A 123,358-nucleotide genomic window follows, 5' to 3' on the forward strand; every position below is an offset into this window, starting at 1 on the left:
GTAAAATCGTTCACCTTGTTCGTCACTAACGGCACCTACGTTTTCTGCTAAAACGATTAAGTGGAAATGCAGAAAAAACGTTTTAAAACGCATGCTTTCTGTTATGACATGTATCTTTTTTTGAGCTTTGTATTTTGTTGTGAAGTTGTTTTCGTTTAATTTTATTTCAAGAAGTTCTGAGGTTTCTATTAAAAGAGAGGAATCGCTTGAAAGGTAGTTTTGGGGAAATGTGAACGGTTTTGCTTTGTTCCTGGTCGTATTTAAACTCCGTAGACCGACTTTGATCTGTGGGACTTTCTATACCAGCACTCAACTTCAGTGTTGTTGTGACTCAAGTCACTGTGTTCAAATGACTCGACTTGGCGTGAGTCGCTTGGTAAAATCACTTCAAGTCAAAGAACTTAAGTCATTGAGTCTTGGACTTAAACCGTTGAGTCAAATGATTTAGGTTGAAAAATGGTTTTCATTTACCGGTTTAATATAAAATTAAGCTGTTCACCTTTCGCACCTAAACGGTGAGATTGCTACATGTTGTTGTTTTGTTATTCTTACGTTGAATATTTTCCTAATCGGACGAGTTTACCTATTTTAATGGTTAAGTGTTATTATATTAGTGGTTTGACTCGGAGATGACTTGTTGTCATAATGACTTGACTGGGACTCGATTTGGGCAACTCATAACTTGGACTTCGACTTGACATGCTATTTTTTGAAAAAGACTTGACTGGGACTTAAATTGTTTCACAAATGATTCACTGGGACTTAAGTCATTTCAAAATGACTTGTTTACAAAACTACCCAACTTCATCAGGAACCATCCAAGACCTCCATGACAGGAACAGACATTGGGGCATTATATGGTACAGGTCCCTTGCTTGATCCAACTTGGGTTCGTCACTTATACTTTGAAGAAAACCCTTACACATTCACAAGGCAAAAATATGAGTCCAGTATGAATGTTGTCCGATTGTTATCGCCATACCATTCGAACAGCATAAGGCATCGATGGCGTTAGTTTGTGAAGGGAATTGTGTAAACCAGTTGAACAAGGTGTATCTCATGTCGTGCCTACTTCTTGTCTTGGTCTCCTGATACAGAGTACAACTGGTGCGTCTTTTTGATAGTATCAATGCAAACTGAAATTTCGTTGCCCGGATTTGGACTTAATCTGCTGCAAATATGGCAAACAGGTCAGGGTGGTTGTATTTTCTAAGGACAGACTAATAGCCACTAAGCCCTGTGGCACTTGTCGTCTTGACCTAATTGATCCATAAACTGCTATACTCAATACCTTGTTCTTATTAGCTGTATGAGTCCGGCACATATGGAACGCTTTATGAAGAATAACATATCAATTTAAAATGCACATGCTAGAAAACAAGTAAATACATTTTCGGAATCAGCGCCTCAATTTCTTCAAGAATAACAACATATCTCCGTTTACAATTTGCTGTTGACCAGTGTGCTATTAGTATGTTGATGATTAAATATGTTATACTGGCCAGAGGCCAAGCAAAACAACACATAATTTATATATTACACAAAAAATGAAACAATAAATACTACGTTTTTTTCTTAGAACTACAATTGCATCATATTCAATCTATTATAGTTATCCATTGGGAATTACTTTTTTGATATAGTGGTCATTGCTTTATCACTAAAAGCTTAAATAATAAAAATGTAAAAGTCCATTAACCCGCATTATGAAATAAGTTTGGCAACAACAGATAAAACTACGCATTGATAAAAATCTACTCTAAGTGAATCATGATCGATGCTTGCCTTGCGCAGCTTTTAAATCTTCAAAAAGCATAAATGAACATGTCTCTATGAAAACAGAATCAAGTTTACTTCACCTATTTAAGATTGAATCCTGGCATTTTTAAAACCAGCGGTTTCAAAACAAACCTTTTTATGGTTAAGGATTAATCGTGGCCTCCGTGGTGTGATTGTTTCACCTACAAATCAGCAGTAGAGTTTACAAGTGAAGACAGGTTTTTAAAAGAATAATGCAAAATGAGTCGAGACACAGTGCAAGACGTGACCGAAAGCCATTGCAGACTAACTTAATGTACATTTAAAATAGGTTATTCTGGCATATATTTCTTCAACCAACGTTTCGGCTTACAGTACGGCAAGCCTTCGTCAGGGACTGACACACAAAGCCAACAGGACGCAAAATAAAATGACACAAAGAAAAAAGGGGATAAAAATGTGCGAGACAACGTTCAAAATACACAGCGATAAGACAACGCATAATTCAGTGGTTTTTTTAGCACGTTTGTTGAAGAATATATGCCAAAAGAACTATTTTAAATATGCTATCCCTGGTAGCAACAGCATGTTTAACCTAATGTACCTGGATCAATGTGGCAAGCAAGGGCGACCTTGGGCCATAGGACCGTCGCTCAGTTGGTAGAACGACGTCCCGGAATGGCCGAAGGTTGTGAGTTCGAACCTCACTGCAAACTAGTTGTTTTTCTAGTCTGCCAAGTGCTTGGCGTCTTTGATCGACAGATTCGGTAAGTCTGCAATGGCTTTTCGGTGTACTGTTGATACGTAAATCAAAAAATTGTCAAAAACAGTTTTATCACAGTTAGTAAACACATATGTGTGTGTGTATCTTTCATTGTACAATAACTTGACTACCCAATTTTATCCAACAAATGTGTTTCATTCATCTTAAATAGAGTTGCTCAAACCTACCTTGTTTAATACCCAAGCGTCGGGTTCCCCATACTTAGGTGTCCTGTCGAATGGGTTGTATCCGAGTTTTAGAAGCATTGGTGCAATAAACGGCAAGTCACGACAAACATCTTCGGGAATTTTTCCGAACCAACTTGTGAGCGCATCCAAATAAAGCGGATGTTGAACCTGATCCGTTGACATCTCAACGCTGAAAAATGTATTTTGTTTTAACAATAGACACTTTACACGAACCCAGAATCTGTTGGGGAAGTTTTACCAGAGTCTAGACAAAATGTAACATAAATGGGAATTCATACATGTTATATGATTACACCAGTAGTTCTTGAACGGATATCCTTAGGAGCTCATTTTATTATCAATCTTTTTAAATATGTCGTGCCCTAAAATTTAAAACTAAGATTTACTCCACGGTAGAATAATTCTCCAAGCATTCGCATCATACACAAGCTATTCAAGCTATTAAATGTTTCATTAGGATAAAATTTAAATGCGAAAGTTGTGCTGCGGTTTATGCTTGAATTTCAACGATACGGCGTGAACATCGTAAAATATGCCTTAGGTACCCCGGTAGAGAACCACTGTTCCAAAACGAAATAGTTAGAACTTAAATAAAGTTCTTAGTCTTCAAAGATACGGGTTATAAGTTTGCTTTTCTAACACAATATTTCAGGCATATCTGAAGTCATTTTTTTAACTTTGAATATTAACCCTTTGTGTATGAATTACACATTAAACAGCCAACACCAAATAATTTGTAATGTCTACTAACTTCGATAACGAAATGTTAGTCAAATGTTTTTCATGGTTGAGCACATCTTTCGTCCATGGTAAATCAAGAAAGGCAAGAATTTGATGAAGTGTTATGACAGGTTGAAGCACCAAGTGCTCATATTTGACAGGCATACAAACCTGTGGACCAACTTTCATGCACTGGTTGTACATATCCTGAATTTTAATGCTCCACTTGGCCAATACATCTCTGTAACCCAAGAAAGTTAGTTTCTAAGTTCATAAAACGTGTTATTTATAAAGCATGAAAGAAGATCCACTTGGTTAACACGTCTCTGAAATCACATAAAGACAAATCTATGAATATAACTATACTTTTTTTCTTTCTTTTAAAGCACGAATGTTAAAGATTGCATGGCTATTTAAATGAATCTATACAAAACAGAGCGAGATGTGAAATTAATACTTTGGTATTGTGCTTATATAAGCTACTGCCTTTACCTTTGTGATTCGAGAAATTTAGCCCCTTTAATAAATCTTAATGTACTTGTAAATAAAACAGTATAAACTTGTAAGCATACTTGTTGTCACATCATGTTTTAAAGTTTAAGTTCAACATCTACGTACTTGAAATGAAAGTGGCGTGTGGTTGCCACTTTAGTCCTTGAAAAACTAGCACTTGTCAAGTCTTCGAACAACTAGCCCTTAGGACATAAACCCACTTTTCATATCTACCCACTACCCAGGTTGTTTAACTTACAACAATCCGACAAGATCTGTCCTTGCCAGATCTGTACAAGCATATTTTAAACAATATAACTTGAGTGCAATAAAAGTGCGTTCGATAATTGAATGTGTGTTGACTGACCTGTAACTTGTGATGTCAAAACCTGTGATAGTGACCTTTCTTGATATTATTGAGTGTGCAGATGCTCGTCCATCTCTTAGCATAAGGATAAACTTGGAATTTGGAAAAATCTCTTTAAGGTATCTTAAAATAAAACGAAGATTTCCAAAAGACAAATAATAATTGGTGTGTAGCTTTAACGAATTAAACTTACACTAAATGTTCAAGTGCAAACGGGTCTTTATTGCACAAACGCTTCGCTGGTTTACCATGCTTTACAATGACTTCCAAGATAAACTTAGCCATAGCATCGTTTAAAACCTCTCTGGACACCCCTGCTGCTTCCAATTTGCTAACGTCATTACGAGATCTGCAAACATTATAACATTTAACCCTTAGGGTTTAACATGTCAATATCAAAGGAATAAAAGTGATAAAGTGACATACAATTCTATGTGTTGTTTTGGAAAGTTACCAATTAATTGTTTCTCATCGAGATATTGCTTATAATCGGGTTTACCAGTTTAAATAGTTCAACGTTTTATTTCAAGACCAGGAGTTGACTTGCTTCAATTGTGACTTGACTTGAGCAACTGATGACTTGGGATGGATCTTGACTTGCGAAATGACATGTTTACCACATTGACAATTACCTTAACCAGTTTTCTCTGTCCACTAGAAGGCTTGGAATTATTTGTGTTTCTTGTCCACATCTTACATCTGGATGTGCATCGAGCATTGCACGCATTAAAGTTGTTCCACTTCTGGGCATCCCTCCAATAAATATTAGTGGGGACTCTTCGTTGAATGTTGTCTTCTAGTTTAATAATTATAATTAATCGTTCATTATCATGTTGTTTTATAAGTCAACAAAAGAGTATTTTCAGAAAAGCCAGGAAATAAGTTTAATTCTGACTTTGATGCTTTTTTAACGATATGGGTGAGGTCTTGAGTTTAAACCTCACCGCACACAAGCTCTATTTATAGCCTGGCCTGTGGTAATTAATCGGCTGTTTGTTAGGTCTATTGAAAGCTTTCGATGTGCTATGATACGTATAAGCCGTTATTTTCGATTGAATCGACTTTAGAAGGACAAGATCACATTGCACACGTAGGCCTATGTGGGTGTATCTCTCAATAATGCAATTTTGTTAAACTTACCTGCACAGAAAGTCGTTTTGGTTCTTGTGTGCCTTACAAAGGCCTATAATGTCTGCAACTATGAGTTCCTAGACATATTGAACAGAAATAGCACAAAATTTCAAGCAAACCTAAAGTTTGGCAAGATGGCGTTCTTTGTTTTACATTTCATTAGAGTTATTTGTTTTAAGGTAGTTGGTTCAAGTCTTATAAACAGCCAGAAGTCGGGTCTCATAAACATCTAAAAGCAAGATATTCTACTCTTACCTTTTCATCGAGATTCCGAACAGTGTAATCCTTAGGTGTTAGCACAACATCTTCCGTTAAATTTGCTGAACCATCTAATGTTCCATTGTTGTTGCTTGCATATTGGTAGGTAATATATAAAGCTGAAAACCAAAACAAAGTCCACGCAGCTCTCCCAGCGTTGCAAGTAAAACGTTTAGTTAGGTGGTGCATTTTGAAGATCAGTGCTCACAGATAAAAGCTAATTCGCTAAAATAATTAAATCTAAGGAAAAAATGTCTTTATCAGAACCACAAAACAAACCTAAAAAGAAAGTAAACCCATCCATCTTGCATGGCTGTAGTTAACAACACTCGACTGTGGTGGATATATGGATTCCTTATTTGTTTTGCGCTCTTGAAAAACACTCGTGTATATTTTCAGCCCTAGTAAGTTATTTGTTAAAAGTCGCTCTGTTTAAATTTTACTAGCTGCATTATTAAATAGACTGTCGTTATGGACTTGAATCATAGTTGCTATTTTTTATTACGGTAAGCATCTAGAATTGCTAAATTTAATCTAGAAACATCTAAATTTTTTATAGAAAAATCTAAAAAATAGTCTAAAAAGGATTTTTGAAAATATTCAACACATTTTGACAAAAAAAATCAACATTTAAAGCTTAATGCTGTATAAAATTGCATAAAGGTCTTGCTTGAAGCTTTAGATCTAAGATTTTCTGTTTTATAAAATATTTTACAAACATGACCAGTCACTGAAATTTTGATTTCATACCTCATTATTTATTTTTCAATTCGCAAAAATTTTAAACTTTTTTAAATTACTGAAATATTTAACCTGGATAGCGAATCTGTCACCAATTTTGATTATATAATAGTTTTTTTACAATAATCTAAAAAAATCCAACATCTCGATTGTATAATTCTACATCTAGAATCAAATCAAAACATCTAAATCTAGATTAAAATAAGGTAGAATGGCAACTATGACTTGAATCCATCATAAATCTTCAATAAACTTGTTTGTATTGATCATTTTGCAAATACACAACTGTTATTATAATACAGCCAATGAAGAGTAGCGATGTGAAAACAACGAGACACTTTTAAGTCTGGACCACAACTTTTGATCGCGAGTTTACCAAACGCACATGAACATGATGACATGGTAAACTAATAGCCTAGCACTTTTGTTAGTTCCAAGATATGAACCCTATGACGTGGTTGAGCTACAATTTTTGCAGGATATCATAACTTTACTGAAAAGGGAAACCAAAATAGACCTTATAAGAGCATTCGCCTATTAAGTTTCACACAATTTGTTTTACATTTAAAATGAGCATTTTTTTTATATGTGCATAATACAAGACACTTATTTCTCTGTCTTGCTGGTTTTTGATAAACTACCACATACGCTAGTCATATGGCCCGAAAATTTATTTTCGAGACATATCTTGTTTTTGCCGTTAAACGTTTCAGACCGATTTTTGTCCGAAGCTTTATAGCAAAAGTATACATCGGAGAAATATCAAATTTTCCGACAAGACGTAGAGTGCTATGTAGGTGTGCCTAAGAGATTTATAAGTCTGTACCCCTAGGTACCTTAGATTTGGGGAAAAAACACCTAAAATATTGTGAAGTTATCGTTTTAGCTCTCTTTACCTATCGACTCCCATCTAGCGGTAGAAATAAACAGAATTCGGTTACAGTGGCTTGCTTTGTTCAGCTCGCGAATCGAATAGACGCCTGCTGCGCTTTATTGTCCCGCGGTGCAACTTTCATTGCGCACAGTGGCTCGTCTTAGTAATTCATTGACAAAATATAGTATCCCATAGGCGTTAAACCATTTAAAGAGAACAAAATTTAATAGTATGGCCGTAGGCATTATCTACAAAAGTCTGTTTATCAAATATATTTTTCGAATAATCGTCGAATTTAAATTTATTGTAGGAGTAATATAATGAAGAGGCAAGGCCATATACTAAAGTTTAACCCGTCGTAGAACACAAGAAAGCATTACTAGAAGCTTTACATGCCGTTCGTGAACAATGTCGCCAGATTGGACCATAAGGAAAAAACCCTAGAAAATCCTATTTGTCACTGTCTCTGGGAAGGGGATTTTTGTTTTGATGCGGCAAACATTAAATTAAATATACTGTAAATAATGCGGTTTATAACAACCCACTAACACCTTAAATAAAATGAATATGAACTAAAATAAAATAAACACTAGGCCTTGAAAATATGCCCTCCGACAAAAAATACAACAACCGCACCCCGTCTAGTTCATTTTACGATGTCTTGAAATATTATTATTGCATCTGTATTATTGCCTAACTTGACGTCATATGAAACAGAATCATATTATATTCAGAAGAATGATATTGGCCTACTGAAAAAAGCTTACAACTAGCATTATTCAACGCTATTTGTAGAAAGTTATGAAACAGTAGATGATATCCACAGCGTCGCACGGCTTTTCAAAACAACTGTGCTTCTTGTTGACAATGGACGTGACCTGTACTTTAAAGATCGTAATGATGCGAAACAATACTTACGTAACAATAATACTAGGCTTCGGGAATTTATTCTTTGTAAACAAAATATAATTTTGTGAAACCAGGTTTTTGTGAAAAAAACGAAAGCTAATCGCGTACCACATCAAAACTTCACTAGTGGTACGCGTACCACAGGTTGGCACAACCCCTGTTTTATAGAGATCAGTGGTATACTAGCGGCAAATTATACTTTGTATATTGCATGACAAACATCTTTAAAATGTGTTCCTATATACCCATTCTTTATTATGACATTATATTATGGCTTATATTGCTTACAGTAGTTTTACTACCTCGCCTATGTTAACGACGTATTTCTATGCGTGCTGGATAAAAAGCGTTTATATTGTTGTACTCTAAAATAAATCAGGTGCCTTTGCAGTCTACAGCAATAATATTATGAAACTATGTGTGCGGCAATGTGTTGTTATTAATTAATAGTGTTGTGGACGTGATGAAAATGGATTGAACTGACTTAGACAAATTATCTCACTTGTATTAAGTCATTTATGCAATCGACTTTCAATAAACTTATGTTTTAAAAAATGTTTTTACTAATAATTGGTTATTGATATTTAGACGTAAAATAGTTTGATTGCTATTTGCTAAGTTTGGTATTTGTTATGCAAAGTATTACATGGGATAAATAAATTTACTAATTTTAACTTTGTTTAACATTTGGATTTAATATCAATGACTGGGCTTTGAATTCACTTGATGGTAATGACTTGGTCTGGGACTTGAGTTGTTATTACTGAGATTACTTGAGTCTAAGTTTATTTTTTAAATTACGGTTACAAAAACAATTGGAGACTTTACATTGTACAGACCTAAGACTTTGTGAAAGGTGGGTTAGAACTATCCACCTGACCTTGTTTAGTGTGATATATGGTATTATCTGTGTGATATATTCATTCCAATCAAGATGTAGGCTTACCGATACTGTGTGTTTGGTACACATTTATTTTCAAAGTCAAATGCCTAAAGCAGGGATGTCCATCCTGCCTGATACTTACGTGCGACCCACCACTTATTCTCAATTTCAATATCCTTTATTTAAAACAATTGTTTCGACTATCTCCAAAATGTATAGAACGCGCAGTATTTGATGAAGGCATACTCTCATATTTTTTCTGAGACTATATTTGAGTCTAATGCCACATTTTAACGGCCAACGAACGTTAATGTAGCCATCATTGTTAAGCAAGGTGTGTGTTTTTGCGGACCGTTTTAAGGAAATATATCAGCCCAAAGGTGTCGCACCATGGCACGATATGGCATGTAAACTTAATTTGTTGCGCTTCGCGCGATTAGGCTGACTTTCACTTGCATGTTTGCGCACGAGTTCACTCTCGAATAGCGAATGTTTGTAAATTAAGTTTTTTTATGACGTAACTTATGACGTCACCCCTTTCATTTAATGGGTTTTGCAGCCCATCGAAATTTTTAAAGTGTCAATTTGCGGCCCATTCTGTTAAAAGGTTGGACATCCCTGGCCTAAAGTCTTTGCCTGAATGATTTGAGGTCGAGGCAAGTCATTCATCCATGCTAGCTAAGTTAGATTTCTTTAAGTATTTGTGAAATTTTTGATCGATATATTTTTTTCCAACAAGAGATATTGCGCGATGAACTTTAGACCCGCTTGGTTCCAGTTTTGTGAACAAGTTATATTTTAATGACCAAGTCCCAGTCAGATCATGTGTAAAAACCTATAAGTTCAATTCATTTTTTTGAAAGTAGTCAAGTCCAAGTCAAGTATTTTTGAATAAATAACAAGTCAAGTCCCCTCCCCCTGAAATTGGTGAACTCGTCCGATTTTAAGCAATAAATCAAGTAAAGGATATCACAAAACATATGGCAAGCAAATTGTTTCATGTACAAAACTTCAGATAAATCCCTCAATTTAATAAAAAAAACACTCAATGAAAACACTTTATTTCAACCGAAGTCATTTGTCCAACAAACTTAACTCAAGTCAAATCATTTAAATACAGTGGCTTAAGTTTAGTAATTGACTTAAGTTACTACACTGCTTGGTTACCTTTGGTCTCCGCAGCCCTTATATATTATACACTCTACTTTAATCCAATAAAAAAGGCTTAGGCTTATTGGTCAGCAAGTTCAAGTAGTTGTCTATCACCATGAGCCCAATAAACAGTCTAGGCAAGAAAAAGCAGTACATATGAAAAGTTTACAAAACACTATTAGCAAGTAGGTGATTAGAAATATTGCAAACGTACAAGGTTAAATAAATAGGAAACAAATAAATTGCACATAATACGAATAAATAAATAAAGAAATCCTCTGTTCTGGGTCAAAACAACAAATCATATTGACATTCCAATATGTCCTACTATGAACATTTCTGGTTGAAAGTTGCTTGCTGGTAGATTTGTGCATCTTTTACGAGCTTTTTGTAGCGTGCTGAGTCTAAAAATTGCAAATGTTGAAATACATGTACAAATTTACATTTTATAAAAACAAAAAATAGCCATACGGTAATGGGAATACACAATAAGACCTACAAGGCAGCACTATCTAAAGCAGAATTATGTATAATACTATACTATAGTATTAAGACCAACGATAGTAAAATACATATGAATATCCACGGCAGAATGAGATCTAAATTGCCTAAATACGTCCTAAACCTGCCGGAATAAGTCCTAAATTCATCGTAATAAGGCCTAAATAACTTCTGAAACTGTGCGAGGGGGTATAAGATGATCGGGGTAGTTTTGACCTGCGCAGTTAGGGTGCCGCTGATTTTGCACCGAATTGGTTGCCCATGTAAGGGGTTAGTGGGGGATATTGGTAGTGGTTAGAAGTTGGGTTAGGGTTAATTTATTAGGGGAGTTACCAGTGATGTAGCCTACTTGGGGGGTTATAGTTAGATAAAAAGTTGTGTAGGCGTGATAATGGCCGTTTAGGTCTTATTCCGACGGATTTAAACGTTATTACGACTATTGGGTTTTAGTCCTACTTTGGTCTTATTTCCGGGTTGAAAACTACTTTTTAAACCTCTAGTAACAATAAATAATTTAGCTTAGTTTTGTTAAAAACGCTTGTCCCCAAGTTAATTGCTAAGATAAATGCTTGTCAAATATATAATTATTAAAAACAGTCAATAACGACATCAACTACCCCATTTGCAAACTAGTTTATTGGGACCTTCTAATCTACATTTTTACCAGTAATAAACAGAAACCTATATAGAACACGGCACAACAAATCTGCTTGCATTAAGTTTCTACGGCCAAAAACTTAATTTACGTTATATTTTGACTCTTTAATGGGAAAATTGTCGGTTTTTACATTTTACGTGTCTATAACAGAGGGTTTTAAACCGTGCCTTGCGCCCTGGTGGGACATTTTAGCTTGTCGCTAGCATCGCACAATGATTTTGTTCGTTTCAAAACTCAATTGCAGTAGTAAAATGTTTGACAGTAGTTTACAAGTATGCCTGATATGTAGGGCTACCATATTTTCAGCCCCCAGGAAGAGGACATCTTTTTGTCGGCAAGTAAAACGAAAGCAGAATTGTTACGTTTGAGTTTAATGATATTTTGTGCTGATTTTCGGGATGTTTGGTTCTTTTGGGATTCTCTGATTAATTTTCGATAGGAAATTTGGGGTTGCTGGCCAACTCGAGCGCAAATATTGATCTATTTGTTGCGAGCGCGTTGGTTTTGCTGTTGGCGGCTACGAAGAGAGTTATAAGTGACGATTTAAAATCATACGTTTTACAGTGAATGATCACACGCCTTTACTTTATTAGTGGGCCTTTTTACATGTAAGGTTCGGTTGCAATTTTTCTGGCGCAATGTTTGCAATAAAAAACAAGAAGGTGGGGCTGGTAAGGCAATTTGTTGGAAACATTTTTTAAACCAGCAATATAGCATGTTTCATGGCAGTATTTTTTGGAAAATAAAAAGAGGACATTTTGGCATTTTTGAGCGTCCTCAGAGTATCGTTTACTTTTCTTGAGAAAAGAGGACAAATCCTCCTAAAAGAGGACATGTGGTAAGCCTACTGATATGTGTTTAAAATCGTTGTTAAGAAGATGTGCAGCTATTTTCTGACAAACAAATCGATCAATGAAAAGGATTAAAATTACTGTCGCTAGATGCGTTAAGTCCAACAAACCTTTCCAAAGGCATCGCAAGAAGAAAAGTACGGTAGCAGAAGTTGACCACTACTGGACTATAGGCTACCAAACTTACAGCTAAACCAAACTGATATTGCTTAATTCTATTTATGTATGCGTTGCTTGTTTATAGTATAACAAACTTGGAGTACGACTTGTTAAACCAAACTGACCTTGTTTAAGACAAATGCATCTGGTTCCCCATACTTAGGTGTTCTGTCAAACGGGTTGTATCCGAGTTTTGCCAGCATTGGTGCAATAAACGGCAAGTCACGACAAACATCTTCGGGAATTTTTCCGAACCAACTTGTGAGCGCGTCCAAATAAAGCGGATGTTGAACCTGGTCTGTTGACATCTCAACGCTGAAAAATGTATTTTGTTTTAACAATAGAAACTTTACACGAACTCAGAATGTAGTGCGGAAGTTTTACCAGAGTCTGGACAAAATGCAACCAGTTGTTCTCAAACTGACTTCCTTAGCGGAGCACCGTTTATTATTTAATTTCTTTAAATATGTCGGGCCCTAAAATTTTCAAAGGATTTACCTTATACTTCGAGGTAGAAAAATTATTCAAGCATTCACTTCCGTTCTAATACAAGCTTTCATTTAAAAAAAAAAAAAAGTATAACTGTAGTAATTTGTTTTTGTTTTTTTAACTTGGAAATTAACCCTTTGCGGTCCTCTTGTTTTTAGAGTTTCGGTCACCACAGGTCCAATTTTTTTAATGCATTTTTGGTTAGTTTTATATGTGTAGATTACGTTTGTGGATTTTTTTTGTCAAATTTTTAGCTTATATATATTTGTTTAGCGTTTTTTTAACAGCCCAGTTTTCGGATTTTTTCGCATCAAGGTCTTTCTAAGGAAAAGGTATTACTTTCAAACTAGACAAAAGGTATCACTTTCAAACACTTCTGACGTAGAAATGAAGTTTTTCATTTTATTTCCATGGGTTATGGGTGCAGTGGTTGTTGGTTCCGGCGACTTTACATGTAGCATCCAATGTATTTGCAAAAAACGCCTTCGATAAAATACATCAGGGAAATATTCAGTCCATTTTCTACTGAAGTAGTCCTTTATCCCAGGCTTTTCTATCAAAGCCATCTGCAGCACAACTCCGAGATAAGCCTTCAATTCATGCAAAGTTATATCTTTCCAACCATACCATACAGAATTCTTTGCAATTCTTCTTTGGCTTAGTCCAGTGTTTCCCAACCTTTTTTACTCTAGTGCCCCTTTCGGCTCCATATTATTTCATATCGCCCCCCTCATCTTGTTTTACAGTAAAGTATTATATTAATCGTTGCCTAACATCATATTGACTTCAATTTCGTTTCGATAAGCTGTCAGTCATATTTTAGGTTGTCTAACATACATTCACTGTGGGAATTTATAGATACATGATTTCACCAGGTTATGTCATTACCAGAAAAATTTGAATTTTCTGCACCAACAATTTAAATGAGGGGTCGGCAACCTTTTCTAGTCGCCAACCAAACTCCGAAAGGTCTCCGTTGGCCGCATTTTTTCATCCATGCTACTAATGAAAAGTGTAATAAAGCTGCTACCTTGAGGAAACGCCTTAACTTTAATAGATAGTGTAGTGTTTGTTAATGTTTTGAAGTCTTGGCGCACCTGGCGAGCGAAGCGAGCGCGATTTTTTGGGGGTATACCGGCATTTCTTTTAAATTTCCTGCTAGATTTTATTATTACATTGCCAAAAAAAAATGTTAAAAAGTATATGTGTAATATTTAAAAAATATATGTGTAATATAGACATTTTCCGTTTTTCCGTGACGCACATCGTAGCCTTTGACGGCGCAACGGTAAAGAAGCGCTGATCTAGTCCAGAAACACCTTCAAAATGTGTAAACAAACTGGACGTAGAAAGATCATTCGCGCAAAGCGCGAAAAATTTTCGACGTACTAAAGGTAAAATAGTCAAAAAGTATTTTAAATGAACTCATGTCTAGTTGTCAAAGGGCGCGGCTGGCCGAATCCGGCGGCGACCCCTGCTTTGAATATACAAACATTTTGCCGCGTATAAAACGGTGAAACGCAACAACTTAACATACGAAAGCCAATTATTACATAACAATGGTAGGGAAACTACTATCGTAACAACATATTGTCTTCACTTTTGTTTCTATGAGCTGTCAGTCATATTTTAGGTTGTCTAAGATACATTCACTATAGGAATTTACGTGAGCATGTGTATAAATTGAGCTAAATTAATGACGTAGGTGCCTATTGAAAAACTAAGGCATGTAGGTAATAGAACATATAATTTACATACAACAAGAATTGCATTAAGGTTTAAACACACTTGTGCAAACTACTCTGCGCTACTGCAATTAAAATAACTGACGATACATATTGTTTAATAATAAAATCCATTTTTGTCATTCAACATAAAGATAAATTCATAATATACATGCATTATTTCACAAGGTTATGTCATTACCAGAAAAAAATCAAATTTCTGCACCCAGACTTTAAATCAGGGCTTGGCAATCTTTTCTAGTCGCGGGCACCAACCAAACTCAGAAAGGTCTCTGCGGGCCGCACAAAATGGTAACTAAGAATTATGTTATTAAAATGTTAGAACAACTGTGATTCAGGCGGGCCTCGGTTTTTTTTCACCTAAAAACGTTTATATTTACATTTAAGGAGGCAGTAACAAAATGTTGGCGGAAAGCACAAAAAAAACGTTTGTTTGGTTTAAAATTCCCCACGTCGTCATCCACACTAATAATGAAACGTGTAATAGAACTACTTTGAGAAAACACGATAACGTTAATAGTTAACCTATTTCAGGGTTTGTTAACCTTTATAAGTCCGGGAACACCTGGCGATCGAAGCGAGCCCGATTTTTTGGGGGGAATACCGGCATTTCTTTTGTATTTCTTGCTAGTTTTTATTATATTGTCAAAAAAAAAATTGAAAAATGTTAAAAAATATCTCCAAAAGTTGAATACGTTTTCCGTTTGTCCGCGACGTACACTACTTTGCAACGTTCCATGATGCAACGCTAAAGAAGCGCTGATCTAGGTCAAAAGACAACATCAAACTGTAAACAAACCGGACGTAGAAGATAATTCGCGCAAACTTTTTGTACGTATAGTTAAAATAGTCAAAAAGTATTTGAAATGGACTCGTGTCTAGTTGTCAAAGAGGCGGCGAGCCGTAGGTTGGCGACCCCTGCTTTAAATATACAACATTTTGCCGCGTATAAAACGGTGAAACGCAACAATAACCAATAACGTTACATAAGAAAGCCAATTGTTAGACAGAAGTTACCAATTAGCGAAAAACTACCACAAGTTGGCAATACGAAAGTTTCCATTTAAGCTTAAATGTTACCTACAGTGCTGTTTATTACTATTTTTATATAAACTTTTGATAAAATTTTGCGAAAAGTAGTTTGATGTAACGCACCCTTATGTGTTCAGCGCCCCCCAAATGAGAAAAAGACCCAAAACGCCCCCTTGTAACTCGCCAACGCCCACAAGGGGGCGGTACCGCCCACGTTGGGAACCTCTGGCTTAGTCGTAGTCGCATAGTTGCGCATATGCATTTGGTGGCCCAAAATTTTACATAAACATCTCATCTAAATCTCAACACTGTTTGCATAGCTATAATTCAATCAGAATATGCTTCATGAAGAAAGCTTACAGCTAGCATCTGTGATAGGCAAGCATTTCGAGTTCAACAAGTATAATGTTGCCATTGCGAGCTAGTTACTCTAACTAGGCAATATAGTCTGCCTTACCCATTAGCCGTTTATAAAAGTATTGAAAAACTGCAGTGAAAGCCAATCAGTCAAACTACAATTGTCGTCTGCAAGGTAGTAATAAAATACAATAACAAGCAAAATTCATTATTGCTTAGTGCAACAAATGTTCCTGGTTACCACAGTTTTACTAACTGTTTTCTAGTTTAACCTTAACCTCAATTTAAATTAAGTTAGGAAAAAAAAGCCCAAAAATACCATCTAGAATGTACCTAAGCCGATAAAAAGTGGTCTAACATCCGAAGGATGTAGGTGGACCTGTAAAAACCGTTGTACGCAAAAGTTATCCCAGGGATGTAGTTGGACCGCATAACATAATTTTGTTTGTCATCCCAGGGATGTAGGTGGACCGCAAAGGGTTAACGCTTTGTGCATGAAATGTACACATTAAACAACCAACATAAAATAATTGGTAATGGCTACTAACTTCGATAACGAAATGTTAGTCAAATGTTTTTCATGGTTGAGCACATCTTCCGTCCATGGTAAGTCCAGAAAGGCGAGAATTCGATGAAGTGTTTTCACAGGCTGAAGCACCAAGTGCTCATATTTAACAGGCAAACAAACCTGTGGATCAACTTCCATGCACTGGTTGTACATATCCTCAATTTTAATGCTCCACCTGGCTAACACGTCTCTGAAATTCACATAAAGACAAATGTATCAATTGAACATAATTATACTTTCTTAACGACAATTTTAAAGCACGAACGTTAAAGAACGCATGGCTATATAAATGAATTTATACAAAACAGATGGAGATGTGAATTTAATATTTTGGTATTCTGCTTATATAGGGCTACTGTCTTCATCTTGATTTGAGGAGTTTCATCCATTTAATAAATCTAACGTAATATACTTGTAAATAATACAGTTTAAACTTGTAAGCATACTTGTCCTACACATCATGTTTTAAAGTTTGAAGTTCAACATCAAGGCACTTGAACTAAAAATGGCGTGTGGTTGCCACTTTAGTCCTTGAAAATCAGCACTTGTCAAGTCCTTGAACAACAGCCTTAGGACATAAACCCACTTTTTATATCTAACAACGTTGTTTAACTTACGACAATCCGACAAATTTGCCAGATCTGTACAAGCATATTTTAAACAATATGACTTGAGTGCAATAAAATGTGCAATCGATAACTGAATTTGTGTTCACTGACCTGTAGCTTGTGATGTCAAAATCTGTGATAGTGACTTTTCTTGATATTATTGAGTGTGCAGAAGCTCGTCCATCTCTTAACATAAGGATAAACTTGGAATTTGGAAAAATCTCTTTAAGGTATCTTAAAGTAAAACAAAGATTTCCAAAAGACAAATAATAATTGGTGTGCAGCTTTAACGAATCAAACTTACTTTAAATGTTCAAGTGCAAACGGGTCTTTATTGCACAAACGCTTCGCTGGTTTACCATGCTTTACAATGACTTCCAAGATAAATTTAGCCATAGCATCGTTTAAAACCTCTCTGGACACCCCTGCTGCTTCCAATTTTCTGGGTCCATTACGTGAGCTTCAAACATTAAAACTTCATTTTCAGCACGACCCAAAACATATTACATTTGGAAACATATAGTAGGGCGTGTTTATAACATTTCAACCCTCAGGGAGAACAAGTCAATATTAAAGGATTACAAATTGTTGATAAAGTGACTTGAAATTTTATTTTTTTTATCCCCTGGCAATTGCTTTCATCCTACTATGTAGAGTTATGCGAGAAAAGCTTTTGCTTTTGTGTTGTTTGTTGTAATGACACTATTCAATAACTTGACTTAAGTATTTTGGACGAATGACTTTACTTTACTTAACTCTTTTCGTAAAATTTGGTTATGTATCTGATTTTTTGCACAGAAAACAATTTGCTTGCTGTAGTAGCCTATGTTGTGGTTTGGTTATTTCTAATTGAGGTATTGCTTATAATCAGGTTTAACAATTTTAATAGTTCAACGTTTTATTTCAAGACCAGGAGTTGACTTGCTTCAATTGTGACTTGACTTGAGCAACTGATGACTTGGGATGGAACTTAACTTGCGAAATGACTTGTTTACCACATTGACAATTACCTTAACCACTTTTCTCTGTACATTAGCAGGAGTGGAATTATTTGTGTTTCTTGTCCACATCTTACATCTGGATGTGCATCGAGCATTGCACGCATTAAAGTTGTTCCACTTCTGGGCATCCCTCCAATGAATATTAGTGGTGACTCTTCGTTGAATGTTGTCTTCTAGTTCAATAATCATAATTAATCGTTCATTATCATGTTGTTTTATAAGTCAACAAAAAAGTACTTTTAGTAAAGCCAGGAAATGAGTTTAATGTTGATTTGATGCTTTTTTTACGATATGGTTGAGGTCTTGAGTTTGAACCTCACCGCAGACAAGCTCTATTTATAGCCTGGCCTTTGGTAATTAATCGGCTGTTTGTTAGGTCTATTGAAAGCTTTCGATGTGCTATGTTACGTATAAGCCGTTATTTTCGATTGAATCGACTTTTCAAGGTCAAGATCACATTCCACACGTAGGCCTATGTGGGTGTGTTGTAGAGCGCACGACTAATTGCCGACTTGCATTTTCTCATGCGGTCAACTCAGGGTTTTGTGTATTTAAGCCCGCTATCTGCTTGTAAACAACTTCCTCTTTGTTAACGTATTGTGCTGTTCGCAACTTTGACATTTGCAAGTAGCGTCTTCTATGCGCTAACTTGTCCGCCTTCTATAGTTTGAACTGGGTGTTCGCTTATCAAATAATACAGTTATTAATCACCAGAAGCCTTGTGGTTGGCTAACGAGTTATACGCACGCAACCTTCGAGTCAACTTAAAACTAAAGTCAGGTGTTCAACAAACCAAACTGGTGTCTCTCAATAATGCAATTTTGTTAAACTTACCTGCACAGAAAGCCGTTTGATTCTTGTGTGCCTTACAAAGGCCTATAATGTCTGCAACTATGAGTTGCTAGACATATTGAACAGAAATAGCACAAAATTTCAAGCAAACCTAAACTTTGGCAAGATGGCGTTCTTTGTTTTATATTTTATTAGATTCATTTCTTTCAAGGTAAGCGGTTCAAGCATTATAAACAGCCAGAAGTCACGTCTCATAAACATCTAAAAGCAAGATATTCTACTCTTACTTTTTCATCGAAATTCCGAACAGCGTAATCCTTAGGTGTTAGCACAACATCTTCAGTGAAATTTGGTGAACCATCTAATGTTCCATTGTTGTTGCTTGCATATTGGTAAGTAACATATAAAGCTGAAAACCAAAACAAAGTCCACGCAGCTCTCCCAGCGTTGCAAGTAAAACGTTTAGTTAGGTGGTGCATTTTTAAGATCAGTGCCCACAGATAAAAGTTAATTCGCTAAAATAATTAAATGTAAGGAAAAAATGTCTTCATCACATCCACAAAACAAACCTCTTTTTGAATAAATAACAAGTCCCCCCCTGAAATTGGTAAACTCGTCCGATTATAAGCTATAAATCAAGTAAACAATAACACTAAACGCAACATCTAGCAAGCAAATTGTTTTATGTTAAAAACTTCAGATAAATACCTCAATTTTATAAAATAAAAACGCTTTATAAAAACAATTCATTTCAACCCATTAGTCCGACAGACTAAGTTAGTGACTGTAGCATTTATCATGCAATATTACTCGATATTGCCTAATTTGACACCACTATGCACGTGACCGTTGTTCACTGACGCGTGACCTAAACGCCGAACTGTGCGCTTTCAACGTTTCGCATTCATTCTACTTGATGCATTCTAATTATACGTCTTATAGACTAGCGCCTTGAATCACCGCTCCGTTTATCTTGTGTTTCCGAGATTTGTGAATGTACTCAACGGGTAATATCCACTGAGTGAAGTGACTTTGTCCAAAGTTCAAGAAGTTAAGGACAGTTATTTTAGCGTAGGCCTACCATATGTCCTCTTTTAAGGGGATTTGTCCTCTTTTCTCAAGAAAAGTGAATAGTCCTCCGAGGACGCTTAGAAATGCCCAAATGTCCTCTTTTTTTGCATTTAATTAGTTGCTTATACTTTTGAACAAGACTTTTCGGCGAGACGCTGTATTCATTTCCCAAAATTAAAAAAAAATTACTGTAGCCATTAAACATGCTGAATTGCTGGTTTAAAATGGGTTTTCCAACAAATTGCTCAGCAGCCCTATCTTCTTGATTGTTATTGCAAACATTGCCCTAGAAAAATTGCAACAGAACTTCACATGTAAAAAGGTCAATTAATAAAGCAAAGGTGTGAGTTCTATAGGCCTAGCCTATTTTATCGGTGTTACTGTACTGGTAGGCTATGTTCTTATTTCTTAGAGAAGCTTGTATAGTCAGTCTAAAGCAGGGATGTCCAACATTTTATTATAGTGGGCCGCATTGACACTTGAAATAATTTAATGGGCCACAGAACCGATTAAGTTTCAAGATTAAGTATTGGTCTTTAGAGTTATGACGGGCCTTTAGAGTTATATATTTTTTTTTACCCATATTATACTATTGGTGCGCCCCTAAAAGCTGACTGGTACATTTTAATTAGGCTAATATTGAACGTTTAAAATACTACTTTTGATTGAAAATGACTAGAGGGCCGCACAAAAAGCATACAGGTAGTTGTCAGCAGATGCTTTCATTTTTTTATTATTCTTAAATTTAAACAACCATATATCAAAATAAGCTATAAATTATAATGCCGAACAGGAAAACTCTGTTTATTAATGAGCTACGCCAGAAGTATCCTTGTTTCAGAAAAGGATGTTGTATTAATTTCATAGCTGAATGCAATACTTTAATAGGGCACGTTTATTTATGTGGCAAACAAAGGTAGTGTTACCCTCCATGACGATTTAACAATCACGAAGCACAAGCAGGCTATAGAGGTAAAAATTAAGCCTCATCTTCATATAAAATGACCTAAGTCAAGAGACGAAGTTGCAGCCGCCGAAGCCACCATGACATTTCACACATTGAAGCACCATTATAGCTATACATCTAACGGCTGTACCTCTTTTACTTGCCAGCAAGAAATGTCCTCATTTTGGGTGCTGAAAATATGGTAGCCCTATTTTAGCGGCCTGTTCTGGAGTTAGATTAAGGACTTGTAAGGGATTAGGCAGCCGTCGGCTCTCGTCTACAGAGCCAGCGACTACTTACTCGTAAGTACACAACCACATTTGCTAAAGTGACTTACATCAAGTCATTGACTTACTTTAACACCGTACTTTATTCCAAATAAAAAGGCTTAGTTTTATTGGTCAGCAAGTTAAAGCAGTTTTCTATCACCATAAGTTCCAATAAAACTGTGAAAGCAAAAAACAGCACCCACGATAAGTCCACAAAACACTATTAGCAAGTAGGTGATTAGAAATATTGCAAACGTACAAGGTTAAATAAATAGGAAACAAATAAATTGCACATAATACGAATAAATAAAGAAAGAAATTTTTGTTCTGGGTAAAAACAACAAATCATATTGACATTCCAATATGTCCTACTATGAACATTTCTGGTTGAAAGTTGCTTGCTGGTAGATTTGTGCATCTTTTATGAGCTTTTTGTAGCTTGCTGAGTCTAAAAATACATATGTTTAAATGCATGAACGATTGTACATTTTATGAAAGCGAAAATAGCCATACGGTAATGGGAATACACAATAAGACGTCAAACACTATCTTAGCAGAATAAATTATATTACCATAGTATTAGGACTAACGACACAATAAAACAAAATAATCAGTATTATCCGCGACAGAATAAGGTGTAACTCGTCTGAATAGGACCTAAACTTGTCGGAATAATTCCTGAATTCATCGTAGGCTAAATAGTATAACAAACTTGGAGTACGACTTGTTAAACCAAACTGACCTTGTTTAAGACAAATGCATCTGGTTCCCCATACTTAGGTGTTCTGTCAAACGGGTTGTATCCGAGTTTTGCAAGCATTGGTGCAATAAACGGCAAGTCACGACAAACATCTTCGGGAATTTTTCCGAACCAACTTGTAAGCGCATCCAAGTAAAGCGGATGCTGAACCTGATTTGTGGATCTTTCACCACTGAAAATTACATTTCATAAGTTACATTTATTAAAGTAGAGTAGTCAGGTGGCACTTTGTAAAGACAAATTTTTCCACTTTGACCTGATGAACCACGGATGTGCGAAAGCTTGTCGAGAATCTAATACATTTTGTCTTTATATAGTGCCATCCCATTTAGAATTAGACAAATACGGCAACTTTCAGAGATTATTTGAAGTGATCGTGAATCATTATATCAGCAACAAATATTGATCTGTTGTTTTTCTAGAAACATTGCCTTGGTCATAACTAAGCACTATCTGTAACTTTTTTATTTCAACAATTTTGGCACCTTATCCGTCAGGAATTTGTGCATTTCTAAGCGAAAATGTAGACGACAATTAGGGCATCAATGGACCAAAAAGTGTGACTTTTAGACCTGTAGGTCGTAGCCATGACTAATTTGACTTGGCAAATCTGCATAGGAAGATTAAATTTAATAATATGTGAAACACCCAAACCTAAACGGCATTCATTTTGGTGAACAAACTTAGAATCTTAACCTCTGATAAATATTTACACATATGAAGTGAGTGGATCTACAAATTTCAAGTCAGTGTTGGTCATCGAATTTGTAATTGGTAAAAAACTTTTACCCACTAACTTCGATAACGAAATGTTAGTCAAATGTTTTTCATGGTTGAGCACATCTTCCGTCCATGGTAAATCAAGAAAGGCAAGAATTTGATGAAGTGTTATGACAGGTTGAAGCACCAAGTGCTCATATTTGACAGGCATACAAACCTGTGGACCAACTTTCATGCACTGGTTGTACATATCCTCAATTTTAATATTCCACTTGGCCAATATATCTCTGTAACCCAAGAAAGTTAATTTCTAAGTTCATAAGACGTGTTATTTATAAAGCATGAAAGAAGATGAAATTGAGAAGTAGATTAAAAATAAAAAATCCAGGTGAAAATTAAACATTTTTTGCAGTCTAATTGTGTTTTCCATATCTCTGTGAGTCAACAAATTTGTTCTGTCTAATAAAGCTAGCTTAAAATATTTAACAAATACATGGTTTCCAGCATATATGTCAAACACATGATTTTAAAAGTTTCAAGTTTAATAATTACACATCACAATCTAAATAATTATAGCAACTAAAATGGTGTTTCGACAGCCACTTTAGTTCTTAATTGCCACTTTGAACTAGCACTTGACAAGTTATATCATTAGGAGATGAGGCATAAAAAAATTAGCATATTTTTTGCCAAGTTGTACAACTTGACAAAAGTACCCACTGGCCACTTCATATTGATTTTTGGAAATATGCAACAAAATCGAAATTACAGAGCCTTAAACTTAAACATATTCACTAAGCTAAAAACAATATTTTATATTACCATTTCTGTTGTATACCCCCTAAACATATTTCAGTGTTCTAAATGGGATTTTTTCTTAACCTTTTCCACTTAATGTTAGATTTCACATACAAAATAAAAAAGGGGGAATAATTAGTAACATATATAAATAAACATTTTTTTAATTGTGAATTGTTTGTTTTATATCATCATGGTTCAATCAAATAAATTTTGTTATCTTTTTCCTCAGCTTGAATGGAATAATTTTCTTTGACTGTACATGAAAATAGATTAATGTTTATTTAATGAGATAAGGTGTATAACTTAATTTTTTAAAAGGTTTTTTATCAAACAAAAGCAATTACTTAAATATATGTAAGATTAGCTGTTAACAGACCTGTAGCTTGTAATGTCAAAACCTGTGATACTGACTTTTCTTGATATTATTGAGTGTGCAGACGCCCGTCCATCTCTCAACATAAGGATAAACTTGGAATTTGGAAAAATCTCATTAAGATAGCTTAAAATAAAACGAAAAACATTTATATAAGAAATATCTGACCAGTTAATATAGCTAGGTTCAAACAAACTTACTTTGTATATAGAAAGCTAAATGGGTCTTTATTGCACAAACGCTTTGCTGGTTTACCATGTTTTACAATGACTTCCAATATAAATTGGGCCATAGCATCATTTAAAACCTCTCTGGATACCCCTGCTGCTTCCAATCTTATATCTTCACCCTGTGCACTGCAAAAAATGAAACTTCCTATTTAGCCCACAAGAAATAATTCTTCATCAAACATTATGCAATTTTTCAAATTTTAAGCCTGTTAATTTTACATTTTTTTGTTTTTATTTTTATCTTATTTATTTTTGTACAAAGTGGTCCAGTTAAAATTGCGATTTGTATTTTTTTTAGAAACATAATAATTTATCATGGACAACAAGATTCAACCCAAATGTAAAATCCCTTGTACAAGATGTCAAAAAACATGTTTTTACAAATTGTGGATAAAAAAATTGTAAATCGCTTTGTTTTGTCTGGCTTTTTTTGGCTCAATGTTAACAATATTATATGAAATAACAGACAATAATAATCAACTAAATTACCTTGTTTGTTTATTATTAGCAATTGCTTTGGGTGTTTATTACCTGTAAGAGGAGGACAAACCATAATGGCACAAGCTTAATAAAGTTTTTTCTAATCATATTACCGGGAGGATGTTATTATATTATGAAATAAAATAGTTAAAAAATAAAATGTAATGCAACATTTACTTCATCCAATAGTCTCTGACTTTCAAGATTTTAGGAATTAATCTTGTTTCTTGTCCACATCTTACATCTGGATGTGCATCGAGCATCGCACGCATTAAAGTTGTTCCACTTCTGGGCATCCCTCCAATAAATATTAGTGGTGACTCATTGTTGAATGTTGCCTTCTAAATCAATTGGTTTTTCAGTGGTATGTTACTTTGAATGGATGTGTGAAACAACTTTTAACTGTCATATTCAGTAGTGGTTGGAAACTCACAATTGTTTTGATCACAATTCTTAAATTTTTTTAGAATTAATTACAGATTATGTTTTCTTATTTTAAGTAGAATAAATATTGTATTATATTTTTTAAATAAATATTTTTAGTAGAATGAATATTGTACAAAATAGATTTCAGTTTATAAAGAGATATCTTAATCCTTTTTCTCATTTGATATATAGAATAGTTTACTTTTTTTGGTACACTGTAATCCTTGGTTTTCAATACAACATCCGATTTCAGATTTTTTGTATTATCTTCCAATACATTGTAATTATTTGCATAGTTGAAAGTAACATACAGTGATGATAGCCAAATCAAAATCCATGTAGCTGTTCCGAACCTAATATTTCTAGTCGGGTAGTTCATTGTATCTAAACCAACTGAAGTTTCAACATATAATTAAATAATGTAGCTTAATATTGCATGAGAAAACTGAAAAATGTTGGTGCTCTTACAAAAGTGTATGTGATCCACATAAACAATATTTTCCTATTAATTGAAGTAGGGTGGTAGGGTTAAGAACACACAGTTAATGATGTTGAGGTGTGATATTTTTTCCATGTGCCTTTTTTTGTAATCTTGTTACATTTTACTTTACGTAATTAAATAATACTCATGCTCTCCCATATTTTTCAAACAAAAAAATTCCAACATAAATTAACAACATTTTAAGTACTGGGACAAATATATACATAGACTAGCCAACACAATTTGAACAATACTGTAATAGCTAACTTTTATTTCATTTTTATTCACAATACAAAAGCACATTATTCCTGGGATACTGGAGTGTATGATACATCAGACCATCTACCTACCTTTTCAATAATCAATAAACCATTAAATAACTACAACTCGCCAAACTTTTTAAGACATTTAAGTAAATTTAACAATTATATGTTCATTGATAACCTATATCACATGATATCTCAATAAAATTTCCTAAACGATCATCAAATATTTTGACACCAATACTTACCAATCTATATAATAATTTCATACTAAACTCTAAGTTTCCAGAATGCCTGAAAAATTCGTTTTTCCAACACACGGCATACGCCCTAATAAGAAATGGCATGCAAGCGCCAAATTACTTATTTTTTTATTCAGCCAATTATCAAAAAATACTAAATTTCTTAAACAACCAATTAAATCAAACAATAATTTTTTCATTATATATATATATTATTTGTTTAGCACACTTTATATTGAATTTTAACTGAAATTGAGAACCAAAACCTAATTTTCATTTTTACAAAATTTTAAGAAATAACATCTTGTAATGTTAAGCCGTTAAGCTAATATGCAACGTGTAGCAAAACTCTTATAGTCGTTCTAGTTAATTTGAAATGCTAATTTACATCAATTACAACAATAACCTGCAGGCAAAAAGTACTATCGCACCTTTAATTTGTAAGCACGAAAAGTTGTGTTGACTTTCTTGAAACACGTTAGCTTCTGTAGCAACGATAAGGGGTTTTCCCTAAAGCAAGTAGATGGGAATTACAACATGGTGCTTTTGAGCCTTTTTTCTATCCAAACTTTTTAAAATATGACTGTTACTGATTTTCAGTTAAATAGCAAAAGATGATGGATGGATACGAATAAATTTTGAAATTTATTGTGAATCTTAATTCATTTTTTTGAAACAAACATTTTAGGGTTTATGGTTGTTTTAAGGTTTAATTTCGAAATTCAACAAAATCATTCTTTGCAAATTAGCAAAAATATGTATTTTTATTTTTTAATGTTAAGCCGAATGCAGTTACTACTTACGATTTCCAATCAACAAGAACATATAGATAACGGCAATGTGCTTTTTGCTAATTTTCCAAATTTTGTTTTTAGGTACCGCTTTTCTTTCGTTTAACATTTAGTTTAAGCGATAAAACCTTACAATAGGTATTGACCTGCAGGACAGATTCGGGTAATAGCGAATCAACCTGATTTCGACTCTTGTTTTGACGGGGTTTAACTATTTCTTGGCAAACTTTAACAAACTTTTCTGATGTCGGGCTCCTAAACCAGAGATGCGGAGTCGGTTACAAGACTTGGTCTGATTCCAGCTCTGGCTCTACAGTCTGTATTTCCTCCATTTACGTAGCTAAAAGGTAGATATTTAGCAATTCACACATTGGGTGTGTATATTCAACCATACATTCCATTCTACCTCTACAATTTACAGTTTGCGGTCTTATTAGTTTCGAAATGTGGTACTGCGCATGCGATTCGAGTAGATTTACGAAATCTCGGGTTCATGACTTAGTCGAGTCCCCCGTCCGACTCCGCAACCCTGTCCTGTACCGTATAGCAATTAGGGTTCCTCTCCGGGAATGTTTCGACGGGAAATTCCCGGGATTTCCCGCAAATTAACAATCCCGAATCCCGGGAAATTTTTTTTATAATCCCGGGTATTCGGCAACCTAGTAAAACTTTAAAAATATTGCCGTTTTTGACTAATATAAAGAAAAAAAAATAGTACCAATCATGTTAACGTCGTTGCCTGAGTTGTTTTATTTGCGCTTACCAGCGGAAAAACCTAATTAAATTTATTCTAACAAAAAAAATGCGTCAATAAGGGTCCTGACTCGTATAAGAGAAGGTCTGGCGCTCCTTCAGTTATGACGTCGTATAAATTAATAAAATAAAACGGTCTTTAAATACCGCTTACCACAACGCAAATTATATTTGGATTAGAATGCGGGTTAGCGTTTGGGTGAGGGTGGGTCAAGCGGTATTATTAATAATAAACATAATAATACTTGACCCACCCTCACCGAAACGCTAACCCGTACCTTAAGCCAAACAATATCGTTGTGGTATGCGGTATTTCTTTCTTTTGTTTTTTTGCATAACTTTCTACGTACATAAGTGAAAGAACGCCCATAAATGAGCTTAATTAAATGTTTGAAGCTAAAATAACAACAAATACCAACCTCAAAATGACGTGATTTTATGTATAATTTTTTCGTCGGGATCCCGGGATTCCCGGGAAGTTTCATTTTTCAATCCCGTTTGCCGGGAGTGAAAAAATCCGGGAAAAAGAGGAACCCTAATAGCAATACCTTTGTTTTGACCCTGTTACGCTATTTTGCACAAACAACCTGAAGCAGTGTGGGTTGATTATGAGTTCTCATTAATGTCTTGTCTCGATGAATCACCTACTTGTCCAATGGGAATTGCAGAGTCTGATTCACACACAGTTTTTTTTTTTTTTTAAGTCCACACAGTTTTTTGTTGGCTGGTGTTAAGCAACCCAGCATGAAAGCCAGGAAGCGAAGCCAGCAAGCAACAACCGTTCCGTTTATTTACTAGACATGACTGGGGTAGCCTATATTCGTATAACGCTCTCGCTTATGCAAGTTGAGAATTTACATGAAAAAATGGCCACACGGAAATATAATGTTATACAGCGGCGTACTTCTCAATAGGTAGGCTACGGATATTTGAACTGGTGATTACTCATATCGTTTCACACCACACGGTAAGGACATCAGCCAAAAGTTGTCCATGTACAATAAATATTCCATTACACGTGATTATACATTAATTATTGCTTGTGATGCTACAAACCTACGCTGCAATCTTGAAATTGAACCTTGGCCATTTACTATAATCAGGGTTGCCATACCGTCCTTATTTATAAGATTTGTCCTAATTTTGAAGGGCCAGGTCTTAGAAAACTTGAATGTCCTTATTTATAAGAAATGTCCTTATTTTCGACTTGCGTCCTTATTTTGTCTTATTTTCAACAACTACAGAACTTCGATCGTTTCCTGTGATAACCGGTTTGAATAATATTCTAAAATTAAGCTTTTGTGCCGAGATTTTATGACATCATAAATGAAAAGGTACTCCTGTGGCGTTAAGTCGCAGGATTTTACTTCTAAGTGGTGAGATAAGTAGGGCAGTGGTACAGCAGTTTTGGTGCTCTACCAGGATACAGCAGCTGACGACATGGGTGCAGTAAACAGCCGAACAAGGTTACTGCTGTGTAGGCTACAGCAGATTAGCGGCACGGGTAGCGTTTATTGCGAAGTGGTTGGTAACGGGAAATGGGTGCATTGCAGTCAACACTTCGATTAAATAAGTAAAGTTATAAGCTGCGGTGACCAACACTTCAATCGCGATCTACTTTTTCATCGCCACATTTCGCCGCGTTATGTGTCGGACTTTTAAAATAGCGTTCTTTAAGCAACATTAACAGCAGTAGACCGAAAAACAAACCACAAACCTTTATAAAATGCTGGAGCAAATTGTTTCTGCCTAAAGTATGGAATGTGATACGACACGGCTCGTATAAATACAATGCATGTACAAAAAAGTTAAAAGTTTTTAAATGCTAATCTAATTTTTCGGTTGTCCTTATTTTTGGGTCCATGTCGATGGCAACCCTGACTATAATCAAATCAACCTTACAAGTGCAGCAGTCTTTGTCTATATGGTTGGCTCACGAGTTAGATAAGTAGCCAGACTTCTCACCTTTCCAGCAATGCCACGGTTGGTTGATATTTTTTGGGGGGGTAAGGGCTTAATCCGACAAAAACGATAGTAATATTCCTACCATATAGCAATACCGTGGTTTGGGCCTTAGGCCCTGTTACGCCATTGTGTACAAATAACCTACCAGTACTCTGCAATCTAGAAGTTAAACTTTAATCGTTTATTATTATTAAAAACATTACAAGTGCAGTAGCTTTAATTTGTCTATTGTGGTAAGCTCGCGAATTAGACGAGCGCCAGACTTGGAGCCAGAAAAGTAGCGTCGACTAGAATTTTCTCGATCTAATAAACAATTTACCTTTACTAAGTAACCCGAGACTCACAGTTCACTCATTAGATAAAAAGCAGTAACAATTTATTTTCTGAATGTGCGTAAAATACAACTATTTTCAGCAGTGCAGTTGCAATAAATATAGGGTTTATTTTTTATGTACTGATATATTTCTCCGTTTAACGTCCTATAGGTCTAATCTAATGCAATGGAGAACATGTCACGAAAATAACAATGCAAAACAAAACAACAACATTTAGATTTAGAGAGTATAGTTCGAACGTTTTTTTACAAGTTGGGACAGAATATTTTTAATTTAGGCGATATTTTTTATAGTAATTGCTTGTTTTATGACAAAGGTTGGTACGTGTTTGCATGTATGCTGATCAAGGCCTAAAGAGTTTGTGCAGTGGTTGAATCAGAAGGCATAAAAAAGGATCAGAAGGTATCAAAAGGCAGGCTTCACAGTTTTGTTTTTATCAGTAGACGACTAAAAAAATCAGATTAAGTAACGCACGGTTTGGGTAAAGATGCGATAAAAATCAAAACATTCGTACTTGCAGAACACAACGCATAGATTTTTGGCGCAACTTTAAAAAAAATCAAATTCGACAAAAGCAGTATATTTTTCTGTTTTAAAACTGTTGGCAGTAACTCATGCAACTTTATTTTTAATCTGAAGATGGCAAGAAATATGACGATTTTACCGAATGTAAACCTTGGAAAAATAACATTTCTTTCGAAGAGATTTTACTTACTATCAATTATTATATTTACTTGAGCATAGAAAGAACGTCACTTGGTATCTGATTATAGTTTTTGCTCAAAGCACCGGGCATATAAATAACGCAATAAAATATGGACAACCTTATAGTTAAGAGCTCTGCGTGCATAACGCCTCTACTAAAAAAGCACGTCGATCTTTGAGAGGATTATGGTTCAAACTTTGATTGTCTCCAAGTTTAGCTTCCATGTGACGATTTTTCCACAATTCCCTCATACGCGCTGCAAAAATATTGAACGTTTACCAATATACCGCGTTTGTATCTATATTGTATATAAACAAGGTTTTCTTAACCGACACGTAAGAACTCAATTTCATAACCACAGTATACTAACACAACAAGAAAAAGCCAGACACTTCAGACTTGCCCTATATAACTTGACTAACACCTGACTCTTTTTGGTAAATAACTTGTTAAAGTTCAGTGTTCAACTGAAATTAAGGTTTTAAAATGACTTGAGTTTAAACAAATCATTCGCTTCATCACGTATTTATCAAACTGCCGTTGAAAACAAACAGCCTTACGGCTTTAAAAGACCCTTTGCTCGCCAAAAGTAAGGCCTTGTGTCACACAAGCTTACCTTAAGAGCGTTTGCGTCACGTTACACGTCACGATCCAGTGTGTGACGTCACGAGCCCGGTAATCCCCCCAAATGACGTGTCGAGCCACCTCACCGAACGTTGTGTTGATGACGGCAATCCTCTTTAGATCGTAATTTACGCTGAAAGAAAGAAAATGGGTAAGTTTGTTTTGTCACAAAAATTGAGTGAAAGCGTTCGGCTAAGAACGGTACACCCTAATACATTGGTTCTCAACCTTTTATGGCTTGCGGCACCCCTCAGAAATAATAAATATGCATTAGAAATGGCACAACAGGGCGCCGCGGAACCCCGGTTGAGAACCACTGCCCTATTAAGTACATCCCGAAAATTGAACACATCAAATTTAAACTCAAAATGATATATACGGTTGTATAGAAATGTTGCACACATAGCCTTCTTTTTACCGTCTGTAGAAGTGCACAATGAAGAGATCTTGCCAGACAATCAGCTCGCGGTAAAGAAGGTTGGTCTCCAACCAGTTGGGCCGGCAAATACCTTGCTTTACAACGTAGATCTTATCGGGAAACATCTTCCAAAGAGCCCAAGGTGCAATGGTTGAACTGCCTCCCCATCTGAAACAAAACGTTAAGAAGCCGTGACTATACTTAGATTAGAATTAGAATTACCGAATTCCTAAAATAACGAATTTTAACTACAATTACATTTGATTACTCACATTGAAATTCATTTAAACCGAAAAGTATTCTAATAAGAATGTGAAGGGCGTGTGCGTATGCGTGCGTGTGTGTGTGTGTGCTAGTTTTGTTGCCTTTTAGCATTTATACCTGCTTTTTAGATGGTGGAAATTGCGTAGGGGCTAGAGGGGGCGGTGTTGGTTCTTCTGGCCATGGAAAATATATTTAATCAACTGATGTGATAGTTTTTTTAGAAGGTTTTGTTTAAACGCTAGGAATTTAGCCTGCCAAGATTCTTTTGTTAGTGTTCTATTTTTTAACCAAATATCTTTCAAAATCAAAACAAGTTAGCTTATATCGCAAAGATTGAATAAAATGCCAAAAAATAGTTGGCTATTGGACCGATGTCGATACCACTCTAGTCTTCGCCGAGTAGCGATATAAATAATTAGTATCTTGTATCGACGATAATCCAATATCCTGATAGATATGACTAGGGACGTCTAATCCTTTGTATTTTTTATACCAAAAGATTTAAATTTAATTTCTGATACCTTACTTATGTCAGAAGCATATGTTTTTGTAAATGCTGGTTTCAAATTATTATATGCTTGTTTTTTTTTATGACAGAGCGTTCAAGTAAATGTTGTAATTTTTGTAGGAAAAAAACACCGATGTTCAAATCGTGATGCTTTTGTTTTTTTGATGATTTTTAATTTTTCTTGCACTTACGAATGTTTGTAGTACTTGTACTCCCAGAACCAGCGGCGCAAAAACCAGGAATCCCTTTTTGCCAGAATCACTCCGTTCGCTGCAAATCATTAAACAAATTAGATCTATAATGTAGCTTAACTGAAGATGATACAAGCTCGTATCGAAACGTCTTAATCAAAATGATGTCTACTCGACCATTTTGGCTTTGCAATTTATTATCAAGTTACATTACATGCCCTTGCGTAGTGTTCCTGTTACGTGTTCACTAACTAATAAAATGTTTCTTGAATATTTTTCAAAAATATCCTGTAAAGTTGGTTGTCCAATGAAATTATTTTGATGCTAGGGAAAGGGTCATTTTGGCTTGAATAAACTTTAAAATGGTGATGTTGATTTTAAAGCGGTAAGGAATAAATTAAAAAATACGCTAAAGTACCCAAATTAGACCTGGCTTTGAGAGAGTTTGCGGCACCAAAATAAACCTTCCGTGACCGCTAACATTTGACCGCGATAAACATATTATCTTCTCAAGATAAATATTACAACATTTTCCGAATAATATTTAGAAGCCCACAATTTCTTCTCACCCGCTATCGTAGGAAAGCACACTTTTCAGAACTTTGAGCAGCTGAGATATTTTAGGTGGACTGTAACGGCTCAAAATTTAAAGATGCTTTGTTGGAAAGGCTCTTGAGGTAAACTCTGCTTACGATACGAGTACGATGTAGAAAGATGGTGTCCTGGTTGTGTATTGTGATTTTCCAGTTCCATTTATACTGATACTAAGGTAAACCACTTTACGAAAATTACTAGGGGTGCCGCAATTTTATTATTACTTCTGGGGGTGCAGTAAGCCATAAAAGGTTGGGAAGAACTGATCTAGAGTCCAGAGTAGATATAATTCACGTGAAGCATTTGTCGATTACGTTTTTATAACAAATTAACAGCATTTTACGAAACGAACTGCACATTCAGAGTTTGAACATTGGCTTACCTAATGTATACCCGCTTTCTTCTCCCAGAACGATCGAATGGTTCATGAGCTTTTCTAACGGCCGCACTATGACACTGTCCATGTCCAGGTACACTCCACCAACTTCGAGTAAAATCTCCATCCGTGCCACGTCGACTGTATGTTCTATATACTGCGAAATAACAGGCTTACCCTTTTGTCCATTTACCAAGTTTTGTCTTTAAGTTTTAGCCTGGGCTCGAGTAAAATAACGTAAGACTAGTCCCAAGTTCATAGTGCGCACGCGCATCAGTAGAAAATTCGAAAACTAATAAGGCCTTTTAAGTTGTTCATGTGAAATAGCATGTGTAAACGTTGTTCATGTGAAAATAGCATGTGAAGTTTTTGGACAGTAGGCCTGTACTGCCTCTACCTTTATTTACTTTTGTTGATCCGAAAAAAAATGAGGCGAAAATACAGGCTGTAGAAAAAAAAAGCCTGTATACAGTTACAAAGTCGGACACAGGACCGGACACGAAATCGCACATTTGGCTAGAGAAAATACAGTTTTTTGGGGGGGATATGACTAAGTTTTACTTTTGTCTAAAAACAACATTTTTTAAAGACTATCGGTCTATTCTGGCATAGCCAAAACTATGAAAACTGACTTGTCATAAATAACATTTTTTTAAATTCTATAAAGGCTTACCATAATTTATAGGTAATATTTTCTAGTCGGCAACAGTTTTAGGTTTTAGCTGGATAATCTTTGTTTTATGTTTTAGTTTTTATTTTGATTATATTTAATTCGCGGATGCCAAGTTTATATAAATTTCTGGTTGAAAATCGATACTAATTATCGCTTTATATTAGCACGTTGTAGACATGGCAGAATGGGAGCATGCACTGTAGTTGTTAAACAACGTTTATTATTTTAGTACCGAACTTCCGGTTTCCACACATATATTACCTTCTGGTTGAAACATTGACATCACTTTTCATTGATTTACAACAAACTTACTAGTATTTTGTGGCCCCAGATATCTTGCGGAGAAGACCGCTTCACGACCTTGAGCGTGCTGCCAGCAATGACCTTGAAAGCTTTCCAAAAAGGCCCGAGTGGTTCACAGTTGGTGTGGAAAAGTATTAAACGTGGTCGTTTGAGACGAAATGCTCCCATCAGCCTAATCAAAATGCAAAGGGTTGAATTCCCGGCCTGCTTTTTGGCCAACGGAAGTAAAACTACCACTTTGCAATCACCCCATGCTTTTTACTTTATTTTAGTTAGTAAACAAAAAAACAAAAGGGTTTCTTTTAGTAAGCTTTGTTTCATATTTTTCAGGGCGCTGAGACACCTTTTGGGCAGCAGTGTTTTAATTACCTAAGTTTTGATTGACTTGAACGCGCTTAGGTTTTTTTAAACGACTTGACTTGTCCTATTAGATCACTGTTTTTAAATGACTTTAATTGATTTAAGTCTTTCAGGCGACATGACTTGACTTGGCTCATGTTAGTTAGACAAATTGCATGACTCGGACACTTTTACACACTTCGGTAAGCGTTATTTAGGACAAGTAATAAATGTTATATTTTCAAAGCAGTGACTTACGTGCAGTTAAGTCAAATCATTGAGACTTAAGTCAAAGCATTACAACACTGCTTTTCACCACGTATTTTGCTAATGATCGCATTATAGCTGTACATTACATTGTAAGTCGGCGTTAATTGTGAAACCTACTGCGAAAGGCTTTTTAAAACTTGGTCTGATTTTTTGCAACAAAATGAACCAGGACAAATAGAGTTTAAAAAAAATGCAGTGATCTTTTTGAGACATGTGCGAAGTTGGAATAATGTGGGTGATACTTTGGGAACCACTGGTATGGCAGCTTGGGAATATTTCTGTGCATATAGTTACCCCATGTATTCCTTCAGTTTTATGTTTGCGCAGCCGAAGTAGATAAAATGCACAATGTTAGGAATTTCGTCTTTTTTCATTTCTTGCCTGACTTCTTCAATCTGAAACAACAATGGAAACATCTTTAACCAGTTGTATAGTCACCCAATTTGTATTTTTGTGAACTAATTAATCGTTTAGCTATTATATTCAAGTAAATCCCCTTCAATATGAAGTTGCTTGCACTAACTAACATGTAGCAAGCATTGGCGTATGGTTGTTTCTCGACTCTTTGAGCCTGTGTAGCTTATTTGGTAGAGTGACGGTCCTGGTAAGACAGGAGGTCGTGATTTCGAACCTCACTGCAGGCTAGTTGTTTTTTCTAGTCTGCCCTGCTTGCATCATTGATCGACAGATTCGGTGAGTCTGCGATGGCTTTCGGTGTACTAACATTTTTCCAAATTTAGAAAAGTTCAACGGCGCACTTGAGAATCACTTATATACTGGTGTGTCGTGGCGCACAGTTCGCGAACCACTTTATTACATCTTGATTTATTTTGGCAGTTTTCTGCTTTGATAGGGATATATTAGGGAATTTCCGTTTTTGACATTAAACCTAATTTCCCCATGACCCGAATGGAATTTGAAGTGGCCATGGCCATGCCTCTTTCAGAATGTGAAGTGCAAATACTACGCAGAATGATAAATATAACTTTTTCAGTTAAGTTTAATTTTAGCTAATTGTCTAAATGATTAAAGTCAAGTCAGTTTACCTAAACGACTTAATTTATTACAAAACTAATACTTATACGCAAAGAATTGTTAAACGTCAACATAGTGTACTTGTGTAAAGCGGGTAAAAAAGAAGTAAAAAAAATGAACTACAGGAAAAAATGTGCCCACTAAGTAATCAACTAGAACCTCAGGATTGAGTGTACGAGCTTTCGCCAACCGTGCTTTATTAGGTCAGGTAAATACAATTTATCTACGGTGCCACTCGTTTTTCAGTTCTATGTCAAATTAGTTTTGGTTAAAACAACTTTTAACCTAAAGCGAAGCATTGGTTTAACTGTGTTTTAAAGTTTGCACAATAAAACAACGATCGTTACTGTGCGTAAATAAATCAGTACTATAACACAACAAGTACAATTGATCAAGTTTAAAACGTACAATGGAAATAATTTTATTTTTTGTATATTGGGTCAAAATATACTTTAGCTAGAGAAGCCTATTGATTTTCGATTATTTTTTTAGAAATTTATGTTTTAAGGAAGAAAAATAAAAAAACCAATGTAACAAATTCGGACAAGCACCGATACTATCACTTTGGATTTAGTCTCAGCTTGTGTCTGATATTATTCGACATTCTTGTTCACTACGTTAATAATTAATAAACCGAACGAAACGAATTTATGTCGGTTAAAAAATTTTCGGAAGGAGTATATTTGTGTGCACAGAGCAGTTTTTTCGATTCAGTTGTTTAGAATTAATGTTAGACTTTTATTGGCTACGCCGTTTACCTACTCCACTGTATGTATTCCTACTAATAGCTGCCTTTAAGCAGGCGCGGATCTGTGATTTTTGTTTGGGGGCGCCATAATTTTTTTTCAGCAGAGATGACGTCATAATTTACATCAAAACGTGACGTCACGAAGTTATATCACAACGTGACGTTATAAGGTAATTTTAAAAACACTAAACATTTCGTTTATTTTGTTAAAGTTTTAGGTTGAAGAAGTAATACTTTCAATACAAAAGCCACACTACCAAGGTGTTATGGATTCGCGCAAAGCGAAAAAGTTGTTTTATTAATTAAATTCAACAACTTTTAACTTTCGATGATGCGAAGAGGCGCCCTTTAGGACAAACCAAATTTTTCAAAACGGGGTGGTACATACTTGAAACGTAATCGAGCTTCGCGCTGAGCTCTAACAATATTTGCACTTACGCAGTTAAAATAGATAAGAAATTCCATTTGGAGTGCGAATGTCCAGTGGACCCCCCCCCCCTGGATGCACCCCTGAAAAGTTTCTTTTAACAACTTAGCAAGTTAGCATAGCTACATATTTTGCCCAGCCATGCGTTCGGGGCGGTGTTTATTAAACTGTGTGCCGCGGTACACTATATATACTTTTATGCTTCGTGGCCCCTTGTTTGTGACGTAACAGTGCTTGACAAATGGAGGTGTGACATGCTTGTAATCGACAGTTGTGTACTGCTCATAAATGTTACAAAACAAATAATTAAGAGTAAAATATTCATAATTTATTTGAAAAAATAGCCCCTGTGTACCCCTGGCTACGCCTATGACCGTGCCCCCCCCCCCCCAATTACCGCTCCGTGGCCCCCAGGGGGGCTCCGTGACCCAGGGGGGCTCCGTGGCACGGTTGAGAAACCCTGCTATAGTGTGTTTTGAGAGATTTTCTAGTGTGCCACCAAACTGATTGTTTTTAAGGAAGATTAAAATCAAGTTGTGCTACATCTAGGCATGCAAACAAACATATGTTAGACATACGTCAATGAATTGAACCAATGACTTGACTTGACTTGACTTAAGTCTTTTGGATAAAAAAATTTCGTTATTTATATCATTTTCGCACATAAACAATTTGCTTGCTTTATGTTGCATTTATGTTGTTTTTGATATGACTTATTGCTCACAACCGGACAAGTTTACATAGTTTAAAGTTTATTTGACTCGAAGTTGACTTACTCTTATTACGACTTGACTTGGGCAACCGATGACTGAGCTGGGAATTGGCTATCTATTTTTTCAAAAATACTTGACTTGGACTTATTTCAATTCACAAATGACGTGACTGAGACTTAAGTCATTTCAAAATGACTTGCTTGCAACACAACATCGATTAGAAAACTGATAATATAGAACTTGCCATGCATTCAGCATTATTTTCAAGCTATGTTGTAGTTTGTGAAACGTTTTCTATTGTTTGCTGTGACGCAAGATGAAACACTTTAAAAAGCACTGGTTTTAAGGCGCGAACAAATGACACAGCCAATTGAGCGGTTTTGTTACGTAACAAATGATAATTGTTTGCAAATATTCTAAGCATCATTTAAACTTGAAACATTTTTTATTGTTTTCTTGCGATTTGTAAGCTCACCTTTGTGATGTCGTCATCACCCAAGGCCCATCTTCGTTCCCTCTCCTTTTTAAGATAGGCGTCTAGTACGTCATAATTGATGAACTCATTGCGCGAGTTGATTGAATTGTCGGGATTGTGGTCCTTTCCATTCCACTGACAAACATTAACGAAATTAAATCAAGCATACCCTGCATTCGAAACCGATAGCCGTTACTTTGATCAAAAGTATCGCCATACGTCACGATGCCAAATGACGTCATTACAAATCCTTAATGCACAAAAATGAGGAAACTGAAACGTTCAAAAGTAAGTTTACCAGGTAAATAGGCAAAATTAATTTTAGCGTGAAGACGTTTAATGGCCTACAGTTGGTCACCTACTATTTTTTAAACAATATTAAAAAAAGTTCCTATATACTAGTTTGGTATCGGATCGGCACCTATGCATGTCTGGTATGTATTCCGTTAGTTAAGTATAGACAATCCTAAGGTGGATGTCAGATGTTTTGGACGTTTCATCCAGCTTTTTAATACGGCAGGTCAATAATTAACCGGCCGTAGGCCTACCGAGGTTTAGGAGACGACATCTGGTATTTATGTAGATAAGGCCTTTTGTTGTACAATCGACTTTTAAAAAAGGCACGCTACATTTTGTATGAATTTGCCAAACATGGAATCTCTGACCAGCACGATGATTTTTAGCCGTACTTGATATAATTCGGCGTTGGTCAATCATCAACATTTTTTTTTCCTTCAATAATTACGCCATCTCAAGCATCTAAACAGAAGGTCGGGCAACGCTTTAAAATTAAATTTTGTACATATTTTTGGTTTTAGATATAAATTGAAGATCAAAATTAATTTTAAGTGACGTTAAGTAATTTCAATTTGGCAGAAGACAGCAACGAATGGCAGTTTTAAACATATCAGCCAAAGATTCAAACCAAATGTAAAAAAATACCCCAAAAAAAATGAACCAAAATATACCACAGATAACTCATCCAAAAAATCACGCATTTAAAATCTTTAAAAAATTTAATAAAAAAAAAAAATTGGCAATTAACTAATATTTGAGATAAATAGTAATACATTTGATAAAGAAATACAACAAAAAGCATTTTTTTATCACTTTTAAAGTGTAACACGATAGCCTAAATGAAAAATTTGAATATTTTCTATACCTTGTACGATGGTAGAATCGGTTTTCGCGCACTGATATGGAACGGGTCGCCATTTTTCTTCACGTAATCGCTCGCCAGTTGCGCCTGGTAGTCTGCATACGTCATCAGTGACATAGTGTCCTTCATGAACACGTTGTCGTAAGGATGAAGCTTTTCGTTCGAGTCGCAAAACTTCTTCTCGATTTCGCCAACTTCAAACGTTCGAGGAACAATACCAGTACCGGGCTCATGTTTTGTCTTGTACGCTGGGGCCTGGATGTTTCGCACGTCTCGGCTGCTTCTCAGCCATTGAAGGCAGATCAGCAGGGCTACTGAGAATCCACAAGCGCCCAGCACCTGCCTGCCCACAGATGGCGACTTTTCAAACCCAGACATTGTTCGTCCTACTGCTAGTCCTGTAACACAGCGTTGCGCGGTTAGCGGCGGTGTTTTTTTATGAAATTTTCACACTGCGTCAGTTCCAGTGACCATGAACGGGCTTTTCTTTGAGGCTTTTCTTACAAATTATTTGTACATGGTGCGAGAAATGAATGACTGCGCAATTGGTCTAGTGGTGCTGTACAGTTTTGCTCAACTTAGGGACTAGCAAAGCGTATGAAGCAGTAAAGCTGCTACCTCCAGGTAACAACTAGAGAAAATGTAACCTGCCTAAGTCAGTCCTTTAAATAAACAGTCAAATCCGAGTCAAGTCTTTTCGAAAATCGACAAGTGAAAAGTCAAAACATGTCCAAAGTCAAAACATGTTGGAGCAAGTGAATAAGTGTATTAAAGTAATAATGTAAAGTCATATAGAACGTGCAACCCTTTTTTCTTGACTAGGTAGCCACTGGCATAGATACACAGTCTTACATTATTGAACACAAAAAACTAATCATGATCAATAACATGTCAGTATTTTCGAAAATTAAAGTTATTTCGAAATTAATTTTACCGAAACAACTTAAGTCGATTCAAACAATTAATTTGAAAACAGGGACTTAAGATTTCTACGATTTAGATCTTTAATTACTTTTTTCTAGCTATAATACGACCATTATTGTATATTTCCAGCGCCATCTATTTTACAGACAAAAAAAAACGTTTTTAAGCCACTGTACAATGCACATGACCGACAGAACAACAGAACCACAAATAGAAAAACGAGAGAATAAGTCTAAATCAGTTCTTTTCAACCATTCCAATTTCCATCGGCGCTTTTTTATTTCGGAAAACACATAGTTTCACTTTTGAGCTTTTTTAATATTAATACACCTTGTCCGGATTTCTTACTGAATCAAAATAGATAACAACTGGGACCTCAGAGTAAACGCTTTAGATCAGTGCTTCCTGAACTTTTTCAGTTTTGTTCACCCCTAGCATATATCTTCAGATTCCATCCACCCTTGTCTCATGATTTGATAAAACTATCTCGTTTATATATAACAGCACAAAAGACTTAGGTTGTTTCGCAAGCTATCATCCATTTTTGACAGTTCACCCTTATTCACCCATTTTCGGTTTATTCACCCCTGCAATAATTTTATTCACCCTGGGGTGAACCATTCACCTGATTAAGAAACACTGCTTTAGAACTTTCAACGGTCGCTAAAAAAGTTCTCAAAACACTAGACATTCTAACGAATCCAAAGTAGGCTACAACAAACCTGCAATTTGATTCTGGCTATAACTATGATGGAACCGATATTTTATTGCTCCTAATAGTTTGCACAAGATGATTTCTTCGGGCTTGCTTAGTCTTTTTTATTGGGCCTCATACTGGTAAAGTTGAACACCGGACAATTACTTTTGGCCATAATTCTCATTGCGACCGCAAGCAGTCTTATCTGTTTTCTGTGCGCTTTCTTTTTCTGCCGACTAAATTTCGCCCACCTTTCTCATGAAAACTGTGGCATACATCGCACGAACAATTCTTTACCAAAAACCATATCACCTTAATTTCTAATCAATGTTGTAATGACTTCAGTCAATGATTTAACATGACTTGACTTAAGCGCACTTAAGTTACTGATTTCGCTTAGGTCACTGTTTCGAGTCGTTTCGGTAAAATGACTTGACTTGATTTGACTGTAGTCTTCTGGACAAATGACTTGACTTGACTTAAGTCTTTTAGACAAATGACTTGACTTGACTTAACTTGACTTGACTTGACTTGACTTGACTTGACTTGACTTGACTTGACTTGACTTAAGTCTTTTGGACAAATGACTTGACTTGACTTAAGTCTTCTGGACAAATGACTTGACTTGACTTGACTTAAGCCTTTTGGACAAATGACTTTGGGTTTTTCGTAAAATTAAGTTATTTATCCTAATATTTGCACATAAAACAATTTGCTTGACCTCTATTGTCTTTTTGGTATGTTTTTATTTATTGTTGCTTTAATTATGACTTGACGGACACTCGACTTAACTGTTATTTATTCAAAAAGACAACTTGGACTTAAGTTATTTTACAAATAACTAACTTACTGCGACTTAAGTCATTTCAAAATGGCTTGTTTACAACACTGTCATTTTGGGTCAACCTTTTCGTCATAATTATAATTCCAGCTTTTTGCCAGCAAACTCTAAGAGTGAAGTTATAGTTTCCATTTTCGTCAAGACAACGGCATGTGCCAAAACGGAATCGCGTCACCAACGTTCTCAAAAAAGGGATGTAATGTTGCGTATTGTAACATGAGATAGTGCTGCGGTGCCATTACTTCCTGATTAGTTTTCATAATTGAAGGAAATTATAGCTGCAGGCAAACCCTCACTGAATTGGTTATAACTACACATAGGATTGTCATAGAAATGTTCGTATAGAGCTAGTTTTTCGCGTTACATAACGGGTTACACAGGTCTGTGGCCTACTGAAAAAACACTAATGCAGTATGTGTTAAATTTCGCATGTCTGATGTGTCAGTTGGCTTGGCTTTCCGTCTCTATTATACTTTTCAATTTTAAAGTTTGATCTTATTTTATAGAATAAATAAATTTAGCTGAGCAGAACAACTAACGTCAGGACTGATGCCAATCTAAATCAATATTAATAACGTTAATAGTAATAATATTATAGAAAGAGGCGTATCGTTATGGAATCCAAAACCATTGGCAGCAGGTTTCTGCTTGTCGATCACTGTTCCGCTGACGCGTATATAAACAATAAAATAAGCCATTTGAAATGTCGAATTAACCCTTTAAGAGTCAGTGTTATTAGACTATTTTTTCCAGAGTAAAATTAGGATCCGGCATTTTTTTAAAAGAATACATATTTCGCCTATACTGGCATCGTCAGTTACTAGAAGTAAAATACATAATATACAAAGCCAAATATTAATAAAATTAATAAAAAGTTTACCAAATTAAGGAATCAGTATAGGTTTAAGCAAAAAGTTTAAAAACAAAACATCAGGCTGTCAGAAGAAAACTGTCTAATGCATTGGTTCTCAAACTTTAAAAAAAAATTACGCAACGGTCCCCGAGCAATTTTTTTATTTTCTCACAGTCCCTGAAAAATATACCCAATAAACACAAAACTACACGTTGTTTTTAATGGTGTTTTAATTGTATTTGAGTGAAGCAATCACGAACAGTTTTAAAACCGTGACCGTACAGCCCTTAGTGGCAGCGCAGCAAACTGTAAAAACGTAGCCTAATTCTCATTAGCACAACGCAACATTATGACGTCACAATGGACAATTCAACTTAAAGCGTGCAATAACGTGAATGATCAACTAATCAGCTTGGTTTGGAAAAGTAAGTTTCCTCAATTTTTTTCGCACAAGTGGTTTGCTTCTTCAGGAGCGTTGTGTTGATATTTTGTTAGGTGCTTCGCGGCCCAGAAAATTGTCTCGCGGACCACAAAAGGATTGCGGACCCCAGTTTGAGAACCACTGGTCTAATGCAAAGCAGTACCGCACAGGCAAAACATGACGTGACACTCGATAAGGACAAGTTGCGATGGAAAGAAAACTGGAGAAAAAAGCGAAGTGCTTACAGCATATATTGCGGAAAAAGTAGGGTTAGTTCGGATATCAATAATTTTTACTATCCGGATAACGGATATATCCGTATATTTGGAATTTATCTAACCGGTTAACCGGATAATAACTGCTAAGTGAGACAATCGATTTCACGAGGTTTGCATGAAAAATTAATTGTAAAATCATTACCTTGCCATGAGAATACAGTCTTCTATTAAAAGAATCATTCATTATGCTTTCTTTGTGACGTGATAGTAAATTTCACTCGTGCATTTTACGAGTACCGTAGTTGAAAGTATAAGACAATAGAAGTGTGAACAAAGGTTTAATTGCGCTCAGCGGGAGTCAGCCGCTACGTAACAAAGAATGTTCAGACTTACTAAAAAGTGTAAAACGCATTAGCAACGATTTTAGCCTTTTAGCCGGTTAACCGGCAGAATTATATCCTCATATCAGATAGAAAAAAAAACTGCGGTTAATCGGTTGACCGGTTAACCGTTATCCGGATAATCTAACCCTAGCAAAAAGGTTCTCTTATGCGAGATAAAAAAAAAAGCATTTTTTTTTAACCATTTGGCTTCGCTAAAATCGTATTGACTCATAGGCGGCTCTTTAAAAAATACAATTTCAAAACATTTCGAAATAGCGGGTTTAAGTTTAAGTTTTGATATGTGTTCAACAGCACAGTGCAGTAAAAGAGCGGTTTTCTAGTTAATTGTTTTTGTGACATATTGCTGAACATTTCAAATAAACTAGATGACACTAGAAAATACTAGATGACTTCATTAGAACAGGAAGCGTTTTGCTATCTGCATTCCTGTTTAGCGTTTGTTATGCCTGTCTGCCGGCTTTAAATATTTTCTCTAATTCGCAGTAACTCGTTTGTTTATCGAGTGCTGTTTGATAAACTGCTATTTTTCTTGTTCCTTAAAACCAGGGTTCGACAACCTTTTTTCCACTGCGGACCGGTTAAAAACTAAAATTTTGTTGCGGACCGGCCTTGAAAAAACAACAAATGTTCAGGAAAGGAAATTTATTACAACTTTAAATGCGAACTTTATGCTTGTTTTGCCGCAAAGAGATGCTTCCATCTAAGAATTACTAACTTGAAACACGCGGGCGGCATCCGGCCAGCCAAACAATTTAGTTTAACCCAGCCCGCGGCTCATTTCAATAAAACTTTTAGGCCTTTACGTTTTTTTCTTAAATTACACTGGTAAACATAATTACCAATTAAAAATATTAAAAAATTGAACTTTTTATCAATGTTGGTATCTTAACAAAAAAATGGTATAAAAAAATTGATCTTTTTATCAATGTTGGTATCTTAACAAAAATAGTATAAAAAAATTGAACTTTTTATCAAAGTTGGTATCTTAACAAAAATAGTATAAAAAAATTGAACTTTTAATTTAGGCGTAATATTCTTGAAAACATTACATTTCCCTTAACGAATTTACTTATTTTACTATTTGATCAATTATTATATTTATCTGAGCATAGAAACCACGTCACTCGATATCGGATCCAACTTTTTGCTCAAGCACCTGGCATATTGATATCGCAATACAAAACGGAAATTTATATAGATATGTCTGCAAAACACCTATACTAAAAAAGAACAAGTCGAGCACTTCAGACCAGGGCTGCGGAGTCGGAGTCGGGACTCGGGACTCGAGGAGTCGGTTTGTTTTTGCTGGAGTCGGACTCGGAACTCGGGACTCGAGTAAGACTTTGTAAAACTACCCGAGTCCCGAGTCCGACATGCGCATGCGCAGTACCGAATTTTAAAACTGATATAGCCGCCAAATAGAAATTGTAAAGGTGGAACATTACATGGCGGAATGTTTCCCAACCATGTATTGTGAGGGAATGAATTATACGACACCGCTATAAGTGTATTGCTGAATATCCACGTTATTTTAGTCACGTAAATTGGTGAAATAGAGGATGTAGAGTCAGAGCCGGACTCGGGACTCGACAAAATCTTACATTTGACCGGAGTCGGACTCGGGACTCGGGTTCCGACTCGAGTTTATTTGTTTCGTCGGAGTCGAACTCGGGTTATTTTTACCCGACTCCGCAGCCCTGCTTCAGACTTTGCTATGACTTGGCTTGGGTCTGATGAATTTTCGCAAATACCTTGGGTTAAAGTTTAGTGTTTAACTGAAATTAAGGTTTCAAAATGACTTGAGTCCAAACAAATCAATCGCTAAGACACGTAGACCAGGGGTTTATAACCAGGGGCACGTGTACCCCTTGGTGGACGAAGCATTAAAACAGGGGGTACGACAAAATTATGCACTCTTTACGAAAAAAATTACGAAAAGCAACAACAAAAAGCCATTAGTAAACTGACTGATTGTTTGTGTGTTGTAAATACTGTTGAACTTACAAGACTGTTTTAATGCATGCATTCAACACGTAAGTTATCAATACATTGAGTTTAATTCCTTTTATTATAATTTAATTTACTGTCGTCGGCCATTGTAGACAGGGGTGCGAGAAAATTTCATCAAAACTCAAACTGAACGAGCGCTAAAAAGGTTAAGAAATACTGGCGTAAGCTATTTACCAAACCGCCATGGAAAACAAACAGCCTTACGTCTTTAAAAAGTATATCCGCAAGCCGAAAGTAAAGCCTTCTGTCACACAAACTTACCTTAAGAGAGTTTGCGTCACGTTACACGTCACAATCCAGTGTGTGACGTCACGAGCCCGGTAATCCCCCCAAATGACGTGTCGAGCCACCTCACCAAGCGCTGTGTTGATAACGGCAATCTTCTTTACATTTCTGATTCAAAGTCCGGCGCTCGTTTAGTTCGCGAGCTAACCACAATAGACAAGTTAAGGCTACTGCACTTGTAATGTTTATAATAATAAACGACTAAGTTCAACTTCTAGATTGCAGACTATACTGGTGCTTTTTTCTAAAATTTATTTAAAAATCTACATTATTTTTATCTACGCACTTTTTGTTTCCAATTATTGTTACTTTCAATATTGCCACTACATTTATTTATTTTTGATGGGCAGCTCGACTCGATGACCGAAAGGTCCTTTTGCTGACAAAATTACTGAAAATAATTATCATCGATAGCGAATCTGTCACTAATTTAGATTGTAGAATATTTTTTTATAATAATCAAAAAAAAAACATCTGACATTTAGATTGCATTATTCTACATCTAGATTAAAATAATCTAGAATCGCAACTATGTCGGCAATAGACAAAATTAACAAATATCCTATACAACACTGCCAAGAGAAAAAGGCAGCGATTTCTCAGGCGCCAACCATTTTACATCAGGGTTGCCAGTTTGGATTTTTTAAAGCCAAATTTGAAAATTTAAGCTTTTTTTGAACCTCTTGGGATTTTTTATTTTCAAAAAACAAATCCAAACGAAATTTGGCTTTTTTAGGTTTTTTTTTGTTTCATTTCGAAATTTCATGAGTTTTATATCAAGAAGAGACAAACTATCACAAAAAGAGAAAAATTGCCAAAAAAATTTTACGAAAAGCGACGAAAAATTGAGAAAAGTTGCCACAAAAAGAGAAATTCAATGTCCAAGCATGATTATTGATTGTATTTTTATTAATTTAAGGAAAAACATAGGCTTGTTAGAGTTTGTAGTAGATTTGGCTTTTTTTAGGTGAGTTTGGCTTTTTTTATTTTTTCAATCCGGCAACCCTGTTTTACATCTAACATTACTGTCTTTCGATTTTGCGGTTTTCAGTCTTACGAAAGTTTCTGAAGCTGGTCAAAGTCAACGTGGACTCAACTGTCTAGTCTAGACTCTAGATCGGTGGTTCCGCACCTTTTACTTAAGGCTGTAGACAAGTTAAGGCTGCTGCACTTGTAATGTTTATAATAATAAAAGACTAAAGTTCAGCTTCTAGATTGCAGACTATACTGGTGCTTTTTTCTAAAATTTATTTAAAACCGTTAAAATCTACATTTTTTTTATCTACGCACTTTTTGTTTCCAATTATTGTTACTTTCAATATTGCCACTAAATTTATTTATTTTTGATGGACAGCTCGACTCCGTGACCGAAAGGTCCTTTCGCTGTCCTCGTGTTTTTCTGTAAGTTATTTTGTTTTTCGATGTAACTTGTAATGTTCATAATAATAATAAACGACCAAGGTTCAACTTCCAGATTGCAGAGTACTGGTAGGTTATTTGTACACAATGGCGTAACAGGGCCTAAGGCCAAAACAAAGGTATTGATATATGGCACGAATACTAATATCGTTTTTATGTCGGATTAAGCCCTTTTCCCCAAAAAAATATCAACCAACCGTGGCATTGCTGGAAAAGTGAGATCGGTGTATGTGCAAAGTTTCTGGTTTCAACCCATGAAAACAATTTTTGTACCCCTTTTGGTCGGATATTTTTGGGATAAAATCGCGATATTTTGCCAATCAATACAAATATAAAAATTTTTAAAACATTTAGAACCACATTGGGCACGTGGGTCTTTTTAAACTGAGCCAAATTAAAACTTCCATGCCACACCAACATTTACAATAAAGTGCAATGAATGTACCGCTATCACGTGGCCCACAACTACATGATAACACTAAGCTATTTAAAAGTAACTCGCGACCTACTAAAAATGGCTCTGCGGCCCACATTTGAGCCGCGGCCCGCAGTTAACCGACCACTGCCTTAATAGATAGTGTAATTCAGTGTTTGTTAATGTTTTGAGGTCCGAGCGCACCTGTCGAGCGAAGCGAGCGCGATTTTTTGGGGTATACCGGCATTTCTTTTAAATTTTCTGCTAGTTTTTATAACATTGCCGAAAAAAAACCAAAAAATGTTAAAAAATAGATGTCTAATATTTTTGAATATGTTTTTCGTTTGTCCGCGACGCACTTGGCAGCCTTCCATGGCGCAAATGTAAAGTAGCGCTGATCTAGTCCAAAAACAGCATCATAACGTAAACAAACTGGACGTAGAAAGATCATGGCGCGAAGCGCGAAATTTTTCGCCCGTACCAAGTTAAAATAGTCAAAAAGTATTTGAAATGGACTCGTATCTAGTTGTCAAAGAGACGGCGGACAGAATCTGGCACGTGGGCCGTAGGTTGGCGACCCCTTCTTTAAATATACAAACATTTTTCCACGTATAAAACGGTGAAACGCAACAGTAACCAACAACTTAACATAAGAAAGTCAATTATTACGTAACAATGAGGGAAACTACTACAAGTTCGCAGTACGAAAGTTGCCATTTAAGGTTAAAAATTACCTACAGTGCTGTTTGTTACTAGTTTTTTGTGAACTTTTTATGAAATGTTGCCATAATACTTTCGTGTAACGACCCCTTAGGTGTGTTCAGCGCCCCTCAAATGAGAAAAAGACCCAAAACGCCCACTTGTAACTCGCCAACGCCCACAAGGGGGTGGCACCGCCTAGGGTTCCTCTCCGGGAATGTTTCGACGGGAAATTCCCGGGATTTCCCGCGAATTAGCAATCCCGAATCCCGGGAAATTTTTTTTATAATCCCGGATATTCGGCAACCTAGCAAAACTTTAAAAATATTGCCGTTTTTGACTAATATAAAGAAAAAAATAGTACCAACCATGTTAACGTCGTTGCCTGAGTTGTTTTATTTGCGCTTACCAGCGAAAAAACCTAATTAAATTTATTCTAACAAAAAAATGCGTCATGCATGCACAAATAAGGGTCCTGTCTGGTATTAGAGAAGGTCTGGCGCTCCTTCAGTTATGAACGTATAAATTAATAAAAAACCGTCTTTAAATACCGCTTACCACAAAGCAAATTTTTTGGGTTAGAAAGCGGGTTAGCGTTTGGGTGAGGGTGGGTCAAGCGTTATTATTAATAATAAACATAATAATACTTGACCCACCCTCACCGAAACGCTAACCCGTACCTTAACCCAAACAATATCGTTGTGGTATGCGCTATTTCTTTCTTTTGTTTTTTTGCATAACTTTCTACGTACATAAGTGAAAGAACGCCCATAAATGAGCTTAATGAAATGTTTGAAGCTAAAATAACAACAAATACCAACCTCAAAATGACGTGATTTTATGTATAATTTTTTCGTCGGGATCCCGGGATTCCCGGGAAGTTTCATTTTTCAATCCCGTTTGCCGGGAGTGAAAAAATCCGGGAAAAAGCAATACCTTTGTTTTGACCCTGTTACGCTATTCTGCACAAACAATCTGAAGCAGTGTGGGTTGATTATGAGTTCTATTTAATGTCTTGTCTCGATGAATCACCTACTTCTCCAATGGGAATTGCAGAGTCTGATTACAAGTCCACACAGTTTTCGTTGGCTGGTGTTAAGCAAGCCAGCATGAAAGCCAGGAAGCAACAACCGTTCCGTTTATTTACTAGACATGACTGGGGTAGCCTATATTCGTATAACGCTCTCGCTTATGCAAGCTGCGGTGACCAACACTTCAATCGCGATCCACTTTTTCATCGCCACATTTCGCCGCGTTATGTGTCGGACTTTTAAAATAGCGTTCTTTAAGCAACATAAACAGGATTAGACGGAAAAACAAACCACAAACCTTTATAAAATGCTGGAGCGAATTGTTTGTGGCCTAAAGTATGGAATGTGGTACGACACGGCTCGTATAAATACAATGCATGTCCAAAAATGTTAAAAGTTTTTAAATGCTAATCTAATTTTTTGGTTGTCCTTATTTTTGGGTCCATGTCGATGGCAACCCTGGTTATAATCAAATCAACCTTACAAGTGCAGCAGCGTTGTCTAGATAGTTGGCTCACGAGTTAGATAAGTAGCCAGACTTCTCACCTTTCCAGCAATGCCGGTTGGTTGATATTTTTCGGGGCTGAATGTGCGTAAAATACAAACTATTTTCAGCAGTGCAGTTGCAATAAATATAGGGTTTATTTTATGTACTGATATATTTGTCCGTTTAACGTCCTGTAGGTCTAATCTAATGCAATGGAGAACATGTCACGAAAATAACAATGTAAAACAAAACAACAACATTTAGATTTAGAGAGTATAGTTCGAACGTTTTTTTAAGTTGGGACAGAATATTTTTAATTTAGGCGATATTTTTTATAGTAATTGCTTGTTTTATGACAAAGGTTGGTACGTTTTTTCATGTATGCTGATCAAGGCCTAAAGAGTTTGTGCAGTGGTTGAATCAGAAGGCATAAAAAAGGATCAGAAGGTATCAAAAGGCAGGCTTCACAGTTTTGTTTCTATCAGTAGACGACTAAAAAAATCAGATTAAGTAACGCACGGTTTGGGTAAAGATGCGATAAAAATCAAAACATTCGTACTTGCAGAACACAACGCATAGATTTTTGGCGCAACTTTAAAAAAATATCAAATTCGACAAAAGCAGTACATTCTTCTGTTTTAAAACGTTTGGCAGTAACTCATGTAACTTTATTTTTAATCTGAAGATGGCAAGAAATATGTCGATTTTACCGAATGTAAACCTTAGAAAAATAACATTTCTTTCGAAGATTTTACTTACTATCAATTATTATATTTACTTGAGCATAGAAATAACGTCACTTGGTATCTGATTATAGTTTTTGCTCAAAGCACCGGGCATATAAATAACGCAATAAAATAAGGACAACCTTATAGTTAAGAGCTCTGCGTGCAAAACGCCTATACTAAAAAAGCACGTCGATCTTTGAGAGGATTATGGTTCAAACTTTGGTTGTCTCCAAGTTTAGCTTCCATGTGACGATTTTTCCACAATTCCCTCATACGCGCTGCAAAAATATTGAACGTTTACCAATATACCGCCTTTGTATCTATATATATATATATATAAGTTTTTTTTAACCGACACGTAAGAACTCAATTTCATAACCACAGTATACTAAGACACAACAAGAAAAAGCCAGACACTTCAGACTTTACTTCCCTATATAACTTGACTAACACCTAACTCTTTTTGGTAAATAACTTGTTAAAGTTCAGTGTTAAGGTTAAAATTAAGGTTTTAAAATGACTTGAGTTCAAACAAATCATTAGCTTCATCACGTATTTATCAAACTGCCGTTGAAAACAAACAGCCTTACGTCTTTAAAAGACCCTTTGCTCGCCGAAAGTAAGGCCTTGTGTCACACAAGCTTACCTTAAGAGCGTTTGCGTCACATTACACGTCACGATCCAGTGAGTGACGTCACGAGCCCGGTAATCCCCCCAAATGACGTGTCGAGCCACCTCACCGAACGTTGTGTTGATGACGGCAATCTTCTTTAGATCGTAATTTACGCTGAAAGAAAGAAAATGGGTGAGTTTGTTTTGTCACAAAAATTGAGTCAAAGCGTTCGGCTAAGAACGGTACACCCTAGTACATTGGTTCTCAACCTTTTATGGCTTGCGGCACCCCTCAGAAATAATAAATATGCATTAGAAATGGCACAACAGGGCGCCGCGGAGCCCCGGTTGAGAACCACTGCCCTATTAAGTACATCCCGAAAATTGAACACATCAAATTTCAACTCAAAATGATATATACGGTTGTATAGAAATGTCGCACACATAGCCTTCTTTTTTTCTTACCGTCTGTAGAAGTGCACAATGAAGAGATCTTGCCAGACAATCAGCTCGCGGTAAAGAAGGTTGGTCTCCAACCAGTTGGGCCGGCAAATACCTTGCTTTACAACGTATATCTTATCGGGAAACATCTTCCAAAGAGCCCAAGGTGCAATGGTTGAACTGCCTCCCCATCTGAAAACAAAACGTTAAGAAGCCGTGACTATACTTAGATTAGAATTAGAATTACCGAATTCCTAAAATAACGAATTTTAACTACAATTACATTTGATTACTCACATTGAATTTCATTTAAACCGAAAAGTATTCTAATAAGAATGTGAAGGGCGTGTGCGTATGCGTGCGTGTGTGTGTGTGTGCTAGTTTTGTTGCCTTTTAGCATTTATATTTGCTTTTTAGATGTTGAAAATTGCGTAGGGGCTAGAGGGGGCGGTGTTGGTTCTTCTGGCCATGGAAAATATATTTAATCAACTGAAGTGATAGTTTTTTTAGAAGGTTTTGTTTAAACGCTAGGAATTTAGCCTGCCAAGATTCTTTTGTTAGTGTTCTATTTTTTAACCAAATATCTTTCAAAATCAAAACAAGTTAGCTTATATCGCAAAGATTGAAAAAAATGCCAAAAAATAGTTGGCTATTGGACCGATGTCGATACCACTCTAGTCTTCGCCGAGTAGCGATATAAATAATTAGATCTTGTATCGACGATAATCCAATATCCTGATAGATATGACTAGGGACGTCTAATCCTTTGTATTTTTTATACCGAAAGCTTTAAATTTAATTTCTGATACCTTACTTATGTCAGAAGCATATGTTTTTGTAAATGCTGGTTTCAAATTATTATATGCTTGGTGTTTTTTATGACAGAGCGTTCAAGTAAATGTTGTAATTTTTGTAGGAAAAAAACACCGATGTTCAAATCGTGATGCTTTTGTTTTTTTTGATGATTTTTAATTTTTCTTGCACTTACGAACTTTTGTAGTACTTGTACTCCCAGAACCAGCGGCGCAAAAACCAGGAATCCCTTTTTGCCAGAATCACTCCGTTCGCTGCAAATCATTAAACAAATTAGATCTAATGTAGCTTAACTGAAGATGATACAAGCTCGCATCGAAACGTCTTAATCAAGATGCTGTCGATCTACTCGACCTTTTTGGCTTTGCAATTTAGTATCAAGCTACATTACATGCCCTTGCATAGTGTACCTGTTACGTGTTCACTAACTAATAAAATGTTTCTTGAATATTTTTCAAAAATATCCTGTAAAGTTGGTTGTCCAAAATTATTTTGATGCTAGGGAATGGGTCATTTTGGCTTGAATAAACTTTAAAATGGTGATGTTGATTTTAAAGCGGTAAGGAATAAATTAAAAAATACGCTAAAGTACCCAAATTAGACCTGGCTTTTAGAGAGTTTGCGGCACCTTTTATTAAAATAAACCTTCCGTGACCGTTAACATTTGACCGCGATAAACATATTATCTTCTCAAGATAAATATTACAACATTTTCCGAATAATATTTAGAAGCCCACAATTTCTTCTCACCCGCTATCGTAGGGAAGCACACTTTTCAGAACTTTGAGCTGCTGAGATATTTTAACGGAACAAAATTTAAAGATGCTTTGTTGGAAAGGCTTAAAATCTTTGTTTACGATACGAGTACGATGTAGAAAGATGGTGTCCTGGTTGTGTATTGTGATTTTCCAGTTCCATTTATACTGATACTAAGGTAAACAACTTTTCAAAAATTAGTAGGGGTTCCGCAATCTTATTATTACTTCTGGGGGTGCAGTAAGCCATAAAAGGTTGGGAAGAACTGATTTAGAGTCCAGAGTAGATATAATTCTCGTGAAGCATTTATCGATTACGTTTTTATAACAAATTAACAGCATTTTACGAAACGAACTGCACATTCAGAGTTTGAACATTGGCTTACCTAATGTATACCCGCTTTCTTCTCCCAGAACGATCGAATGGTTCATGAGCTTTTCTAACGGCCGCACTATGACACTGTCCATGTCCAGGTACACTCCACCAACTTCGAGTAAAATCTCCATCCGTGCCACGTCGGCTGTATGTTCTATATACTGCAAAAGAACAGGCTTACCCTTTTGTCCATTTTCCAAGTTTTGTCTTTAAGTTTTAGCCTGGGCTACAGAGTCGGAGTCGAACTCAGGACTCGAGTAAAATAACGTAAGACTAGTCCCAAGTTCAAATTGCATACGCGCATCAGTACAAAATTCGAAAACTGATAAGGCCTTTTAAGTTGTTCATGTGAAATAGCATGTGCAAACATGTTTTGTGTGTTGATTAGTTTTATGGCAGTATATTGCCAAATATCTACCTTTATTTACTTTCGTCAATAGGCGAAAATACAGGCTGTAGAAAAAAAAAGCCTTTATACAACTACAAAGTCGGACACAGGGCAGGACAAAATCACACATTTGGATGGAGTCGAAAAATACATTTTTTTTTGGGGGGGACATGGTTAAGTTTGACTTTTCATAAAACAACATTTTTTAAAGACTCTGTTATTGTATACATGAAGGCTCACCATAATTCATAGGTAATATTTTCTATATTTGGCAACAGTTTGAGTTTTATGTGGATTATCTTTGTTTTATGTTTTATTTTCTATTTTTATTATATTTAATTCGCCAAGTTTATATGAATTTTTGGTTAAACATCGTAATTAGTTATCGCTTTATATTAGCACGTTGTAGACATGGCAGAATGGGAACATGCACTGTAGTTATTAACCAACGTTGATATTTTTAGTACCGGTTTCCACACATATATTATATATTACCTTCTGGTTAAAACATTGACATCACTTTTCATTGATTTACAACAAACTTACGAGTATTTTGTGGCCCCAAATATCTTGCGGAGAAGACCGCTTCACGACCTTGAGCGTGCTGCCAGCAATGACCTTGAAAGCTTTCCAAAAAGGCCCGAGTGGTTCACAGTTGGTGTGGAAAAGTATAACACGTGGTCGTTTGAAACGAAGAGCTCCCATCAGCCTAAATCAAAAGACAACGGTTTACCGTTAGAGCATAATGAATGGAGGTTGTAGTAAGACGAAGTAAGAATACAGTTTTGTATGGACTTTGCTCTTTTTACTTCGTTTTACCACAACCCCCAAACCGTTTATTGTCAGCCCCTATGGAGAAAAGACAAAGGATTTTTTAAGGGTTATTTCATTAGTTTAAGGCCGAAGTGACTTACGTTATTAAGTGTGCTTAAGTTACTTTTTGTAAATCAAAAGACAAAGGGTTGAATTCCCGGCCTACTTTTTGGCCAACGGATTAAAACTACCACTTTGCATTCAACCCACACTTTACTTTATTTTAGTGAGTAAGCAAAAATACGAAGCGTTTCTTTTAGTAAGGGCTGTTTTATTGTTTCGAGGGGCTCAGAGACCCTTTCAGTTTGCAGCGGAGTTTTAATGACCTAAGTTAGTGACTTAATTTAAGTGCGCCTAAGTCACTGTTTTTAAATGACTCCAATTGATTTAAGTGTTTCAGGCAAACTGACTTGTCTTAATATTATGTTATTTAGACAAATGACTTGATTCGGACTTATTAAGGTAGTTTAATTTTACACACTAAAAACTGGCTTGTTTAGGACAATTATTAAAAATAATAAATGTTACGTTTTAGAAATAGTGACTTAAGTGCACTTAAGTTAAACCTTGAATTAGTGCGCTTAGGTTTTTAAACGCGCTTAGGTTATTTTTAAACCACTTGATTTGTTCGATTAGGTCACTGTTTTTAAATGACTTTAATTGATTTAAGTCTTTCAGGCGACATGACTTGACTTGGCTCATGTTAGTTAGACATATGACATGATGTGGACTTACTTGAATTAAGTAATTTAATTTTACACACTTCGGTAAGCGTTATTTAGGACAAGTAATTCGTGTTATATTTTAACAGCAGTGACTCATGTACAGTTAAATCGAATCATTGAGACTTAAGTTATTACAACACTGCTTTTCACCACGTATTTTGCTAATGATCGCATCATAGCTGTGCATTACATTTATAGTAGCCACTTCGTCATATTGTGTTTACACAGAGAATTTTTGTTTTAATCGATGTGTCGTAACGGAAAATTTTCAGTAAAAATCTATGGCCTAAATTCTTTGCAATCCTTTAAATGTTTGCGTTACTCCTTGCAGCCAATGTGCAAACGAAAAGCGGAAAGTTTTCGGTAAAATTCCGTTACGTAGATTTTTTGCAACCACATTGTAATGTTTGCGATATCCTTGCAGCGAATTTGCAAAAATTCAAATTGCTGACACCAATTTTTATGCGTCAAGGTATTTACATCCGTTTTTTTGTATATGTTTCAAAACACCGCGGTCTGAACATTAGTCGGTTTCCCCGGTCGTGTGATTTTCAAACTGTTGACATTTAAGTGGAGTCAGAAGCTGTTTCGCAATGGCATTTTGACGTAAAATTTGTATGTTTCGCGTCAGAAATAAGTGTGAAAAAGGCTTGAGACCACGCCTTGTTATCACGTGATATTTTGTTAAGTATTATAAGAATCAATGACGTAAATTTTTCCTTGTTCGCAGAAATTTTCTTAACTGATTCTCGTCTATAAATAGCGTGTTCAATCAATATAAAAAAAGGGAGGCTTTTACAGCTTTCACTCAGACAGCAAACTCGAGTGCTTTTGTGACTGAAGACAGCAAAATTGACTGTTCATGTATCTGAACTAAAGGAAAGAATTGGACCTGAATGGCCTCACGAACACAGGCCATCTCAAATCTTGTAGGAGTGTGGTCGATTCATCTTGGCAATTATATATATGAAGACTCATTAATCAGACCCACCCCTTCAAATTGATGCCCACGTGTGACGAACGAAGCTCAAGTAAAAGTTGGACCTCAAATCGAACAAATACTTTGCAATCGACGACGCGGACCACCTACAAGCGACCGCCTAAAAACTGTCATGTTTGGAACTTGCAAGAAGCCAGCTTTAGAAGAAAATAATCTCATCGAAAGATACGTGAAGAGACGCTCCATAGCGTCAGCAAAGCATTTGCTTGGAATTCGAAACACGAAATACAAACAAGCGTTGCCGATAAAGACATCACCACCGTTTGAAATCATGGAAAACGAAACGGAATTATGGATTTCACAATAACTGATTCTGCCTAGTTTATCAGGTGAAAAATCTATTATACATTTAAAAACAAAAAAAACAAAATTATATATATAATAAGTAAAAATATCGACTGAAAGGTCTGTAAATTGTTTTAATGCGACTTTTTATTAAACCATTATGTATCGCATTTCGCAAATTATGTATAGTCTATATCTATGAAGTCTAAGCTTAAACATCGATCGCACGATATTTTGATAAATGTTAAAAGAGCTTAATTTTGTGCTTGGAGCTCAATAGTTTAAAATCAACGCGTTAAACTTGTCAATCACGATTTAATTTTGTTGTGCACGAAATAATTTTGTGTTAAATTTCCGAATTCTTTTAAACATTTGGTACGTTTTTGGGTTTTAGTTTAGGGAACTCTCGTCATACGCAGCCGCGTTTAGTTAGGTAGTTAAAAAACAAACACGAGTCTAAATACCTCGAAGAAAAGCATAGTGATTTTTCCACACGCGAAATATATGCTTTAAAATCGTGTAAGTCTATAAACACGAATTAGGGATAAGCCCATTACCTGCCTTTGTTAAAATTAATAGTGAAAAAGCAGCAATTTCAAGGCGTATTTTCTTGTGATGCGTCGTTATTTTAAAACTTACATTGAACGAATTGTGCAAACTGAAAAATGCAAAATTTTAAGGAAATGTTGCTCAATGTTAAAAATCAATAGAATTTAATTTTGTATTGAATCGCAAAAGATGCAACGTGAGTAATTACAAATTGCAGTAATTAATTGTCTCAAACTTTAAAAATAATCTAAAGCGCCTATATATATATAAGTATAGAAAATATGTGTGTCTATAACCAAAATGTTAATAACCTAAGTTTGAAGTGTTGCAACAAAAACAATTCCCTCCAGACATTCGAACACACATCTGGCGAAAAATATTTCGACTTTTTCAGAACACAATTCACGTTGGACGGCGAAAGGTCACAGCACAGCGCAGCGCACAATGAACGGCTTTCCGGTGACGTCAGAATTACAACGCACCAAACAGGGAGTTTCTCCTGCTGCCGCACAGATCGCTTGAAAAGCTCAATCAACAGCAATGCAATGGTGTGTCAAGCACACAACAATTTCGAGCAACTCAGCGAACGCTGACATCAAAGTCCTCGGTTGCTAATTCAGGCACCAAAGAGAAAACTTTCTCGAGGAATCAGGAATCTGACTAAAACAATTGCGCAAATGCGTTATGTGATCGAACAATTTTCGCGTCCACACACATTTCACAAACAAATAACCAGCTTTTGATATGCAAGCTGTTCCAAAATCTAGCGTAGGAATATTTGTAGAAGCCACTTCGTCATATTGTGTTTACACAGAGAATTTTTGTTTTAATCGATGTGTCGTAACGGAAAATTTTCAGTAAAAATCTATGGCCTAAATTCTTTGCAATCCTTTAAATGTTTGCGTTACTCCTTGCAGCCAATGTGCAAACGAAAAGCGGAAAGTTTTCGGTAAAATTCCGTTACGTAGATTTCTTGCAACCACATTGTAATGTTTGCGATATCCTTGCAGCGAATTTGCAAAAATTCAAATTGCTGACACCAATTTTTATGCGTCAAGGTATTTACATCCGTTTTTTGTATATGTTTCAAAACACCGCGGTCTGAACATTAGTCGGTTTCCCCGGTCGTGTGATTTTCAAACTGTTGACATTTAACTGGAGTCAGAAGCTGTTTCGCAATTGACGTAAAATTTGTATGTTTCGCGTCAGAAATAAGTGTGAAAAAGGCTTGAGACCACGCCTTGTTATCACGTGATATTTTGTTAAGTATTATAAGAATCAATGACGTAAATCTTTCCTTGTTCGCAGAAATTTTCCTAACTGATTCTCGTCTATAAATAGCGTGTTCAATCAATATAAAAAAAGGGAGGCTTTTACAGCTTTCACTCAGACAACAATCTCGAGTGCTTTTGTGACTGAAGACAGCAAAATTGACTGTTCATGTATCTGAACTAAAGGAAAGAATTCGACCTGAATGGCCTCACGAACACAGGCCATCTCAAATCTTGTAGGAGTGTGGTCGATTCATCTTGGCAATTATATAAATGAAGACTCATTAATCAGACCCACCCCTTCACATTGTAATTCGGCATTAATTGGTAAACCTACTGCTAAAGGCCTTTAGAAACTTTGTCTGATTTATCGCAACAATATGAACCAGGACAATTAGAGTTTAAAAAAAATGCATTGATCTTTTTGAGACATGTGCGCTAATGGGAATAATGTGGGTGTTACTTTGGGAACCACTGGTATGGCAACTTGGGAATATTTCTGTGCATATAGTTACCCCATGTATTCCTTCAGTTTTATGTTTGCGCAGCCGAAGTAGATAAAATGCAGAATGTTAGGAATTTCGTCTTTTTTCATTTCTTGCCTGACTTCTTCAATCTGAAACAACAATGGAAACATCTTTAACCAGTTCTACAGTCACCCAATTTGTATTTTTGTGAACTAATTAATCGTTCAGCTACTATTAATTCAAGTAAGCGCTATTATGGAAGTTTATATTTCGGAGCTGGTTGGCTGTAGTAATACGTAGTAAGAATATCAAAGCCCATACAGAGGTACCTAAGTAATTTAGAAAAGTTAACGGTGCACTTGAGAATCACTTATACACTGGTGTGTCGTGGCGCACAGTTCGCGAACCTCTTTATTATATTTTGATTTATTTTGGCAGTTTTCTGCTTTATACGGATATATTAAGGAATTGCTTTCCGTTTTTCACATTAAACCTAATTTCCCATGACCCGAATGGAATTTAAAGTGGCCATGGCCATGCCTCTTTCAGAATGTGAAGTGCAAATACTACGCAGAATGATAAATATAGCTTTTTCAGTTAAGTCTAATTTAAGCTAATTGTATAAATCAGGGGTGGGCAAACTGCGGCTCTCCGGCATGTTTTTTGTAGATCTTCAAGTTAGATCGTAAAATTCCAAAAAATTGTAAAGTCTACCGGTACCGAGTACCGTTTATAAACGTTTCTTTTTATTTTCTTTATTTCGGCCAGCATTTCGTTTATGACGTAACACTAGACATAGAGTGGTGTTGATAAATATTGTGCGTGTTATTTTGCTATTACTATTATTATTGTATTTATTATTGTGTTGGTTGTTATATTACAATTCTGTTATTATTGCGGCTGACCAAGCTGCATTATTTACGGTTTTTGTATTGAAATAATTTTGAGGCTCTCTGGTACTTGTATTTTCTGCAAATGGCTCTTCCATTGAATACATTTGCCCACTCCTGGTCTAAATGATTAAAGTCAAGTCAGTTTATCTAAACGACTTAATTTATTACAAAACTAATGCTAATACACAAAGAATTGTTAAACGTGAAAAGTTTTCTTGTGTAAAGCGGGTAAAAAAGAAGTAAAAATTTAAGAAAAAAAGCGCCCACTATAAGTAAACAACTATAGAACCTCAGCATTGAGTGTACGAGCTTTCGCCAACCGTGCTTTATTAGGTCAGGTAAATACAATTTGTCTACGGTGCCACTCGTTTTTCAGTTCTATGTCAAATTAGTTTTGGTTAAAACAACTTTTAACCTAAAGCGAAGCATTGGTTTAACTGTGTTTTAAAGTTTGCACAATAAAACAACGATCATTACTGTGCGTAAATAAGTCAGTACTGTAACACAACAAGTACAATTGATCAAATTTAAAACGTACAATGGAAATAATTTTATGTTTTGTATATTGGGTCAAAATATACTTTAGGGTTAGGCTAGAGAAGCCTATTTATTTTCGAGTATTTTTTTAGAAATTTATGTTTTAAGAAAGAAAAATAAAAAAACCAATGTAACAAATTCGGACAAGCACCGATACTATCACTTTGGATTTAGTCTCAGCTTCTGTCTGATATTACACGACATTCTTGTTCACTACGTTAATAATTAATAAACCGAACGAAACGAATTTATGTCGGTTAAAAATTTTTCGGAGGGAGTATAATTGTGTGCACAGAGCAGTTCTTTCGATTCAGTTGTTTAACAAGTTTTGTGTGCACAATGTGTACTTTGAGAACTAATGTTGGACTTTTATTGGCTACGCCGTGTACCTATTCCACTGTATGTTTTCCTACTAATAGCTGCCTTTAAGCAGGCGCGGATCTGTGATTTTGTTTGGGGGGCCATAACTTTTTCGGCAGAGATGACGTCATAATTTACATCAAAACGTGACGTCATAAGGTAATCTTAAAAACACTAAACATTTCGTTTATTTTGTTAAAGTTATAGGTTGAAGAAGTAATACTTTCAATACAAAAGCCACACTACCAAGGTGTTATGGATTCGCGCAAAGCGAAAAAGTTGTTTTATAAATTAAATTCAACAACTTTTAATTTTCGATGATGCGAAGAGGCGCCCTTTAGGACAAACCAAATTTTTCAAAATGGGGTGGTACATACTTGAAACGTAATCGCGTTTCGCGATGAGCTCTAAAGATATTTGCACTTACGCAGTTAAAATAGATAAGAAATTCCATTTGGAGTGCGAATCTCCAGTGGACTTCTCCCCAGTGGTGCAGAAAAAGACTTGACACACTGAGTAGGCAAACTATAACTTGATAACTTGACACTAAAACTGTTACCCCACAGCGATTAATCGACTTAATGACTATTTGCAAATCGAACAAATGACTATTTGCAATGAATCAGTAATGAGTCTGACACTTCGATTAAAAGTCCATTAGTCGCTTCCCGCCAGCGAGGCTCGTTATAACTTGATTGCTTTAGCCATGCCCATGGTATTAACTTCCGTATCGAACACAAATAAATAAGCTAGCAAACCGTTTCGCGCAGCAACTGACTGAGTTTTAACGCAATACTCAAAAGCCATTTAAAGGAAAAAAACAAAATGACTAAAAGTAGTAAAACCACATTAATGTATACAACCAACATAATGACTAAATTCTTTGTGACGTAAAACGTGCTTGACAAATGGAGGTGTGACATGCTTGTAATCGACAGTTGTGTACTGCTCATAAATGCTACAAAACAAATAATTAAGAGTAAAATATTCATAATTTATTTGAAAAAATAGCCCCTGTGTTCCCCTGGCTACGCCTACGACCGTGCCCCCCAATTACCGCTCCGTGGCCCCCAGGGGGGCTCCGTGGCACGGTTGAGAAACCCTGCTATAGTGTGTTTTGAGAGATTTTCAAGTGTGCCACCAAACTGATCGTTTTTAAGGAAGATTAAAATCAAGTTGTGCTACATCTTATAGGCATGCAAACAAACATATGTGAGACATACGTCAATGAATTGAACAAATGACTTGACTTGACTTGACTTAAGTCTTTTCGATAAATGACTTAAAAATTTCGTTATTTATATCATTTTCGCACATAAACTATTTGCTTGCTTTATGTTGCATTTATGTTGTTTTTGATATGACTTATTGCTCACAACCGGACAAGTTTACATAGTTTAAAAGTTTAAAGTTTATTTGACTTGAAGTTGACTTACTCTTATTACGACTTGACTTGGGCAACCGATGACTGGGCTGGGAATTGGCTATCTATTTTTTTCAAAAATACTTGACTTGGACTTATTTCAATTCACAAATGACGTGACTGAGACTTAAGTCATTTCAAAATGACTTGCTTGCAACACAACATCGATTAGAAAACTGATAATATAGAACTTGCCATGCATTCAGCATTATTTTCAAGCTATGTTGTAGTTTGTGAAACGTTTTCTATTGTTTGCTGTGACGCAAGATGAAACACTTAAAAAATGCACTGATTTTAAGGCGCGAAAAAATGACACAGCCAATTGAGCGGTTTTGTTACGTGACAAATGCCAATTGTTCGCAAATATTCTAAGCATCATTTAAACTCGAAACATTGTTTATTGTTTTCTTGCGAGTTGTAAGCTCACCTTTGTGATGTCGTCATCACCCAAGGCCCACCTTCGTTCCCTCTCCTTTTTAAGATAGGCGTCTAGTACGTCATCATTGATGACCTCACTGCGCGAGTTGATTGAGTTGTCGGGATTGTGGTCCTTTCCATTCCACTGATAAAAATTAACGAAATTAATTAAATTAACCGATATTTTACCAAAATTATCGCCATACGTCAGATGTTTTGGACGTTTCATCCAGCTTTTTAATACGGCAGGTCAATAATTAACCGGCCGTAGGCCTACCGAGGTTTAGGAGACGACATGTGGTATTTATGTGGACATAAGGCCTTTTGTTGTATAATCGACTTTTTAAAAAAATCGATACGTTTTGTATGAATTTGCCAAACATGGAATCTCTGACCAGCACGATGATTTTTAGCCGTACTTGATATAATTCGGCGTTGGTCAATCATCAACATTTTTTTTTTCCTTAATAATTACGCCATTTCAAGCAGCTAAACAGAAGGTCGGGCAACGCTTTAAAATTAAATTTTGTACATATTTTTGGTTTTAGATATAAATTAAAGGGCAAAATTAAATAAAGTGACGTTAAGTAATTTCAATTTGGCAGAAGACAGCAACAAATGGCAGTTTTGATCATATCAGCCAAAGATTCAATCGAAATGTAAAAAAATGAACCAAAATATATCACAGATAACTCATCCAAAAAATCACGCATTTAAAATCTTTAAAATATTTAATAACAAAAACAAAATTGGCAATTGACTATAATATTTGAGATAAATAGTAATACATTTGATAAAGAAACACAATAAAAAGCATTTCTTAATCATTTTTAAAGTCTAACACGATAGTCCGAATGAAAAATTTTAATACTTTCTATACCTTGTACGATGGTAGAATCGGTTTTCGCGCACTGATATGGAACGGGTCGCCATTTTTCTTCACGTAATCGCTCGCCAGTTGCGCCTGGTAGTCTGCATACGTCATCAGTGACGTAGTGTCCTTCATGCGTACGTTGTCGTAAGGATGAAGCTTTTCGTTCGAGTCGCAAAACTTCTTCTCGATTTCGCCAACTTCAAACGTTCGAGGAACAATAGTACCGGGCTCATGTTTTGTCTTGAACGCTGGGGCCTGGATGTTTCGCACGTCTCGGCCGCTTGCCAGCCATTGAAGGCAGATCAGCAGGGCTACTGAGAATCCACAAGCGCCCAGCACCTGCCTGCCTACAGATGGCGACTTTTGAACCCCAGACATTGTTCGTCCTACTGCTAGTCCTGTAACACAGCGTTGCGCGGTTAGCGGCGGTGTTTTATCGAAGAAATTTTCACACTGCGTCAGTTCCAGTGACCATGAACGGGCTTTTCTTCGAGTTTTTTTTCTATAAATTTTTCTTGCAGGGTGCGAGAAATGAATGACTGCGCAATTGGTCTAGTGGTGCTGTACAGTTTTGCGCAACTTAGGGACTAGCAAAGCGTATGAAGCAGTAAAGCTGCTACCTCCAGGTAACAACTAGAGAAAATGTAACCTGCCTAAGTCAGTCATTTAAATAAACAGTCAAATCCGAGTCTTTTCGAAAATTGACAAGTCAAGAGCCAAAACATGTCCAAAGTCAAAACATGTTGGAGCAAGTGAATAAAGTGTATTAAAATAGTAATGTAAAGTAATATAGAACGTGCAACCTTTCTAAGTTGACTAGGTAGCCACTGGCATAGATACACAGTCTTACATTATTGAACACAAAAAACTAATCATGACCAATACCACGTCAGTATTTTCGAAAATTAAATTATTTTCGAAATTAATTTTACCGAAACAACTTAAGTCGATTCAAACAATTAATTTGAAAACAGGGACTTAAGATTTCTACGATTTAGATCTTTAATTACTTTTTTCTAGCTATAATACGACCATTATTGTATATTTCCAGCGCCATCTATTTTACGGACAAATAAAAACGTTTTTAAGCCACTGTACAATGCACATGACCGACAGAACAACAGAACCACAAATAGAAAAAACGAGAGAATAAGTCTAAATCAGTTCTTTTCAACCATTCCAATTTCCATCGGCGCTTTTTTATTTCGGAAAATTTCCATCCGCTCGAAACAAGCTCAGTAAGTTTGCAACCTTTAGTTTTATTTGTGAAATAACAACGCAAGGGTAAAAACCGTGTGCCTAAGCCTTGACTGATACAAAATAGATAGCTTAAGCTGCAATAAACCACGAGACTACGAGACTATATCACTGTATCTGTAACGCTTAAGTTGCGCACCAGCTTATTTGATTACCGTATTACACATAATAACGCCCACATTCATCCGCACAAATGCGCACCATCCCACGGGTTCAAAAGCACTGGTCTAAATGACAAGAATTGCTTATATGTTTAACGAATGTTGTTTGGACTAATCAACAGTTCAATTAAATAATAATCTTAAACTCATACAGGTTACTACTGTTCGTAGGACGTTTGTCTGTTTGCCGAACCGTTTGCTAAAGACTGAACATAGCCATTTGCTAACTTCCACACAAAGCTGGCCAAAAGTATTAGAAAGTCTTTCTGAGACGACTAAATCTATAAAAAAGTCGATTTGAGCATTAAAACGATCATAATAAAATAAAATCAACGTTTATTCGCACCGGAGTCCACAATAAGACTAGCTAGATATAATGGGCTTACTGGCTAATCGCACAGAGTTTAAGTAAAGGTAGTTGTGCCAGTTTGTCATTAATTAACCGCATTGTCGGTGGCAGTTAATGTTTTCCGAAATGTTATTGCTAAGCAAATGTTTGTTTAGGGGAGCACGGAGATGTATGGCAAACTCACCAGTCCGAAACCGATTCCAATATTGTTAAATTGGTATTATTAGTATCAGATTTTACTCTAACATGGACAAAGTACACACACATAGTTTCATTTTTGAGCTTTTTTAATATTAATACACCTTGTCCAGATTTCTTGCTGAATCAAAATAGATAACAACTGGGACCTCAGTGTAAACGCTTTAGATCAGTGCTTCCTGAACTTTTTAGTTTTGTTCACCCCGTTCACTGCCACCAGATTTCGCATTTAAATTTGCGACGCTAAATACGTTGTTTCGTAGGAGCGATAAGTTATTTTACAAAGTGAAGCCTCCTTTCAAAAGGCTAGTCGCATGCGTCCACTTTTACTAGACAAGCCACTTCACGCAATAAGTCTCACGCCTTGTGTTGATATGTTTGGATGGGTCAACAATTACAACAGGTGCTAACAGAGAGGTGTACACTGCCTCCAGGATTCGCATTTAAATTTGTGGCCGTAAAATATGTTGTGTTGTAAGAGCAATAATTTTTTTTACTAAGAGAAGCCTCTTTCTGAAAGGCAAGTCGCATGCGCCTAGTTTACGACCAAACACTTAACTGTATGAACGTTGCACGCGCCGGATAATAAAGCGCAGCAGGATACCAGCAACCGCATCGTCGTGACGCCCACGAGCTGAATATAGCAAGGGATATGAAAGCCTTCTGTAATCTGTAATGCAGTTTTTCTGCCGCTAGGTAGGAGTAGATAGCCATTATAAACTGAAGCGATGACGTCACATTATTGTTTTTTGTCCCCCAATCAAAGGCACCTAGGGGTGCAACCTCATAAACCTCGACATTGCTCCTTCATACCACTCTACGTCATGTCTGAAAATTTGAAAGTATAATGCTTCGAACAAAAATCGGTCTGAAACATACCGAGCAAACCATAAAAAGCAAAAAAGAACAGCGGCACAAACAGGATATGTCCCGAAAATAAACTTTTGGCCTCTATAGTTAGGACCTAAGAGTAAACGCTTTAGACCAGTGTTTCCCGAACTTTTTCAGTTTTGTTCACCCCTAGCATCTATCTCCAGATTCCATGCACCCTTGTCTCCTGATTTGATAAAACTATCTCGTTTATATATAACAGCACAAAAGAGAGTTTCGCAAGCTATCATCCATTTTTGACAGTTCACCCTTATTCACCCATTTTGGTTTATTCACCCCTGCAATAATTTTATTCACCCTGGGGTGAACCATTCACCTGATTAAGAAACACTGCTTTAGAACTTTCAACGGTCGCTAAAAAAGTTCTCAAAACACTTGACATTCTAACGAATCCAAAGTAGGCTACAACAAACCTGCAATTTGATTCTGGCTATAATTACGATGGGACCGATATTTTATTGCTCCTAATAGTTTGCACAAGATGATTTCTTCGGGCTTGCTTAGTCTTTTTTATTGGGCCTCGTACTGGTAAAGTTGAACACCGGACAATTACTTTTGGCCATAATTCTCATTGCGACCGCAAGCAGTCTTATCTGTTTTCTGTGCTTCCATTTTCTTATACAGCGTCGACTAAATTTCGCCCACCTTTCTCATAATAACTGTGGCATACATCGCACGAACAATTCGTTACCAAAAACCATATCACCTTAATTTCTAATCAATGTTGTAATGACTTCCGGCAATGATTTAACATGACTTGTCTTAAGTGCACTTAAGTTATACTGTTTTCGCTTAGGTCACTGTTTCGAGTCGTTTCGGTAAAATGACTTGACTTGACTGGAGTGAAGTCTTTCGGACAAAATGACTTGACTTGACTTGACTTGACTTAAGTCTTCTGGACAAATGACTTGACTTGACTTGACTTAAGTCTTTTGGACAAATGACTTTGGGTTTTTCGTAAAATTAAGTTATTTATCCTAATATTTGCACATAAAACAATTTGCTTGACCTCTATTGTCTTTTTGGTATGTTTTTAGTTAATGTTGCTTTAATTATGACTTGACGGACACTCGACTTAACTGTTATTTATTCAAAAAGACAACTTGGACTTAAGTTATTTTACAAATAACTAACTTACTGCGACTTAAGTCATTTCAAAATGGCTTGTTTACAACACTGTCATTTTGGGTCAACCTTTTCGTCATAATTATAATTCCAGCTTTTTGCCGGCAAACTCTAAGAGTGAAGTAGTTTTCATTTTCGTCAAGACAACGGCATGTGCCAAAACGGAATCGCGTCACCAACGTTCTCAAAAAAGGGATGTAATGTTGCGTATTGTAACATGAGATAGTGCTGCGGCGCCATTACTTCCTGTTTAGTTTTCATAATTGAAGGAAATTATAGCTGCAGGCAAACCCTCACTGAATTGGTTATAACTACACATAGGATTGTCATAGAAATGTTCGTATAGAGCTAGTTTTTCGCGTTACATAACGGGTTACACAGGTCTGTGGCCTACTAAAAAATCACTCATGCAGTATGTGTTAAATTTCGCATGTCTGATGTGTCAGTTGGCTTGGCTTTCCGTCTCTATTATACTTTTCAATTTTAAAGTTTGATCTTATTTTATAGAATAAAGAAATTTAGCTGAGCAGAACAACTAACGTCAGAACTGATGCCAGTCTAAATCAATATCAATAACGTTAATAGTAATAATATTATAGAAAGAGGCGTATCGTTATGGAATCCAAAACCATTGGCAGCAGGTTTCTGCTTGTCGATCACTGTTCCGCTGACGCGTATATAAACAAAAAAATAAGCCATCTAAAATGTCGAATTAACGCTTTAAGAGTCAGTGTTATTGGACTATTTTTTTCGAGAGTAAAATTAGGATCAGGCATTTTTTTAAAAGAATACATATTTCGCCTATACTGGCATCGTTAGTTCCTGTAAGTAAAATACACAATATACAAAGCAAAATAACAATAATTTAATAAAAAGGTAAAAAACATGCGGAATCAGTATAGGTTAAGCAAAAAGTTTAAAAACAAAACATCAGGCTGCCAGAAGAAAACTGTCTAATGCAAAGCAGCACCGCACAGACAAAACATGACGTGACACTCGATAAGGACAAGTCGCGATGGAAAGAAAAAAGGAGAAAAAAGAGAAATGCTTAAAATTACAGCATATATTGCGTAAAAAGGTTCTCTTATGCGAGGTAAAATAAGCATTTGTTTTTTTTAACCATTTGGCTTCCCTAAAATCCAATTGACATAGGCTGCTCTTCAAAAAATACAATTTCAAAACATTCCGAAATAGCGGGTTTAAATTTAAATTTAGATATGTGTTGAACAGCACAGTGCCGTAAAAGAGCAACTTTGTCGCTCTTTTAGTTAGACGCCGACTTAATACAAAGCAGAATAGGTGGGGTCTGTTCCTTGGATTAAGAAAACGAACAAGGCTGTACAATAAATATAAATTAAGGCATATGATAAAAAAAACTTGGATAAAAAATAATATAAGTTACTTTAATATACAAGGAAAAGTGTTTGGCGTTTAAAATGCCTTCTCTGAATTAGACTTCTAGACAACTAGATTTTATTTTAGCTTTTAGATTAGAATTGAAATTAGATCATTTCAGATTTTCCATAATAGGTTAGAGTTAAAATTAGATCTTTTTAGTTTTGTCAAATTAGATTAAAATTAAACCACAGTGTACTAAGTCACCATGAGAAAAGCGAGGCACTTCAGACTTTACTGCCCTATATAACTTGACTTGGTTCTGATGAATTTTCGCAAATACCTTGGGTTAAAGTTTAGTGTTTAACTGAAATTAAGGTTTCAAAATGACTTGAGTCCAAACAAATCAATCGCTAAATCTCGTAGACCAGGGGTTTATAACCAGGGGTACGTGCACCCCTGGTGGAAGAAGCATTAAAACAGGGGGTACGACATGCAGTGTCAAATTATACGCTATTTAAGCATATTTGTGTGGAATGCGTAATTTACGAAAAGCAACAACAAAAAGCCATTAGTAAACTGACTGATTGTTTGTGTGTTATAAATATTGTTGAACTTACAAGACTGTTTTAATGCATGCATTCAACACGTAAGTTATCAATACACTGAGTTTAATTCCTATTATTACATTTTTATTTACTTCCGTCGGCCATTGTAGACAGGGTTGCGAGAAAATTTCATCAAAACTCAAACTGAACGAGCGCTAAAAAGGTTAAGAAATACTGGCGTAAGCTATTTACCAAACCGCCGTGGAAAACAAACAGCCTTACGTCCAAAAAGTATATCCGCATGCCGAAAGTAAGGCCTTCTGTCACACAAGCTTACCTTAAGAGCGTTTGCGTCACGTTACACGTCACAATCCAGTGTGTGACGTCACGAGCCCGGTCATCCCCCCAAATGACGTATCGAGCCACCTCACTAAACGTTGTGTTGATAACGGCAATCTTTTTTATATTTCTGACTCAAAGTTTGGCGCTCGTTTAGTTCGCGAGCTAACCACAATAGACAAATTAAAGCTGCTGCATTTGTAATGTTGATAATAATAAACGGCCAAGTTCAACTTCTAGATTGCAGAGTACTGGTGCTTTTTTCTAAAATTTATTTAAAACCGTCAAAATCTACATATTTTTTACCTACGTACTTTTTGTTTCGAATTATTGTTACTTTCAATATTGCAGCTAAATTTATTTATTTTTGATGGGCAGCTCAACTCGATGACCGAATGGTCCTTTCGCTGTCCTTGTGTTATTCATTATGTTATTTTGTTTTTCGATGTTTGCAAAAAATAAATAAATTGAATGTGAATCTGGTAAGTTATTTGTACACAATGATGTAACCGGGCCTAAGGCCCAAACCAAGGTATTGCTATATGGTAGGAATATTAATATCGTTTTTATATCGGATTAAGCCCTTACCCCCCAAAAAATATCAACCAACCGTGGCATTGCTGGAAAAGTGAGATCAATGTCTATGCAAAGTTTCTGGTTTCAACCCGTAAAAACAATTTTTTGTACCCCTTTTGGTCGGATATTTTTTGGATAAAATCGCGATATTTTGCCAATTAATACAAATATAAAATTTTTAAAACTTGAATTTTTTTTTTGTTCTTTCGCCAACTTCACCTCACACAGTGGTTCTCAAAGTATGGGTCGCGACCCAAGCGTAGGCCTGATAAGACTGGTGTAAGCGGTAGCCGCACAGTTACTTTACTTTTTTTAGAAGATTATTCGGCAATGGTCTAGAACAGTGTTTCCCAACCTTTTTTACACTAGTGCCCCCTTGAGCTCAATATTATTTCATATCGCCCCCTCATCTTGTTTTACGGTAAAGTATTATATTAATCGTTGTCTAACATCACATTGTCTTCACTTTAGTTTCGATAAGCTGTCAGTCACATTTTAGGTTGTCCAACATACATTCACTGTAGGAATTATTACATACATTATTTCACCAGGTTATGTCATACTTTTTGCACCAAGATTTAAATCAGGGGTCGGCAACCTTTTCTAGTCGCGGGAAACCAAACAAACTCAGAAAGGTCTCTGTGGGCCGCACAAAATGTTAACTAAGAATTGTGTTATTACAATATTAGAACAAATTGAGGTATTAAAGTGTTAGTTTTTTTCATCCATACTACTAATGAAAAGTGTAATAAAGCTACTTTTAGGAAACGCGATAACCTTAATACAGTGGTCGGCAAACTGTTTCTGTCGCGGCCCAAAGTAATTTTTTCAGAGCTATTGTAGGCCTACTAAAACCACTACGAAGCAGTGTCGGATTCAGAATATTTGATTTTTAGGTAAAATATTACACGTCGCCGTTATGCCCAAAACTGTGATATAGCATATTATAAAACATACTACACAACGAGGAATATACGCGCGAAGCGCGAAAAATTTTTCAATTACACATAGTTAAAGTTGACAAAAAATATATTTCGAGATGCATTTAGGATCACATTGGGCACGTGGGTCTTTTCAAACTGAGCCAAATTAAAACTTCTATGCCACACCAACATTTACAATAAAGTTCAATAAATGTACCGCTATCACGCGGCCCACAACTACATGATAATACTCAGTTACTCAAAAGTAACTTGCGGCCCACTAAAAATGGCTCTGCGGCCCACATTTGGGTCGCTGCCCACATTTAGCCGACCGCTGCCTTAATAGATAGCGTAATTATATGGGCCAAGCGCACCTGGCAAGCGATGCGAGCGCGAATTTTTCGGGGTATACCGGCATTTCTTTTAAATTTCCTGCTAGTTTTTATAACATTGCCGAAAAAAAAAGGTAAAAAATAGATGTCTAATATTTTTGAATACGTTTTTCGTTTGTCCGCGACGCACTTGGCAGCCTTCCATGGCGCAAATGTAAAGTAGCGCTGATCTAGTCCAAAAACAGCATCATAACGTAAACAAACTGGACGTAGAAAGATCATGGCGCGAAGCGCGAAATTTTTTGTCCGTACTAAGTTAAAATAGTCAAAAAGTATTTGAAATGGACTCGTATCTAGTTGTCAAAGAGACGGCGGACAGAATCTGGCACGTGGGCCGTAGGTTTGCGACCCCTTCTTTAAATATACAAACATTTTGCCGCGTATAAAACGGTGAAACGCAACAGTAACCAACAACTTAACATAATAAAGTCAATTATTACGTAACAATGAGGGAAACTACTACAAGTTCGCAGTACGAAAGTTGCCATTTAAGGTTAAAAATTACAGTGCTGTTTGTTACTATTTTTTTGTGAACTTTTTATGAAATGTTGCCATAAGTTCTTTTATGTATCGCCCCCTTAAGTGTGTTCAGTGCCCCTCAAATGAGAAAAAGACCCAAAACGCCCCCTTGTAACTCGCCAACGCCCACAAGGGCGCGGTACCGCCCACGTTGGGAACATCTGGTCTAGAATCCTACCACAGCGTTCAAACAATTAATAAATTGCCGCACAAGTATTATTATATTTATTAACCCAAATGCTAACCCGCACCCTAACCCAAATAAAAACGTGCGTTGTGGTAGGATTGTAGACCAGCGCCGATTATTTTGCTATAGCTTGTATTGCACGTATATACCTCCGAATTCTGTTAGACTAGCGTTTTTATAGTGCTGTCTTAGTCACTGATAAATTAGAATTGAGAAAATTGTGTAATATTTATTCGCAACTTGAGGTCCTGAGCAGAAACTCATACGTTTCAGTTCGAGCTATAGGTTCGTTTCTTTCAATGCGAGCTATAGTTTCGTTTCTTTGAAAGCGAGCTATAGTTTCGTTTCTTTCAATGCGAGCTATAGTTTCGTTTCTTTTGATGCGAGCTATAGTTTCGTTTCTTTTGATGCGAGCTATAGGTTTGTTGCTTTCAACTAGGTCATTATAAGTTGAAGGTAGTATTGTTAAAAGTTAAAATCAATCCTTGTAGACTACCCCCGTGTAGACCACTACATCAGGTTGCCTGTCTGTGACTTTTTCTATTTCATGCATGTCAGAAAAATACACTTTTTTATGTTTGAGGCTTGGGTCGTGAGATGCTCATAACACTCAGATTTGGGTCGCGATCAAAAAGTTTGAGAACCACTGCCTTTCAAAATACAGCGTGTGAAAGTTTTGTTCGATTATTATGATTCAAATTGTGAATCAAATTGTTGACAATTGACGAAGCACGACCATTAGTATTATGACAGTTTATAAAATACACATAGGTGCTTTGAAAAATACACATAGGTTTTTTTTTTCTCGCCCTAAAATCTATTCTATGGTGGATTCTCGCCTAAATTTTGAAAAAAAATTGTTGTACGGTTATCTCTTTTTTTCATTGTCATTTTTCTCTGTTTTCTTATTTCTTTTTAGCTTTATGTTTCTTAAAAAAAGATTAAAAGATTGTTTTTTAGTCATTACAAACTATTGTCAAACACTGAAAATTATGATATTATGCATATTTAGAATACCTTATACAGGCGATATTTATACAAAATACAAAAAAGTCTTCCGTCGCAAGGTTAAAAATCCCACCAGAATGTCAATAGGCTAAAGTGGGAAACCTATATGCGCTTGCTTTGAAGTAAAACAGAACACAGCCATATTGCATATATGTTTAAGTATTCTATGATGGCAGTGATGGTTCGACCGTAGAATACTAATTACAATTAGTATACAATACAATACAATACAAAAACAATACAATAAGTAGTATTCTATGGTCAGACCGTAATGCGTATTATATGGGAATTGTAATCCTGGGCTACGACGAGCATTAATTTTTGGCAGTCAAACCCGGCAATTTAAAATCGATAATATCTATAATTATAAACTTATTAAAGCAGACCAAAAGTGTGTTTTTACTCTCTACTTAATTGCAGTTCGATTGAAGTTCGGTGTTTTTCAACTCGACCGTGGACTTTTCGTAGTTTTTATTAAATTGAGTTTTCCAGCATAATCTAAAACTGTTTTAAAAAGCTTGTGGAATAGATTGGCAGATATATAAAGGTTTCCGTTTTAGTTGCAAAATGTAAAGAGTGAAATTAGTTGTGCGATCCCAAAACGTTGCGTTTTGTTTTAACAGGAAATGACGAAACGATTTCCTCCGGTTTGGCTGTGGTGGATCATAGCAGAAATCATTTACACCCCTGGACTGGGGCTTATTAATGACTGACTTTTACTAAGACAAGAAAGTCTAAAGAATATTTACAATCACTAATTTTGATTTTTTTTAACGTTTTTTAAATCTTGTGTATGCTTAACAGTGTTCGCCTTACAGCTAAAACACAGGTGTGTTCAGTTTTCATTTTGGATCGTAACTTCCTTACTTTTGCCTCGTGTTCCTTAACGCGGTACATGCTCGAGGCTTGCTTCTGTTTGGACAAGTCGTTCCCTCAGGCTGTTTACAAATAAGGTCTAGCGTCTGTCTAATGTTGGTTCTGGTGCACTGTCTTTACTAACTGAAGTTGAGTTTTTTTTATTGACAGTTACATTATCCGTAATAACTATTATTGCGCCAAGTTTCTTGTACCTATAGGGTAATTTGCATCTATAACCGCGGTGCCTCGTTAAGCATTCGATAATATTAAGTAGATATTAAGTAAGTTTTATTAGCTACGCATAAGAGTCAGCACCAGTGTTGTAAACAAGTCATTTAGATATGACTTTGGTCCCAGTCAAGTCATTTGGAATATAACTTAAGTCCAAGTCAAGTTCTTTTTGAGAAATAACAAGTCAAGTCCCAGTCAAGTCATAAATAGAGCAAGTCAACTTCAAGCCCCGCCCTTGTCGTAAAAATAAAACCTTAAACTATTGAAATTTTTAAACTCGTACAATTATGAGCAATAACTGAACTAAATATATGAAAAACGCAATATACAGCCAACAAATTGTTTTACGCTCAAAAAATTGGATAAATGGCTCAATTTTATTAAAAAAAAACTTACAGAAAACACTGAATTTTCAAGTCATTTGTCCGAAAGACTTAAGTCAAGTCAAGTCATTTTGCCCAAATGACTTACCGGTACGTAAAGTCAAATCATTTGAAAAGAGTGACAGTCATCACAACACTGATAAGCACAAATAAGCAACTGTCGAACGAAAAATCTAAACTGCATTCTTAACATGGCCGGCACAGCGAGGCCCTAGAAAGACAATCATAGTTGTATAAAATTGTGCCGCTATGGTACTGCAGGTACTATACTATGCTTACTTGGAAGATTGCCTGCTTTTAACTTGTCAAACTGGATAATTCTAAAATCTAAAATCAGCAGCTCCAAAAAAACACGTGCGCTTTGCACGGTGACATTTCAAGAGTTTTTGTTTTTGAGATTTTGTTTAACCAGGCTGAAATTTTAATTTTTCTAGCGGACGAAACTTTACATTGTAAACAGATCTCTGTTGTTTACTCAAACAATTCAAGGATGCCTTAATGAAAAAGTAAATCTTTGAGGATGTTGTCGATTTTGTGAAAACTACTTACATAAAACACCATCATTTGGAAATAAAATCCCAGTCAAATCATTTAAAAAATAACTTCTAAGTCCAAGTCACGTCTTTACCAAAATATCAAGCAAAACCAAGTCAAGTCATTACCAGAGCAAGTCATGTCTTTGACATTAAAGCAAATAAGTCCTAGTTAAGTATTTCGTCCAAAAGGCTAAAGTCAAGTCAGGTAATTTGGTCAAAATCTGAAGTCAAGTCATTTGAAAGCAGTGACCTAAGCGCACTTAAGTCATTGCACCACTGTAAAATATGGCCGTTAACGGTGACGATCTGTTACAGGACTAGCAGTAGGACGAACAATGTCTGGGTTTGAAAAGTCGCCATCTGTAGGCAGGCAGGTGCTGGGCGCTTGTGGATTCTCAGTAGCCCTGCTGATCTGCCTTCAATGGCTGGGAAGCGGCCGAGACGTGCGAAACATCCAGGCCCCAGCGTTCAAGACAAAACATGAGCCTGGTATTGTTCCTCGAACGTATGAAGTTGGCGATATCGCTGAGAAGTTTTGCGACTCGAACGAAAAGCTTCGTCCTTTCGACAACGTGCGCATGAACGACACTACGTCACTGATGACGTATGCAGACTACCAGGCGCACCTGGCGAGCGATTACGTGAAGGTAAACGGCAACCCGTTCCAGATCAGTGCGCGAAGACCAATTCTACCATCGTTCAAGGTATAGAAAATATCTAAATTTTTCAGTTATACCGTTTTATCGTGTTAGACATTTTTTTCACATAAGAGTATCAAAGCCCATACAGAAGTAGGTATCATTTTGATCGTTTCGAAATACTCTTTGTTTTTTCGATGACGCTGAAAATGAATGAAGAGTTATTCGGATTGTTTAAAAAAATGTCTAGTGTTGAATGTGCTTTACTTTTTGACCAAAATGTGGTAGTAGACTCGAACAGGTTGTGTTTGATTAGCACTTAAGTCACTATTTTTAATGACTAGACTTGACTTTCTTTCGGATAAAGTCTTTTGGGCAAATGACTTGGGTTGAATTGAAATGTTTTCCTTAAATATTGAAGTGTTTTCCTTTTTTATAAAATTAAGCTGTTTATCCAAATTTGCACATAAAATAATTTTGGTGCTACCGGTATATTTTGCTTTTTCCTATTTTTTAGTTCATAATCGAATTTAAAAAACGAGTCTAAAAAATCTAAAAGTTTAACATTTTATTTTTATGACAAGGATTGACTTGGAATTGATTTGCTTTAATTGGATTGACTTGCTCTAACTATGACTGGACTGGGACTTGACTTGTTATTTATTCAAAAAGACTTGACTTGGACTTAAGTTATTTTACTAATAACTTGCCAGGGACTTAAGTCATATCAAAATGACATGTTTACAACACCTTTTTGTGATTTCTTTTGTTTATGCCCGTTAGTGGAATGGATACGACCATTATCCCGACAGCTCAATCAACTCGCGCAGTGAGGTCATCAATGATGACGTTATCGACGCGTATCTTAAAGAGGAGAGGGAACGAAGATGGGCCTTGGGTGATGACGACATCACAAAGGTGAGCTTACAACTCGCAAGAAAACAATAAACAATGTTTCAAGTTTGAATGATGCTCGCAATCTTGCCGAACAATTGGCATTTATGAGCGCTTAATTCGATATGTCATTTTTGTGCCTTTAAACCAGTGCTTTTAACGTTTTTTTAACTTGTGGCACAGTAAAAAGTTTGGGGGATGCCGACATTACATAGGTGAGCCTGTAACACGCTAGAAAACAAACAACAACTTGACCATGGCCCACCTAAGTGTATTTTTCCTATTTTAACTACGTAAATGCAAAAAAATTAATTACGTTTGGAGTATGTCTTACCAGGTTACAAAACAATTCAGGTTGCAGAATAAGTCATAATTTTCCATTGCAAAATTTTTAAGTGTTATAATAGTTCAGTATTAGGGGTAAGGATGTCAGTTAGTTATATTGTTACTGCAATTACTAGTGATTACATTGATTTAAGGTTTTTTGTTAGCCAGGTAAATAGCCTCCGGCACCGCTCTAGTATGCTACCACATTTTTGTTCAAGTTAAAAAAAATTCCGGTGGAAAATCACTAAAGCAGTGGTTCTCAACCTTTTATTCTGCGTAACCCCCTTTGAAAGGCTCTCGACCCTCGTGGTCCCCTGCTTGTAAAAATACCAAGCATCGTGTTTAACGTATTTTAATTGTTTTACTTCTTCACGTTAATAACAAATACAGCCATTAATCAACGCATAAATGCACCTACTTTTAAAAAACTAGAAAATAAGTAATTTTATTTAAATTAACTTAGTTAGTCATAACAAACTTGTCTTCGACGCCACCAAGGTATTTTTATATTGAGCTCTGTTTTGTAATGAGCCAGGCAATATCACTACATTCGTCGAGATGATTTCGCGATTTTCTATTTAATTAAGCGTTACTATTAGTCCACATATGACAAATAAGCTGTGTATGAACCGCTGAATGTTGGCCTAAAAATGACCTTGAATATCCGAATAACCGTACTTTATGCGTTCTACGATGGAATGTTTCTTTTGGAACTGAACGCTCTTAAAAGAAATTGCGGAAATGTTGCACCTGGCATTGCACACTAGTTGCTCGCCGAACAGCATTTGTCGGACACTTAATGATTAGGCGAAGGGTATCGGCAAGTAATAATTGGCCGCCCGAAAGAACGCTGACGCCGCACTCCAAGGCTAGGTATGAAGCAGAACAAGTAATTGTTTCGCCACAGCGTTAACCAAACTTGTCTCTCGCGAACGACCAAATTAAATGAAGCAATATTCTACTTTAAACATTCATACTGACGAGTCAAAGTACGTGTCAGAAAAATGCGTTAAAAACGCTACAAGAAGGGTTTACAGTCATAATAAAAAACACAAAAAAACTGGTATATTTGAAAATAGTGACATTTTGGTTTTCGCAATATCTAGCTAGAGAGTTATTCCCGTGGCCCCCAATGACGGCTCTGTGGCCTCCTAGAGGGGCCGAGGGCTACGGTTGAGAAACCGTGGACTAAAGAGGTATTCGAAACGTCCAAAAGATACCTACTCCTGAAAGGGCTTTCATATTCTTACCTTACTACAACTTCAAACCATTATGCTGCTCCAAAATATAACCTTTCGTTTAATAGCGTTTACTTTAATAACTTGCTAAACGATCAATTAGTTAAAAAAACAAAAATCGGTTTATTTTAGAACTGGTTAAAGATGTTTACATTGTTGTTTCAGATTGAAGAAGTAAGGCAAGAAATGGAAAAAGACGAAATTCCCAACATTGTGCATTTTATCTACTTCGGCTGCGCAAACATAGCACTGAAGCACTACCTAGGGTAACTATATGCTAGGCCTAACGGCACATGTCGTCTTTTAGGAGGATTCGTCCTCTTTAACAAGAAAAGTGAATGGTCCTCCGAGGACGCTTAAAATGCCCAAATGATGTCTTTTTTGCACTTCGAATTAGTTGCTTCTACTTTTCACAAGACTTTTAGGCGAGACGTTTCCCTAATCCTGTAGCCATGAAACATGCTGAATTGCTGATTGGAAAACGTTTTTCCAACAAATTGTAAATTGATCTCGTTAAAAAATGTTCATTCCTTATTGGCAAAAGTTAAGGGAACCGTAAAGTAATCTTGGGATGAATCTACAAAATAAATTTGATTTGTTGTTTTTGTGTCTGTTTTTTGTAACTAAAACATCATCAAACTCAAACGTAACAATTCTACTTTCGTTTCACTTGCCGGCAAAATATGTTCTCTTTTTGGGTGCTGAAATGTGGTAGCCCTACTATAGGTACACAAATATTTGAAACGTCCTATCTATACCAAGGGTTCCCAACGTATATGGATTGCAAATGAAGCTGAATAATTTAGTAAACAGACAGTTGAGTAAAGCGTCATCAAGCCATTTTTACTGTTTGCTAAAAATAGACTAAAATAAATTCATTAAAAAATAACCTTTTTTCATACTAGTTTTCCGTGTTTTGTGTCGCCAGGAGTTCACAAAACACAAATGTGGGTGGCACTTGAAAATGTTTGGAAACCACTAACTTTTTTCGTTACGATTTGCCGTAAATATCCGCAACTGTGGAAGTTTCCAGCAAGTTGTTTTAAGGCAGTGGTCGGCAAACTGTGGGCCGCGATTTACTTTTGAATGGCTTAGTGTTATAATGTAGTTGTGGGTCGCGTGATAGTCGGGCATTCATTGCACTTTATTTTACAAGTTCGTGTGGCATATAATTTTTAAATTGGCTCAGATTGGAAAGGCCCACGTGCCAAATGTGGTCCTGGCAGCTTGTCGAACTACATTCTTGCCAACTTAAACTGTATGTAATTAAAAAAAATTCGCGCTCGGCGCGTACATATTCTTCGTTTTATAGTATGGTTTACATTTTGACGTGGCAGTGTTTTGGACACCAAGGCGCCGTGTTATATTTTACCTTAATATCAAATATGCTGAATCCGCCACTTTTTCGTAGTGGTTTTACGTAGTGGGCCTTCAATAGCTTCAAAAAAAAAAAAAAAAAAAAAAAAAAAAAAAAAAAAGTTTGCCAACCACTATTTTAAGGGCAAATAGACTCGGTGATGAGATTATAGTAGGTTGCGATTAAGTACAGTGATTAGCCCGGGGCGTCTCAAACTGTCGTGAGTTCGACTTACTCCTGTCGCCTTTAAACTGGTTAACTTCAGGAAATTGTAATGTGCTTTGGCCCGTTTAACGTTCGACTATTCGATCGTGTTACTATGGAAATACAAGCTCCAGAAAAGCAATACGGGTTGAAAGAATCTTTCTAAACTATATGTGACCAATAAAAAATGTTAAGATTATTAAGTTGAATGCTTAAGGCCGAACATCAAGTTTAAATAAATGCCATTATGCCAAAAAGTTCATGATCTACAGTAAGGCCAGTGTTTTTTTCAAGGTATTTTGGGGGACCAAAACGGTCCCCCAAATTTTTCCAGCGGTTTCCCAAAATTTGGACTTGCAACTAATATGGCTATTTTTTGGTATTTAAATGAAACACTTGCGGTCTCTTAAAACTACTTAGCGATCACCCAAACCAAACCTTAAAAAAAACCTGAGTAAGGCTATTGTAAAATAGTCTTGGACTTCGCAATTTATGGCTTAAAATACTTTAGGCGCACATGCGTTGTCCAATCATTCCAGTTTAAGGAATATGGCTAAACAAGATCACTGTATATCTTTTTTAAACCTATTTGTTCCCGGTTAATTTCTTTGCGAAAAAGTACACTAAGTTCCGAAAGGCCTTTCGCAGTAGATTCGACAGTTGACGCCGACGTGATGCGAGTTAGGGTGTTCGATACATTACATGTTATTCCGATACCGATATTTAATATTTAAGTGCGGCGACCTGATCTAATACCACATGACGTTGTGACTATGCTCAAAATTGATATAATTGAAACCTTCAGTAGTAGTTTTTTTTTAACCCGATTTGATTTAGCGTAAATATGTTTAATTACCACATTATATTTTGAGCAATTTACCTTGCAAGGTAGAATCGTTATTTTTGATCACCAGACATCGCTGAAATTCTCTAGCTTAATTTGGTGTCAAATCGGCACCGATACTACCCTAGTATCGGACGAGTATCGATACTACCACTTGGTATCGGATATCGACCCTGATCCGATATTATCGAGCATTCCCAATGCAAATTTAAGTAAAATACGGTGGTGAAAAGCTTGTAAAAATTAAGGATGTGACTTAACTACACTCAAGTCGCTGTTTTTCTTTAAATTCACATTTATTGCATTTAATAATTGTCCTAAATAACCCAGTTTAACAGATTTTGTTAAATTAAATTACCTTAATTTAAGCCAAGTCTAAAATCACGTCATTTGTCTAAACAACATGAATCAAGTCTAGTAATTTTGCCTAAATAACTTAAATTAATTAAAGCCATTTCGAAAAAGTAACTTAAGCACATAGGCGTAGCCAGGGGCGGGGCCTGAGGGGCCATGCCCCCCCAAAAATTTATAAATATTTTACTCTTAATAATTTGTTTTGTAGCATTTATGAGCAGTACCAAAACATTTGATCACTGGCACGCCACACCTTCAATTGTCATGCACTGTTACGTCACAAAGGATGTAGTTAATATAACATTTACTATACATTAATGTACTTTTACTACTTTCAGACAGTTTTTGCTCATTGACTGTTTTTTTAGTATTGCGTTAACACTCGGACAGTTGCTGCTCGAAACGGTTTGCTAACATTGTTACTTGTGTGCGTTACGGCAGTTAATACAATGGTAAAATATCAACAAAAAATTCCAACTTTTTGCCCCCCCCAAAAATTTCGGCTGACTACGCCACTGCTTAAGCACACTTAATAACTTAAGTCACTTCGGCCTTAAACAAATGAAATAACCCTTGGAAAATCCTTTGTCTTTTCTTCATAGTGGCTGACAATAAACTTTGCAGCATTATGGTTGGGGGTTGTAGTAAAACGAAGTAAGTCCATACAAAAGTGTATTCTTACTACGTCTTGCTACAACCTCCAGCCATTATGCTTTAAAGCAGTGCTGGTCAACCCTTTTTCGTAGTGGTCAACCCTTTTTCGTAGTGGTTCACCCTTTTTGCGCTTACTCAAAACTTATACACCCCAGTATAAGTATATAGGATATACGTAGAATATCTTAATACAACTACATAAATTCATCAGTCATTTTGTACGAACCGAGGAATCAGTCGCCTTGTTTCGAGTGCTACTCTCATAAGCCTATAATCTTACTTAACAGAATTTCTGTTTTTGGCTTTAATTTCAACAAGCGCAGAAAAGCCTTGCTCGCAGAGGTATGTCATGCCGTCGTGGGCATGCGAACAAGGATGTAAATCGCCTTTTCACTGAGATTTCGGTGTTTAGGAATGTTAAGAAGCGATACCCAAAATTCAGTATAGTTTTTAAACTGTTTAAGCCAGTGGTTCCCAAACTATTTTATCCCGCAGCCAAATGTTTTTTTGCAAAACAGATGGTGGTCCATCGTTTTTTCACCTCTACTTATGACTATAGTGGGTATTGATTAACAAACGTTATCCAATATTATAAACATTTTTATTCCTTGACACCATTCGTCTAACAGCAAATGTAGGCTAACTTTAGTTTCTGATAAGTCTGCTGAAGTTAAACAACTCGTACGCACAGTTTATGCCAACATGTAGTAAACCAGAATGTTGCAATATTTTCAAATAGGAATATGGGCATACTTAAAGTAGTCCAAAGGCCCACTGCTGGGCCATGGCCCACAGTTTGGGAACCACTGGTTTAAGCTGTACCTTTTTAACCTAAATATGATCGTAGTTCAATAACTACCCTAGTTAAGTAGCCCAAGCTACTCTTCCAAATGCGGCCCACGGAACCAAAATATGTGGCCCACGGTGTGCTTTGGTTTATGACACGCACCACAAAACATTTAGTTGCACGCTTGTGAAATTGCTTGAGGGCATCGTTGAAACCGTATTTTGCTCTCACTAGTGTGTCACAAACTTATAATTTAGATATCCTTAAGGTGCTATTTTGGTGCTGGCAAACCTTACAGTAAAAACTGCAGATAGTTGCCTTAACATCGTTCATCTCGTTTATGTCGAATAGCTACAAAGTCACGCCAAAACAACAGATTAGTGCAGATCAAACTGATCGCACAATAATATAATAAAATAAACTCAGAAACGTCTCTGCGGGCCGAGATTTTTTTTTTAGCATACCGGCATTTATTTTAAATTCTTACAAGATTTAGTATTACATTGACCAAAATAAAAAATAAAAAAAATGTTCAAAAACTATATGCCCACAATATTTGTATATTTTGAATGCGTTTTTCGTTTGTCTGCGACGCACTTGGCAGCTTTCCACGGCGAACGGTATATAAGCGCTGATCTATTTCAAAAGACAGCCTTTAAAGGTAAACATCCGGACGTATAAAGATTATACGCGGAAGCGCGACAAATTTTCGCACTAACGAGGTTAAAATGGTCAATAATATGTGAAATGGACTCGTGTCTAGTTTATCAAATAAGCGGCTGGCCGGATCAATTACATTGGCAGGCAGTAGGTTGCCGACCCCTGTGCTATCAGATAGCTATAGTCATCGGCCTATTGTCATGCGTTATCTGGTACACCCCTGCACACCCCATCTAAGTGTCTTTTGATTCAGGCTGATGGCAGCACTTCGTTTCAAACGACCACGTGTTATACTTTTCCACACCAACTGTGAACCACTCGGGCCATTTTGGAAAGCTTTCAAGGTCATTGCTGGCAGCACGCTCAAGGTCGTGAAGCGGTCTTCTCCGAAAGATATCTGGGGCCACAAAATACTAGTAGGTTTGTTGTTTAATCTGAATGTAATATATATAAATGTGCAAACCGAAAATTTGGTCGTTTTTAAAATATCAAACGTGGATTAAAAACTATGTTCTTATTTTTCTTTAAGTCTAAAACCGGCACATGTTACACTATAAGTAAATATCGATGTTTAACCAGAAATTCATATAAACATGGCATCCGCGAAATCAATCCTATTCGAAAAAAACTACTATAGCTAAAAATTAAGGACAAATATTATAAAAAGGAACGAAATGGAAACTCTGTTCTTTCTCAGTTCGGTATATACAACAAGTGAGTATGACAAAGTTTCCTAAACAAGTAAAAACTACTCCCATAAAAAGCAATCTTCCACAAAATGAAAAATGGAACCTCTATGTAGGTAGCTAAAAAGATGGAGAAAATCTTAAAAAAACGAAATAGCAAGCCTGTTCTATAAAAAAAAACGAATAGCAAGCCTGTTTTTTCGCAGTATGTAGAACATACAGCCGACGTGGCACGGATGGAGATTTTACTCGAAGTTGGCGGAGTGTATCTGGACTTGGACAGTGTCATGATACGGCCGATGGAACAGTTCATGAACAAATCCATCGTTCTTGGAGAGGAGAGCGGTTATACGTTACGTAAGCACATGTTCAAACTCGGAATACATAGTTCGTTTCGTAAAGTGCTGTTAATTTGTTATAAAAACGTAATCTATAAAAGCTTCATGTGCATTAAATAGTCTACTCTACACCAAACTTGGATCAGTTGTAATTGAAACATTATCATTCTGTGTAATTCTTATCGTAATTGTAAATTGCTAAAATTTTGGCTCAATACATTGATGTCGAGAAAATTGAAGTTTCAATAATGTTCCACTTTGTTCATTTTCTTTGAAAAGCGATTAGACATAAACTGTTTTGTTTTCCATTTTTCAAACACGCTTAATTAATGTAATTGATCCAACTCTGTTCTAGACCTTTTTTACCCTGCGGCACAATAACAGAGTTAATATAGGTTGGCGGCATGCTTTCTAAATAAAGATCGATCGACAATAGACATCAACAACAAATATCCTATACTACACAGCCAAGAGAAAAAGGCAGCGATGTCTCATATAACGCGCCACAGGCACCAACGGTTTTACGTATAACATTACTCTGTCTTGCGATTTTGCGGTTTCGCAGTCTTTCGAAAATTTCTGAAGCTGCTTAAAGTCAAAGTCAATGTGAATTAAATTGTCTACTCTAGACTCTAGATCGGTGGTTTACAACCTTTTACTTACGGCTCCCACTAGAAGTAATAATAAGATTTCTGCACCACTACTAGAATTTTCGTAACCCGGTTTACCGTAGATTAACTATAAATGAAACTGTTGAAACACAATAAACCTAAAACACATAAGAAATACATCACTTGATTTATTGTACTCTAGTCCAGCGGTTCTCAACCTTTTATGTCTCGTTACAAGCTCGTATCGAAACTTCTTAATCAAGATGATGTCGATCTTAGTGACCTTTTGGGCTTTGCAATTCCTTATCAAGCTACGTTATAGATCTAATTTGTTCAATGATTTGCAGCGAACGCAGTGATTCTGGCAAAAAGGGATTCCTGGTTTTTGCGCCGCTGGTTCTGGGAGTACAAGTACTACAAAAGTTCGTAAGTGCAAGTAAAACAAAAAATCATCAAAAAAAAACAAAAGCATCCCTATTTTAACATCAATGTTTTTTTGGTACACTATGCACGGATTTCTAACGTAGTTATATAATGATTTGCAGAGCCAAAAAGATCACTTTGATTAAGACGTTTCGATAACTGAAGATAGTACAAGTGCGTATCAAAACATGTTAATCAAGATGATGCCATCTACCTTTTAGAGTTTGTAATTCATTTTTTTCGAGTGTTTTCTTTCCTATAAAAGTCACATTTACTTAAACCCGTTGTTGTAGTGAACGATCCAAGCATATTGTAATTTAAAACCAGAAATACGTCATAACTAACCTTAAACAAGATAACTATAGGAATTTGCTATTTTCAAAGGCCTTTTTCCAGGTTGTAAGGCCAAAATTCGCGTTTTAAAAAATAGGGTTGTATCAAAAAGAAGGCTGGAATATTTATATTAATTCAATATCGGATTGGCGCAGTGCCAGTAAAAAATAGGTTAGTACCAATACCACCACTTGGCATCGGGTATGGGCTCCGTTTCGAAATTATCGGGCATCAACAGTTGTCGTCAGTTTGAATTGGATCTTACGGCTGTACATTTTGCCCAATATTTGGGAAATACGGGGTATCGCAAACCCCCAACTCCCAAACCCACAGCCTCTTTACGTTTTGTTTCAGATGGGGAGGCAGTTCAACCATCGCACCTTGGGCTCTTTGGAAGTTGTTTCCCGATAAGATATACGTTGTAAAGCAAGGTATTTGCCGGCCCAACTGGTTGGAGACCAACCTTATTTACCGCGAGCTGATTGACTGGCAAGATCTCTTCGTTTTGCATTTATACGGACGGTAAAAATAATAACAGCATCTAAATTCATTTTCTAGTTTAAATTCAGTGGATGACACAGTAATACGAGGATAACATACAAATCCTTTTTGGCCTACTTGATATTGTATTGTAGATGAACGATATATATTCCTATGAGTGGATTGTTAAAAATCCACCGTAACTTAGTTAAGTAAATGGGTGAAATACAGGCTGCAAATCGCACATTTCGTTGGAACTGGACTCGGGTTTGTTTTTTGGTTCGGAGTCGGACACAGATTATTTTCAATCGACTCCGTGTCCCTGAACAGAACGTCATTACTTTCTAGTAAAATGGCCGCCGAGTGCCAAAAACACCCTTGATAAACCTCTAACAAAACTATAAAATTGGTATGTGTCTTTACCGAACACTTTGTCCAAATTTTTGTGACAAAACAAACTTAAATATTTTTTTCTTTTTAGTGTAAATTACGATCTAAAGAAGATTGCCGTTATCAACACAACGCTTGGTGAGGTGGCTCGACACGTCATTTGGGGGGATTACCGGGCTCGTAACGTCACACACTGGATCGTGACGTGTAACGTGACGCAAACGCTCTTAAGGTAAGCTTGTGTGACTCAAGGCCTTTTCGGCATGCGTAGATACTTTTTAAAGACGTAAGGCTGTTTGTTTTCAACGGCAGTTTGATAAATACGTGATGAAGCGAATGATTTGTTTGAACTCCAGTCATTTTAAAACCTTAATTTTAGTTAATTAAACAATAAACTTTAACCCAAGTTATTTACCAAAAAGAGTTCGGTGTAAGTCTTAGTCAAGTTATATAGGGCAAGTCTGAAGTATCTGGCTTTTTTCTTTGTGACTTAGTATACTGTGGTTGTAAAATTAAGTTCTTACGTGTCGGTTAAGAAAACCTTGTTTATATACAATAAAAATACAAACGCAGAATATTGGTAAACGTTCAATATTTTTGCAGCGCGTATGAGGGAATTGTGGAAAAATCGTCACATGGAAGCTAAACTTGGAGACAACCAAAGTTTGAACCATAATCCTCTCAAAGATCTACGTGCTTTTTTAGTATAGGCGTTTTGCGCACAGAGCTCTTAACTATAAGGTTGTCCATATTTTATTGCGATATTTATATGCCCGGTGCTTAGAGCAAAAACTATAATCAGATACCAAGTGACGTTATTTCTATGCTCAAGTAAATATAATATTTGATATAATAGTAAGTAAGTAAATTTGGAAATGCAGTGTTTCCAAGTTTATTACGCCAGAAAATCACTAGTTTTGGTAAGAAACCAACATTGATAACACTGCTTTAGATGAAAACCAAGGCTTAAATATTCATATAATATAGCTAAGCACCGGGTCGACCCTGTTACTTGTCAGACCAACCACAAATATTTGTTACTGTGACATAATATCAGACATTCGTGAAGTTTCAACTTTTTCTTTATTTCCTGCCAACCAAGTATTCATGTTTTTATATTTTACAACTGCACAAATGATTTTCCAAACTGTCATAGTCGAACCATTGCACGGTCTACCGCGATTTTATCCACTTTTTGGACACGAAAACCACCAAATTAGAAGATTAAGATAAAAATAAATATTTTTCTGAATATTGCCAAAAAATCAAAGTATTCTTTCGAATAACAAAATCTGCCTGAATCCGAATGGTGAAAACAAACGATTCTGGTTGCACATCAATGATAAAGATTAAACTAAGTATAGAACTTAGCAAACCGAAAATCAGTTTGTTTGTATGTAATAAAAAGATAAATATATTTCGCTATAAAGCATCTTCAGTATCTAAAAACATAACACAACATAAGACAAGAATACGCTATAAAAACCTAAACCAACTGTTCTAGGCAAGTGGTGCACTATGCAAGCCGCAACTGCTGCAACTAAATGACGATGCAATCAGTAAAGTGACGTAAACTGATAAGACAGATAAATGCGCGCCATGAGGTGGAAAATAAAAAAGAGAGGGCAAATAGAGAAAACTAAATTTTCACTTTACTGATTGCATCGTCATTTAGTTGCAGCAGTTGCGGCTTGCATAGTGCACCACTTGCCTAGAACAGTTGGTTTAGGTTTTTATAGCGTATTCTTGTCTTATGTTGTGTTATGTTTTTAGATACTGAAGATGCTTTATAGCGAAATATATTTATCTTTTTATTACATACAAACAAACTGATTTTCGGTTTGCTAAGTTCTATACTTAGTTTAATCTTTATTGCCAAAAAATTCGGTAAAATCGACATAATTTTCTTGCCATCTTCAGTTTAAAAATAAAGTTACATGAATTACTGCCGAATCGTTTTAAAACAGAAGAATGTACTGCTTTTGTCAAATTTGATATTTTGTCGAATTTGATAAGTTGCGTCAAAAAGCTATGCGTTGTGTTCTACAAGTTTAAATGTTTTGATTTTTATCGCCTCTTAACCCTAACCGTGCCTTGCTTAATCTAATTTTTTAAATCGTCTACTTATAAAATGTAAAACTGTGAAGCCTGCCTTTTTTATATCTTTTGATTTAACCACTGCACTAACTCTTTAGGTCTTGATCAGCACACATGAAAAAAACGTACCAACCTTTGTCATAAAACAAGCAGTTATTATAAAAAAATATCGCCTAAATTAAAAATATTCTGTCACAACTTGTAAAAAACGTTAGAACTACTCTCTAAATCTAAACGTTGTTGTTTTGTTTTGCATTGTTATTTTCGTGACATGTTTTCTCTATTACATTAGACCTGTAACAGCAAAATAATCTAGCAAAGCTAGCAATTCAGGTCAGACACATTAACCAGATCTTAAAAACATATATATATATTTCGCCAACTAAGGCATCGTCAGTATATCTGAATAAAAACAAACGCAACAGTATAAGAATGAGTCAGAAAACATTAAAGTTAAAATAAAACAAAGTAAAATAACTAAAATATAAAAGCTGTTAAATAGTAATGGCATCCAAGTTGTACAACCCCTGTACAGAAGCAATAAACGGGTCGAGAGAAACGCGGCAACGCAAAATAACGGCACAAAAACGGCAAGGCAAAAAGAAAAAATGGAGTAGAGGCGTAAGAAAACGATAAGAACTAGACAACTACTTAATTTGGGGCAGTACCATTTTTTGAATATTGATTCTGGCTTTAATTTTGTTAAGCCATCTATCCTCACAAATGTCTAACTGTTGCGTTTGTTTTTATTCAGATATACTGACGATGCCTTAGTTGGCGAAATATATATATATCTTTTTAAGATCTGGTTAATGTGTCTGACCTGAATTGCTAGCTTTGCTAGATTATTTTGCTGTTACTGATCAGGAATTAAGGTCGACATTTATCTTGCAAGGGTCAAGGTGATTTCTATTATTCACATATTCAGTGCAACATTAGACCTGTAGCAGTACTTCGTCACATTGTTATTTAACACAGATAATTTTTGTTTTATCGCTGTAATGTTTCGTCATGGAAAGTTTTCTGTAAAAAAACATCAATTGCCGATCTAGCAAGATTTTGAAAAGACACCATTTTTCACTGAGTCAGGCTTCGCCGGCTCATACTACATCCGTTTCAATGTTAACGCATGTTTTGAAATTCATAATATTGTCAACAATTCGGTATTTTTAGAATCAAATATGCGTTTTGCCCTTACGTGGCTTTATCGATCGAAGGGCTTTTGTTTTAGCCATATTGGGACAAAAATATTATTTCCGTGTATAAGAAAGTCGAGAGAAGAAAGCTTAGCTGGAACCGCCCTTGTCACGTGAATGCCCACGTATTATAATATAACAAACAACTATTTTATTGAGTATGTACGTCTTGCCTTTCTTTATACAGATCTATTCTAACCCCTTTATAAGCTTGCGTTATAAGATTCTTTATCATTATTATTATGATTTATTATTATGAAGATCAGTATCGAATAAAGTCTTTCCTTTTACTCAGACAACAAAATTCGAATGCTTTTGTGACTGAAGCAGATAGGGGTTACTCGCCCCAGCCGCAGCAAGCGGACAGAACAGGCCTTTCACGCCGACTGGAGTGCTCGTATGTTAGAAGCAGTCGACAATGAACAATTCAATTTGAATGCAGTATCTATCTTGTAGTCGTGAGATTGATACACCGAGGCACAAAAGGCAATTAAATGAGTACTCATTATCAACCACCTCTACAAACCTATAGGACGTTAAACGGAGAAATACATCAGTACATAAAATAAACCCTATATTTATTGCAACTGCACTGCTGAAAATAATTTGTATTTTACGCACATTCAGAAAATAAATTTGTACTGCTTTTTATCCAATGAGTGAACTGTGAGTCTCGGGTTACTTAGTAAGGGTAAATTGTTTATTAGATCGAGAAAATTCTAGTCGACGCTACTTTTCTGGCTCCAAGTCTGGCGCTCGTCTAATTCGCGAGCTAACCACAATAGACAAATTAAAGCTACTGCACTTGTAATGTTGATAATAATAATAAACGACCAAGGTTCAACTTCTAGAATGTAGGGTGTAGATACAGCGTAGGTTATTTGTGCACAATGGCGTAACAGGGCCTAGCGCTCACAAATGGTAGCCCTACATCTTGAAAGACAGGAACTTTTAGTTATTGATTTAGCAAGTAAGTCCCCTTACTTTCTCGACCTAAAACTGTTATTACGAAAACGATGGCCATGTTGTTAGTATTCTATGGTGGATTCGCGACTAAATTTCGCACGGTTGAATGACCTTCGTAGCAAGAAGGAAGTCATCCGTGTCAAAACTTAGCCACAAGGCAAAAGTTGACAAAGAAGATTACTTACTACAATTAATTTTTGCAGAAAATCGATACGTTTTGACCGCTAATTTATTTTAATTTGTTTGAAACAAAAAATATTTTTAATTCAAAGTGGCTATTTACTATTTAGGTCGTTTTTAGGCAAATTTGGCACTTTGGCTCATATCACTGTTTTGTACAGTAACGAAACGAGTTGTAAAAAATTTCTCCGGAGAATAAATAAAATAATACTTGACCCACCCGTTCTAAACATTTTTTTATGTTATATTGCTAACATTATTTGGGTTAGGGTGCGAGTTAGCTATCGGGTGAGTCAAGAATTATTATATTTATTACCCCATATTCATTTGTCTTTGCAATTTTAATTTTGACGACTCGTTTCTTTCTGTTAAAAAACAAATTTTAAGATTCCAGACCAGTGCCGGAAAACTTTCTTTCTAACCTGGCTTCAGGATAGATAATTTTTTTGAACTTTGCCATGTTATTTTAAAATCCTTCACCATGTTTACCATGTTTTGAACTGATCAAATTTTTTCAAGGATTATCCTCTCTGAAGGCTCCCAATGTTTCAAGAAATGTATTTTGTCATTCAAACAATTGGGTAGATTTTATAGGTTGACTATGCTGCGGCAACCATGGGATATAAGTACATGTAATAGAAAAGTGTTACTGTAAGATATTGCTCTAGCTTAGCTAGGGATGTTGTAAGTAGAATATTGAATCCTTGGATTAGAATCTAATATTTCGGGTAATTGGAACCGATATAATTTAATGTTTTACCGCCGATTGTTGCGCCTAATTGCACAAACGCGGGTGGTAAGTTGGCCTCTCACTGTGGCGACCAATTTACAGTGCTTGCTTTAAATGTAACCTGGTAGTGCAGTGTCAGCGTTGTTTCGGGCGACCAATTACCGCGTCTCACGATAACGTTCTTCTAATAATTAAGTGTCAATCAAGCATTATTGGGCGAGCGACTAACGTGTAATGTCTCGTGTGGAGCTCGCAATTGCCCTAAATGCGTTAATTTGCAAAAGTAATATTACGTTGTAAAACGTGCTGGTCGTCTACAAAATGTGCTATAGGGTTACTTAAGATCGACTTTAGGCCAATATTCAGGGAGGTTATGCAGTTATGCACAGCGTAATTGTCAAGAATTCGTTATGTCTATAGTAACTTTGTATTCTTTGCAGTACGTTATTTGACTGCATAACAGATCATGTTAGTCAAAAAAGAAGCACTAAAACCCAACAATACTTTAAAAAACAGGACCGAATTGCTTAAGACTTCTGTGTGCAGTGTTTCATTGTACTCACTATTGGCAAAAATATAAGTTTGGGCAACAACCTGGACAGTTGACATAATACAGTTTACAGAACTGCTTCAAATGACAGTTGTTAAGAATGTTAAACATATGGGAGATTTTTTTATTATAATGTACAGATGTTAGCAAATTGTTTGGGCGATTTATTGCTGTGATTGTGGACCCTGTAGGGTAGATTAAGATTAATCCCTTCCCCAAACAAAATCAAGGTTGAATAATTTAATAAAAATATACTAGGATTCGCTATTCTGGATTCGTTATTCTAGATTCAAAACCTATTATTCTAGAATACCTTGGGATTCTACTTTGAACATCCCTAAGCGCAGCGTTGCGCAACCTATTTTGGTTTAAGGCACCCTTCAAAAAAAATAACGTCTGCGGAACAAGGATCAAGTAATGCTTAATAAGGCAACAATTGCCTAATTTTTTTCTGTCTTAAATTTGACAGGAAAGTTTATATGCAACACTATGTATGGTTAAAGACAAATATGAAACAAATAATTGCTGTTCTTCTGTTTTCGGCGAGTGCACTTTGTGAAGTTGTGGCCGGTGGAAAGACTGGTAAGTTTTTTTTTTGTTATGTGTTAATGTTTTAACATACTGACTAGAGATAGACTGAAATATCGGGTTTAGCAATAAAATCGGGCGATATTTTACTTATGGCATAATATTGGTATTTTTGGCCAACATTTTTGCTAATATTCTACAAAAATAGGACATAGTTTTCCTGAAAAACAATTTTCCTTTTTTTCAAAAAAAACTAAATAAGAGTTTAAAAAATATTGGTTGATAAACTGAAATGTAGTTTGGATTTTATTTCCAAGTAGTTCATATTTCAACCATATTTAAGGTATGAAAAAAACATTTATATTAAGTATCGTTTAAAACAGAAAAAATTGTTATTTGTATTGTCCCAAAAAGTAATATCGGCCGATGTCTAATACTGACTGTAAAATATTTTTTTTGTTAGTCTGTCAAAACTAGTCCCAGTCGTTAAGTCACAATACAAGTCGTGTCATTCGCTTTTAATCATTATTTAAATGTCAAAAATAATTGTGTATGAAATTACTTTTATCTCCAGCTAAGAAACTAGTGTTATATAAATGCTGTTCTAAACATCTTAGCTAAAAAAACTCTTGGTTATTATGGTCTTGTGGAGATAATAAATGAAGTACAAGCCTAATATTTGCGTATTTTATTTAGATACAAATCAACAGGCACTACTGAAGGCATCTACTGTGTTTGACTTTCATACAAAGGTAAATGTGTTAAATTTGAGCATGTTCCTTTGAAAACCATGAGGTTATAATGTTCTTTATTGTAGTAAAACCTTTGTCACCCCAAAGATGTTCGACTTTGAATGTGTTGCACATATTTGCTGTTCATAAACATTTTGACATTTTGTAAAACATTTTTTTTTTGTCGACTTGTTGTAGTAAATCTGTTTTTAATTCAATATATTACCTAATGAAAAAAATAAGATTTTTTTACTATGTTATGAACCTTTCAGAATTTTTTTATAAGGTTAAAAATCTTTTTTTGGGGGTTGCAAAACTAGTTTTTTTTTAAGATTTCAGACAGTATTTCCATAATACCATGCTTTTTGAAAATAACCTTTCAGAAGTTTAACTGGTAACTGTTTTCCTGTTCATAACAAAAAAACAATTTCAATTTTAGAAGTCAGGCACTCCGTTGGTTATCGAGAGTCCATCGCACGCTACAAAATGCACTTCATATTTGCTCGCTTGGAAACTGCGTCATCCTGATCAACCAAGCGTTAGTGCTTACTACATCAAGTACAAATCAGTAAGTGTATTTTGATGTTTTTTCTTTCCTTGCAAATGGACTATTTATTTTTACCTTTATTTTTTTATTATTTCAATTTTTTATTTTAAACAAATTTGAAGATATTCTGGTTTTGGCTTTTTACAATTTAGTACAGAACATAATAAGAAACAGTATAATCTTTGTAAATTTATTTTGCAGTACATAATTGTAAATTTTTTTTTTCAGTGTCCCTTTTCACTTTATTTCTTAAGACTTTCCAATTTTGTTTATTATTGAAATCACAAGCAAAGTTTTTATTTTTATTATCTGTCAACAAAATTAAGAAATTAAGTAATGGTTTTAACCAATATAGATCAGAGGTCACCAAACTGTGGCTCAGATCTCACCCGCTGTGTTAGTTTTGCCGGCACGCTTAATATATTCTTAATTAAGATAAAGTACAGTTGAAATGTTGTCAGATGCAATTCAAATAAAAATTTTGATGAAATTTAAGCTGAATGGCAATTCATGAAAGCCCACTACAGTTTTTGTTACATAGATACTTAAATTCCTTTGTTAATGATAATCAATTAATCAGAATGACACTAGAAATATATCCACCCCAAGATGGTCAATCCTTACAGTTACCCAGCCCTTTTAAAAAAGTTTGGTGACTGCTTATCTGGATGAACACATTCAAAAAACCTTTTTATGCCCTTCTTTCTTTTAGGCAAAGGGAAAACCTCTCCAAAATGACTGGAAGTACGTTGTGTTGCTTGGAAATGCCACAAACTACACAATCACTGGTCTTGAACATCAAACACTCTATCAAGTTGAAATTATAAGTGAACAGGAGAACATGGTTTTAAGTAGGCCAGCCTTGTCCTCGTTTAGAACAGGTAAAAAAATACTGGAAACTCAAATGGTCAACACTTTATTTAAATTTTGATGCAAATATGTAATGTCAGAAACAAATATAAAGGCTATATTCAATTTCTAATATGCAGCCAACTACTTTTTATTCTTTATGATATACTTTTGTGTTACATTCTATTCTCTTGGAACTGTTCATAACTGGATAATGAATTGCAAATCCAAAAAGGTCGAGTAGATCAATATTAACTGAAGATGTTACAAGTTCCTAACGTCTTTTTTACTGACCTTTTTGGTGTTAATTAGTAATTAGTATTTGGTGTTAATTAGTATGCAATTAATTAGTATCGAGCTACATTACAGATCCGAGCATAAACACCAAAGTGTGTTCATAACTAATATAATAAAACAATAGAAATTGTGGAGTTTTTTTGTTTGCATTTTACTATTTTGCATGTTTAAAGTCAAATCTACACACTAAACTTTTATGTATTGCTTATTAGGTTGCGTAAAGAACATTTCAATTGTGGAAAACGCAGGTATAAATGTTACCACAAGCAAAACGCCAGCTCGAAGGCATGCAGGTTTGTATAAAACACAATTAAAATCTGTTTATTATTACGTTTTAAAGCAAAAAATAACTGATACTAATGTAATAAATACTATTCATAACTAACATAATAAATACTATTCGAAATTAATAGCGTTACAGTTTTTTAATTTATAAAATAATTTAGGTTTAAAAAAACTCTGCTTTGTAAATACAAAAGTTGGCAAATTGCTTTACTATATATTGTAAATATAAACCTTAAAAACAGGAACTCCTATCATATTAGTTTGTATGACAATTCTAAGAATTTAGAATACTTAGACAATTTAGACAACTTAACACTAAGAATTACTTATTTGCTGGTGGTTTGCTTTACTATATGTTGTAAATATAAACCTTCTTTTTACCGGTATTAAAAAAATAACATTGCTAATATTAGTTACCCCCCTTTTTTAGCCCCGCAGGCTCCATCACTGGCTGTTACGGACACGTCAAGAACTTCGATATCGCTGATGTGGTATCCTACCTCCAACGGTGGCTCACCAGTCGAGGGATACAAAGTAAGTTCTTGGCTGGGATTTCAGCATAATCACTATTTGTAAAAGCACTCACAGGAAATATTTGTAAAGCATTCGCAGCAAAGCACAAAACGAGTGCCAAAAAAAATGGCAGTCTTTTTTGTACTTTGTGCATCTTTAGATAGCGATACATGAAAAGGACATAATATCACATTTCTTCGCCTGTTGTGTTTTAATTCTTACATGTCATTTCATTACCTTGTTAAAGCTACATCTTTAGATCCTGATAATGTGAAAAGGACATAATATCACATTTGTTTGCCTGTTGTGTTTTATTCTTGCATGTCATTTCATTACCATTTTAAAGAAGATTATTCTGTGTTACACTACCCTTTAAAGCATGATTAGTTTAACTGGGTAATATTCTCATTTTTGTGACTGTGGACCACAATCTTTTTTTCTATGTGTTCCAGACAAAACTATTCAAGAACATTAATTTTCTTAGCAAGAATATATATAATAAAATTAGAGATAGACGGATAGATCGGTGTAGTGCTAATACAGGTTGATATTTTGCTTTTACCGATACACCGGCATCAGTAAATTTTAACTGATATTGTTCTTTCAAAATATGATATAGGTGTTCCTCATAAACAAACTAATGTTCTATTTTTTTTCAAAAAGTTTTTTTTGTTTAGCATCATGCGAAAATACAAATTGTTATTGGTATTGAGCATCGCTTGGCAAAAACATTAAAAATTGGTAGGCAGATCTCTAAATAGAACAATAAGTAATAAATGCAGTATTTAATGTAAATGTTGAACATGGTGAAATGTCAAGAAATATCTGATAAAAAAAAGATTAGAAACCTACCCTTGTTGTTGTTCTTGGTTTTATTTCTATTTATTTGACGTCCAGGTACAAATGAAAAGTCTGGGCAGGGGACATAAGGGTTGGAAAAGTAAGTGGGTTCCGGCAGATACAAGAACATACGACTTCACCGGACTCAAAAAAGGTCAGTTTGTTAAAGCACTTAATCATTTTATTATGCAAATTGCGCAAATGGAAAAAAATATAAAGCTCAGTGAAAAACTCTTTTGCAATTTGCCTACTCACATAGTACCTCAATTTTGAAACTTCTCATTTTCTAATCATAACATTTTCATGACGATTATTTCTGTAAACGCTGATTAATTTCACAAAAATAGTTTTTCGTCTGGCAATTTGGGGTTTATTTCATAAAAAAAAATATATTGCAATGCTATCACTATTTTTTTGCTAATTTTCCTTTAAATGTAATGATAATATGAATGTATGTTCCCTTATGATTGTTTACCTCTTTTTTAATTTTTTTTTATTGTAATATGACCCGGTTTGGATTGCAATTTCAGATTACAATTATATAATATTCTGACTGCTTATATCTTTCTGTAAATTTGGGACAATACTTAATTTGTGAATAAAATTTTGTGAAATTTACCGTGCCGAACCAGTATTACTGCAAAGGCTGATAAAAAAAAACAATCTGCAAATTTAGGGGATTAGACAAAAAAATTCAAAACTTGTCTGAATAATGTTATTGCCAGTTTATATTAGTTTATCTGTGTTTTTTGCCAATTTTTTTTAAATCAATGGGAATATGAATGTACGCGTCCTTACGGCTGTTTAGCTTATTTTACAATTTTTCTCCATTGTGAAATGACCAGGTTTGGATTACAAGTTCCGTGTGATTGCTGTCAACAACATGGGTGAATCACCTCCGTCGCAGAGCGCTCGATTCCGGTCCCAGCAACAAAATCACTTTCCACAACTTCCAATGCCTCCGGAGATTTCACACGCCTACATCAAGCAAAAGTCAACAATCTGCATCGTTCTTAAGGTTTCTATGATTTTGCCTTTTTTTTAAAGTAAATTTGTACCACACTTTAAAAGATCATTTAATTCGTTTTTGTTTTGTTTTATTATATTGTGATATTTAATATGCCCTAAGCTTAATTAAACAGCATTTTTTAACTTATTTATTTGTTTAAAAAAAGAATTGTACAACAAAACATAACTTAAATAAAAAGAGTAATATTTATTAAAAAAGAGTACTATTTTTTTTAAACAAGAAATGTTTTTTTGTCTATACAAGAAAAATCATCTGTTTCAACAAAGTTTCTATAATTTTCATTTTTTGTTGTAATTATTCTTTTAAATACATTATTCGCAGGACTGGGATCTTCAATCTGACGCGGACGGTTATATTTTGTTTGTGGCACAAAATGATGTTGAACTTGTCGAACAGCGGTTTCAGTCAACTTTCAACCAGGAGATTTGTGCTGACGTTGAATTCAAGTCTGGATATTCCTACAAAGTTAAAATGCAGGTGAGTAATTGCAATAATTTTTACTGGAGCATCCCAGTATCATAAACAGCAGGGTTAATATTGGATTAAAATTTGCACTCACCGTTCGGGACGTGTGTCTACCAATCAGCCATTGTCCGAACAAAATTACACTCGCTAAAAATTTGGGCTGTTTACGAATTTTTGTCTGGCAAAATTTTTTTAATAACGTAACATTCCTTTCTATTTCGGTTGTATACAGACTCGGTCCTCGCGTCGTGAGTCACAAATGTTTATCGGACTATTCAATGCGTAGGACTTTGCATTGTGTGCGATTTGTTTATTTCTGTAGTTAAACAAGCATCTATCATTAGCGATTTATGCAATCTTTAATAAATTGTCCTTCAGTCTGTGGCGTTGAGATGAATAGTAGCAAATTTAGTTTGGTAGGTCTGAAAACAACTGTCAAATTTTGCTTTTGGCAGTTATCGGGTGAGTGTGTGTCAACCAGCACTCGCCTGTAGCGAATTGCATTTGCACGGGGAGTAAAAAATCCCAACCCTGTACACCATGTTTTTTTGTTATTTGTACAATTACTTTTTCCTGTTTCTACTTTTATCTATACTTGGCCGACTAAAGTTTATAAAATAAAATATTGTATTTTGTAAGTCCTCCGAATAATTGAACATAATATGTTTTTAAATTAAAGCATGGCTTGTAGAGCTATATTTTTCTAATACTTTTCCACATCACTGAAATAGCTGTTAAACTTTTTTTCTTGTATTTTAGAGTTTTGCTGCACAAGGTACTTCTCCATTTTCAAATGAACTTCATTTCAAAATCCCTGCAGAGTTCAAAGAAAACATGCTCGTTCTGGAGAACTCTGATGACTATGATGAGACGTCTTTAAACCCACATGGTACGTCTGCAAGTATTTTTTTTAGATTAGTAACCTTTACATCTGTGTGATATTTTTGGGTTTTTGGGTAATAACTGTGAAAGTTTCGAAATTTCTTATCACTAGAAGCAAAATAATATGTATTTGCACACTATTGTAAACTGTACCCGATATTTTGAACAAAAAATTACCCCATCTGAAATCAAATGACGTCGTCACTATCCTAAAAAAAATAATCAAAAAATATTAATTTGAAATGTTTAAAGAATTTTTTTTCTGGTTATTAGGCCAAAATTTGCTTTAGTGTCAAGAAGTTTGCCTACCTTCAGTTGTTAATCTTTTAATAAATTTACCTTTTAAGGTTAAAATTAGAAAAGTTCGATCACTTATCATAAAGTAAACCAATTGAGCACCCTAGTAACAAGCTACTGATACTGCCACTTGACATATGGGGGGGTCGGCTATGGTTTGATTTGATACTATTTAACATTCCTAACAAGAACCATCCTTTTTGTCTAAATTTTAAAGTGCTATTTAAAATTGAAATGCATTTAAAGTAATATATTATATATATATATATATATAAATTAAATTAAGTTATAATTTTAAAGGTTGGTTTATTGCATTTTGTCTTTAAAAGTTTTGGTTACAAATCTTTAGAAAAAGACCCATCATCATCATTTTACTCACCACTGAAAGAAATGTCGCAGCGGGACATCGCAATTCTGCTAGCCGGAGCAACTCTTCTCTTTGTAATCGTTGTTCTTTCTATTTCCGCCATCGTATACCACAACATGCTGCGAAGAAACAAACAGAATGAAGATGAAAATGAGGAAGAAACATCTTGTTTTGCCAAGTAAGTAGTCTTGTCCACTATTTTAAGTTTTTAATTTCGCTTTGTTTCCATTTTTTTTTTTGAAAATAATCAGAAGAAAAAAACAGTGTGTTACTTTACTCTAATGCTCTCCGAAAAGTTTATTTCAGTTAACCTGACACTGAAATTGGCTGTTAATTCCAACTAGTTAAAAACTTACAAATCTGTTTGTGACTCTGTGTTATTTACCAATTGAAGCTACACAGGAAGATGTTAGAAGTGACATTTTGCTGGTAGTTTAAACTAGCTTGAAAGATTTTCTTGACAATCTACGTATGAATGATCTGTTAGTAGTCATTTACCTTGTTTAATCATCCAAAGAAGCAAAGGCGTAAAGCTTTAGTTGGAATTAGATTTAAAACCAACAAAGTTACCTTTCTGTCCAAAATCTGCTTTTGAAAAACCAAAATCAATAATGCAAAATTCTTCTTGTGACCGGGCACACTTTTTGAAAAAAGAAAAATCAAAAAACGAAAAAATTTTCTCAGGAAAGCGACGGGGCACACTTGCCAGTCGAAAAAAGCCGCCAAATGCCAGTACCAGCGAAACTATAGTGACTCGAAGGCCGACGTTGGTATTTGTGTGAACCAGCCTCACTACAGACGACAGTGCTACAACTGCGACATAAACTGTGGCCCACCGGCCAGTGCATGTCTCGTCCAGCATTCGGAACCAATGTGGTGGCTTCGAGACGGTGAAGTATGCCATATAATTCCCCGTGATACGCAACGCTCTCAGCATTCTGTTGCCGTTAGTCAGGTTCCCTTTCAAGATGAGCATTTGATGGTTAGGTAAGTGCCTGGTTTGCCTTATTGTGTTACGTCGGAACTCTAATGTTTTGTGGGACCGTTTGAGTTTTGTTGTGGCATTGGATGGGAGATATTTTTTGGGGGCTGGTTGATGTTTTTAATTTTTAATGTTATTTTTATTTTTTCTGATTTTTTACACCAACTGTCAGGTGCCTAGTTTTTAGATCTTGTTTTGTGAAAGTAGTATTATTTTGTTGTTTAAGTTTAAAATAATTTTGTGAAGCAAAAATTTCAACAATTCAAAAAACAACTACAAATCAAATTAACCCGAAAATGACAACACTCAATATTTATGTGATAGTCTTTTTTAGGTATGTTTAATTTTGTTGATAAATATTTTAGTCGTACACCTTTATTGCAGTGTTGTTCACACAAGATTTTATCAATTACGGGCTGATTTTTTTATGGTCCTCATTTCTTTGCTACTTTTTTATTGTACAGACTTATGCATGTTTCTGGCAACTTTTGCATTGTTTTTTATGTAAATCGCACCCTTTTTTTATATTTACACACGTTTAATCATTGCCATGTAATCTTTCCATTGCATTCTTATGGCATTTTACACAATTCTCTTTTACTTGATTTAAAATACATGCATACCTCATTTGAAACCCTCCATTTGATTTGCTAGTAAACCCAATGTGAAATATTAAATGTTTACTATTTTTAATATTTTCTTATGATTTTTTAACTTTTTATCGAATCAAGTGAACCAGTTTCTGTTTTAATGATTGTATTTTTCAGCTTGCCTCTTCATATAACAATGTTGTCGTTTTTTCGCCAGTATTTCATTGCAGTAACATACAGCTGTATGCAAAGCTATCTGCTGTTTGACCTTTTACCAGGCAACTTCGACTTGCCAATAATCACATTTCTATTTTTTGTGTTTTTGCAATAAAATTTGTATAAAACCTGAAAGAAGTGTGTTACAGGATTTTGGAGACCTTTGAAGATTTGTGCGACAGTTAAGTTAAACACACTTTTCACAATTAAGAGTTTTTTGATGGGTTTAATTTGTTAATGGTTGCAGAACTTTATTACATTTTTAAAGGACTTCAATTCAGTGACCTGAGTATTATTTATATATATATATATATATAATATATAGCTTATATTTGTATTTATTTATATTTTTTTTAGTAGGATTACCAAGCGTCTACAGTTAGAAGCAAGTCTTCTAACAAGGTAGATTACAGCTGTACATAAGGCATATGTTATATGTTCTACCATTCAAGACTATTAAATTAGATAAAATTTCATAGAACTTGTGTTGAAAATTTGTGATATTTTTTCTATTGTTTTAATTGGTTTGCAATATTCTCTAATTTTCAGTCTTTGAAGGCAAATTAAAATTAATCTGTTTCTACCATTTGGCAAAGTTTGTATAAACCTTTCTGAGACTTATACGTTATTCCAGCCTGGCCTTGGATAAAATACCCTAATTCAGGGGTTCTTAAACTGGGGTCCATGGACCCCTTGGGGGTCCGTGAAGTAGTTTTAGGGGGTCCATGAAGATCTAATTGAAATATTAGTGTATATTACAAAAGTTACCATTTTCTCAAAGGAAACAGTTTAATTAATAATAAAACGGATTTGCACTGAATGTATTTAGACTCCATTTCACTTTCACATTTTTGGACCAAAATCAGCAGATTTATGAAGTTTATTTGTATTGTGACGTCATTTTTTGATTTTTTCCCCTACTGTGGTCCACGCAAGGCCCCCAAAAAATTTTAGGGGTAAAAAAAAAATTTTAGATCTGTTTCATGGATACTACTCACTTATCAACAAACTCCCAAAAACATTTTTCAATTCGTTTGGACACATGACATCAAAATAGGCCGGAAAATAATGCAGAAAGTGTTAAGTAGAAAACACATTCCAGAATACAAGTGTACAGTTGAATTTGAAATGAAAGCAAAACGTTAATCAGTGATCACACCAATAAAAACGAGCTTTCTTTGATATAACAGAAGATAAGGTAACAGCTTTATTCAGAGAGGTTCATCGGCCATAAACCGTTGTATCATTTCGAAAGCTTCCTGTGGCTTATCGGCAGGAACCATGTGACCAGCGCCCTAGAAATAAGTTAAATATGATTACAACATATTAAACGTATAAATAACGTTCTCTGCATGCTTTAAACCAGGGATGTCCAACCTTTTAGCAGAATGGGCCGCATTGCCACTTTAAAAATTTTAATAGGCCGCAAAACCTCTCAAATTGAAGGCATGACGTCATAAGTTACGTCATTAAACAACTTAACTTATAAACATAAAGGGCTACTTTTTAATAAAGGCTACTGAAAGTGAAAATTAGTGGTGGGCCGTACGTAAATATCAGGCGGGCCGCAAGTTGGACATTCTTGCTTAAAACTATCATAAAAAAATCATTTTTCTTATTTCAAATAAGTTGAGAGCCTTAAAGCCTAACCTATATATGCGAAGTTGGAATATTCTTGAAGTATGACCTTTGCTGTTGTAATCTTACCATTAGAATACATGCTACGATATAGTGCACTAAACAAGTAATTTTGAAATGGTGCAAGTCTCAGTCAAGTTATTTGCAAAATATATTAAGGCCAAGTAATTTTTACCAAAAAAACAACAAGTCCCAAGTCCTACCTAGCATCAAAATGAAATATTTTAAACTAAAAAGGTTGATGCTCACTTATAACTTAATTTAGCAGGCGCCAAAAAAAATAGATAGCAAACTAACTCTGTTACACCAAAAAAATAAGTTTATACCCCAAAACTATTTTAAAAGTCGTTTTTTAAATTAGCTTCTGCCAAGTGAATTATTAAAACAATGACTTTAACATACTCAAGTCAAATTTTTGATATAAGTAGGGCGAGTATTTTTTGACTTCAATTTGTCAAATATTTCAAAATTTGTCAAAAATTTTTCAAGTAAAAATCGAATAAAAATGCGCATAAATCGTCTAAAAATTAAAAAAAACTATGGTCAGCTTTTTTAAATTGGTCGTTCAGTTGTTTTGAAATTTATCGTTCAATTTTATCAAAAAAAATTAGTTTTGATTTATGTTCATAGTCATTTTAACCGTATTTTATCTTTATTAGAGCAATATACGGTATAAAAAACGCATAAATAACGACACCTAGGTTATTTAAATCAATGTATTTCTAACAGGTCAAAAAATTGTCAAAAGAAATTATTTTTAGGTCCAAATTTGTCAAAATTTCCATTTTTGCAGGTCAAAGTTTCTTATTTTTTAGGTCAAAAAATATTCGCCCTAGATATAAGTCATTACAACACTGGTACCACAACATAGAAAATATTATATTTTTTTTAGTTTTGCCTTTGTTTAAATCCTTCACATAACCTTCTATGCCCAGGCAATTGCTTTGCTGTGTGGTGCAAAATGTTTAATGCCTAGCAGATATTTTTGTTTGGCTATTGATTACCTTTACTGTTGCAAAAGTAATTCTGTCAAATTGTTTGAAATAACCCGCAACTTGGACTCCCATTGTGTTCACCGTCCATTTTCTTCTAGGCATGACAATCTTAATTAAGTATGAAGGTGTTAGGAACTTTGGAAAGCTGTTTAAAACAAGTACAGACATGACAATGAATAGACAGTATGACGAAGGCTGATAAATATTTTTGGTTGATGTTATTGTGACATTTTTTGTACATAGTTTAACTTTAAAGCAAACTCTCACAAGGAAAATTGTTTACCCTTATACAAGAAGTTTTAACATATTTGTTTATACTCTTTCTCAAAATCCACTTCTAGAATAAAAGAAATAGATAATCAAACAAATGTCAACAAATAATTTTGCAGAATTTAATATATCATTTTTTTTGTTATTGCTACAATCGAATATGGACTACTCAATGTCAAGTTTTTAATACTTTCAAACGTCAAATCTTATTTTAATGTAATAAATTGACCAAACAATGAATTTTACAGAATTTAATTGGCTCATTTTTTGTTATTTCTACAATCAAATTTCACTACTTAAATGTCAGTTTTTTAATATTTTTAACACTCAAATCTTATTTCAACATAATAGTTATACCTCGTATCCAAGTTGATCCAAAAACCATTCACCTCCCAAGTGGTTACAGGCCATATCAGTGTCGCCAAAGTAAAATAGAAGTTGAACGTCATACTGTTAAAAGTTTTTAAATACATTTTTCTATGTGTGCAAATCCATTATGTTAGTAAAATGTTAAAAAAAAACTAAACATCGCACAAAATGATTTATATATCATATATATATATATATATATATTTAGATATATTAAGTTTTTATCTTTACATGATCCTGCATTATGTTCTTTATGGTATCCGACATGTCAGGATAGTTTCTTTTATACTTGTTCAAAATGCTTCTACTGCAAAATAAAATAAGGATTAAATGTAAACAAACAGAACTGACATTATTCACAGGAGGTAAATTGCACAGGATAAAACAACTCCTGCTTCTAAAATCAGGGGAATTTTCTTCCTAAAAACTTCATGAGGATTTTTTTTTAGTTATGAAGAATATATTTAAAATACTGCAGTTTTAGTAGTTCAATCAGCTATTATTTTAGTATTGAGGGATAAATGAGACCAAAATTACATAGGAGTTTGCAAAATCCTAAAATATTTAAATCTTTATGACATTGCTACTATTATCAAAGAGGAAAAAAATTTCCTTCCCAAAAATTTCATGATAATTTAGTTAATAAATAGATTTAAAATTACTACAGTTTTAATAGTTCAATAACTTTGTTGACTATTTCATGAACCTTAGTGTCGTTGTATGAAACTTTGCTAAAGCTTTAGGTCATTACTTCAATTATCAAACTTTAGTATCCCGATTTATTTAACTGATGCTGCTTTCCCTACTTGCATATTTGCCAGTCTCTTTCTTCTACATGTATGGCATGCTGGACATCTCTTCTGTTCAGATAGTTGGTAATAAAAGTTGCATTTGAACACGGTGGAACCAAATTTAACTGCTCATCATATAAAAGGGAAGCCTGAGTAAAAAAATAAATTTATATTAGTTAAATTCATGAGTAGTTCATGAAATGTTTAAATTGAACTTTTATTGCTTAGAGTTTAGACATTGTAAAAAGTATAAACAATTCTTTCAGTGTGTTTAAGCACACACAATTAGTTTTTGAACTTATTTTAATCTATATAACAAAGTGCGGCATATAAATACCTCTTTATGGTTACTCTAGCCAAATAAAAGTCTAATTGAGCTTAGTTTAGATTAGGTGTCACCAAGCTACACCCCACAGGCCATATCAAGGCTCACAGTTAAATTCTACTGGCCTGCACAACATATTTTCCTAATACAAATAAAGTATGTGTTGGAAATGTTGTCATGTACAATTCCAAGAAAATTTTGATAAAATTTAAACTGTTCGCTAATTTCTTAAATCTCGCTACAATTTTGTTGATAATATTATTATTTTTGCGTTTAACGATAAAACCAAGTGCTTTTAACAAACGAATTATATCCAACACGCTTTTTTGAATTTTTACAGTTATCAGGTCTACCATCGTTATGCCTTACAGCTATTTAAACCTTAATAAAAATTTTAGTGACCCCCGGTTTAAATTATAAGCTACTTTGCTCTTACAGTTTTGTGAAAACTAAGTTCAGTTCTACAGTGTTTCTTTCAATTTGCAGTCTTTACCTCTGAGAAGGGCTCAATAGGTTTTAAAGTTTGTTTAAAAGGAACTCTAGCACATACAAACAATTTTTTTTGATAAAACTACTAGACAATGACCGAAAAAAAATTGCAGCTCTATAAAAATTTAGAATAATACATACCATTTTGATATCAGGTATTAAAAGATAACTATTCCTATAATTTTTAAAATCACCCAGTAAATACTGTCACCATAGATAACCAAAAACCTTTAAAATGCTTTTTACAAGATGCCAGGTATACTATGGTGTTAGTTTAGAGAGTTGGCTTTTGTTTAAAGAACTATAAAAACCACTAAATACTGTATAGATATAAAACAATATTGACCACCTTTTCCATTTCAAGAACTTCATCGTAAGAACGTTCTTCCATTGCTGTAAAATGCACTCCTTCAAGTGATCTTGCCATTGAACCTTGTGCTTCAGAATAACAGTCAGCATAGAGATTGTAGATATTAAGACCATTGTTTGCAACAATATGTTGTGCCCGTGAAAGCTATAAAATGGGATTTAGGATAAAAAATGTTTTTATTTGGCAAAGTATTTCAATTTTTTTTTGATATATTATTTTTAGACAATTGTTAGCAGTATGGTGTGGGCAACTGTGGATGAAAGTTAAGGATTATGAATTGCTATGATATGACTATTTTTGTACTTCCGATATTGTTTAGGATTTTTAAGCGTTATTCTTCAGATGCGACTATAGTACAATTAAGCAGATCTTACCTTCAAAATACAGTTTACACTCGGTATGCTGTTGAAATTACAGTTGTCTACAACACCATTACAGCAATATTTTACTATCTCCTTGAACAAATGTGGGCCGAATATACCATGATAGTAGGCGAAATACACCAAAGATTCATCATTTATTCCAATGTTCAACAGCCCATTTCCAATCATGGCACCCTGAAATTAACTCAAAGTGTTGTATTAAGTATTTTCAGATTTTAAGAAACAAATAAATCCAAAATCATATATAATAATGTATGTTAAAGTATTTTAAACTTAACTCTTCTCTTAGAATATAAAAAACGTTTCTTTAACATTCTCTTACATGTTTGTTTTATCAAAAGTATGCTAAATATCTATAATCTATCTGTCAGTAGAATTAGTACTTACTCATTTTTATTAAAAACATAGGAAATCCGATTTAGTTGTGTATCAACAATTTTATGGATTAAACTTTTTTTGTAAAGAGACTTACTTTAAAATACTCCAGATGAAAAAGTTACAGCATGACAATTTTCCTTAGGCGAATAAGTTAAACAGTGGATTATTTTATTCAATTAAAAATGGAAATCATGATTTAACCGTGTTATAACAGTTTCTTAAATTTGGTTTATCTACTCTTACTTTAACATTGTCCTTATAAGTTCCATCGCGAAATATTTCCCTCAGTAGCATCGGCACATAAACTCCGGCATAACTTTCACCGCTTATGTATAACTTGGAATCTTTACGAGACGGAAACTTGAGAAAGAAATCCTTCAAGGCTTGCAAATTATCGTGGGCAGTCTAAAGAAACATAAAAATATATCTAAAATTAAAAATCTCTCAATTTGGTTCTTTTTTTATGACAAATAGTTGAATGCATTTTTACCTTAAAAATAGTGCTAGGAAATGCAAAAATGATAATATTATTAAGACATTTGCTTAAAAAAAAATTTTGATAGAAAGTTTCGCAACAGCCAAACAGTCGGTGAACATGTACATTAAAATATAAAAGCCTAACTATGAATTTTCACTGGTTGGTTAAGTGCAATTTTGGGAATAATACCGTGTCATCATTTAATGGGCCATCATAATCCGAAGCATAAGAAAATCCAACACCAACTGGAGATTCAATGTAAAGAGTATGACCGAGTTTGTTCCAGGAATAATGGTTTTCAACCAAGTTTCCAAAACTATCAAACTGAAAAAAAAATATTACAGCATTTAAAAAAAATATGAATTTAAAACTAGTGGCATTTTTTAAAACTTCATCAGTATTATATGGGATTCCATATTACTATTTTTTAATTATTTTCTATTTTGAAAATTATTATTAGAAATTTACAAAGAAAGACGTTTAGAAGAAATGAATAAAGTAAAAATAAAATTGTTGTGTACTAAAATTAAAAAAACATAAATTAAAGCTACAAAAATTTTTAATAGTTTCGATTTAAAGGTTTGAAAAGCAAAATGTGAAACTACCAATTCCTTAAAAAATTATTGTAAAATTTTTGAATTGTTCGGTGCAACTGAGAAAGCACAATTCAAAATTTCTACTGAAAGAAAACAATATTTAGGTTTAAAAAGCAAAACTAATGAAATAAATTATTGTTTTGTTACTTCAATGCTAAAATTAAAATAAAAATGAATTTTGGTTTAATTGGTTCAGGTTAAGCGTATAAATTATCTAAAGACTAGAAATATTTTCTTCCAATGGTCCATGTTAAGTACTTAGGACTAAAGTTACATAATTTTAATTTAAATGCTACACGTTAAGTAATTGAACCATTAAAAAAAATTAAATAATTTACTTTCAATGGTCCAAGTTAAGCAAATAAATCAATTAAAGACTAAAATTAATAATTTTCGTTTCAATGCTACACAGTAAGTAAGTAAGTAAACCATTAAAACAATCAAAATTAAATATTTTTACTTTAAATGGTCCATGTTCAGTGAACAAACCATCCAAAGAGCTGCAGCCTGGTCCCCCATTAAACCAAACAATAAGTACATCAGACGTTGGGTCAACGCATTCGTTGTACCTAGAACATTGTAGAAATATTTAATTTGATAATTTGAATTTTATTCAGTTGGTTATGTAATACAATATGCATTTTTACAATAACTGAACGTCTGTTTAACTAATTTGTCCTATTTAATAAAACTTATTGATATTGATTTTTTTACGTTTAAAATGATTTGTTTAAAACGCAAAATAAAAAATAGAAAACGTTTTATAGATAAACCAAGTATGTTTTAAAATTTTTTTTGAATATAATCCAAAATGTATGCCTTTATTATTATTAACAAGATATTAGGAATATAAACAGACAACTATACAGACCTTTTCCCAATTTATTTTATATAGAATATCATAAAAACATATGGCTACTTGGAATACATAACTTTGCATAAAAGCTTCAACAACTATATTTTAAATTTACCTAAATTGACAAATAAAAAAATAAAAAACAGTAGCACACAAATTGAGGGATTTTTAATAGGAGTTAGGCTATGTTTTGCAAATACCATACAAATGCATTTTTTCCTTTTTAGTATCTTATTATCATTTTTAGAGAATTATACTTAGCCCAAGAGTGCCATATTTTATTTAAGCCCAAAGGTGTTCAAACTATGGCTTGTTGCACTGCGTGAACTCATAAACCTCTACAAAACAATTTTCTGCAAAATTAGACTATAAATTTGGCTGTTTCTAATTAGTTTTTTATCACGTCTTGCAATCACCATTTTATGACGCCATACTGTTTTTTTTATGACGTCATCATTCATTAACGTCAGACGAAAAATAGGGGAAGTCCCTAAGTCGAAAATTCAGGACCCCCCTTTTTGATTTTCTGGTTACGCTCCTGATTGGTTACGCTCCTGATGCCCCCCCCTGGAAAATTTTCTGCGGGCGCCCCTGGTTGTAGTACTGGTCTGATTCTAATGTGTTGCTATCGGTGCCTATCCGATAGCAATTTAAAGTCGGAATGTCAGTCATGATTTGCGATTTTATGCAGAATGTTTTTTATTTTAAACGTAGATTTATCAAAAAATAGAAGTTGACGACTCGAAGTAAATAAACTTCTTTACACAATGGCGAATTTTGTCGTAATAACCTGAAAAATTAGCTTTGAACATTTCAGTTTTATCTATTTTACTTTGTTTATGGAATAGTTTTGGTGGAATTTGATATAGGATCAGATCGCGATACTTTTTGTCCAAAATATCGGGTATCGGTAACGGAATAAAATGTCGAGTATCGGGTATAGGTAGGCTGCCTAATCCTTGACCCATAACCCGAAATATTTCGATTTAAGGCTGTCCGACTCGATTTTAAAGGCCGTCATAACTAAGCCAGCAAAATTAATGTGACGCAAAGATATTAATTCCCCACGCTACTAATTCCCCACATTTTTACCAAAATATCCTTTAACGCAGTGGTCGGAAAACGCCGGTCCGCGAGGAGTTGGTTACCGCCCGTAGCAGGGTTGTCAGATTAAAATTTTGTTTAAACACGAACTATGCGTAAAAACGTGGTAAAAAGTCAAAAATAGTGAAATGAATTTTTATATTTAAAACACATTTACCTTCGTTGTAGCACGTTCACAACATCTATAATGCATATTTCTATTACAAAATCTAACTTCTAGTACTTACAATATATCGAAAAATGGGCTAAAATATCATGTGTTTTAATTTTAAGCGTGCTCACCTTATAAAGTGCAATAAAATTTCATGCAAACAATGTTTATAAACTATGTCCCATAATGTAATAATTTATTATTTTGATATTTAGGCAGAAAAGGTTTCGACAAAACGCATGTATAATAATTAGTTTTAGCCTCTATAGCAGTGATTCCCAAACTGTGTGCCGCAGCACACTAGTGTTCCTCGAGAAATTGTCAAGTGTGCCGCGAAACTTTTTGTAATTTCGGAAAATAGAGTATTTGTTATACAATAGGCACACGCGCAAGCATTTTAGACTTGAATACGCGCTATACCCATTACAAATTAATCACGTTGAGACATTTACATATAGTTTTTCAGGGCGATTGTAAAATGACTCAATTGTTGTTCTGTTAAAAGTGTGCCGCGAAATGTTTAACATATTTTTAGTGTGCCGCGAGCGAAAAAAGTTTGGGAACCACTGCTCTATAGTTTTAGACTATAAAAATGACCCGAAAAATTAGGCCATAAAGCCTTATGATTTTTCTGACATCTACCACGTTAAAAAAAAAAGATTTTTGTTGCCAAAAAAGCCATTCTGGCAAGCCATGTACGTATCCCATACTTTTCAGGTGCCGGTCTGTAGTTCGTACTTTTTCATATTGCCATTATTTTTTTTTCGTGTTTATATTAGTAGGCTAACTATGGAAAGTGTCGCGTAGGACCTGGTCAAAAATGGGATCATACATTATTATATGTTATACAAAAATGTGACTTCTTTTGAAAGAATTCTTTAAATATCCTTATTTTGACAAGCTGGTAAGAATATAGGAATTGGTAATAATGGTATACAAGTGTAATTTAAGAAAAAACAAGGCCTAAAAGTTTTATTTAAATGAGCCGCTGGTTGGGTTAAATTAAATTGTTTGCCTATGCCGCCCGCAGTTTGTAACAAATTTACTTTCTTGAACATTTGATGCTTTTAAGGCCGGTCCGCGACAAAATTTTAGTTTTAAACCGGTCCCCAGTGCAAAAAAGGTTGCCGACCCCTGCTTTAACGTAGCATATATTGCCCTTGATTACAAATCATGTAGAAGCACAGTTAATTTAATATCCGTGTATATTGCGAAAATTCCTACCCTTTACAGCCATGCCCCTCACCAAAACTGTATTTTTTGTCGATTTTAACCATACGTAAATGCAAAAATCTGAATGTTTTTTTTTCTATGTCCTTATGGATAAAATTCGTTCAGCCCAAAGACGTCATGCGTCTCATCGCACCTTCAGAAATGAAAGTTTAAGTAATTTAAACGGTTTAAAGGTGGTTTGCACTTTACGCTCTGCGCAAATCGGCAGCATATAGCCCATATATTTTTTGTGTAGCATTTGTATTACAAGTATCACTTCTCGAACCTTAAACTTTCACAAATAAACGAACTGTGCGGTTTTCTTAAGGTTACTTCTTCTTTAACACTGTGGGTTATGAACTGACGTTCTGACGTAACTTTTTGACGACATAAATATCTGATTGTTTTTTCCATGGCCCCCCAAACAAAAATCCTGGACCCGCGCCTGGCCGTGGTTAAATCATAACGCTCCACTTCACATACCAGTAGTGTAGCCACTTTGAGCTGGAGGCTTGAAGGTAGCCAGAAAACATGCCGAAGGAGAAGGTTTGGTGCAGTTCTGGGAGGTCTGTGACCCTGTCGTTCTCCGACCTCCAGTCTTGATTAAAGTCGAATATTCGTCCTTGTGCCAAAGAAGCCAAGACCAGAATACCCAGACACACAAAAGACAAAACCGCAGACATTTTACTGGATTTCTTAATTGCAAAATTAAGCCCTTTCTTGAAATAAAGTTAGTGATGTAAGTTATTTCAATAAAAAATTGAGGTCGCCCTAATAAATCAAATGATGACGCAATGCGAAACAAGCGTCGCAAAAACGATAGATTAAACGCAGAAGCGAGGTGTAAGGCACCTGGAGGTGTGCGTCTATCGTTTTTGCGACGCGTGTTTCGCACCTTTTTATCATTCCTTTGTGCGACTAAAGCGTATACAAACGAGTGTAACTGATGTGGCCTTCATATCACTGATGATGGCACGAGCATTTGCCGAAACGTTTAAACAATAAAGCATGTCGCTTTTTACGTCTATTTGGGCCGTTGTTTTCACCATTAAACTCATGAACAGATCCGTATATAGTGTTCCAAAGTACATTTAATGTTTTTTTTTTAATTTATATTTGAAAGGATAAGGAGTAGCCTACAATTTTTATCTAATTTGTTTTTTATTTTATATTGTTTATTATTTTTTAAATAATAACTCTCGACGGTTTCCTAGAACGTATAAAATGAGTATCAAAGCTAACGTTCCAATTAGGCTAAGTCTTTATTCATTTTTACCGTAGATACAGTTTAGTAAACCTCTATCAGTATACCCATTCGGCCATTCCTTTATGGAGTATGACAACATAAAAATACTGTATTTTAGTCGACTATATTTATACTGCGAAAAACGATCAAATGAAAAATAGTGTGATGTTTAATATAGAACCTCCTGGCTAAACACAACCTAGTTAATATAGGCCTTTGTTTTTGTTTTATCTATCTAATTTTACTGTGACACTTTACTCTTCTGGCATTCCTAACTGACTGAAAGTGAAAATTAGCAGGAAACCTTTTGCAGTTGGACATTTCGATCGCAGCTTTCATAAAAACTTTTGTGTTGCGCTCTCCTGTCAACCAACTTACATCTTACAGAGATTTATGATCCAAGAAACTTGTTACTGAAGGAAATGCCTTGGTTCGCTTGCACTGGAAGTGTAGTAAGTTGCGGCCGATCTATTGAAATTGGTTCAATTGCAGGAAACAAGACACGGATTAACTGATTTCCTGCCTTCTTTGCACAGGTTTTAAACGCGTTGCCTGTCAAATTATTTAAAATAACATAATATGACAATATCTGTTAGATATCTATTCCCAAATAAGTAAATAGGTGATATTAAAGCTTGACTTTACCGTTACGCTTGTGCGATCCAATGCGGTTTTTACTGCAGACACCCGCTTAGAGATATATCCTCTTGTAACGTACTTTTTTAACTTAATGCACTGTTTCTCAACCTATGTGTCGAGACTTAAGATTGGGAAACCGTTTGATTTGGTTGGGTCGTCGACTGCACTAGTTTGCATGGTTAGATTGTTGAAATTGGTTGTGGGGAAGGTTTCTCTGATAATTAAGAAAACTGCGGCAGGAATACAAAGACATGATGACGCATTAAAATTAAATTCGAATTAGTTTATGCTATTTGTCTTATATTGTGTTTACTTCGGAAAAGTTTAGTTATGATAATTGGGTCGTCAAATCTTCGCTGTTATATTTACGCCTAATATTTGGGTCGCGTCGGAAAAAGGTTGAGAAACACTGATATAACGTTTCAATAGCACATCGTCTTGACATACGGTATTTTTTTATGCCCAATTGGATAATTTAGTGTGTTTAGTGGCAGCATTGCAGCTTTGGTCTATTTTTTATTCGTAACAGTTAAGGTGCCCCCAATTTTACTATTGAATTGAGGAAAATGAAACTAAAAGAGGGAAGTATCAAACACACTTGCGCCTCCATAAAGCTAGTACTGATCAAAGAGTCCGTTTAAAAAAGGCTGAGTAGCAATACGTTGAACCTACCGACGAGTGAAGGTTTGCTTTTAAGTAGCTCTGTCATACTTTGAATGAGTTTTAATAGACAGCCACCCGTTATATGTCACACTTAAGTCTATTACAGTGATACACGTGCAGATACGATAGCTCTGTACATCTGTACAGCATGAAAGAGCAATGGGTTAGAAAGACCAACGGTGCGCTTTTTTATGTTAAAATGCCTTTATACAAAGTTGCGACATTAAATTTTAGGGTTACTATAGGTTACAAATAGTAAAAGTCCATATTGACTTAAAAAGAAAGCATTTGAACACAATGTATGGACGGTTTGTTGGGTGACAGGTCTTGGATAATTTACAACAATTCTTTGACGGTAATAGAAGTCTGTTAACACAAAAAGTCTGGGGAAACGCAATAGTTGCATTACTACACCGTACAGATCATATCGACGGTTTATGCAAAAACTTACAAGCTGAAACGAGCAAGGCAACGAAGGGAAAGCTTACGGGAAAAGAAAAGACGGCGAGACAAAATATAAATTAGAGATAAAAAAGGGTTAGAAAATACGTGAAGTACAATAGCAAGATAGGCAAATTTCGATGAAGACATATTTGCAAATGGGCACAATTGCTGACGGATCTTGTACGAATTTGAAGTACAAAGGCGCCTTAAAACAAGGGTCACAGAAAAAGCGTTGTCCCAATTTCAAAAAAACTAAAGGCATTTATGTGTACTGTGTGCGAACTTTGGGCTAATCATTTTAGGCCATAACATGGCCGTTTTTTAAAAGGGTAAAAAGCAATGTCCCACATTTTAAACAAGGCTAACAGGATTTTTGGTCGAATTCAATTATTAGAAGTGTAATGTACACCTAGTAAAGTTCCCCCGCAATTACTGTTCTACATTGGAGTAGGGATGTCCTGTACTTTCCATTTTATTTTGATACCGATACGCGAAAGTTTAGGCTAAAAGCAAATCCGTACAATCCGATGCCAAATTACGTCAGAGATGAGATTGCAACGTTCAAAGTTTTTTTTTCAGGGTGTTAGGCGAAAATTTAGTTCAGTGTCCGACAGTTATTACCCTATTGTCTTTAAAAAAATTAATCTTTTAAGGAAATAAGGTTGCATTAGAACGCAAATGTGATGGCTAAATTTCCAATATAATTTTGGTATTGGATCGGCACTGATAGCGCCCTAGTATTGACAAGTATCAATACGACCACTTGACATATTGGGTATAGGCTCCGATCCGACATTATTGGACATCTCCAATTGAAATGAGGTTTGTAGTCAGTACAAGCTTCCCGACAGACGACGATTTCAGTATTTTCCAGTTGCACACTGACCAGGGTTACTTTCTTATCATAAGTGCGGCGCCCAAACCTATACAAGCGGCCAACACTCCGATTTGCATAACGGAACGCATGCCTGGGCTCTGGGACGTATCTTCGGATTCGGTTGAAGGTCCTTGGTGGATTTGATTTGACCACTCTATTAGGTTTTCCTGTGACACAAAATGGGTTGTAATAAATAAGGCATGAACACAATAGGTGAATATTCAAGGTAAACGGTTGAGTTGGTTAAAGCCTATAAACTTTATAAAGTATACCGAGGGTTTAACTGTATGAAGGTTTTAAATAAGATTTAACAAGGTAATGTTCAAAATAAATTGTATGTTATTTTGTAAAATTTGAAAAGGCAAAACAGGTCTCATATATAAGGCATGAACATATTGAATGGAAGGTAAAGGTAGGATGGATTATAGCCTGTAAAAGAATGTGTGAAAGTTTTGAATAGGATTCAACAAGGTACTGTAGCTTGAGTTTTATCATGTTAAAACAATGTTACCTCTACTTATGAACAGGATTTAAAGTTTAATATAGATGCTGTAATTCTTATTTTATATGATAAGCCTTTTCAAAATTCACTTTTTTTAAAAAGTGCACCAAAGATTTATAATAACAAAATTTTGTTAATGGCATTGCCGGTTGCATACTAAGCTACTAATACAAAGAAACACGATGCAGCAGACAACAGGGCTTTGTTGTTTTGCTAAGGTTATAAATTCCAATCTCATCAAAGACTACTTTTTCGCATTGGTAACACAGATATGCTTGAGAGTTAGCCTCAATATAGATAACATTTATTATGAATAAGGCATGTTTAGATTCAAATTTATGTACATTTCCAGATAACGACATAATAAACATAACTTAAATTTAAAATGCTTGCATGGTTATGATTTCCTGTTTAAGTCCGGTATTTTATACATGCATATATCAGTGACCTATGGTGACAACTGACAACTATATCAACAAAAAGCACAACAAATAGCTGTATCATGTCTCAGGTATACTCCACAAAAAAACATGTATATTTCACCACCTACCCAACCGCCTTGTTTTTCAAGCCACCAAGCTAGGTCTTCATCAAGGAAATTCGTCATCCACGTTATAATGGCGTCGACCTGGTTTAGGCAATGAAGTTCGCACGCTCGGCAGGCCAGCATCCCGGCAAACACGAACAGACCAATCAGGTGGCCCCATTTAATGGTGGTTAGAAATTCATCGGTTGTGTGCTTTAAAGTCCTGCCAGGCGGCAAGCCAAAAAGATCGCGAGAAACCTTGCTGAACATATCTTGGATGTCTTCTCCGGCGATGTTTGCAGACCTTTCGAGAAATATAGGGCATTCATTGGAAAATTGAGGTAAATTGTTTAACTTAAATAATTTTCCTGTGGCCTTTTTATTTTTTGTGAAAAAACAACCTGTATATATATTAAACAATGGCCTAAAACCGGAAAATACAGGGCTAAAGACAAACACAAAAAACACTTGTCGGTGTACAATGGATATAGATGAAACAATCTTTTAACCCATAACTCAAAATTTAACTTTTAAGATGTAGTATTACTTTCTTCAATTAAAATTTTATTTATGTCTTAAAAGCTAGAACATTTGTACAATTTGGAACAAACATATCTTAAATGTTTTCTCCAGTCGTAGACCTTTACAGAATCAAAGCAATTCAAATACGATGGTTTAATTTTGAGCTTTATTACAGTTTTACTTTTTATTTTAAAAACATGAAAATCCACATTTTGGAATGGTGAAACACAATGCTACTTTTACCAACACTTTTTGATATAACTTGATAATACTTCAAACATGTGGATATATTTCTCAAAAATCTTTCAGCCAATTAACCCTAAATATTTAAGTTATTTTGCACTGTTGTTAAAGCAGAATTACCTTAGCTTAAATTTTAAGCAATTTGTATGGTGACATTTTTCAAAAACAACAAACACAAACCTAATTTGCTCAGGAAGGTCAGGAAAAGTTTCTTTGTACCGTTTTTCGTAAGCGTCTGTTGCAATCCGAAGGGCCTGACATATCTCAGCTATGTTGGAAGGGGAAAACTGTGCTTCTGATTTCTGAATGGAAGACAAGTCAGCTACATCGCCAACTTTGTACAGGATAAAGTGTTCCACTACTCTTCTGTTTCTAACTACCATGTTTTTTAGGTGGGTTGTGTTTTTTAATCGTCTGGCCTCATTGTCGCATTGATATATATTATATTTTACAAATATTATATTTACAAAGTTGGTCAAAGGTAATTTTCCCTCTAAAAATAAATATATATGCAAAAGTTATCTCTATGTATAACACTGTTGTAGTATGTTGTAAGTCATCAAATTGCCTTGAGTGCACTGTTAATTTTTTTAAATGACTTGACTTGAGTCATTTAGACAGATTAACTTGACTTGACTCAAGCCTTTTGGACAAAAATACTTCAATTGAAATACTTTTTTGAGCAAAGTACTAGACTTAGACTTCAGTTATTTTACAAATGACTTAACAGGGACTTTTATTTTAAAATAAATGCTTTACAACCTTCATGTTAATAATCAGTTAGTCGAGGTACCTAGCTTCGCATTGCGCTTGTATTTTCTGGTAAGTACATTAAGATCACCTTACTTAAATACTTATAACAAACGAGTATTTTTAATGTATTAGAATTTCATTAATCACACACAATGTTTGGTTTAAGGTAAGTATTTTGATACTTAATATCCTTGTTTTACACTTCTTCCAAGTTTAAATCTTTGGTCAAAACCTATAGATGTTTAATTGAAAATCACAGTAAACCAAGGACTAAATAACATGAACGCGTTTTTATGTATTAAACAGTTTAACAGAGCAGCGCTTCAGCATTTTTTAAAGAAAACGAAATTAAATGACGTATAAATTTAACTGCAAACACAAAACCTTTTTTACGTTTACCTAACATATTTGTTAACACCTAACGTGACATGTTTTCTAAACATTATTCAATGTTTCTAAAACGTTAACAATGTTTCTAAAACGTAAACAAATCAGTATCCGGCCCTGGTCTAATATCCTACCACAGTTATTAAATCAACGCACAATATTTGAGTTAGCGTTTGGGTGAGGATGGGTCAAGTATTATTATATTTATTATTTAATAATATAACCTAACCCAAAACGCTAACCCGATTCTAGACCAGCGCCCAGTATCGCATAACATCATGCTAACACTTGAGCATGAGAGTGGAGTTCAAAACAATACATGTGGACATAAATAAACATACAAGTTAACCCTACGACAAAATCAAACTATCAAACTACCTACGATTTTAGACCAACATTTTACTATTACTATTATGTTTTGTTTGTTTTAGTTTGTCGTTCGTCGTTTCTGCCATAGCACCATAGAATACTTAGGACAAGAGTAATATTTCTATTACTGTAACAAACGCTTTATTTTGTTTTTCACGTTTTGGGAAAGTATATGTTTTTAGGACAGATAGATCTTGACCAGTCAATATGTATCGCATGTGAAAAGGGCGATTTCAAATCAACTAACTGTAGCTCTTCTTATAAATAGGAATGTCCGGTAAAAACAATTCGGATTCACTACCCGATTGTAAAGCATCATGGGCGACTTGGCGCTGCTTCGATACCAAAATGATATTTGATTTCATCTGAAATAACAATTTACTAGAAAATGTATGTATGTAAGTCTAATGAGACTAAGTTTTGCTTAGTTCAGCATAGTATTGACGCCATTTTGAGGCCTAGGACTTGAACGTTTTTATCAAAATGCGCTACGAAATACACGAAATATAATTAAGATTTGGAATAAAATCACTTAATACGTATTAAAAATATTCATACATACAGTTTGTGGAAATGGGTAGGTAGTCATGTGACGTCATTCATTTTCAGATTTTACTGTTTTTCGTTGCTTGTATTATTTATTTACAAAAATCTGATTTGATGTGAATTCCACCATGAAGCCTAAAGATGAGTTAAATCAATTCGTTAAAATCGTTTTAATTAAAAAAAAGTCAAGTAAACACCAAATGTTCTATTTGTGAATATGGCAATTAAGTTTGGCTTGAATTGTGCCGTTTTGGCCGTTTTACCAATTAAGCGTATAACTATTCAGAAAAAGGTACAACAATAGCATTCCAGTGTTATACTGACGTAAGTCAATTAGTTTACTTGAGTGTACTTAAGTTAAGGTGCTATTCTAAATGACTTGATTCAATTCGTTACAAAAAAAGTAGGTGTTTTCATTTAAGATTTTTAGGTCGAGTTATGTATCTTAATTTTGCACATAAAACATTTTGCTTGCAAGATGTTGAGTTTTGTTACTCTTTAGTTGTAGAGTTGTTATAATGCTACATTAGTCACCCGTTATTGCTCATAATTGACCAAGTTTACCAATTTTAACAGTTGAACGTTTAATTTTTTTATCAATAACTTGACATGGAATTTTGTTATTGTTTTGAAGAGACGTGCGTTTAATTGAGTTATTTTGTAATACGTTGCCTGGGATTTGTTTAGGCTACAAAACAGGTGCAATCAAACTGAAACGTATCTCAAAGCAATACTCCAGGGCTCCAGGCACACATAGTTGTTGCAAAAGTTTCTGCGTTTTATTTCACGAATAATTAAGCTCATTCCGCGTAAACGCTTTAGTACAAGAATTTTAGACCCAAGGAAGCTTGTCAGGAACTCAGTTGTACCAGTTGGTTGCCGTTTATACGCCCGAAATAACAAAAATATAGCCTGTGAAGATTAAATTAGGTGTTTTTTAGTTTCGTTTTTAGTTTGGTTTTACTTATCAAGTATTACAGAAAAACTGCTGATAAGCTACAGCCAATATCTAATAGTTCAGGCTATCTTTTATTTGTGATCAAAATATTTTTAGTTTTAGTCTTATTTGTTGTTTTACTGATCGAGCAGTTTTATAGATTAGGTTATCTGTAATCTGTAAATGAAAAGTTTTATAAGTCATACCAGTTCACAAATGTTAGTGTTTGTGAGTGTTATGAATTGCATGGTTAGCTTAATAATTATATTAAGCTGTCTCTGTGAATTATTAGACACACTTTTAGGTTCTCATCAAAATATACTGGTTGAGCAGTAGTTCGGGCAACTTATTTTTGGGTGTTTTAACCTGATTACGAAATTAGTTTCGCGTTTAAAAACAATACGAGCCTAATTGTAGGTTATATTATGTATACACGAACAAGTATATCCATTATAATTGAAGTCCAAGAAGTCAGTTTAAAGGGAGACTTGCTCAGTAAAATCACAAGTGCTACCAATAACATGGAATGTGTTGGCTGGCTCATGCGCAGAACACACCTGCGCATACACAATGGGCGCGCGCGATCAGTGCCTCGCTTTGGCCTTTACGTCGAGTCTTATTAAAAGAAAAGGTAATATTTTTTGTTAGTTTTGGCCTTAAATAATTTAATTATCTGTAAATGGTGGAGATGTCAATTTGTTTTGCTGAAAATTTCGTTTCAATTATGTTCAGTTTTCCCTTTTTCAACGTACATTCTATACTAGTTATATACATGTCTATATATCTATATTAGTTCTATATACATGTCTATATATCTATATACACACTGTTCATCAATTAAGCCGGCTTTGCGTTCATTTCCGCCAGTAGATTTACAGCGCGACTGTCTCAAGCGCGATAGAGACTTAAGCTGGAGCGAAAGCATCCGAACTTGATTGACTGAATCCCAAAGAGACGTGACGTCATACGCAGCTGTGCGTTCGCGGTCGAACGAAAACGCGCGCAGTCTTACATTGACAGCAAAGCAAGTCGAACACTCGAAGCTTAACAGAAACTGAAACACAACACACACATACGATTTTTTATTCTGTGATCAAGCCCTCCTGGAGTCGTACTGGCGATATCTTTACTTATATATATATATATATACCGGAGGTCGAGAGTTCGAACCTCACCGCAGGCTGGTTGTTTTTCTTGCACTATAATCCTGATTAGGTTGCATGATTAAATGCCTCTAACAAGGCATCTTGTCTCAAATTGAGGTTTATCAAGCGTTGATTAGTTTTCTTTTCAGCACCGGGTTAGCCAATAAGTATAATAGTTTATCCAAACTGGTCGATGTACCAAACTGCAAGGCTTTAAACGTCTTTTAATATTCTCTTGCCGTCAGACATGGTATACCAACGAAACGCTCTTACGCCAATTTGTGGTTTATTTTCACATTTCAACACCCCAATATGGATGTCTTACACCAGGGAATGCAAATGAACACCGATTGTGACATATCGCAGAGTAGGAAAATGACGCGTCCATAGTTATGAAGCCAAATACTTTATTCCTGATAGAATGTATTTTTCATAACCTGTGTTTTTTCAATTTTCTTTGGCGAATTATATTTGTTTCTTAATTGATTAACCAAGCAAACAGCATGGCTTTTTAAGACAAGTAGTTCACAAACTTTAATGTAAAATGAACAAAAAAATCTATTTAAAATTAAGTAATAAACAGAGAAGTTAATCAAGTAGGATTTACTTGTTTCACTTTATTCCATTTCTTGTTGTTGTTAGATTGGGCAAAAACTTATTTTTGCCGGGTTCCTTTAAATATATGCTCTACGAAACCAGGTTGCTTTAAAGTTTAAACCAAACAAGGCTGTCCAATCAATGATCTGCTGTCAGTCTCCTGAAAAAGCCCGCGAATTATTGCTGAAACTAGTTTCATATGTAGTG

At 35.1% G+C, this 123,358-nt stretch overlaps 9 protein-coding genes across 9 annotated transcripts; 2 read left to right on the forward strand and 7 right to left on the reverse strand.

Moving 5' to 3' along the window:
- Nucleotides 1-2,685: 2,685 nt before the first annotated feature.
- LOC146139241 (protein-tyrosine sulfotransferase 1-like) lies at nucleotides 2,686-6,453 on the reverse strand. The gene is made up of 7 exons (XM_083391761.1): nucleotides 6,449-6,453; nucleotides 5,696-5,789; nucleotides 4,942-5,105; nucleotides 4,503-4,658; nucleotides 4,310-4,432; nucleotides 3,482-3,691; nucleotides 2,686-2,899 (listed from the first exon to the last, which is right to left on the reverse strand). The coding sequence occupies exons 1-7, from the start codon at nucleotides 6,451-6,453 to the stop codon at nucleotides 2,686-2,688; spliced, it is 966 nt and encodes a 321-aa protein (XP_083247887.1).
- A 5,254-nt stretch (nucleotides 6,454-11,707) lies between these two features.
- Nucleotides 11,708-19,497, reverse strand: LOC146139242 (protein-tyrosine sulfotransferase 1-like). The gene is made up of 7 exons (XM_083391764.1): nucleotides 19,306-19,497; nucleotides 18,236-18,399; nucleotides 17,530-17,685; nucleotides 17,337-17,459; nucleotides 16,598-16,807; nucleotides 12,552-12,741; nucleotides 11,708-11,824 (listed from the first exon to the last, which is right to left on the reverse strand). Exons 1-7 carry the CDS (start codon nucleotides 19,495-19,497, stop codon nucleotides 11,708-11,710), a joined length of 1,152 nt encoding a protein of 383 aa, XP_083247890.1.
- Nucleotides 19,498-22,031: 2,534 nt separating this feature from the next.
- Nucleotides 22,032-25,432, reverse strand: LOC146139243 (protein-tyrosine sulfotransferase 1-like). Its single transcript, XM_083391768.1, has 6 exons — nucleotides 25,406-25,432; nucleotides 24,846-25,009; nucleotides 24,159-24,314; nucleotides 23,962-24,084; nucleotides 22,862-23,071; nucleotides 22,032-22,236 (listed from the first exon to the last, which is right to left on the reverse strand). The coding sequence occupies exons 1-6, from the start codon at nucleotides 25,430-25,432 to the stop codon at nucleotides 22,032-22,034; spliced, it is 885 nt and encodes a 294-aa protein (XP_083247894.1).
- A 5,411-nt stretch (nucleotides 25,433-30,843) lies between these two features.
- Nucleotides 30,844-40,125, reverse strand: LOC146139244 (uncharacterized). The gene is made up of 9 exons (XM_083391770.1): nucleotides 39,751-40,125; nucleotides 38,589-38,723; nucleotides 35,485-35,585; nucleotides 34,591-34,753; nucleotides 33,612-33,762; nucleotides 32,636-32,714; nucleotides 31,673-31,840; nucleotides 31,247-31,387; nucleotides 30,844-30,886 (listed from the first exon to the last, which is right to left on the reverse strand). Exons 1-9 carry the CDS (start codon nucleotides 40,123-40,125, stop codon nucleotides 30,844-30,846), a joined length of 1,356 nt encoding a protein of 451 aa, XP_083247896.1.
- A 10,999-nt stretch (nucleotides 40,126-51,124) lies between these two features.
- LOC146139245 (uncharacterized) lies at nucleotides 51,125-64,556 on the reverse strand. Its single transcript, XM_083391771.1, has 9 exons — nucleotides 64,185-64,556; nucleotides 63,315-63,449; nucleotides 59,723-59,823; nucleotides 55,111-55,273; nucleotides 54,187-54,337; nucleotides 53,221-53,299; nucleotides 52,257-52,424; nucleotides 51,826-51,966; nucleotides 51,125-51,457 (listed from the first exon to the last, which is right to left on the reverse strand). The coding sequence occupies exons 1-9, from the start codon at nucleotides 64,554-64,556 to the stop codon at nucleotides 51,415-51,417; spliced, it is 1,353 nt and encodes a 450-aa protein (XP_083247897.1). The 3' UTR covers nucleotides 51,125-51,414.
- Nucleotides 64,557-76,317: 11,761 nt separating this feature from the next.
- On the forward strand, nucleotides 76,318-88,944 carry LOC146139246 (uncharacterized). Its single transcript, XM_083391856.1, has 9 exons — nucleotides 76,318-76,698; nucleotides 77,416-77,550; nucleotides 79,257-79,357; nucleotides 84,205-84,367; nucleotides 84,844-84,994; nucleotides 85,934-86,012; nucleotides 86,697-86,864; nucleotides 87,304-87,444; nucleotides 87,816-88,944. The coding sequence occupies exons 1-9, from the start codon at nucleotides 76,330-76,332 to the stop codon at nucleotides 87,856-87,858; spliced, it is 1,350 nt and encodes a 449-aa protein (XP_083247982.1). The 5' UTR covers nucleotides 76,318-76,329; the 3' UTR covers nucleotides 87,859-88,944.
- A 4,496-nt stretch (nucleotides 88,945-93,440) lies between these two features.
- On the forward strand, nucleotides 93,441-102,433 carry LOC146139247 (cell adhesion molecule-related/down-regulated by oncogenes-like). The gene is made up of 12 exons (XM_083391772.1): nucleotides 93,441-93,513; nucleotides 94,156-94,211; nucleotides 94,630-94,758; nucleotides 95,450-95,618; nucleotides 96,096-96,176; nucleotides 96,599-96,702; nucleotides 97,579-97,675; nucleotides 98,367-98,539; nucleotides 98,873-99,028; nucleotides 99,776-99,905; nucleotides 100,545-100,740; nucleotides 101,247-102,433. The coding sequence occupies exons 1-12, from the start codon at nucleotides 93,441-93,443 to the stop codon at nucleotides 101,551-101,553; spliced, it is 1,671 nt and encodes a 556-aa protein (XP_083247898.1). The 3' UTR covers nucleotides 101,554-102,433.
- Nucleotides 102,434-103,377: 944 nt separating this feature from the next.
- Nucleotides 103,378-113,467, reverse strand: LOC146139248 (lysosomal protective protein-like). The gene is made up of 11 exons (XM_083392197.1): nucleotides 113,239-113,467; nucleotides 109,893-110,001; nucleotides 109,026-109,160; nucleotides 108,602-108,763; nucleotides 107,972-108,154; nucleotides 107,577-107,741; nucleotides 106,429-106,562; nucleotides 105,854-105,929; nucleotides 105,611-105,703; nucleotides 104,993-105,091; nucleotides 103,378-103,645 (listed from the first exon to the last, which is right to left on the reverse strand). The coding sequence occupies exons 1-11, from the start codon at nucleotides 113,436-113,438 to the stop codon at nucleotides 103,562-103,564; spliced, it is 1,440 nt and encodes a 479-aa protein (XP_083248323.1). The 5' UTR covers nucleotides 113,439-113,467; the 3' UTR covers nucleotides 103,378-103,561.
- A 1,920-nt stretch (nucleotides 113,468-115,387) lies between these two features.
- Nucleotides 115,388-118,903, reverse strand: LOC146139249 (apoptosis regulator R11-like). The gene is made up of 3 exons (XM_083392004.1): nucleotides 118,598-118,903; nucleotides 117,677-117,956; nucleotides 115,388-116,791 (listed from the first exon to the last, which is right to left on the reverse strand). The coding sequence occupies exons 1-3, from the start codon at nucleotides 118,798-118,800 to the stop codon at nucleotides 116,639-116,641; spliced, it is 636 nt and encodes a 211-aa protein (XP_083248130.1). The 5' UTR covers nucleotides 118,801-118,903; the 3' UTR covers nucleotides 115,388-116,638.
- Between the last annotated feature and the right edge of the window lie 4,455 nt (nucleotides 118,904-123,358).

The sequence above is a fragment of the Ascidiella aspersa genome, chromosome 6 (assembly GCF_963924565.1).
Source record: "Ascidiella aspersa chromosome 6, kaAscAspe10.2, whole genome shotgun sequence".
NCBI classification, from domain to species: domain Eukaryota; kingdom Metazoa; phylum Chordata; class Ascidiacea; order Phlebobranchia; family Ascidiidae; genus Ascidiella; species Ascidiella aspersa.

Bases quoted from the DNA above. Each gene is read 5' to 3' on its own strand.
- LOC146139245 (XM_083391771.1), bottom strand. From the start codon at position 64,556: ATGTCTGGGGTTCAAAAGTCGCCATCTGTAGGCAGGCAGGTGCTGGGC. The intron at 55,274-59,722 runs GTAACTATATGC...CTTTTGATTTAG, and splicing joins AAACTGAAGGAATACATGGG to GCTGATGGGAGCTCTTCGTT. The intron at 51,458-51,825 runs GTAAGCTTGTGT...ATATTTTTGCAG, and splicing joins GTGACGCAAACGCTCTTAAG to CGCGTATGAGGGAATTGTGG.
- LOC146139246 (XM_083391856.1), top strand. From the start codon at position 76,330: ATGTCTGGGTTTGAAAAGTCGCCATCTGTAGGCAGGCAGGTGCTGGGC. The intron at 77,551-79,256 runs GTGAGCTTACAA...TTGTTGTTTCAG, and splicing joins GTGATGACGACATCACAAAG to ATTGAAGAAGTAAGGCAAGA. The intron at 87,445-87,815 runs GTAAGCTTGTGT...ATATTTTTGCAG, and splicing joins GTGACGCAAACGCTCTTAAG to CGCGTATGAGGGAATTGTGG.
- LOC146139243 (XM_083391768.1), bottom strand. From the start codon at position 25,432: ATGGATTTTGATTTGGCTATCATCACT. The intron at 25,010-25,405 runs GTATGTTACTTT...CAATTGATTTAG, and splicing joins TTGATTTGGCTATCATCACT to AAGGCAACATTCAACAATGA. The intron at 24,315-24,845 runs GTAAATGTTGCA...CATTTTTTGCAG, and splicing joins GTCAGAGACTATTGGATGAA to TGCACAGGGTGAAGATATAA.
- LOC146139242 (XM_083391764.1), bottom strand. From the start codon at position 19,497: ATGCACCACCTAACTAAACGTTTTACTTGCAACGCTGGGAGAGCTGCG. The intron at 17,460-17,529 runs GTAAGTTTGATT...TTTTACTTTAAG, and splicing joins TTTGCACTTGAACATTTAAA to ATACCTTAAAGAGATTTTTC. The intron at 11,825-12,551 runs GTCAGTTTGGTT...GAATCCCAAAAG, and splicing joins ATGCATTTGTCTTAAACAAG to AACCAAACATCCCGAAAATC.
- LOC146139247 (XM_083391772.1), top strand. From the start codon at position 93,441: ATGAAACAAATAATTGCTGTTCTTCTGTTTTCGGCGAGTGCACTTTGT. The intron at 93,514-94,155 runs GTAAGTTTTTTT...TATTTTATTTAG, and splicing joins TGTGGCCGGTGGAAAGACTG to ATACAAATCAACAGGCACTA. The intron at 94,759-95,449 runs GTAAGTGTATTT...TCTTTCTTTTAG, and splicing joins ACTACATCAAGTACAAATCA to GCAAAGGGAAAACCTCTCCA.
- LOC146139249 (XM_083392004.1), bottom strand. From the start codon at position 118,800: ATGGTAGTTAGAAACAGAAGAGTAGTGGAACACTTTATCCTGTACAAA. The intron at 117,957-118,597 runs GTTTGTGTTTGT...ATTTCTCGAAAG, and splicing joins GACCTTCCTGAGCAAATTAG to GTCTGCAAACATCGCCGGAG. The intron at 116,792-117,676 runs GTAGGTGGTGAA...TTTGTGTCACAG, and splicing joins TTGAAAAACAAGGCGGTTGG to GAAAACCTAATAGAGTGGTC.
- LOC146139248 (XM_083392197.1), bottom strand. From the start codon at position 113,438: ATGTCTGCGGTTTTGTCTTTTGTGTGTCTGGGTATTCTGGTCTTGGCT. The intron at 107,742-107,971 runs GTAAGATCTGCT...CCCATTTTATAG, and splicing joins GTGTAAACTGTATTTTGAAG to CTTTCACGGGCACAACATAT. The intron at 105,704-105,853 runs GTAAAGATAAAA...AACTTTTAACAG, and splicing joins AGAACATAATGCAGGATCAT to TATGACGTTCAACTTCTATT.
- LOC146139241 (XM_083391761.1), bottom strand. The intron at 4,433-4,502 runs GTAAGTTTAATT...TTTTATTTTAAG, and splicing joins TTTGCACTTGAACATTTAGT to ATACCTTAAAGAGATTTTTC. The intron at 2,900-3,481 runs GTTAGTAGACAT...TACATTTTTCAG, and splicing joins ACTAACATTTCGTTATCGAA to CGTTGAGATGTCAACGGATC.
- LOC146139244 (XM_083391770.1), bottom strand. From the start codon at position 40,125: ATGTCTGGGTTTGAAAAGTCGCCATCTGTGGGCAGGCAGGTGCTGGGC. The intron at 31,388-31,672 runs GTAAAAAGAAGG...TCTTTCTTTCAG, and splicing joins ATTGTGCACTTCTACAGACG to CGTAAATTACGATCTAAAGA. The intron at 30,887-31,246 runs GTAAGCTTGTGT...ATATTTTTGCAG, and splicing joins GTGACGCAAACGCTCTTAAG to CGCGTATGAGGGAATTGTGG.